At 32.7% G+C, this 143665-nt stretch overlaps 13 protein-coding genes and 1 pseudogene across 18 annotated transcripts; 8 read left to right on the forward strand and 6 right to left on the reverse strand.

Moving 5' to 3' along the window:
• Positions 1-1688: 1688 nt before the first annotated feature.
• Positions 1689-2900, reverse strand: LOC114369679 (AP2-like ethylene-responsive transcription factor BBM). Its single transcript, XM_028326924.1, has 2 exons — positions 2828-2900; positions 1689-2415 (listed from the first exon to the last, which is right to left on the reverse strand). The coding sequence occupies exon 2, from the start codon at positions 2333-2335 to the stop codon at positions 1712-1714; it is 624 nt and encodes a 207-aa protein (XP_028182725.1). The 5' UTR covers positions 2336-2415; positions 2828-2900; the 3' UTR covers positions 1689-1711.
• A 1495-nt stretch (positions 2901-4395) lies between these two features.
• On the reverse strand, positions 4396-6075 carry LOC114371775 (AP2-like ethylene-responsive transcription factor BBM). Its single transcript, XM_028329116.1, has 4 exons — positions 5865-6075; positions 5191-5587; positions 4919-5001; positions 4396-4511 (listed from the first exon to the last, which is right to left on the reverse strand). Exons 1-4 carry the CDS (start codon positions 6073-6075, stop codon positions 4396-4398), a joined length of 807 nt encoding a protein of 268 aa, XP_028184917.1.
• A 3761-nt stretch (positions 6076-9836) lies between these two features.
• On the forward strand, positions 9837-24944 carry LOC114372414 (splicing factor U2AF-associated protein 2-like). Its single transcript, XM_028329950.1, has 14 exons — positions 9837-9991; positions 10139-10222; positions 10458-10592; positions 10693-10922; positions 12590-12820; positions 12954-13046; positions 13129-13167; positions 13874-13963; positions 14043-14145; positions 14294-14374; positions 15640-15716; positions 22771-22851; positions 23426-23517; positions 24387-24944. Exons 1-14 carry the CDS (start codon positions 9940-9942, stop codon positions 24508-24510), a joined length of 1512 nt encoding a protein of 503 aa, XP_028185751.1. The 5' UTR covers positions 9837-9939; the 3' UTR covers positions 24511-24944.
• A 1433-nt stretch (positions 24945-26377) lies between these two features.
• LOC114371958 (ras-related protein RABA5a) lies at positions 26378-31139 on the forward strand. Its single transcript, XM_028329300.1, has 5 exons — positions 26378-26522; positions 28581-28662; positions 29336-29433; positions 29559-29995; positions 30649-31139. Exons 4-5 carry the CDS (start codon positions 29656-29658, stop codon positions 30978-30980), a joined length of 672 nt encoding a protein of 223 aa, XP_028185101.1. The 5' UTR covers positions 26378-26522; positions 28581-28662; positions 29336-29433; positions 29559-29655; the 3' UTR covers positions 30981-31139.
• Positions 31140-31423: 284 nt separating this feature from the next.
• LOC114371957 (type II inositol polyphosphate 5-phosphatase 15-like) lies at positions 31424-44949 on the reverse strand. The gene is made up of 12 exons (XM_028329299.1): positions 44008-44949; positions 41465-41717; positions 40134-40926; positions 38520-38644; positions 38081-38165; positions 36787-36952; positions 36650-36690; positions 36302-36554; positions 35425-35548; positions 33028-33388; positions 31963-32335; positions 31424-31815 (listed from the first exon to the last, which is right to left on the reverse strand). The coding sequence occupies exons 1-11, from the start codon at positions 44747-44749 to the stop codon at positions 31976-31978; spliced, it is 3303 nt and encodes a 1100-aa protein (XP_028185100.1). The 5' UTR covers positions 44750-44949; the 3' UTR covers positions 31424-31815; positions 31963-31975.
• Positions 44950-49149: 4200 nt separating this feature from the next.
• On the reverse strand, positions 49150-52169 carry LOC114370645 (heavy metal-associated isoprenylated plant protein 30-like). The gene is made up of 3 exons (XM_028328035.1): positions 51913-52169; positions 50840-50915; positions 49150-49543 (listed from the first exon to the last, which is right to left on the reverse strand). Exons 1-3 carry the CDS (start codon positions 52048-52050, stop codon positions 49221-49223), a joined length of 537 nt encoding a protein of 178 aa, XP_028183836.1. The 5' UTR covers positions 52051-52169; the 3' UTR covers positions 49150-49220.
• Positions 52170-59083: 6914 nt separating this feature from the next.
• LOC114370782 (putative lysine-specific demethylase JMJ16) lies at positions 59084-68819 on the forward strand. Of its 2 annotated transcripts, none has more exons than XM_028328173.1 (13): positions 59084-59409; positions 60197-60340; positions 60426-60801; positions 60935-61006; positions 61468-61545; positions 61661-62173; positions 62283-62507; positions 63254-63415; positions 63692-64060; positions 64535-65963; positions 66060-66163; positions 66787-66984; positions 68046-68819. In XM_028328173.1, the coding sequence occupies exons 3-13, from the start codon at positions 60484-60486 to the stop codon at positions 68352-68354; spliced, it is 3777 nt and encodes a 1258-aa protein (XP_028183974.1). In that variant the 5' UTR covers positions 59084-59409; positions 60197-60340; positions 60426-60483; the 3' UTR covers positions 68355-68819. The 2 variants fall into 2 exon arrangements, with proteins under 2 accessions (XP_028183974.1, XP_028183973.1); XM_028328172.1 differs by having other exon boundaries at positions 60435-60801.
• Positions 68820-70127: 1308 nt separating this feature from the next.
• On the forward strand, positions 70128-77700 carry LOC114371776 (annotated as a pseudogene).
• A 1937-nt stretch (positions 77701-79637) lies between these two features.
• On the forward strand, positions 79638-83968 carry LOC114371227. 2 transcript variants are annotated; one of them, XM_028328677.1, is made up of 7 exons: positions 79638-79764; positions 79865-80067; positions 80163-80337; positions 80417-80593; positions 80707-80790; positions 81485-81566; positions 83119-83561. In XM_028328677.1, the coding sequence occupies exons 2-7, from the start codon at positions 79880-79882 to the stop codon at positions 83559-83561; spliced, it is 1149 nt and encodes a 382-aa protein (XP_028184478.1). In that variant the 5' UTR covers positions 79638-79764; positions 79865-79879. The 2 variants fall into 2 exon arrangements, with proteins under 2 accessions (XP_028184478.1, XP_028184477.1); XM_028328676.1 differs by lacking the exon at positions 79638-79764 and having other exon boundaries at positions 79779-80067; positions 83119-83968.
• A 3548-nt stretch (positions 83969-87516) lies between these two features.
• Positions 87517-92639, forward strand: LOC114369174 (granule-bound starch synthase 1, chloroplastic/amyloplastic-like). Of its 2 annotated transcripts, none has more exons than XM_028326365.1 (14): positions 87517-87789; positions 87881-88239; positions 89115-89195; positions 89298-89396; positions 89520-89609; positions 89917-89980; positions 90072-90172; positions 90260-90369; positions 90485-90728; positions 90829-91005; positions 91087-91278; positions 91382-91468; positions 91550-91678; positions 92034-92639. In XM_028326365.1, exons 2-14 carry the CDS (start codon positions 87904-87906, stop codon positions 92148-92150), a joined length of 1827 nt encoding a protein of 608 aa, XP_028182166.1. In that variant the 5' UTR covers positions 87517-87789; positions 87881-87903; the 3' UTR covers positions 92151-92639. The 2 variants fall into 2 exon arrangements, with proteins under 2 accessions (XP_028182166.1, XP_028182167.1); XM_028326366.1 differs by having other exon boundaries at positions 87517-87794; positions 92034-92561.
• A 1958-nt stretch (positions 92640-94597) lies between these two features.
• On the forward strand, positions 94598-98160 carry LOC114372160 (glucan endo-1,3-beta-glucosidase 11). 3 transcript variants are annotated; one of them, XM_028329594.1, is made up of 4 exons: positions 94598-94834; positions 94905-96022; positions 97193-97356; positions 97965-98160. In XM_028329594.1, exons 1-3 carry the CDS (start codon positions 94789-94791, stop codon positions 97268-97270), a joined length of 1242 nt encoding a protein of 413 aa, XP_028185395.1. In that variant the 5' UTR covers positions 94598-94788; the 3' UTR covers positions 97271-97356; positions 97965-98160. The 3 variants fall into 3 exon arrangements, with proteins under 3 accessions (XP_028185395.1, XP_028185396.1, XP_028185394.1); XM_028329595.1 differs by having other exon boundaries at positions 94908-96022; XM_028329593.1 differs by having other exon boundaries at positions 94606-94834; positions 94902-96022.
• Positions 98161-99194: 1034 nt separating this feature from the next.
• Positions 99195-110444, reverse strand: LOC114372159 (ubiquitin carboxyl-terminal hydrolase 9-like). Its single transcript, XM_028329592.1, has 14 exons — positions 110204-110444; positions 109878-110082; positions 107801-108049; positions 107159-107303; positions 106710-106769; positions 106514-106612; positions 105823-106209; positions 105563-105703; positions 103408-103578; positions 102615-102872; positions 102395-102540; positions 100377-100919; positions 100001-100271; positions 99195-99875 (listed from the first exon to the last, which is right to left on the reverse strand). The coding sequence occupies exons 2-14, from the start codon at positions 110027-110029 to the stop codon at positions 99717-99719; spliced, it is 2781 nt and encodes a 926-aa protein (XP_028185393.1). The 5' UTR covers positions 110030-110082; positions 110204-110444; the 3' UTR covers positions 99195-99716.
• A 10608-nt stretch (positions 110445-121052) lies between these two features.
• On the forward strand, positions 121053-130630 carry LOC114369917. Its single transcript, XM_028327197.1, has 8 exons — positions 121053-122235; positions 122673-123049; positions 123561-124646; positions 124756-124911; positions 125056-125407; positions 128769-128839; positions 128965-129087; positions 129728-130630. Exons 1-8 carry the CDS (start codon positions 121296-121298, stop codon positions 130067-130069), a joined length of 3447 nt encoding a protein of 1148 aa, XP_028182998.1. The 5' UTR covers positions 121053-121295; the 3' UTR covers positions 130070-130630.
• Positions 130631-135120: 4490 nt separating this feature from the next.
• Positions 135121-139799, reverse strand: LOC114369896 (probable lysophospholipase BODYGUARD 3). Its single transcript, XM_028327170.1, has 4 exons — positions 138651-139799; positions 138045-138373; positions 137753-137955; positions 135121-135750 (listed from the first exon to the last, which is right to left on the reverse strand). The coding sequence occupies exons 1-4, from the start codon at positions 139267-139269 to the stop codon at positions 135417-135419; spliced, it is 1485 nt and encodes a 494-aa protein (XP_028182971.1). The 5' UTR covers positions 139270-139799; the 3' UTR covers positions 135121-135416.
• Between the last annotated feature and the right edge of the window lie 3866 nt (positions 139800-143665).

Raw genomic sequence — 143665 nt, forward strand, 5'->3', positions numbered from 1 at the left:
AATCATTCCTTTATTATTATGTTTGAATAAGATCTATGAGATAAATATTTTTCTCAAATACAATACAAGGTTATAATATGCATGATTTTAAATGATACTATAACATTCTATTTCAATTTAGTGTGGGACTGACGGCACTACTTGTCCCGTTTGGCGTCCCTTATCACGTTTGGCATACATCCCTGTCTGTGTATAATAATCGCACTTAATAAGAGGCTAATTAAGCAACGCATTTCATGTTAGACGAGAAACCAGGAAATTAAAGGTGATTGCTCCTTAGAATTTGCCTTATTTATGTAAGTACAAGAGTTTTAATCAAATTAAATGCTAAACTACTTGACAGTCATGTACCCACAACAAGGAGGTGAAATACGGCACAATATTCATTGGCCAGCCTAATACAAAAACAGGTATTATACTTTGGAGAAGTACGAAGTACATAAATAGATATAAAAAGTACTCAACAAATTAATATATACAATAATTCGTACAATCAAGAGAAAAATATAAAATAAAAGATGAGACTTTATTTTAGCAGACATATTTTGAGGGGCTAAAGTAATTAAATATTTTTAAACTTAAAAGATTAATTCAAATAAAAAAATTAGATGAAACCAAATATATATTTTAGTCATATTTATTTATTTATTATCTCATAGTATTATCTATTTATATATATCTATCTCTAAGATTCCAAAATGCTCATACAAAATTATAGTACAGAATATGCTTCTTCTTTTTTGGCCGAATAGTACAGAATATGCTGATTCAGTTAGAATAGAAAAAAAGATAACATGATTTAATATGTAAAAAATTATTGGTAAAATATTGTTTTTTTTTTCTATTCTATCTCACTATCTACCATGAAATTAAGAGGAAATTTTAATCCTTTCACCATATTCCATATATATTTTAAGAATAAAAAGATTCCATATATATTTTTCTAATATTATGCATAGTTTATTAATTTTCATTAGTCTATTCTTTATTTATTTTTTCTTGGAATAACAAGTTCTATTTAATTATGACATTATATCATTCAAATGATTTTTTTTAATAATCAAACATATAACCCACGATTAAGTTAAAATAATGGTTTAATTATAAATTTTATCACTAAATTTTTATAATTTTATAAATTTTATCATCTATATTTTTTTTAAAATTTTACCATTCAATTTTTATTATTTCATGAATTTTATCATTGATTTTTTTTTAACAAAAATCAAACAAGCATATATAACTATTAATTCTATTTTTGGATAAATCCAAAGTATCTCTTAAAGGATAACCAAAGATCCACCATTAAAAAGGCTTATTACTCTTAAGAGATGTTTGTCATACATAAAGACCTAAAATCAAATTCTTAATTACATCTTTAAATAGATATGAATACCTATCAATTATGTATTTATACCACATTAACTAACGACTGACAAGCATGAAAACTGCATCATTAATTTGAATCTTCATATTCCAAAACTTCTAAGCCTAGTGTTAATAAAACTTCCCAAAGATCGATGTGTCTACATATTCTTAAGTTAATACACAAAATTGATAGCGAGTCGATCGATAATATGCTATGATGACTACCAGACCAGAAGCAAGACTATAAATTAAAATAAGAAATTTATATGGATATATATATTAACACACACATCATCTTAATTAGTCTCATGCATCTTTGATGACCCTTCTTTCTAATTTCCTACTACTCATGCAACAATGTGAACGGTGAAGCTCCGGAGCAAAGATCATTGGTATGCCTTAGTGCAAGAGTACTTGGAATCACAAATGGCACCCAAGTATTGCATGCATCATATGCACTACCCTTAACAGTATCACCAGATGCTGGCTGCGAAAGATAACACAAGTCCCTTGCATGATAAGGATCGGTACTGGAGCTGAGCACATTTTCATAACCAAGCATCTTCACATCATTATGCTCAAGACCGTTGCTTCTACTATTTTGAACAACATCATCATCATCTGCAATATTGAACGTAGGAGTAGCCATGGGAATCGCGTAACCATCTCCACCACCATAAATGACATAGTTAGATCCAGAGCTATTATTGTTATTATCAACGGAAGCAGAATCAATCCAAAACTTTTGTCCATAAGTGTAATTCAAGTGGCTATAAGGCTGAGGTTGATGTAATGCAAGAGAATGGTGAGAAGCTCCAAGGATATTGATGTTAGAATCCACGTGAGGGGTTTGAGGATCCATGATGGTGAGGTCAACCTGTTCATCAGCATCTTTCAAACGTTTGGCAGCACCACCAATGGGCAAAGTGCTGCTCTCAAGTATGCTCTTAACGTCGTATCTGTTCATATCGAAGTTTGTAACTGCCTTCAGTCCTCGGAATTTGATGGCTGCAATGTCATATGCCTCTGCTGCCTCTTCTTGAGTGTCTGCAAAATTAATTAATGTAGCACAATTTGGTCCATTAATTCTTCAGAAAACATACACATGCGCATGCAGTGCAAAACTGCATATTAATTACTTATAAATGCACCATGCATATAGTACCTTGAGAACTAATCATATTCTTAAATCTAACATGATTTTTAGCCCCCAAAGTTATACTATCATTATCCATTAGTAAAGCATAATTTAGGTAGGACTAAAATAATTAACACCGACCTAGTCCAATATTTCCCCTTGTACAAACTGTTAAAGCTAAAATACTGGTATATATATTTTATTTTATTTTGCTGATTGTTACCTAAGGAATTGATCTATTCCACCATTTGATATATATATATATATATATGTGTGTGTGTGTGTGTGTGTTCCAAAAAAAAAAAAACTAGTCTTCCTTACTGAAAGTTCCCAAGTAGAGATCTTTGTTGACTGCTACTCTTCCAATCCTAGCTTGCCATCTACCATGTTGGTGATGCCTGGATTCATATCATTTAAATCATATAAATTATATGTCAAGTCTTCCCATTTCAGTTTCAAATTTTCAATGGGTGCACATGATATTAATTATATAATTTAAATGTTTTATACAAGAGTCAAGACTAAGATATACACAACATAGCGAGAGACAAGAAACACTAAACAATGAACCTTCACATAATGAATAAAAACGCAAAAAGCAAAGATTCTACAACGTTAATTTTTAGTAATTTTTTAGCAATAAAACAAAAGGACAAAATTCATATTAGTTTTTATGTGTTCAACATTACTAAGTTCACAAATGAAGTAATAATATGTATTTTTTTAAAAAAATATACTACAAGTCTACAACGTATTAATTGAAAGAAAGATACATATATAACATTGTTATTAAAATGAAGAACTTGATGAAAAGGACTTAATGTAAATTTTGGTTTAGTGGATTAATTTTCTTTCACAATTTTCTTTTACATACGTGTCTCTAGGACGAATGACCCATATACCTAACCGTCAAAAATATAAATCTCACTAGTTTGATTAATGTACTTTATTGTGATTTTTAATATATCTCTAATGTAATTTTAATGAAAACTTTTTTAATATAATTTTTAATGGACACGTTTTTTTACAACAATGGGCAGCTTAATAAATACTAATTAATTACGTTCCTTACAACAATGGACAGCTTAAGTATATTAATAATATATTTTTGATACAATTATTTTAGTTTTAGTTCCTTAACAACACACGAATGTATATATTCAATGGTAAGTCAACTCTGTACCTCGTTACTCCTCGATAAATGGATGCACCGCGAGAAAAGCCACTGCTCTTCCTGCCTCAACATAATTTTTATAGTTATATATGTGTGAATCATTATATGTACAATCAAATTAATATATATTTATCCATCTGTACTTAGTTAATAATATACTAAGCTTATTATGTGCAGATTAATAATGACATTTGTAAAATACATACCTTCTCAGTGATGCGACGTACTCTTGCCTTGTCAAGTTCTTCATTTCTTCTAATTCTTTTTCATAGTGGATAATCTATAATTCATTGATTATTCACGAAGACACAAAGTACCCAATGTTAAAAGCATCAGAATAAGTAATCACATACGGGCATAGTTGAATTCTTATATTTGTAAGACAATAAATTATTAGTTTCTTTTGTGAACAGACACAACCCATGAAATGAGGAAACTTTTTTGTAGCACAGGGACGAAATAGATATGCAATGGGATAAAAATGGGTGTGTGAATTTAAGGTCACAATTAATCTGCAGTGTTAATAAGTAATTATTAAAAAAATAATGAATTAGATTGTGTTGAAACACAAACACATTTCTTTTTCCTAAGACAACTGGTGTCTCCCAAGTTAATTCAGCCTTCTCTTGGCATTGTTGCTTGTTATTTCTAATTAATGCCAACATATTGGAATTATGTAATGCAACACTTGATTCACCGATGATAAGCATGCGCATCAGAGTGAGAACATAAAATTTACTGGAAAATTTGTTGTTGTTGTCGTTGCTCCCCAGTATTTCAGTGCCGCCAAATCATACGCTCTAGCTGCTTTTTCTTCTTTATCATAACCTCCTGCAAATATACAAGAAGAAATGGTATTTGTGAAGAACAACTAAAATAATGTGATATTAATATTATGATGAGGAAAAAATGTTTTTATTTCTTTTTCTAATATACATTCACAGTGCCATTTATTTAATTTCAATAAAAATACTAGAATACTATACATGACTACTACTAATTAATTAAACATCCAAAATATGTCAATTTGTTTTTGTACTCACCTAAGTAAACTGCAAAAACGAGAAGTGTCGACGAAAGCGATATCCCATTGAAGAGATTAGGGACACAACAAAAAATTAAACTCAAGTTAATACTAATGAATCTAATTAGATCTTTTTAAAAAAATACAATGTATAGAGAGGATTGAACAAAAAAATCTTGGCAATGTACCAGGTAATTAATTAGTTTAATCGCACCTTGCTTTCCTTTGCTAGTTTTCCCCTCTCTTCTACTACTATTGTCCCACAGGTGAGCCTCGTATCTACCCGTCCATCTATGCCTTCAAAATCAACAAACCCTAACTCCATTATTTCATATTATATAAACAGATCGAGTAATGTCATCTAAAATTGATCACTAAATAATAATAAAAAGAACCTAAAACAACTTCTTAATTAAATTAAAAACATTTGCAACTAGTTAAAATCAAACAAACATGTTTAAAAATTAACTAACTGAAGATTCAAACCTGCTTACACCACGGTATATGGAAGTCCTCTTTCCAAATGTGTCAGCGGATTTTCTGGACACAGTGTCAACATTAAGAATTCCGCTTTGCTTACTCTTCGAGGAGGAACTCTCTTCACCCGCTGTTAGAAGGGGCAATGCTACTGTGCCAGACTCTGACACTCTAGTAGTGCTCATGGAAAGTGATGTGTTTGCAGCATCTGACTGTGATGACATTTGTTTCCTCAGCCATGTCTTTATCATGGACAACCCTATAGAGTTGGTGTTTTTTGGACAACCGCCACCCCCGGTTGCCGGTTTTTCCAAAAGAAAATTTTCGAGTTTCGGGTGTTGTTGGTTATTGTCCATGTTTTGGTTACTGCTGCATGAAGTTCCCAAACCCTTTGTGTTCCAATAATCTAAAAAAGGGGAAAAAAACGTGTCTCTTTGATTTAGTACTGAGATTATTGAGAAACTTTATTTATACATGTACTTCTTCTAACCAAAACAAGAATAAAGTTCAAATATAAAACAAAAACGGGACATGTAATCCTATATATATACATTTTTTTAAAAAAAAAAAATTAGTTTGGTGATATATTCGTGACGATGTAGTGGATTTAATGAAATTCAACAATTAATGGAAAAAATGGTAAAGCATAATGAGTTATGATTTTGAGAAGAAAGAAATGGAACCTAGAGGAGTTATATGATGAGTATTGTTTCTGTTGGGTGCTTCTACTAAGGCAAATGAAGAGAGATCAAAGCATTCGGTGACTGAGATTTCGTGGGAGTTGAAACCAAGGAGAGGGGTCACCGTTTGAGAGTGATCTTCTTCATCATTTAGAGGTTGTGATGGAAGTTCTTGAGGGGAGAGAGAGAAATCCAGCCAGTTCATTGACGCCATCTATGATCTATGGGACTATGACTCTTATAAGGAAAAAGATATCACTAAGCTTTGAAGTTAATGTATGTATATATAGGAAAGTAGTAGCAGACAGCAGTTCATGCATGTACGATAAGTGCGGCTAGTGAGAAAAGGATATGGATTCCCCCGTAGGTATACAAGAGTTATGTGAAAGAAGAAGAAAGGTCAAAATTTCTGAAGAGAACAAAAATTTGAAAATCGTTTTCTTGTAGTGGTTGTAGAGAAGAGAATGCATTTATAGTGCACAAACTTTTATATTTTTTCTCTTTCTTCTTCACTATAGTATGCACATACATACATAAACATAATAAAGTAATGGGACGCGTCTTATTATATGACGCGTTGGGATCTTTTGAATCGGAAATTGCTACAAGATTACAGGGGCTTAAGTGCTTAACACCGTACTCGTCCTTTTTCTATATAAAAAAAAATTGTTAACCAGTTCCTTGGATTATTGATTAAAAAATTAAAAGAAAAATAAATAAATTTTTAAAATACATCAAATTATATTTATAATTTATTTTATATATTTTTATTGTTTTCATAATATTTTTTTCTTTGTTTTTTATAAACAATGTCTTAATGTCCAAAGGCATGAGGCTACTAGTTAACAAGATAAAAAAAAAAGCTTACTAATCTCTCTTCGTTCTCTTTTATAAAAAAATATATTTTATACTTATTAAAATTTTTAATTAACTTCACTAAATTATGTTATTTTTAATTATTTTTTTCTTAAACTACTCTATTGAACTTGACAATTTAATCCTATATTTTTTAAATGACTAATTTAGTTTATAAATATATAAATATTACAACTGATTGGTTCAATCAGTTAAATATAATAACAGATCTTAAAATTATATTATTTACTAACAAATTAATCCACAACATATATATAACTCATAATTTTTTACAATATTTACATATTTGGTAATTCTGAAAATATAAAGACCGAACTATAAGAGAATACATAATTTGATGAATGAGTAAATAGGTTATTTATCTAGTAAAATATATGAACTACAGTAATTTGAAAAAGAAAATAAAAGATATATATTATGTTTATAAAACACTTGAGTTCTATTCCCGTATAAATACATCTTTGATGTGATGAAAAAACTTTAAATAAGACTAAAGTTTAAGAACAAAGATTATAGTCTTATATCCAGTTAGAGAATCGAAGCTTATGGAGATACTGGGATAATATATATTGAGTAATAGATGGAATGCAGGCAGAAATAGTAGTATCTGAATTCTGACAAGCTAATAATGTGAGAAAAAACACACACGCGGGTCCTCTCCGCAGGCCACACCCATTGAAGTGCTCTTGAACATTACTGCATTAGTCACATCTAATGTCAGACCCTCTGCAACGATCAAATTAACACCCATAACTTTCTCACATTCTCCTCCATCCATACACATACTATTTAACTATTATCTGGTACGTAGTCTTAATCATCCAAATGTTCCCCCGCTACAAACGGGACTCTCTATTTCTATCTGAAACTGAGAAAGATCGATACTTATTTCTCTTTCTTCTGCAGACAAACAATAAGTCATGCAATATTGCAATGACTGACACCTTTTTTTCAAAAAAATCATTACTCTTGTTCACCTATTCTGCCAACTGTGGTTATATATATGCTTGTGAATTTAGAGGATAAATTAAAAATGGCTAAATTATTCGGTTGTTTTTTTTTTAATTTGATTCTTTATTTTTTTTTAAGTTTAAATACAATTTTTAATCTCTATAATTTAACTTTTTTTATTTTTTTCTATAAATATTTTTTCTGTTTACCTTTTAAAATATGTTTGTTCTATTTTTTATTTTTGAAATATTTTAGATAACATTTTTTTATTATTCAAAGTAATTTTTTACTATTCAAAGCTCCTAAAATACTTTAAGAACAAAAAAAACACATCTTACATGTAAGGACTAAAATAAAAAAATTATTATCAGAATGAAAATAAAAAAATATTAAATTACAGGACTAAAAATATATTTAAACTTTTTTTTAAATGCTAAATGGTCTCTTATCTTTATTATAAGTTATAATTTGATCTTTTATTTTTTAAAATATGCAAAATGGTTCCTTAAGTATTTTTTTAATAGCATGTTTATCTAAAATAAAACTAAAGAGACATTACTTCAACAATAAACATGTTATAAAAAAAATTACTTAGGACCTCCACGGTTGTATGTATTACATATTACTCACTCTAAAACTATACGAGGGTGCAGTGCGATGGTGAATTTGGTGCAATATGAAGGTGATGGTGGGTGGTTACAGTACCATATTTGGGTGTGACTGTGGTGTTGGGTGGTTGGATAGAGGTGGAGTGCGATGGTCATACATGTTTGGGGAGAGATAGGGGTTTGTTTGGGAGAGGAAGGGTAAGAAAAAAGATATCAGGAACTTTCTTGGAGGTATATTAAGCAATAAATAAATAAATGGGATACATTAAATAATTGTAAGCTATCTTATTTTAGACTCAATTGCAATCTGTCCCCTCAACCGTTATGGCCCAAATCTGACTCAAATAGTTTTAGTGCCAACACAAATTATTTTTATAAAATTGATTTAAGTTGAAACTAATTAGTTTTGAAATAAAGTAATTTACGTTTGAATGTTTTTTTTTTGTTGCTAAAATTAAATTAATAGTAAAGAAATCTGAACGAAATTTGCTACATATCGAAGGATTCAAAAATCTTAAGGGAACTTTAAAATTATTTTTCAAATTAAAAACGAATCTCAAATGCTGCAGGAGATTAGGGTTTATGGTTAAAAGGAAATGTTATGAAATCGCTCAAGTCTGACATATAACTATTTTATTAAAAAAATAATTGTACTTTAACTCAGTCATATATTGTCATGCACAATTAACCAGCCTATTGATGTAGAATAGTTTTAGTTTAACTAATTTTTATTTTAATTAATAATCTCAAATTCAAATATTAGTGAAAAATATATGTAGTTTATAAAAAATATTATTATGCATAACTTACTTGATCGGATAGTCAAACTTTACCTCTCTTATTAAACAGGATTCTATTTTTAAAATAATTAAATTTTGATACATTATTATTCTAAAAATATTTATACTTTTATTTAATTATAATTTTTTTTAAAAAAATATTTTCAAAATAATTATTGAAAAAAATTGTATAGACAGATTTGTGTAATTTGTCTAAATCTTAGATTTAAATCTTATTATCACGTATTTTTAATTATTATATAACAAGTTATAATTAAATTATTATATAAAAAATCCGTACATTATTTTTATATTTTAATTAAATTATTTTAAATTTATTCCAAAGTACTATTAATTTGTTTATTATAAATTATTTCATTTAAAATAATTTAATGTTTACTGTTTTTTTATTTCAATACAATAGTATTTATTTAACATTACGATATTTAATATATTTATGTGTGATCTATAGGTATTTATGCTACATGCATAATGAGAATAATCATAATTTAAAAAATGTAAGAATTATAAATTTAAACAATTATATAAATAATCAAAATATAAAGTCACGTCAACATTTAAAAAACTCACATATTTTTTTAATTTGTTTTAATAAAATTTTTCCATTTACATTTATTATTTTTATTTTTCGTTCCTAATATTTTTTTAAATATCAATTTCTGAAACACACTTTTTTAATTGTTATTATTTATTTTCTTAATTAAATTGATTTTCCCAATTGCTTTTTCTTATTTCCCATTTCCTAAACCCAGCTTCTCTGTTCTTTCTAGAGAGTGTCATTTGTATCGTAAATCTTGTATAGACAGCACAAACGCAGAAACCGCGAAATTGTGCCTAAAATCGATGACTTCGCTAAATGGTGACGAGAGCCACCACCCACCACCGCAACCGCAAGGTACTCATGGACGCACACTTGTTTCCGTTTACCTTTTTTTTTCATTTCTCAACTTTAATTCGCAGCAGAAAAAAAAACGATTAGTTCCACTAATTTGACTAATTTCCTTATTCGATTTCGTTTCAATAATAATTTGGTTTCTCGCAGCTGAAAAGATTACTGAAGTGGGATGGTACGTTCTTGGCGAGGATCAGCAACAGATTGGCCCTTACGCCTTCTCAGAGTTGCGCGGTGAGTGAGTTCTTTGATACTCCTTTTTTTTACCTTTGAATGAACAAAAGTGGAGTGGAGTGGAGTGGAGCTAGGGTTAGGTATTTAGGTATTGTATATTTTGATTTTTGATGTTTGTTCCCCAATTAATTAAGTGAATACTGAGGCAGCACTGTTTCAGACTTTGAGCACATTTGTCTTATGTTGAAATTGAAACCTCTATTTGTCATATTTAAATGGAAATTGGCATGGACAGAGCATTTCTTGAATGGATACCTCTCCGAAAATACATTTGTGTGGTCTGAAGGAAGGAGTGAGTGGCAGCCCTTGTCCTCAGTTTCTGACCTGTGGGCTCAAATTAACCAGCAGGGACCTGATTCTTCAACTACTGGTATGACTTTTCTTCTCTTTCGCATAGAATTTTCCACTATTATTATTGTTATTTGTTGTTGTTGTTGTTCGTGAAGCTTAGAGAGTGACCTGTTATGTAGTGTCTGCTCCTGATGTTGATGAGTTTGAAAGATGGCAAAAGGAGATTCAGGAGGCAGAGGCACAGGTGGAAGGATCGGAATTTGGATCCTTATCTGGCAATGCCGGCAGTACTGGGGCAGGAGAAGATTCTGAGAGACCTTCGACACCACCTGAGGGTGAAGAAGAATTTACTGATGATGATGGAACTGTATATAAGTGGGATAGGAATCTTAGGGCTTGGGTTCCCCAGGTTTGGTGCTGACATGTGTATCGCTATTATTATTATTATTATTATCATCATCATAATATATTTGTTTTACTCTCATACTTTGTGTGGCCAGTGATGTTCTTTGTTATATTATGATTAAATGAAGATAGGCTAAAGGCTTAAACTAAATTTTGATGCCCAGGATTTTAGATTAGCCATAATCAAGTTGTCATTCCTTAAAGTTTGAACTGTTTTTTGAGGCTTATGTGGTTTCAAAGGGGTGATTTTACATTTGTCAAACTGATCAGTTGTATTTGTTTCCAGTTTTGAGCCTATTATGGCCTGTTAACAACGTTGACATCTGAAAGAGATGACTTAATAACACATTGCTTTGGAAAAAAATGGGTCTTTTGTTTTAGATTCTGCACAAGCCAAATGGGCAATGAATCCCAATAATCAAATATTGCTGTAATAGTTCATGTTTGGCATCCAGCAGAACTTATTCTTCATATAGCACACACAATCCCCCTTGGGCAGAAGCAAAACAAAAAGAAGCTTCTGCCATGCCGATGGGATTATGTTATCCCAATAAATGGATATAAAATAGAATATTAATTTGTCAATTTAATACTGTGCACATCCAAAATAAATAGAATACACCATGTTTGGCAATTTGGCACTTCCACAGGCGATATTGGTCGAGAATATTAATACAAGTGTACACTTCTAAAATCAATTATAAAAAATTCAAACCAAACAGACACTAACTATAAGGCTCTAATGGAATCTGAAACAGTCTGTAAGGAAATGTTTGCCCAAACAATATGAATGAATTTATTTTATTATCAATTTTATAATTAAAATTTTAATGGATAACATATGAATTACTTATTCGGAGGAGTTGCAGTTACTTGTGAGATTTACTGTGTATATGTTTTTTGCCAAACACAAGTATTAAATAATTATTTGTGCATCTTTCATCTTTCCTTTGAATCTATTCAATATGTTTTTTTTTGTCAAAACACAATTATTAAATAATTATTTGTGCACCTTTCGTCTTTCCTTTGAATCTATTCAATGCTTCATTGGTGTAGATTGTGGCTGCTGTTCATTGATCACAATGCTGTTAGGTATTGAATTTTCATGGCTTTTGTTGGGCACTAGATCTTAATCTTAAAACCAAGTTCTAGTTCTAGGATAATTTTAATTCATAGGGAATCAATACTTCCTCTTTCTCTAAATTTCTTGAGAACTACCTCCCTATGCAAACATAAATAAGTGTTTCTCAAATGTAAATTATTTTGTTTGCTTTTTAATACATTAACAAGTTTTAATTTTTATAAAGTGTTAAATCTAAATATTTTAAAAAACTGAATTAAGCCAAAGTGTTTCTGTTCTGGATACTCTTGTAGTTTTTTTCTCTTACTTGGATTTGATTACTTCTCTTTATGGTTTGGTTTCTGCCAGTCACATTTTGTTTCCTGTGAATTATGTGGTGTTTTCATTTCCCTTCTCATTATAGTACCCAGAAATCAGAATGTTGTCTTTTCAACCTTGAGGCATGTTGTACTTATTTGTGTTTGTGTGTATCCCTATAAATCTCAATGATGCCTTTTTATTTATTCTTTGGGCCAAGGTTGTTGATTGTTTATTGAATGTATTTTTAATTGAATTTTTTTAGTGTAATTAATGAAGTTGTTATGTCATAGGAGCATCCAACTGGCAGCACTGAGCCTTATGGGGTTCAAGAGATGACCTTCTTGGAAGAAGAGGAAGTTTTTCCTACAATACCTATTTCTGATGCCTCTGAAAAGTTTGAAGATAGTCCAAAATTGAGTGTTTCTGTGCCTCCCTTAAAGGAAGAAACAAATGAAGCAAATAATACCAATGTGGTATCAGGTGAAAAAAGGAAGCTTTCAGATCAACAAACTGACAAGAAGGTGCCCCTTTTCTTTCCATCTTGTCTATCAATGGTTTCACCCTGATCCATTTTCTTATTTCTTGCTTTGACTTGGAAATGAGTACCTCTTTTGGGAGACAAATGGCGCATATATTGATCTCATTCTGTTTCAGGAAGCTAATAAACCCCCTGATAGTTGGTTTGAATTAAAGATCAATACACATGTTTATGTCACTGGGTTGCCTGAGGACGTTACCACTGATGAAGTAAGTATCAACTTTTCGCCCAAATTTGCCTGAATGTAATTTTTGTTGCTATAATTAACATGACATGGGTAATGTATTGCAGATTGTGGAGGTATTTTCCAAATGTGGAATTATAAAGGAGGTATATTTCTATTCCTACATTATATATTATCTATTCAATGGTAAATTGTAAAATTATAAACAATTGAGCTATAATTCATGTCATCCATTAGTTTTTCACGATTGGAAGTGTCTTAAAAATGTTATATTTATGGGGAAGGAAAACACTGTTGCCACTCTATAAACTAATGATACAGTAGCTCTTCAATACTGCCAAAAGTATGCATGAATTAACATTTCTACATATGGAAGAGCAAAGTATGTTGCATATCGTGTATGAATTAACATTTCTGGGCACATGCACATGCCAATGTCCTAACCATAAGTGAATCACAAGGGCCTAGCAACTTTTACAAATTTGTTCTCACTAAGAGTGCCTTACAAGAGGCTAGCTTTTGGGTTGAGTTAGATCCAAACCCACATTCTAAGATGGTATCAAAGCCTATTCTAGATTCATTCAACCTCACCCACAATGTTATCCACGCATCAAGCTCAAAAAGTATTGGGCGTGAGGGGGTGTATTGGGAAAAACCCAAGTCCCTCATTGGCTAGAGATAAGGTCAAGATAGAGTATATAAGTGGGAGACAACCTTCACCCTATGAGTTAGCTTTTGGGTTGAGTTAACTCCAAACACACATTCTAAGATTGTAAAAATGGAAGACTAGCTATTTGAGGGTATCGTGACTCACACTGGCTTCTTATGAATCCATGATCATGGTTATAATAGGACCCGGAAACCAAAAAGCCTCGTGTGAAGCTCTATGTTGATAAAGGGACAGGAAGGAAAAAGGGAGATGCTCTGGTTACATATCTTAAGGTAACTGTTTCCCTTATTGTTCTGCCTGTGACATAAAGTTGTGATGTAACAGGGTTTCAATTATGCTTTCATTTACTAGGAACCTTCCGTGGCTCTGGCAATTCAAATTTTAGATGGAGCACCTCTTCGCCCTAATGGCAAGATCCCTATGTCTGTCAGCCAGGCTAAATTTGAGCAGAAAGGTAACTGCTACTGAATTCTTAATGTTTCCTATGACAACTTCTGATAATTTTTGTTAGATATGGTCATATGGAAATCCATGTATTAAATTGATAATTTAGTATTTATTATGCCTGCTGTTGCTTGATGGAGCTTTTTTTAAATATGCAGGAGACAAGTTTGTATCCAAGCAAGTAGACAATAAAAAGAAAAAGAAATTGAAAAAGGTGGAAGACAAAATGCTTGGATGGGGTATGTTTGGTCTCCCAAAATTTTCAAGTTGATGTTTCTGGAATATGACTGATTCCCTCAATCTTTAATTTAGCCTAATTTCCCCATTTCATTTATTTTTTGAATTAAAATGCAACATTGATTTACCTGCTGGGAAATATTTTTACCAAAAATTTCTAGATGGTGTAAGTGGGTCAAGTCTTTACTTGTGTCAATAGGTCCTTTGTTGTGTACTGAGAAAGGTTATCAGATTGAGATTCAAATCGTGAATCACCAAGCTAATTTTTTAATTTTGAATCATAATTTGTATCAAATTATAAGATTTAGAGGCAATAAAAAATCACTTCAAATATATCATGTAGATGTTATATAGTGTTCAATGTAATATTTATAAACTAGAAATATATAAAACAACTTAACAATAAGTCATATAAAACAAAATTATTAGTTATATCTGAGTTTGTGAAGCCTTTATTTTAGAAAAATGGAAAGGAAGCAAGAAATAGCCAAAATAGAGTGCATGCATTAAATGTGTGTGACAAATAAAGTAGTGGCATAGTCAAATAGGCACTAGTGCCCCTTCAATTCCTTATCATTTAACAATTTAAACTTATATGACATGTCAATTTTTTTCGTGAGAATTGGTGAAAGAAAAGAAAAAAAAATAAGAGTTGTTGAATTGTGTCATTCATATCAAATTATCAATGATACGAAATTGTACAGATTCATTCATGTATTGTAAGATACAAAGTCATTTGAGATTTATCATATGATATGAATTGCTAGGTAGCTGAATTGTAGGATTTGAATTGTGAATTGAAAGATTATAATAACTATGCTAGAAATAGAGAAAACAACTTAACCATAAGTCTGATAAAACAAAGTTATTTAGTTATATTTGAGTTTTTGAGTTTGTGAAGCCTTTATCTTAGAAGAAAATTTGGAAACGAAGCAATGAAATGACTACTGAGTGCATTTTGGAGCTAACTAATTGATGTTTCATTGAAGTCTAATATATTATTCTTTGAATAGTAGAGCCATTGCAAATTTTGAGAATCATTTAATTTTTTTTTACTAGAATGTATTCTGTTGTCTTGTCTGCTTTTGATGATGGTGGATCTAGAAAGCATGCTATGCTCACATTCATATTCAAAATCCTGTTCAACCTCAGTAGTGAGAAGTTTAGATTATTTTGGTTGACTTGAGATTTTTAGATTCATTTTCAGTTGATTTTCTTGTTTAGCATGCATCCCTGATAGTAATGTGTTTCTCATTGTATGGCTCAGGTGGTCGTGATGATGCAAAAGTTTCAATTCCAGCAACTGTTATCCTTCGTTATATGTTTGCTCCAGCTGAAATGAGGGTTGGTGTTACTTAACTTTGCTTGTTTTCTTGATACAATTATTGCACTAGAAACTTGCTATAACAGTGGCCATACCTGCACATCATTTTGGACATGGTTATATATATATATTTTTTTTTGCTCAGCAAAGATAAGTAATTATATTAATGAAACACAGTTCCAGAGGTACTGAAATACATATGTAATTGGATAGCCTTTCACATGGTTCCTAATCAGACTAAATAGAGTCTAGAGTGGAACCAAAACAGGCTACCCTGCCATACTACCATTAAGCTGCTACTAATTTATATGAATTGACTTTCCTAATACCAAAACCCTTCTCTAATATTACTAGACCACTGATTAAAAGGTATTGAAAAATCCTTCTCCAAATTCGATAGCCATGTCCACAATAGAAAGGATGCCTCGTCAATCAGTTTGTTACTATCAAAGGAATCATTGGAGAAGATGATCTTATTCCGCTGCTGCCAAATGGTCCATGTTACGGCCAGCCACCAACATTTCCATCTAGTCATCCTTATCCCACCAAATGTGATGAAGCCATGTTGGAGGAAATGTTGCCTTGGGTCTTTTGGGTAAGCTCAGAGATATTCATCCTTGATGATGATTCCTACCAAATAGGGAGAATTTTGCTGCAATGAAAAAACAAGTGCCCTACTTCCTCTTCCATATTACCGCAGAATGGACAACTCCTATCCGTGACCTCTATTTGTCTCCTATGCAAGTTTGCTTTAGTAGGCAACCTATCTCTTAGTAACCTCCAAGCAAATACTGCAACTTTGATTGGTGCCTTTAATTGCCACAGCTCCTCAAAAACCTTATCCTGTATCCCTTCAACTTCTGCCCCCCTCATTAGATTGTATGCAAACTGTGTCGTGTATTGTCCACTTTGATCTGTGATCCACACCCACTCATCCCTTCTGTTTCTTTGTATTGTCTTCCTCTCGATGTCTCTTAGGAAATTAGTGGCCATTGTTATCTCATTGTTGAATAGTGACCTCCATGATAAGTTCCATTCCCACTCCTCATCCTTGTATCCTCCCATATGCTGGATTAATTGGTTCTGTTGGCACGAGATTAAGAACAATCTGGGGTACTATGATACCAGTGATGCCTCTCCATCTATCCACTCATCTTTCCAAAATTTTATCATGTCCCCGTTCCCCACCTTCCACTGTATCCCCTTTTTGAACTCCTCTCCCTGTGGTGTAGATTGAAAAGCTATCTTTAGGTCCCTCCACCACAATGACTCCTTGTTACTCCCAGTTGCTTCATCCAGTCCCCTCCACCCGCCATATTTGGACTTCAGTACCCTTGCCCACAGCTGTCCTTCATGATGGAATAAATGCCACCTCCACTTGCCAAGCATAGCAAGATTGAAAGTGTTTATGTCCTTCACTCCCAGGCCCCTTTTTTCTTTTGGTAGGCAGACTGTCTCCCATTTGATCCAGGCAATCTTGTTTTTGTCTGGACCTCCTCCCCACAGAAATCTGCGTTGCAAGCTGACTAATTTGTCCTCCACCTTCTTAGGTATCCTGAAAAAAGACGAAAAGTAGATGAGAATAGAATTTAGGACTGAATTTATAAGAATCACTCTCCCCCCAAAAGACAGGTGTCTTTGCTTCCACTTGGCTAATGCCCTCTCGCACTTTTTTATAATGGGATCCCACATCTGACCCCGCCTCGGATTTGCCCCAATAGGTATTCCTAAGTAGGTAAATGGAATGGACATCAAACTACAATTCAACCAACTGGCTGCATCAGATTTCCATCTCTCCGGCATACCAAATGCATCAAAACAGCTTTTTGCAAAATTAATCTTAAGGCCTGAGGCAAGTTCAAATATCCTCAGAAATGCTTTAATTGCCCTAACATTCTCCTGCGAGGTCTCTCCAAAGAATATTGTGTCATCCGCATATTGAAGGATGCTTACATCAACTCTGTTTGATCCCACTAAGAATCCTCGGTATAAATTTCTCTTGATAGCCTCTCTCACCAGTCCATTCAGTGCTTCTGCCACGATATTGAAAAGGAAAGGTGCTAATGGATCTCCTTGTCGAAGGCCTCTTTGTGGTGAGAACTCAGCCGAGGGACTTCCATTTACCAGTACCGATACAGAGACGGATTTTAGACATCCCATTATCCACTGAATCCATTTGGCACAGAATCCCAATCTCCTTAACATATAGACCAGGAAATCCCATGAGATGGAGTCGTATGCCTTCTCACAGTCCACTTTGAAAACTAAACACGGCTTTTGACTTTTATTGGCCTTTTCCATCACCTCATTTGCTATCACTGCACTTTGTAGTAGATGCCTCCCCTCTATAAATGCAGATTGGCATTCGTCTATTATGATCGGCATAACCTTCTTCAATCTGTTGGCCAATAGCTTGGCTACTATCTTGTACATGCATCCAATGAGTGAGATCGGTCTGTACTCGTCCAACGACTGCGGATTGCTCACCTTAGGGATTAACACAATGAAAGATGCGTTACATCCCCTAGGGAAAATTCCATTGACATAGAATTCATCCAAGAACCGCAGAACATCCGGTTTTACTAAGTGCCATAATCTCTTGATGAATTTGAAATTAATTCCATCAGGGCCCGGACTTTTCTCACTCCCACATCCCCAAACTGCCTCCTTTACTTCCTCCTCCAAAAATCTCCCTGTTAGCATGTCATTGTGGTGGTGGTCAATAGACTGAAATTCAATACCATCCAAGTGGGGTCTATTATGATCCTCCTCTTGGAACCTTTGTAGGAAGAATAGGCGGGCTGCCTCTTTTACTCTTGCCGGTTCTTCAACCCACTCTCCATCAATCCATAGTCCCTGTAGAGTATTATCCCTTCGGCTTGCATTAACCAGCAGGTGGAAATAGCGGGAATTACAGTCCCCTTCTTTCACCCATCTGGCTCTTGCTTTCTGTCGTAATAAAAATTCATGAGACTGTGCAGCTACCCACAAGTCTTCTTGAAGTTGTTTCCTGATTAGCACCTCCTGAGTAGATAGCTGTCTATGTATTGTGCTCACTATCATCTGATTCAGTTTTCCCTCAATCTTCTTGTATCTCTTAAAGGTATCACCGAACTGGTCTCTGTTCCATATCTTCAACCTTTTCTTCAATCTCTTTATTTTTTCTTTCAGCACAAATCCGCCCCATCCACTTTGCTGGTGGGTCCGCTAGCACTCCTGCACAATCGAACTGAAGGATTTGTCCGCAAGCCAGCAATCAAGGATCCGGAATGGCTTTGGATCCCAGTCTACAAACTTAGACCGAAGCACAACTAGGCAGTGGTCAGAAAAATTTCTATCCAGTGGTTGTTGGATGCTTCCAAGCCATTTTGTGAGCCAATCGGGAGACACAAAGAATCGATCCAACTTACTCTTTGCAGCTCCGTTGGGTCTAAACCACGTTAAATTTCTTCCTACCCATGGCGCTTCCTCCACCTCCAACTCATCTATCCATTCATTGAACTCTTTTATACTACTCTCTTCTATCTTCTTTTGGCACACTCCTATCCTTTCCGCAGGATCTCTGATGTTGTTGAAATCCCCCGAAATGCACCATAGGCCCCTCTGGTTTGCTGATTTCAATTGCTTGATGACATCCCATAACATTCTTTTGTTCTGTATGTCACATGGTGAGTATACGAATACGTTGTTAACCTGCACTGCTTCTTTAATCCACTGCCCTGTCATCCAAATGAACCCATTTTCGCTGACCTTCCTTTCTAATTTGAATTTTTTGTCACATCACATGCATAGGAGTCCCCCAGCTAAGTTGACTGCTGGCTGCATCTCCCAGGACACCGCTGGATCCCCCCACAATGCCTGGCACATTGTTTTCTCTATTATCTCCTTTTTGGTTTCTTGGATGCATATCATATCTACATTCTCCTTTTTAATCAACCTCCTTATTGCTGCCCATTTTACCCCCCTCCCTAACCCCCTCACATTGTATGTGACAATGTTCATGGGATATAGCTGATATTCCCCACTTCTCTGCCTCATTCCTGTCTCTCTCCTCCATTGCCATAAATTTCTCCTCCATCCTCCCATTGTCTTCTTCTGCATTTACCCCCAATTTTTTTGCTATAGCCCAAATGGTTGCTGCTTCATTCTTCTTATTTTCTCCTAAGGCCATGTTCTCCCCATCATATTGTTTCTTTGTGTTTTCACTAAGGCCCTTCACTTGTTGGTCTTGTGACAGGTCCTCATTGCTGTCTATGCTCTGCTGTTTTTTTTGCTGATTGGTATCATGCCACCCTTGGAATGTCTTCTTTTGTGGTGATGTGTCCGGAATTTGGGTCTCCGAAATTCCCATGCTCTCCTTCCTTTGCTTGTTGCACCTCTTGGTTCTGGAAAACACCTTCCAGGGGGTAGCTGTGGCTAAAATATTATTTTGTGCGTTGGCAAGCTGTTTTAATGGGCTTCTAGGGGGGGTGCACGTTCTAGGGGGGGTGCGTAGTGAGGCCCAAGTCATTTGATTTTAATTGTTGCTCCTGTGATCCCCTCTGGTTTCCGCTGCCCTCTTCCACCCTCTGCCCCTTTCTCCCCTCTGACCCACTTTCCTTTTCTATGCATCTGTCCTGGTCTGCAAACCCTGTCCCCTTCCCGACATCCCCTGATCTTCGTTGGTGCCCAACCTCGGATGGCAAGGAAGTTCCGCTCCCCCTCGAGATTCCCGTTTCCCGTTCTGCAACATTACCTCCCATGGCTTCCACTGCGCCTCCTTTTTGGCTGTCAAGGTGTGACCGCAGGTCATTACCTTTACCCATTGGGTCTCTACATTCGCTTCGACCACTGGGTAAAGGCCATGCATGTCCAGCGTCTCCGTCGTCGTGTGTGCGTGAGCTCAATCAACACGAAACGACAGCGTTTGGCTGCTCCTCCTCGTCCCTTGTAGCGATTTCGATCCGGGCCTGTGACTTATCCGATGTCGGAGATTCCATAAAGCTCCCGTTGGAATCTATTTCTTTCGATGACATCGCCCCTGTCCATGTTGTTCCTTGCCGTAAGTCGACGTTTGGGCCTCTTTCTTCCAATATTTGGACTTCGTGCACCTCTGAGTCGATATGCATAACGACAGTGTGCTGAATAGATGGCTTCCATGGTGTTTTGAGAATCACCCTGGCTCTATCCATCCGCCGTCGTTCCTCCACCTCCTCATCAATCTCCAGTACTTCCCCCATTACCCCCAGAATCTTCTTGATGGCCGCCACTTCCCATGCTAGGATTGGGATTCCCCAACAGTGTACCCAAGCCAGCCTATATCCCGGACGACACCATTTGGCTGCTCCTCCTCGTCCCTTGTAGCGATTTCGATCCGGGCCTGTGACTTATCCGATGTCGGAGATTCCATAAAGCTCCCGTTGGAATCTATTTCTTCTGATGACATTGCCCCTGTCCATGTTGTTCCTTGCCGTAAGTCGACGTTTGGGCCTCTTTCTTCCAATATTTGGACTTCGTGCACCTCTGAGCCGATATGCACAACGACAGTGTGCTGAATAGATGGCTTCCATGGTGTTTTGAGAAGCACCCTGGCTCTATCCATCCGCCGTCGTTCCTCCACCTCCTCATCAATCTCCAGTACTTCCCCTATTACCCCCAAAATCTTCTTGATGGCCGCCACTTCCCATGCTAGGATTGGGATTCCCCAACAGTGTACCCAAGCCAGCCTATATCCCGGACGCAGGCTCGGCGACCACTTTTGCAACGAATAAAACAGGGGAAACGTACTGTGGCCAACTTCGTTCATTAGTTGTTCAACTCTTTCATCAGTGAGTCCAAGAATTAGGATCATATCATCCCCCAAATACGTGGTTGAGATATCCATTCCATAGTCCCACCGCAGCTGATCTTCCACCTTATCAAAATTTGCCGGATTTGACAGCCTAGCGACCCACGCATCGTTCAGCCATTTCAGCATCTCCTCTGCGGGCTCGAAGTATACCGACGATAACCCACGCTCGCCACTGTGTGCTTCCCTCCTCTTCCCCGTTACCACCTCCGCGTAAGAGGTTTGCTTTGCTCTTACGCCTCTTTGAATATGGTCCTGTTCCTCTGTCTTTTTCGGTTCCCTAGCACCTGTCTTTTTTCTTCTGTCTTCGGCTGTCCTCCCCCCATCCTTCCATAGTGTGGGAGATTAACATATAACTTCAGACCTTCAACAATGACGTTGTCCAATTGCCTCTCAAGCAGGCTCTCGTCTTCTACACCTTTGAATCTGACAAACCTGTACCTCCTGCCATTCATGGTTTCTTTGTTTGGCTATGAATACCTCTCTGACATCTCCCCACTTCTTGAAGTGTTTCCTCAGCTCCTTCTCATTTACTTCGTCGGAGAAACGTGTGAAATAATAGGAAGTTATGACGGTCCGATCCTCCAGTTGGTTCGAACGTAGTGTTGTCCATTTCTGTTTCGAGGTTGGTTCCGATGGGGCTCCCTTTTCACTCTCTCGGTATTTCTCTCTTTCCTCTCCTTGTTACTCCTTACTCTTTCCCACCCCCTCTCTGACTCTCTCTCTCTCACTTTCTCTCTCATCTCTCTCTATTGAGCAACAATCATCTCTCTCATCCTGTTATTTGCAGCATTTGGACATGGTTATATAGACCACAGAAACAAACTGCTATTGAAGTTTTTTACATTTTTAAAAGTTCTAACGTACATACTTAGAATAAGTACTTTATGTGATCCCAATTAATCTTTTTTTTTTCTATTGGGATGATAATGATTATTATTGTGATTTTCCACTTCTTCATAAGCTAGAAATATGACCAAAATATTCCTTACAAGGCTTGCACAATATTCTCCCCCATGACCTAGTTTAGGGATGAGTTAGACTTGATACTCCTTGTGGGCTCAGGCAATCTCTCCCCCTTAGTTTACTTTTGAATGAGATATGGTTGGTACATTTTTAATAACTATGATAGGATTCCTGCTTTTCTCATACAACTGTTGAACTAAAATTTGCTCTCCCAGAAATCACTGCTATCTCTCTACTATTTCTCGTGTTGGACATTTGCTGATGTTACCCAATCTATGCAGGCTGATGAAAATCTGCGTTTAGAACTAGAAGAAGATGTTAAAGAGGAGTGTACAAAGCTTGGTCCTTTAGATTCAGTCAAGGTAGTTGATCTATGTGCCTTAAAAAATGAATATTCTTTTCTTTTTCCATCTTTTTTTCTTTTTTAATAAATATTTTGTTACCAATTAAATCAATTGAGTGAAAAATACATTTATGTTTATTTTTCCTTTGCTTATAATTCCTTTAGTCCTTACTAAATCTGTGATGTTATAGGTGTTCCTAAGGCTATGTTTGGATGGTGGATTTGGGAGGTGAAGGTTTTAAGTAAACTTACCCCTTGTTTAGGAGTGTTTTAAAACGAGGGGAGATGAATTTTAGAAATATTATCAATTTATCATGCAACTCTTGATATCTTGTAACTCATTTACATTCTGTTATGCAAATTGTATATATATCTTCTAATTCATTTACTTGATTTATATATTTCCATAATTTTGTGTTTTATCTTCCCACACCCTTGCCCTAGTTTTTAGAAATTTTGTTGTATCCTGAGCGTGTACTGTAGTAGTGTTACTACTCATACCTATCATATATTCATATTCAAGCAACTATTGTATTTGTGTTCCCTAATTTTGTCTCTGCTTTTTCATGTTTCCTGCTGGTTTTCTCCTGTAGATATGTGAGAATCATCCTCAGGGAGTTGTTTTGGTAAGATTCAAGGATAGGAAGGATGCCCAAAAGTGCATAGAATTGATGAATGGAAGATGGTAATTATATCTACGTTTTGTCCATTTTCTTCTTGTTCAATATATGCATAACCTTCATGTAGTAGCAACTTACTGCATCATATAAGCAGCATGCTCAACCTTGGCCTTATGACTTTCTGTAGTTGACCATCTCCAAATCTGATTTTAGGCATTCATCATCAACTAGGAAAGGTACTAGTAAAATAGTTGAAAGTTTCAGGGGCAGAAACTTAGGTGGTTAAAAAAATCATATAATTTAGTAGGTGGTTATTAAAAAACCCGTATAATTTAGTTTAATTATATGATTTGATCTTTTTTTTTTTTTGTAAATTTAGAAACTACTGTATTAAACACTCATTTAGTCTTATGAAAAGTTGTTCAATTTTTAGAATTATTACACCTGGATAAAGTCTTATTTCTTTTTATTTCCTACCTTAAAACACTTCCATTCTACCACCTAGCTTCCTTATCTCTCAATCCAAAACCTTTTGATTCTCCTGAGATTGGCTTAGCAACCTTCTTAAACATCTTATCCCAAATGAGATTAGCACTACTTTGTGATTCTCAATTATCATCCTCTGTAATTTTCTTCTTAAAAGTCAAATGTTTATCTCCCTTAAGCTGCCTGTCACTATTTGATTCTTTGATTTTTTTTGTTTTCAGTTGAACATCAAGGAGTAAGAACCCATGTTGTGTAGTTAGACTTTCTCTTGGAATCACCTTGCACTTGCAAGCTCTTTTATAAGTGCTTAGATTATAGTTTCCTATGAGAATCTTTTCTTCTCATTTTTGCAGTTGCTTTTGCCTTTTCTTTTCTCCTTTATATTTTCATTTACCTTTTTCCTTTGTATATGAACTCTAGCCATTTTTTTCCTCATTTATTTTATCAGGTTTGGTGGTAGACAGATACATGCCAGTGAAGATGATGGTTCAGTTAACCATGCCTTAGTCCGGGATCTGGAAGAAGATGCCATTCGGCTGGAGCAGTTTGGTGCCGAACTTGAAGGTGACTGAGTTAATGAGGATAGCATTGCACCAGATTCACAGTTCCATATAAGTCCGGACCTAGGAATATTTCACAATGGCTGAAGCTTGTGGAACTAGGCCATCACTTTTCTCGGTTTTGCAAAGATATTAATTTTCCTTATGTAATTGGGAAAAGCAAAAAAGAAATAGAAGAGAAAAGAAGTTACTGATTTGGCTAGCTCATCTTATTTGGAAAATTGTATTACACCCTGCGTGTAGTGTAGCATTCCGTTATTCTAGGTCACAGATTTTGAGTTATGACATGTGACAATGCAGTTAAATTTGAACTGTTAGATTAATTTAAGTTATCTTAACCGTTGGAGTAAGACACTTGAGGATGTAAAGAAGTGTTTCATCATATATGGGGCCTTGCAGCCGTTGGTGATGGTCACCCTATGATAGGTTTGCAATTGCATTGATTTGATGATTGGCGTGGGTTTTCAGAATTTTAGTGCCGGCCAAATCTCGTTACGGTTCCATGTAAGATAATGAAAGTATGAGTGAATGAAAAATGCACACAAGAAGCACATGTAAGAAATTGCCAGTATAAAATTTCGGTTAGCACTTAGCTTGTTTTTCTCAACACACATCAAGCATGTATGAGATGACTAATAAGTCATTGATTTAAGTGATATTGAACTCGGTTTTCTTATGCAAGTTCTAGAGTTTGAGTCTTGTGGATAAAAAAATATGTGATTAAGAGAGGAGAATCTCACTAAAGTTGATCAGTAAGATTTTTTAACAGAAATTAGTGGTCAATAAAATAGTAAATATTTCTTATCCAATAAGATTAAAAAATAAAATAAAATAATATATAAGTGGTCTAACTATTTCATTATTTTTCTCGTGTTTTTCCATCGCAATATCATTGGTGCATTCCAACGGGAAACTTTAAAAGAATTGATTGTTTGGTCGAAAATTGACTACTCAAAAAATTAAATTGTAGGAGCCAACTTAAAATTTAATTTGTGCACAAATTGTGTGTTTTTTGTCAATAGTTTAATTTTTATTTATTTTTTGACTGAAGGTCAATAGTTTAATTAAATAGTTGTTGATCAAGTATTTTGATTAAATATATTTTTTCCTTGAATTTTATTTTATTCTTAAAAAAACTTAGCATTACTATTATTTTTTTTTTGTTAATATTTTTAGTCTTTATTATCAAGTGTGTAAAATGATGATGTGCTAATTATATTGATAGTCATGCATTTTTTTTAAATTATATTTTTAGTCTCTCATAAATTAATATATAAAAACTAAGAGAAATATTAGAAATATACTCCTTCAACACATGTTATCTCTAATTTTTTGGAATTATTGAAAATGATAAAAATTGATGAGTCCCATATCATATTTAATGACTTTCTTTCTTAATTTTAAATTTTTTAATAAATTTTCATCAATTAGAAAAAAAATATAATTTAAGGAATGTGTTAAAAATGTATTCCTTAACATTTCTAAAAAAAACTAATATAAAAGGATGATTTAGATAAGTCAAACTATGACAAGGACAAGAGATGTCATTGATAACCAAATAATATTCCTAACTTCATCAAGATCTTTCCAGTAAATATAGATGAGTTAGATTAAAAAAATTAACAAAGGACAGTGTTTAAGTACCTTGAAAAGTGTTATTAACATTTAAAAAAAATTTACTTCAATATTTAAAATAAAGTGGGTAATAGAAAGAGACAGAAACAACTAGTAGTCAGTCCAAGAATATGATTTACTGGTTAAATTGGAACAATTGATCCAAGCCGGTTCATGGAATACTTGGCAATCCATGGTTAATTTACTAAAAAATATATTAAAAAAAGTACAACATCTCTTCACAGGCTTGTCAAATAAATGCTTTCTAAAAATACACGAGAAAGTAATTTACTTAAAAAGGAACTAAAAGAAAAAAGGAATTGATGCAGAGAAGGTACTAGTTTAGTTTCACCAAAATAACCCGCAGACGCAAACGTTGAAAACACATCCGTCTGCCCCAACATTACAAGGTAGATCCCTTCTCTCTTTTCTTCCTTTCCCCGTTTGTTTCCCTTCTTCTCTCAGGCAATTCCTCAATCACGCTTTTCCTTTTTTTTTTCTTTTTTTTTTTTGCAATTCCTTCGCAATTTTCCCTTTTCTTTTTCATTTTCCCCTCTTTTTTTCTTCTTCTTACGTGTTTTACACCGCGAAGAATAATTTGATTGATTGATTAACGCATCAGGAGAAATTTCAGTTACATTGCAAACTTATCTGAACTTGATTCAGTTTTCTATATGCTTCAGCTTTTGTATATTATTATATTATTATTTGTTTTTATTTATACTTTGCCTGACTTGTTGCATATATAATGTAATAGTTCGATTTCCGTGCCCTTGGTTTGCGTGTTTATCTGTTCGTGTTTGGGTAAAGAGAGTGTGTAGCCATATGATACATCATCATCTTCTTCTTCTTCTTCGTTCTGGACACGCGGCAATTAACATAGGGTTTGGGATTGATGCGCAGGTTACATGGCATGTTGCCGTTACTTGCTGAGTTTTATTTTGAAATTTGAATTGAAATAAGAATGTTGATTGTGAATGGTTTAACTGAACCCCTACTTTCTAGTTCATTCTCTTTTATTTTTTTCTTTTTTGTTTTGTTTTGAGTAGTGATTGCTACACAACTAGATACAATTAGCTATGAGTTTTAAAATGAGTCAGTTAGATTCAAAAGGAGTTGTAGGGACCACTCATTTATTGAAAGGTCAATTAATATTTGTATTGTGTGTGTGGTGGAATGGGTGTGTTTGTTTTGGAGACAAATTTTAGAGAGAGAAATGCTGATTGAAAGAGTTAGGGTTAGGATGCATGTGTTTTTTGTCATAACTAAACAAGGTTGATTAGACACTTGGTGGATGGTAGTGCAAGGCACCGGGTAGGACTTGTCTTTATAAAGACATAATTAAAGAGGAGTTGTCTTTATAAAGACAATTAATAGATTTTGGGATGAGGAATTGATTGTTGAGTAGTATGAAATGATTTTAGAAAAGAGATTTTAAAACCAAAAGGTGAGGAGAAAATCAAGCATGCCCTTAATGTCTTCATATGAGTTCGTAGGAGGTTTCCTTTGTCTCCTTCATTACTATAACATGTTAAGTGTTCATTTAGATTATGTATTGTCTATGGCATAGCAATAATGAAAATCAGTGTGATGATTTTAATATAATGAGATGAAGACTTGTTTGGAGAATAGTTATCACTGCTGTTTCTAAGAATGGTGTTCAAAGATTCGAGAGGAATTCTTGTTAGGTAGTTATTGTTGGTTTGCCTCAACATGTTATATGAGGATCACGTTATTTAGGAGAATTTTTTAAAGATAAAAAGGAAAATGTTTTGTGAATATTAGAGGACATTATTTGTTATAGCCGTAAAAGAAGGGTCGTTTCATCTATGCTATGCTACTTCTTGGTGTATGTGGCTTGAGTAAAATACTTTGAAGTAATTTTCTCAGATCTGGCATGGGATGGGACAGGATCTTTTTTGTGGCCTCTCTTTGGTGTTTGGTACACTCTCTTCGAGGAAACTTTCATAACAAATGCGGAGGGACATACTATATTGACTATTGATGACTTTTGTTTTTCTTTTCTATCTTTTTTGTGCCTGTGTTTTGATGGATTTTTCTTGTTCTGTAATCTTTCATTCTTTGTTCTAATAATATTATCCTTTGTCCTTCCACCCAAAAACTAATTATAATAATTTGTCTCTTTTTTATAAAAGCTGGTTACATCCTTTATGCTCCATAAAATTACTGCACTCTGCAAACGTTAGCATCATTGTCTGAGACATGACAATATTTGAGGATTTCAACAACAACTACCATCCCTTATCCTATTAGATTGTATCATTCCCGGATCAAAACAACATAAAAATAATCTTAATTGATTCTTGAAATCATATTGCCTTTGGTTATAGATATGGGCCTACCTGACATCTCTTATTTAATGTTTAAGTTTTACCCTTTTGTATTGTTTAAGAAAATCACCTTATCTCTCAGTAAGAATTATCTAATTCATTTTTAATCAATACCAGGGTTTGAGATTATAAAGACTTGGTGGAAGGGTAAGCTAAAGTTGAAGAGTTGAGGGGAATACAAGAAGAGAAGGAGGTTGAGGTATTTTTATTTGTTGACTTTACCTTTTGCATAATTTTCTATCTAGATATCTAAGAAAATAACTATCGAAAATGATTTAGAACCCATCATTTTAGAGTTTACCTTGAAAATTTTTAAACTTACCATCACATGGGCTGTCCTTTGCCAACAATTATTTTTTGGGGTCAAATAAGTTCCCTCTAAAACAAAGGATGGATCGAAATATGTTTAGAAAGTCTCTGATCTCTGATCTTTTTCTCCTGCTTCCCTTCTTTTCCATCAAACTCGCCATTTTACCAATCTAATTGGGCTGTGGGAAGTGCTTGTTTGCAAGCCAAAACCTCAATTGCTGTTGACCCTATGTTAAATTATGGTACAGTTGAATTGTCATTATATATGAGATACTTTTATGGTTGAGAATTCTGATATTTTAAACTTGCCCATCTCTTATCTGCTTGTTGGTTGTATTGCCAGATCTGTGGTTTAATGGACAATTGTTTCCATTTTTGGAAACAAATTTCATTTTGATTTGACTCTCACTTGAAGTAGCATTTCTTTTTCTCAAGAAACAGTAATGGAAAAAGAACTGGAAATAATTTACCGTTGAGAATACTCCCTAGATATGAATAGAAGTCATAGAATTAAACATAATACTTCATTGACAGTGGTGCTTTTTGGAAACTGATGCTTTCAGGTACTCAATAAAGTTTTGATTTGTTTGAATCGGGGGGCTTGATGCCAATGTTGGATACAGTTGTATGTGCTAGAAACAGTCAACAGTGGCTTCATAAGGTAAATATATTATATTCAAGATTCTTGTGGAACTGCAATGTGTTTCACTAATATAGCCTTCCTGTCTTCTGTAATTCTTTGTTAGCAGTCGCTCTTTTGTTTTCTGATCCTTGTTCTCATCTTAGGTGAAGGTGACATTCTAGTATTGGAAAGGGCCAGAGTCCATGATGATTATAGATGTTTGATTTTCCTCTACACACTGGCAATCCTTAGGTCTGACAGATGGCTTTTTATAATGAAGAAGAGAAGACTGAGGACTACCTCTTCAAGATTGTTTTAATTGGTGATTCAGCTGTTGGGAAATCAAATTTACTTGCACGATTTGCCAGGGATGAGTTTTATCCTAATTCGAAGTCAACTATAGGAGTAGAGTTCCAAACTCAGAAGATGGATATTAATGGAAAGGAAGTTAAAGCACAGATATGGGACACTGCTGGGCAGGAGAGGTTCAGAGCTGTTACATCTGCATATTATAGGGGTGCAGTTGGAGCTCTTCTGGTGTATGACATCAGTCGGCGCCAAACGTTTGATAGCATAGGCCGATGGCTTAATGAACTTCACAGTAAGAATTACAATTATGTTTGAACCCTTTTTACCATCTTGCAGTTTTTCTCATGCTTATTTTCTGTGAGGTTTCTGAATTAGGATGTTAACTTGTTCTTCAATTTGGTATTGGTACAATTTAGAAAAACATTATGCGATTATGATACTGAAATTTAATGGCTTATTGGTTCTTAATATGGTTCTATTGGTAAATAAACAAGATTATAATCTTTAGTCTTTCTCTTAAGATGATTCTGTTTTATTAGTTAATGAACATTATCTTATTGCATAAATATACACCTTGTAATAAACGTGGTTTAATATTAATTAGTAAAAAATGGTGATTTTGGTTTTTAGGCCTGTTTGGAAAACCCTTCTCCATAAACTAAAATTAACTTATACGTAGGTTAAAATGAAAAGCTAAATAAAAGAGTTTATACAAACTAGTTTATCCATAAGGTAAATTTGAGATAACTTCATTTCAATTTACTTTCTTATTTTCTTTTTTAAGTACTTGTGGATTAGTTTATCAAAATAGGACCTTAGTCATGAACATATATTGATAGGCCACTTGTATGTTTGTTTTTTCTTGCTTCAAAAACATATATTCACATATTCTGATTGTGAATGTTATAATACAAGTATTAAATGGACTGGTTTATTTATTAACAGCTCACTCTGACATGAACGTTGTGACAATACTTGTTGGGAACAAGTCAGATCTTAAAGATGCAAGGGAGGTGGCTACCGCAGAAGGCAAGGCCTTAGCTGAGGCACAGGGTTTGTTCTTCATGGAGACATCAGCTCTTGATTCATCAAATGTAGCAGCTGCTTTTGAAACTGTCGTAAAGGAAATTTATAACATCCTAAGTCGGAAGGTTATGATTTCTCAAGAGCTCAACAAACAGGATGTTACCCGAATTGAAAATGGAAAGACTGTTGTACTACAAGGGGAAGGGGACGTAGAGGCTGCCCAGTCAAAAAAAGGATGTTGTTCATCTTAGGTTTCGATACTATGTCGCCTCCAAAACTGAGTTTTTATTATGATTATTCAACCAATCCTGAAAATGTAACTCAGATATTCAAGATTTATCGTTAAATGTTCACTGAGATTTTGGAGTAGAATTGCTAATGCCATTGGAAGAATTACAAATGAAAAAGAAGAAAAAATAGTGCTTCTGGTTCTTAAAAGGCCACTGGAAAAATGTATAAGTAGTTAAAATTGAAAAGTGACTCATAATGAGATGCATTAAAATGTCCAAAATTTCCTTTATTTTATGTGCATGAAAAATCATATAGAAATATTTAGATATTTTTCTCTACTGTTAACTTTGAGAATATTTAGCTATTTTGCGGATGGTTATTCGAATAACTACATTTATAACTCAACTTTTTTTTTACGGCTCAAAGATTTGAACTTGTGAAATGTTGCAAAATAATGAAAATATAAATTCAGAAATTTTTTTCATTAATCAATCTTTCTTATGTAGTAGTATTTGACTAAGGTAAAATATAACAGGAAGTCGATTAACAAAATGGACTTCCATTGTACAAAATTCCAGGCACATAATGAGACAAATAGAAAGTTAAAAATATTAGAATATTTGTTGGGAGCAATCATCATCCAAACGACACAATCAACTATAGGTCACTGGATTTTCCCTTAAAATCGAAGCTTGTGTTGGTTGATATGGTACATAGTCATTTACAATTGGGCTCATTTCTGAATAAATTAAATAATGGATCAAGTAAAAAGCTGTCTCGCTACTTTGCCTTGCATTTGATTTCTTTCTGTACAGTTCTATCGGCTCGATGATTACAAGTTGGACCACAAGCTCCCTATGATAAAAAGAAAAGGAAGCCATTACCAAACATAATCAATGTGCTTATCATAGCAGCAAGCAACAAAACTTATTGCCTATTACAAGACCATCTATCGATTTTTTGTTTGTTGCTCCACTAAAAAACTAAGTTACAGGCACTTACGATAACTGCGGCTTCAAGGGCTATGCAATTTCTGTAGCTGGTCAACCACATCATAGGAACTGCTGAATGGTTGGAAATCAGATCGATGTAGTACAGTTCCTTGGATATGCCTGGAGCCGTCTGGTTGAGAGTCAATCAGAGATTTTTTCTGGGATGAATAACAGTGGTGAACACGGACTCGGTGATTTCTTGGCTGGATAGTGTAATTGCCATGCACCTTGACAACCAAAATAGCTTCCTTGTCTCTGGAGTCTTCACACCAAGAATTTTGTACGACACCATCAACAAACTCTTCTAGAGTCTGAAATTCCTCATGATGCACTGATACTTCAACAATTTGATCTGGTCTTATTATACCAGTTGCAGGACTCACCTGAATCATAAAATAAGCAAGTAATTATCGTGTGGTGAATTGCAAAGGAGAGAGATGCCCTATTTGAAGCAAAAAACAAAGTATCATGTTGATCCACATAAAGAATTTTGTCCTAGGAGTACACATTTTTGTAAAATATCCAATAGCCAGAGCCATTTTTTTCTAGAGGAGATTTTGGTTATCTTTTTTAAATTGCAGACCACATCACATGATGCGGCTTTAACAGCTCAGCCGCAGTGGCCACTATAACTACCACATTGAACCACTTTTTACACTAGAGCCTCTGTTTAGTCTCCTCACATACAAAGTTTTTTTTTTGTCTTCTCTCTCCCAGATATATTTGTTCCTAATCTTATCTTTTTCTTATATGTGCACTCATCAGCTTTAACATTCTTATCTTATCTACACACTTGAGGTTATATCTATAGTAATTAATACAATTTATATTTTATCTTTAATTAGCCTGTACAGATTGTTAAGCTTTTGAGAATTAAAAAAAGAATTAGACTCTTGAGGTTCCTGAATTAAACGTGATAAAGTATATATAGGAGCAATTTTATCCATCGTAATCATTAGATTAGAAATAAAAATTACTTGTTAGTTTCCGCTTTCAAATCTCTCTAGTTTTCAAGTTCCTTCTATAACCATAAATATGTACCAAAAAGAAATTTATTTTAAATAAAGAATATCACCTCAAGCCACCTTGGGAAGCCAAAGGAACCTCTCAACTGATGGTTAGTAGCCTTCTGATCCCCAGTAACAGTGGACTGACCTTCACAAATGATTTCAAACAAAGCATTGCCTTCCGCACATTTATTTGTAATACGCAAAATTAATGTGTCCTGGTTTTGAAGAATTATGTTGTTTGTACTAATGATAGTTTCAGGAATCTTGCATAATTCTTTCAGAAGATATTTAATTTTCTCATTAGACTCAAGAATCTCTCCAAATTCCTGCCTCCGGATTGGTTCATCTACTCGAGCAATATCTGTAGAAAATATGCAGCGGACAGGCTTGTGGTCACTATCTGTGACATCCATGCAAGCTTCATACCTATTAAGGTTAGATGACATTAATCAAAACAAAAAATGAAAGAAAAAGATGGTACTTCCCACTTATGCTTTTCTAAAATATTTTAGAGAGCAATGCTAAACAATTAGAAAAGTTTAAATTATATTTTGGCCCTATATTTTAATTGGGTCCTGATTCCTGAATGCAAAAAGTTTTCAATTCAGTCCTTATATGTACAATTGTTGGGGAAGGAGGAAATCAGAGACAAGATTGAATCCATGTGTTTACACAACAGAGGCTTGACTACATATGTTCTAACACAAATATCCTAAATACCTACTATAAATGATGAAAGGATGGTCATGTTTACATTATTCTGGAGTGAATAAACAATTTAGTCCCTGAGATTGTACCTATTTTTCATATTAGTCCCTAACTTAATATTAAATTCAAAATAGTCCCTATCTTTGCATAAGTGTTGCAAAATAGTCCTTCCGTTAAATTTTAAAGTAACGCCGTTAGTGAGGTCAATTTTAGTGCCACGTGGACTATCCACGTGGCACTAAAGGATGACGTGACATGACACGTGGACGTGCCTGATGCCACGTCATTTGATGATAACAAAACGAGTAAATAGACTATTTAGTCCCTGACTTTGTACCCCTGTTGCATATTAATCCCTAACTTAATGAAAAATTCAAAATAGTCCCTATCTTTTACATAAGTATTGCAAAATAGTCCTTCCGTTAAATTTTAAAATAATGTTGTTAGTAAGGTCAATTTTAGTGTCACGTCATTTGATGATGATAGAATGAGTGACTTCTTCAAATTTGATGGTTTTGAACCAATTGAGACATATATACGAAAAAGAACTCACACACACTTACACAAATAAAAAGAACCAAAAATCCACAGCAACAACCTTATCTCTGTAGCTGTTAACACCAATGGGCGAGGTCTGCATAACCATTCTCTTTTCCTCTTTTTTTTTTTTACTTCAATTACCATCAATGTATCATTCTGGATTCTGATTTTTTTTGTGTGTTTTGAATAGGAAGAGAAAAAACCAGAGGAAAACAAAGTGAATGAGAAAAAAGCAAATGAAGAAGAAAAGAAAGAAGAAGAGAAAAAACCAGAGGAATCAAAAGATGACAAGGAATCCAAGGAGGAATATGCGCTGCCAGAAATCGTGCTAGGCACAACCTTTGCAATGCATGGACACTTTAAGCATGATTTCTGGCATCTTTTAAGTTAGGGACTATTTTGCAATACTTATGCAAAAGATAGGGACTATTTTGAATTTTTCATTAAGTTAGGGACTAATATGCAACAGGGGTACAAAGTCAGGGACTAAATTACCTATGTACTCGTTTTGTTATCATCAAATGACGTGGCATCAGACACGTCCACGTGTCATGCCACGTCATCCTTTATTGCCACGTGGATAGTCCACGTGGCACTAAAATTGACCTCACTAAAGGCGTTACTTTAAAACTTAACGGAAGGACTATTTTGCAACACTTATGCAAAGATAGGGACTATTTTGAATTTAATATTAAGTTAGGGACTAATATGCAAAATGGGTACAATCTCAGGGACTAAATTGCCTATTCACTCCATTATTCTGTCAATTGATCATTTGATGAGTGTATATGAGACCTTCTAGTCTCATGATGAAACACAGAATAGGAGGCAATAGGCAATGTTGATGATCACAAATTAAGTGTCATTTGCATAATCTCATGAGTTGAAATTGGTATCCATAAATGAAATGTGGGGGGGGGGGGGGGGGGGGGGGGGGTGTCATACATGGAATAGGATTGCCTCCCATCTAACCATAAATAATATGTTGAGGAAAAAGAAAATCAGAGATACATGAATTGGGTCCGTGTGTCTAAATTATATAGACATAAAGTATTTACAAGAGAGGACGAGCCCTCACTTATCTAGGATGAGCCCAAGCACAAATTGCCAAGAAAAATAAAACTTATCTAGGAAAATATATACAGTCCTTCTGGCAGGGTGTTTTACTCCATATACCCAAATAACAATAAAATATAAGCTATTAGAGCACTCACTGTAATACTGAGGAGACAATGGGACACTCTAAACTGCATTCAGACACCAAAGAAGTGCAGCTATCACGATACAAAATTCTGTCACACCAAGCAGGGATGCGTTTCTTTTCACCAGAATCATACCCTTCAAGAAAGAGGTCACACAATCTGAAGTCATACCCTTACAAATTTTGAAGCAGCATCGATGAAAGTACAAATATAAGAGCAGCAATGTTTTTTTTGTGTAAAAAGCAGCAATATTTTAACTTGAAACAATTCACCTTTCAATATCGAATTGTTAAAAGAGTTATTTTTGTGTCGTGTTAGCATTAGGTTATTGAAAATCCAAATGTACTCCATGCTTCATTGTACTGCAGTCTTAACCTAGTAATATATGGGGAGACAGCCATTTAGTTATCCCATTACAGTATTATTTCTCCAACCTCCCTCACTCTCCCTCTACAAGTTACAAGCACCCAAAAAGATGAAAAATTTAAATCCTATTATTCAGAGTCTCTGATATCCTTTTTTCCTCTTCCCTATGTGTTCTACAATTTTAACAATTCATATATAGCCATCTGTGAAGAGGGCTGTGAAAATCATTACTTATGGTGTGGTTGGAATTTTTCACTTCATAAAAATCTAGATATATATTGTTCTTTTCTCCTACCCTGTACTGTACCCTGTGCATGTTATTGGTCTACAAATAAAAAAAATGGAATTGGAACTGCATAATTTGCAGAAATGCTCTATTCTGGAGTCATGATTAAAGCAGAAATTTAGCAACCCAACCCACATCTTTTATAATTGACTGTTTCCATCTCACTTTTTAATGCTAAAGTTTCCTTGCAAGTTCATGAGACCATTTGTGTGTTTTTGTTTTGGGCAGGGGGCCAACCTGCCAAACCAGCTTGGTGCCGTTCAAACTTGTATGTGGGAGGAAATGTTATAACTGCTTCACGCATTCCTTGGAAGACATTCCCAGCTTCCATTTCTGCTCGAAGTTGGTCCCTTTCTCTAAGCCAATCAAAGCATCTTTGAGAAACAAAATCTCTTGCTTCGTCATAAGAAATGTCATCAAGGCGATAATTAAAATCACCAAGAAACACAACCATGTCTGCCTCAGATAACTCGGGCATCCCTTCTGCGGACTGGAAACCAATCTCAAGAATCAATGCTTCATCCAACAATCTGAGTGCATCATAAAGCATTACTTATATGAATAAAGTGGACAGCATGTACATACATTTGTACCACGAAACGTTGGAACAGAAGATGAAGTGCCAGCTGCAAGGACCAATGGCAAGCCAGATCTATCAACAGGCCAAAATATATACATAGATAAGGAAAATGAGAAAAACAGGAATAGGCACAGCAAATTACCAGCTGTAGTATTTAAGAGGTTTGTTGGCCGACTGAAGGACATTGTTCGGTATACATGATCAAAATCTGCATTGCGACGACCAACTGCATCTAAATGTGCAGCAAAGTGACAATTAACGAAGCACATTATCCGATCATACACTCTAATTCTCAAACCAACAGCTCCCTGGTGAAACAAACATCTCCTCCCATGTCAATGGTCAGAACAACAAAAACTGAAACAAAAAGAAGATACCTAAAAAAACTATTGTTAATTGGAAAAACAAAATCCACATTTATAGAACAGGTGACGGTGTCGCCAATAGCACCTCCATGGCATGGCATTCAACGTGGCACCATGGCATGTAGCATGAGATACCAAAGTGGTTGAAAAGTGCATGACACCTAGCTTTTGATTTCCTTCAAAGATCTTTAGAACAGAAACCTTCACTGACAATGTCGGAATCATCATTAAAGTATCAAACCTACTCCATACTATATTTTCTTCCAATGTTTTGATTTTGTTGCTGAAATCTCATAGAAAATTGCTATGTGTTTTGTCTCTCCCTGTTCCTCCTGTTCTTCAGTTATTATTATATTCAATTTTTCATAGTTCTATTTTTTTTTCTTTTGGATGAAATGGTTCCATGCTTCAATATGGCAACTAGCATGCCATGTGCTATGGTGCACACTTACTACCATTGACATCCATATGCCATAGAAAACACTGTAGTGCTTTGCTGAATGGTGATTTTCAATATTTGGACCAAATTAATAATGAGTACACCAGAGCATGTCATGTCATAACTGAAACACATATTTCCAATATCTATGAGAAGACTTGTAGGTCCTATTGGCTTTATATGTGTGTGTTGCATAATGATGAAACTCAAGCCAAAGTCATCAACTAATACCATACTGGCTATCCCTCTTACGTAGACACAATTAGAGACAGTTTTAATCGTTATGCAATATGTTAATTGCAGACCACACAGAAGCAAATTACGTCATGGGTTTGCATTACGAAACTTGTAGAATGGAAATCTTTGACTCTGTTTGCTTTTACTTGGAATTGCAACACACCATAAAATCTAGTAGAGAATCTAGCAACAGCCTGATATATTTAAATATCCATGTTAGATTGTTCAACAAAACCAAAGCTGACAATTACGAGATCCATGATCATGACCAACTGCCATATCTTAATACACCCTTTGTTAGAAAAAATAGTGATAGAATCATAGATAGAAACACAAGAAACTAAGTCAAAACTAATATGCAAAGCAAAACAGCAGAGCAGACAGTACCGGCCCACCTTATTGCCAATAGCACGTCCGAAGCCACATGGAACTGCTGCCACTTCAACATCCCCAACATGAAATCTAATGTTGGTTTTAACCCTGAAAAAGAAAATTTCAACTACTATAGGCAAAGAGAGCAGCAAGGAAGAATTTAGATAAGAAAGACAAAAATTAAAATCAAAGGAGGAAAATAGTTTATATGTCTATTCAGGATACAATTAGGAACCCAATCTTTAGTGATCCATATCCATATCTACCAAACCAAAATAGAATTCATAACAAGTAGGAAGGAAAGTAGACAATAATCTGACATAACACAAGCAATTTAACAGACCGATGCATGTTAAATTGCTTAAATTTAACAATGTCATATTGCCTTAACAAACAACAGGCATTATTTCTGACGTATTAAAGCTTCACCAGCTCACACTACTCCTACTCATAGATACTCACCACACAGCAATGACCAAGCCAGCAAGTTGCCTGGATCCAATACGTTCAAATGTTGAACCTTCATCTAATGTTTTGCCTATCATATCCAGCCACCACTGCCCAACAGAACTTCCCTCCAATCCTACCTATATATTTGTGAGATGAGGGCTTAGAGGAGGGTTATGAGCAAGAAAAGTTAGGCAAAACCATTCATTATACTATATATATTATATACATAAAACATGATGACTATCATGACAGAATACTGACAATGATGCATGAACAATCCAACCATCCATAAAATTCCCATTGAATGAAAATTACAACAGAAATCTATAATGATTTTCAGTAATCCATATGATAATCAGAAGAAAGACTCAATACAAGACATTCTTAATCATTTTGATGTGGAGCTCTATTATAATTGATCAATCCAAGAAACTCCCCAACCATTTCTGAGTTCCTAATGCAATATCATGGATTCAAAATCAAGTGGATGAATTATAGAATGAAGAAGCCCAGGATTACGAGCAGATAAAAGGATACAGGATTTAGTATTTAATGCAGCATAATTGAGAAGAATCATTTTCAGCAGTGAATGGTGTTCGTGGCCAAAAACGTAAGGAGGTTTCGGCTGCAATGATTTCATTGCATAGTTTCCTGAATTTTTAACCAGGTAAAAGAGACAAGATAAATAGCCCACAAGTAATTTATCCTTTTTTTCCCCCTAGAATAAGAATTAAGAAAATATATTCTTAATATCTAAAACACCTGAAAAGTCAAAATTTCCAAATTACTACTACATAATACCATAGCCTGTGGGTTCCTTTGTGTCTCCCCTTCTAAACCATTGCATGTCACTCTTGCTACACAATAACCTGCCATAGCTCTGACAGAAAAAAATTTCACCCGATCCCCTCCCTCCCATCCCATTGCTCTTTTTCTCTTGTCCAGTTTTTATAATGACCATGTCGATCTAGTACTCAAGTCGTCTCAAAGGACATGTGGGACTCATTGATGTGCTCAAAGTTGAAAGTATGAAGACTGTACTGTGAAGGTAAGCCACCTGACAAAGGTTTAGATTATTTGGCCTAAACAGGGTCCCTTTTCCGTAACCTTTATTATTTTTCCTTGTGAACATAATCTAACAGGAAATTTTTTGGAAGTGAAAGCTAAAAAGTTTGAAAAAGGGCAATAAGATAAAAGTCAGTCTTTCTCAAAGTGTAGTTATGGAAGTAACTACAACAATTTTAAAAAGCTTTAAAGAAAATTTTTACAGAACAAGGGTATTACAGTCATTAAATTGTTCTTTCATTTCATTTGTACTTGATTTTGTGATACCAATTAAAGGCATGACATAAAATCACCATTTCATTCCTAACCATTGAAAAGATGAAAATAGGTGATACTGGTAGTAGAGTAGAGAATAAGAACCATGCATGCAAGTTATCAGCTCTAACTGCCAACATGATATCCCACAAGTATTTTGGTAAATTCAAATGTATAAAAGTTAAACCTTATCAAAAAGAAAAAACTAACCATAATTCACACAGCAACTACTTCGCTTACAACTACTAGTTGTCTAATAATAACACTACCGATTTTCTAGTATTATTACAGAAAATGATGACTTACAGTTTCTTTAGCTGCAGACATTGCAAGAAATCCAGCACCCATTTCAACCTCTTGCAGCCCAACAACAACAAGGCTAACATCTGACACCACAGAACCTAGCCATGAAGTAAGGGAATCTAGAGATGCTTTTCCTTGTCCAACATTCCAAGTGCCACTCAATATTTTTATATTTTCTATTTTAGTATATAAAAATTCTTTGCCACCCAATTCTGAACGCAATATGCTATCAAGGGGTCCTGGGGAGGTGATGTTCCATCCACGTATGCCACCATGGTTAGCCAATGCAAATACATAACCAGCGCCAACTGTCATTTTTACAATTGGACTGCCATGAGCCACCCATCCCCCAATTAGATTACCCTTGAGGTCCAATACCTGAACAGTGCCAGACACATAGCCTACCCAAATTTGCATGCCAAAAGTACAAAAACACTGAATGGCAGATGAATGGTAAAGAAAATCTTGTATGCGATTTCCATTTCCATCCCATTGCACCAGTAAGCCACTTGTACACCCTGTCCAAATCATTCCATCTATTGTTACCACTAGTGCTTCAATTCTCCGGTGATCATCCCCAAAGCCTCCCTTTGCTGCAACTCGACGAACAGCATCTGCTGCCCCCATTATGGCATTACGTGAACGCTGAAAGAACCCAATGGAACTTTGTGTTTTGTCTTTCCTTGAACTTGAAACAAGCTCCACTGAAAAGTCTTGAATTGAGGACACATCCAACCGATTCTCAATCTGTCCTTCTGAATTGAAAACTTTCAGTAGCTCTCTTGTACGAGCATCCCTGCAATTTAACAAGCACTAGCATACATTAAAGTGAAAGTTATTAATATGCACACACAAGTAATGCAAAAAGAAAAGAGTAAGGATCATATGACACTGAAGTCTCAGTCTATTTATGATGTCTTTATACATCCCATGCACATTGTCATATGATCCTTAATATTTTATAAGGATTTATATCATAGAACCAAAGTCTTATTTTTAGCAAGATTCAAGCCAATTCATAGAAGTTTAAAAGAATATCTGTCCGTAAATTAAAAAGGCTAAGGCACTTTCTTAATATAATAATACACTAGCAGTATATACATATTTCCTATCTTTCTAAAATAATAGAATGTGTATTTACTATTTACTATACCTTCGCATAGCGAAGAGCCTCTGGGCAATGGGGTACGCTAGTTTTACAAAAGTAAGTCGTGAACACAAGATAGGAAAAATCCTAAAATAATTAATTATACTTGAATGCCTAAATATAAAAGAATCAACCCATACTAATGTTCAATGCTAACACCATGAGAGTTTTGAAGGGAAAATCTCACCACAAAGCAAATGAAAAATAGCCAGCACTCCACACCTTTGCTCTCAAATTATCAGATACTAAGTACTTTACATCTGAAGTTAGCATGTTACTGAAGCCATTTGTAGATAGCTGGCTCCTTAAGTCAACATAGGACCTCTCCACGAATATGACAGCACTGTGCCTTTCCTCCTTAGTAAGATGAATAGATTTTTCAACAGCCTCCCAAGGCCATATTTTTATACCTCCTCCTTCTGAACCCGACCACAGATCCCCTGGATTAACAAAATGAAAAGAGATAGAATAATGTATAACATTCACAACAAGCATGTGAATCAACCAACGAACATCAGGTCCCACAGGCAATTTATTAGAATTTCTTTTATATTAATATTAGTAACCTAAATATCAGCAGTTAATTTTCATAAATTAGCACTCCAAGTAATCTTAATTAGTTTGGATTGGCCACGTACATGTTTGAGTAAACAATTTAATTAAGTGCTTATTCAAAAAAAAGTTTATCACTTGAGAGCTTATGCCATAAACACTTGAAAAACATCATGCAAAATTATTGAAATGGGATAAAAAAAACTATAAAAAAAGTCATGAGATACTTTTGTAAACTTAAACCGAAATATCTTCAATTTTCAAGTTAAGTGCTTACATCATAAAACAAGTCCAAAGAAGTTTTGCAAAAGTTCTTCCAAATGCTCAAAATAGCTTGTAATCAAAATCGTTTCACCTAACTTATGTTGGAGTTCTCTTTTTCTTAAAAAAAAACTTTTAAAAAGGTAGTTATTTTGAATAAAGAAAACTTTATGAACTTTTTAAAAGAAAATAAAAAACTAGTTTTAGATCTTTTGAATTCTACTTTTTCTTCTTTATTTTAAATCTCAAGATAAAAAAATACACTATACACAAAATTTAAAATTAAAAGTAACTTCTAAGATTAAAAAACTACTCCCTCTATTTCTTTTTACCTGTCCATTAAAGATAATAACACACAGATTAAGCAATGGAATTAATATCTTTGTTTATAATAAAATTATTAACATGACTTCTACTATTTTATTTTATTTGTTCATTTATAGTATGTAAAGCATTTGAGAATTAAGTGAAGATGAGTTCATACTTAAAAAATAGTAACTAATATTATCTTAAACTTTTAAGTGGAGAGATAAATAGAAACAAAATCTTCTTTCAAAGGTAAACAGATAAAAAAAATGGAGGGAGTTACCAAACAACTTTAACTTTAGAACAAATAATCCTTGCACCAACACCATAACACTTTTACATTATCATCCAATCATAAATAAACCAGTATCTATAATCTATAACTTCTATAACAGTGATTTTACTTTTTGTCTCCACATTTTTTGGACTATTTTGTCCTTTAACTAACATTATAAACTACACTGAGGAATGTAAAAAAAGCCACCCCACTAACTACATATAAAGTCCAATTTCCAAATAACTGTATACTCATTTCCTATTTAACCTCCATCATCATCTCTATTTTATTTTTATTTTTAAGAAAATATAGGGAGTGGAGAGACACTGAGACTCATATGATAAGTTTGTTGACTTTCACGGTAACTACCTTAAAAATCAAATGAAAAATGATTTCTAATACCAAGGCAGTGTAGAAACTTTTACACTGAAAATACATGTCTTTTAAACTCTTAACTTTAAATTTAAACTCCCCTTTAATTTCAATTTTTCTATATGAATTATTTTTAATTTTCAATTTTAAAGCATTAGCTTGTAATTGAGGGAAGAAAAAAGCCTTAATTACTGATTTGGTCCCTGAATTATTTAAAATGGCTCAATTTAGTCCCTAAATTTCCAAACACTCCAATGAGATCCTCTAATTTTTAAAAATGTTTTGATCTGGTCCTTTCCTTCTGACGGTTTTCACTTATGAATAGGAGCGGTTTTCATTAATGGTGTCAGTTTCAATTTGACGGAGAGAACCTAATTCAAGCTTTACAAATTAGAGGTCCTGATTGGGACGTTTGAAAATTTAGGAACCAAATTGAGTCACTTTAAATAATTTAGGAACCAAATTAGTAATTAAGAGCATCTTTAATAGGGGTTTTTAAGCTTAAGAACCCCGTGCATCAGATCTACTACTATTCTTGCTTAAGAGTTCTTCATGCTAGAGGTTGAATTCCAGGGAAAGAACATTCAAGAACTCTATTTTTTTTTCAAAAAATATTATTTTTTAATGTCATTTGAGAGAAAAGAAAGGTTTTTTTTGTTCGTGCAAGTAAAATCCAAGAACTCAAATCGGGTTCTATCACTAGACTAAAAAATGACAAAAGTTCTTACATCATATGTGGTATCATGGGACTCATATAAAGTAGTCCAAGAATCCAAAATGAGTTCTTCCAGTAAGATGCTCTAAGTGAAGGAAAAAAAAATCAAGGTATACACCAAGCTAGGGTAGATAACAGCCTAAATTTATCCTAATCTAAACAAGCCTAAATTTATCCATAATCTAAATAAAGCCTAAGTCTAATAATAGTAGAGCAGTAAAGTTAACAGTGAAGAGTGAAGAATGACCATATGAGGTGAAGGTAAGGGAAAGAACAGGTCCACGGTGAGCATGCCAAGACAAGCTTTCCGTAAACCGATTGCTCCAATCGCAGTTGTCGTTGTTATCATCATCATCATCCATCTTCCAGCACCTAATCTTCCCATCCTTATGTCCACTCCAAACCAACCTGTTCCCCTCATCCGCAACCAAACACAACGCCGGCGAAGTCCACACCGACTCCCGAAACGGCGCACTCTCCTCGTCCCCGCTTCTCGCAACAACTTCTTCTCCTCCGACGCCGCACCACGACGCGTACAGATCCTTGAAGTTCCAGAATCTCACGCCGCACTCGGAAGCCGCCCAGAGCTGCGACTGGCTAGAAACAATGTTCCTCAGGAAACGTCCAATCTGAGTCTCCCGCAGCGGGTGCGGCCGCAGTTCAAGGCTCGGCGGCCGCGCCGGGTGCACCGCCCCGCGCGCGGGAAGGCGGAAGATGCCGGCGCCGCCTCCCTTCGCGACGAACTCCGGCAGAGGCGCCGCACGGGAGCCGGGGGAGTGGCGGCGGTGGCCGTGGTCGGCGGAGAGCTTCCGGTCGAGAAACTGGAGCATGTAATCGAGGCGGCGGTTGGTGGATTGGATGGAATTGGAGGGCGAAACGTCGTCGTCGGAAGAGGAGGAGTGCAAGTATATTCTAGAAGAAGTTTCACGGTCGAACGAGGCGACGTCGTTTTGGCGGAGTAGTGGTGGTGGTGGTGATGATGGATCCATTGAATTTGAATCAATTACGTTTCGTTGACGATCGGAACAGTGGGAGAAAATATAGCGTGTGCGATGTTAATTGTGGTTTGTTTGACTCTGAGGGAGTGGAAGTTTGGTCTGAAGCGGAGAGAGACCAAGCAAAATTCCAGCTGAGACGAGACACCTCACGCCTGTTCCAACAATCCACACTATTCTTTCCAGAGTTAAACTATTAATTTCAAATTCGGATTATTTAATAGCTTAGATCTTATATTTTATTTTTAATTGATTCGTCCCAATGATTTCATGCAATATAATACATTTTTACTATTTGTTTAAACTTTTTTCTTAAATATTAAATATGCACCTTACCAATATTGGGTTTTTTTTTAATATTTAACTGAGTCTCTTGTTTATATGAAGAAAAAAATATTAAGATACTGGATTATTATTGTGTTTTTATATTTTCAATGATCAGTACATATTATTTGTAAATTACTAAATTCGTCTTTATGAAAGTATGTGATGCTCACAAGCAATCCTTAAAAGATAGAAAACCAGTATTTATACTTGGGGCTATATTTGGGGCAAGTTTTTGCTATGTTGGAAATAAATTATAATTTATATTCAAATATTTTTAAAATGAAATTTGTAATTAAAATTAATATGAAAATCAAATAAATAACTTTTTCAATTTTACACTCTTATAAATATTTAACTATTTAAATTGATTATTTTTGTTTGAGTAAAATATATATTTTACTTTTAATTAAAAACTATAATCCTTTAGTTGAATTGTTTTTAATATTATATATATATATATATAGCAAATGTTATTTATTTTTTAAATATATTAAGCAAAAACATTAATTAATTATATAAAAATATTATTTTGTATCATATCAGAAGTAAAAAAAAATAGAATTGTTGTGTAACCCTTTGAATTCATAATAGGAAATGCAAATTTTAATTATTTAACATATCTCTGTTACATTTCATCAACGTTTAAACATGATCCAGTATTTTATGATCTCCACCATAATTATCACTTTTGACAAATATAAGAATGATTATAAAAAAAAAGAACAATTCTAGTGATAGAAAAGAACCAATTCGATTCAATTTATTGGATCATTCCAAATCCTTAAAGATTTGAGTCAATGGCCTATTACATTATCCTACTTCTTCCGTGTCCAATCTACACAATGTGTTTCATATCCCTCAAATAAAAAAAATATGTCAAGCCCATTTACACGTCATAAGATTAGAATTAATATAATCATAACTCACAACTCTGACTGGGTCGACCCATTAACTCATAAATCGGATACCCAACCAGTCTGAACATGCATTTTGATTGGTTATGCACTTGAACCGGTATAAACCGGTTTAACTCGGCTGGTTTGTAGCAAAATTGGTGACTTACTAAGTTATCTATGAACCGGTTCTACAATCTCTTACAAGCTTTTTATATTCTTTATAGTTCACCATTATTTGTTTTTTCTTCTTAAGTACCGAACCATGGATGCATGAATTGATAGTTTCATTTTGCAGAACGAAGATGGTTCCAAAGATGAGTACAGAGTTTGGAATCCTTTTCCATCCAAGTTGGCTGCTGCCATCCTTGGTGGAGTTGACAACATATGGATTGTAAGATTGTGTCTTTACAATGCGTGCTATGTTTGTGTAATTTAATTATCTTTAATTCTCTACATCTTCAGTATCAGTGACTTCTGGCTTATGTAACTTCCCGGCTTTGCCACCTTCAAGTATAAATTTTATGCCACTAAAGCATGTAATATTTTTCTATGACATTCAATTTATTGTTAATCAAATGTTTGAAATCAGGTGTTGCCTCCTATAGTACAAAAGCACATGATTCAACTCATACTTTCTCACGTAATACTTTGTGGTATCTGTACCTCCTTCTAGAAGTGATGTTCTTCACCCATGTGATGCTATGGAGGTATTGATCGATAGTGACAGGCTTTGTCATTCCTGAATGCATATTGGATCTATTGTGTCAATGTGTACATTTCACTGACAAGGCATGCCTTTTTTATTCTTGTTTTCTTTAATCTATAGGATGTGGCAATTGCCTATAGATTCAACGCGATTAAGAATCAAGCAGTAGATAATAAAGGCTCAAAGAGGTTAACTGCTTCCTTACTCTACTTCACCTGAATGAGCTCAATGATCTTATTAGAAAGAGGTATAAATCAAAATAACATATCACAATACTCCTGTTATTGAAGCAGCCAAAATTCATTTTTTTTTTTGTTAGATTTTATCACATTTATTTTTGTTGAATTTTGTAATGTGGATCATTTTATTATCTTTGCACCTTTATTTTGTCTGCTCTTTTTAACTAGGATAAAAATGATATATTGATATTATTTTCTTTATTTTTTTACTTTAATTCATATAATTTAATTTTTAAATTTAACATTCAGGATGTGCGGACTAGTCTTGTGCCTGTCATTTTGGAAACTGTTGCTCACAAGAAGGATTTAAAATTCATGAGAAGTCCAATATATTGAATGGTAATTTTTTCAAAATTTGAATTCTTCAGTGAGTTATCAATGTTCATCATATTGTTCTTGGTTTTCTTCTGATTTGTATCTGTTTCTTACACAACCAAATCATATTCCCCTTCCTATAAAATGATCAACTCAGAATTAACTTCACAAGTTATGTAACTGCTGGTGGTCATAAAAAATTTAATCATAATATACACAATAGAAATAAAACACTAGACTTGGGATCCAGGTTTGATAATGCATCTTGGACATGTCCCGTCATTCACTATACAGAATTTAACTTTTTTCCTTTTTAATGGTTAACATTGTTGAGCATGTGTCAACCAACTTCCCTGTCAAAAAAGGTTGTTGCAAGTTCCAGTCTTAAGTTTTTGGTTATCGACTGTGTCTAAGTATAAATCTAGATTAATAAATGACTTCAAAGAATGTAGGAAGATCGCTAGTTTTTTAAAAAATTTAAAAGAAAAAAAAAACATTCTAAAACGCTTCTATGAAAAATCATATCAAAATATTTTATTTTTATTCTATTTTATAAAAAAAATGACTACAGTTATTTAAAAAACCGTCTTAAAATGTATATATTTTAACATGATTTTTAAAAAAATTGTCTTAAAATTATTAATTTTTTTAATTTTTTGTAGAAAAATATATTTTAAGACTATTTTCAGTAAAAATTATCTTAAAAGTATAACTTTTCTAAGACAATTTTTAGGAAACGTCATGAAAAGTTAAAATTTTTTAGGATGTTGATTTTAAAGACGATTCAAAAGTGTTTTTATAGACTCCTTAAAATCGTAGTTGAATTTATTTTTTAATAGTGAGAATTACTATGTATCTTTTATCAAAGGAAAAATTTATGTCTCCTTCCCAAGAAGTGGTGAGAGAACACAACTTATAATATATTTCTTTGTCAAATTGAATTCTCTATTGTCCTTTTTCCATAATATATTTCTTTGTCAAATTGACTTCTCTATTGTCCTTTTTTCAGTTATTATTGTGTTGTTCATATAGTTGTGTTAATATTTAATTTTGTGATTTAATTATAAAACTGTGTGGTTTTTAAGGTACGACAACAGCTGAAAAAAGAACAGCAGAAAAGTCAAGTCGATTTCTTTGCCAAGAAAAAGGTTTTTCATCCCCTTAAATCCCGGATAAGAGAATATTTTTCATAAGAAAAATATGTATGATAAACCACAAGAAAGATGACTATTAAAAGTTATAAGCTCAAATTCACCGTGTAATAAGATGGAAAAGATAAAAACGAAATTAATACATGCTAGAGGCTTAAGACCATGTTTAAATGGTCATTAATATATAGTATCATGTTATATATGAAGTTATGACTCATGTACCTTATATCTTAGGAAGTTATAATTCATGTATTCAAAGTGGTAGGAAGTTATCACTCATGTTAGTTATGACTAATGTACTCTGTGTGTTGTGAGTTAAGAAGTAATGACTCAATCTTTTTTAATTCGCATTAATACACGTACACACATATTCATTGAAGGACTCTTTTCAATTTTTATGCAAGGACAAATTTGAAAATTGGTGAAATATAAGGATTTTAAATTTTATTTTAATCTTACTCATTTTTTTAATGCACAATGGTTTTTAAAATTTATCCACATCAATATTATAAATTTAAGTACTTATTCTTAATAACAAATGAAACTCTTTATATTCACTCACATTTTCAAGTAAAACAAATACATGCATATATAATATTTGGAATTTCTATATGCATTTTTTATTTAAAAGTGAGTTTAAGACAGTTACAAAAATTAAATTATCGCAATATATGATCGATTATTTTAAAAATTAGTTATATATATATATATATATATATATATATATATATATATATATATGGGGCGCAGTTACCGCAAATTTACATATTGTCATGAAAAGTTTTCATGACTAGCTAGCACACAATATTAATAATAAGGTATAATTAATAATTACATGATAGAACAAGCATTGACATTATCATCATTGAACATGTTGCTAACATTGTCATCTCCACGGTGAGACACATGCATGGTGCCATGCCTCTCTGGGAGGTTGTAGCCATGTCTATAGTAGTTGTAGCTTTCTTTGAATTCATGAGCGGTGTCTTTGAAGTAATGGTCAGCAGTTGTGAAGTAAAGTGGTGGATTAGGGTAAGGCCAGAATTCTGCCCTCTTCCCTGCCCTCCTCACAGCCTTAAGCACCTTGTTCCGATCAACGTACCCTCCAACCGTTACCCTTTCCATCTCCAAGTCAACCTCCACTGAATCAATGCCTATATCAAACAAAGTATATGTATAATCATCATACATATTCCATTGCTATTTTGTGCCAATGTATACGAATTGAATTTTAGTGAAACTAAAACTAACCAATGAAGATATATATGAGATTTAATAGTAAGAGAAGATTTAGTTTAATAGCTAAACAATTGCACTATCAATCATTATACAAAAACTTTTTGATAGTTAAAAAGAAACATAAATTTATCGGTATATGTGCTTGTTTGGAAAAAAAATTTATAAGTTATGAGTTGAACTGTGTATATTAAATTTTTTGTTGCTGTGCAGCTAGCTTGAACCTTCATTTTCAACATCAAATTTAAGTCATAACATGTAGGTTGCTGTAAAAAAAATGTTAAATTCCGATGCTTGGAAGAGTTAAATATTCTTTCTGTAACAAAAACTTACAAAGAAACATTATTCGTATGAAATAGAAATTGTTTTTACAATATTAAAAGAGTATTATCGCAACTAATCGTCCAAATAATTTGCAATTAATAGATAATAAAAAAGTCGCCATTTAATAATAGTCTGCGCATATATATTTAAATTGCCTTATTTGAAAAAAAATGATATTTTCTTGAGATAATGTAAAGAACATCTCTCCAAAAATAAATTAAAAAAGCATACATCGTCCAAAAGGCAACTTCTTGTTCTTGATTTACCTAAACGATGAAAAATCATATTTAACCTATAAACTAGAAATAATAAAGAACAAGTAAAGTGAGAATATTATTCTCAGCGTGTATGAAACTATTAAACGAGTCAATTATATAAAAGAGAATGAGAATATGTAATCAGAGTATTTGGATTAGATTCCAATTTTTTTTTTAACCTGTCTCTTATTCCTGTCATTTTTCATTAGTCCATTTGAACCACGTATAGGATATGTTTGAGGTACAGAGGTAGGAGAGTGTCGAGGGGAGAAAATAGAGTATCATTTTTTCATTTGAGTAATATTTTTTAAGATTTTTTTATAAAATATATAATTCTGCTAATTAGCTAAAAATTAAAAAAATATTCTTTTTTATTTTTTTCTCTAAAATACCTCATCTAAATTCTAACCAACCCTCCACATTCCACAAGACTAACTTGATAAATTATGTGTTTGGATTTTCGTTTGAAACCTTTCCGTTCAATACTTCAAACAGAAGTTTGCACATTCTAAAGTAACAAAAATAAAAATAACTTCCTTGTTACTTATGTGAAAACGTAAGTTACCTTTAACATAATTTTTTCTCAAACGCATCCTAAGTCCTCGACATATTAAAAAGAAAAAGAAAGCATACCTTTGAGCTTGTAAATGGCGTTTTTAACAACTCTCTCGCAGCCCGTGCAGCACATCCTTACTTTCAGCTCAACAGTCTGAAACGAATAAGTATCTGATATGTCATTTCAGTTTGCATGGCAGTTTTTTCCTAACTATATTGGTCATACTTCATATTCTGATTCTTTCTCAAAGCCTCTATAAATTTCAAGCAACGCCATATATATGAAATTGAATCGGTATATATATTTTGTTAAATAGTAGTATTTACTAGTTACATGTTTAAAAACAACAACTAAATCAAAATACTATTGGCCATGGTAAAAAAAATAAAATGGGACGAGAACAATAATCTGATCCCAAACTAAAATCAATTCTGATTTATGGTGATTTTCATATATTCTCTCATATGAACTCATCTGAAAAGTCACTTTTTTTCCACTCTTTTACTCCGTGTCTACTCCGTGTCTGACAAGATCATTAACCTGTCATATAACAAATTTTTATTCTTACTACTTTTTTTCTCCACCTTCAATTTTTTAATCAAAAGGAAATGTTCATCTATGGGCGTCTCTTTTTACCGATGCAAGTTTTTTTTTTCTTTTAACAATAGTAATAACAATAAAGTTTAAACTTAACATCGATCTGATGATATAAATTATTCATTCTTTCCAAGATCATTAAAACCAAATTTTGATTAAATTTGTCGTCATAATAGAAAATCTCACTGACATGCATAAATAAGAGTTTTCAGTTTTAGTTTGATTTTAATTATTCCATTATTTACTACAAATAAAATCCTATGATCATGAACTGTAATGAAGGAAAACAAGGAACTGTACTACTGATCGATGGAGAAAAAAATGAAACATATAATCAAGGAGAAAATATTAAAGGAGATATAAGTTTTATTTGATGGTAAAAGATGTAAAGAGGGAGCCATAAGTCTATGTGGATTTGAATTTTTTCACTAACGAACTGCCAACTAATATTTGTTAATAAAAAAAGAGAAAATATTAATTATCTTTCCCTCTATACATGGTGCTATTCCACTTTCAAGATTAATGAATATATATATATATATTGAAAGCAAACCTGCAAGGAAAGTGGTCGACCCTTCTTTGGCATCTTGAAGTTCCTAGGAATGCCTTTGTTATGATCTTGATAGATAAAAAGACGGTATATAAACGAAGAGATTTCAGAGCCAAAAGCTTTCTGTAGCAAGGAAGCCATGGTAGATATAAAGAAGAAAAGAAGAACAAACTAAGGAAGAAACCAGCTACAAAGGAATATATTCCTCTGTGCCATTTGCATCTCTTAAAATGATAATGTTTTGTAATCACGCTAGAGTTTTATAGTACACTTTAACATATATAGGCAAAACTAATGGCACGGAAAAGAGTATCAATTCTTTTTTTCATATGTAGATGTAGATATTTTATATAGCATTATTTTCCTCTCAACTAAACCAAGTGCATGATGTTACGACCCTTCAGACAGGAATGGTATCTAGGTGTGCATGCTTGATGCAAATGGGAATAACAAGTGTCGTGGGATATGGATGAGCTTATAGAAAAGAAAGCAGATTTTAGATGCAAAGGAAAAATAATATATTCTGGTAATCTCCTTTTTAGACACACCATCTTTGAAAATGGTTAAAATGTGACCTAAATATCTAGAAGGTTGAACAAAGTTATATTCCCAGATTTCATTACTTAGTCTTTCAACACCAGCCATGTATATATTTGTTTTCCATATTTTACAGGAGCTTGGATGAAAGAATCTTTCTGGCCTATAGGTGTTCTAATAAATACATGCAAACTGAGATGAGTTAATTTATATTTTTTAGATTAATATATAGTGGATGCTCATGCTGATTAGAACCATTGATAATGGCACATTATTCCCTAACTTCTCATTCGTAGCCACAAAAGCATGCATCAATATTTTAGAGAGCCTTGTACCATAGCAACCCTAATTAGCTAGGTATAACATTTTTTTAGAAATCTGTTGAAAAATTTATCAATATTATATTTATGTGGAAACAAGTTAAATTTAATGTTTCGGACCGATTTGGAGCCTAGCTAGTTTGGAGAGGCGATGAGCAAAGACCTAATTAAGATTGCGAGGGCCCTAAAAAAAGTCCAAAAAGGCTGAATCGGATTTTCAAAACTAATTAAAATTAATTAAAAAAAACTATTTGGAATCATCAATGTCATAAGGAAGATGGATTGCTTTGATAATTTTATGTATTGAGAAGAATACATTGAAAAACATTAATGACCATAATATTATCATTCATGATTATGCATAAAAAAATGTTAAAAAAATGTATTTTCTTGTAATTATGTATTTTGTTTTATATGTAATAGACAAAAAAATTTACTAGTAGAAAAAGTAATTGTTGATGATAGAAGAAAACATAAAGAATAAACTGAAAGAAAAGTATCATATATTTTTTTTAAATTTGTTAAAATTATGTTATTTGCTTAATATAATAAAATATAAAAAATTAATGAAATTAAATTGCATGTCTATTAGACTGAACTTAGTCAAATGAGATTAAAGAAAAATATCCCCAATAAATAGTTGGTTTAACTTATATTAAACTTGATTTTTTTAAATAATGTCTCAGATTTAAATATTATGAATAAAAAAATTATTAAAATAAGTAATTTCATTAAAGGTGATCAATAAAATAATTTTCTTACAAATATTAGTTATCGATAAAGTTGATAAATATTTTATTTTATACATAACAAGGTAATAAAAAAATATTCCATGTCTATTTTTCTATGAAATATATGTTTACATTTAAGAATATTTTATATCCATATATATATATATATATATATATATATATATATATATATATATATATAATATAATATAATATAAGGAGACATTATCTTTTTCTCCATTCCAAACCCATAAAATATGAGCAACAATCTTTTTCTCTCAAATTAAAATTAAAATTTCACTTCGATGAGTAATTAACATCAATTTGTTTCGTCAAGAAAAAATATTAATTTGTGATGCATAAGTTATCAAAATAAATTTTTAATTTTAAAATGTAAAGTATTATATTTCAGTTTGGTCCTATCTGTATATTTTTAAAATAATTATGTATGATGTGTTTGGAAAGGCATACTCGGAAAACTTATAAACTCTTTTGACCTACATATATATAAGTATAGTTTGGTTGAGTGTGTTCGTGAGTTTATTTGATTAATCTATAAGTTAGTTATTCATTTTATGTAACTTCTAAATTATTTGTATAAGATACTTGGTTATAATTTACTATTTTTTTATTTATCATTTTTTCTCATTAATTTACTTAAATTTTTTTTTACTTTTTAAATCAAATAATTAATTAATATACTTTTATGTTATTTTACACATTGATAAATTATTTATTAATTAATCTTATGAAATATATTTAACTCAATCAACTAGCTGTCTAGCTTATATGTTTCAGTTAATTTTTCAATTTCAGCTAATTTTGATGAAGGATTAGTCTAAAATTTTATTGTATGAGAAATGTTTAGTTTAACAGTTGTATTTAACGAGACAATCCTAAAAATAAGTGGATCAAAACATTGTAAAAAATATTTTTTCCTTTAATTCCGTTTAAAAATTGCATACTCCAAAAAAAAAAAAACAAAAAAAGGTGTTTCTTTGTGAGTAAGGCATAATCATAATTACATGCATGTTGCTCACATATATTTGGTTTTTGTAGACGTGTTTTTTTTGTTGGATTCGATGATATATGGTATTTTCTCTTCTGTGTCAAACGATGAGATTCGTATGTAATTGGTTTATTACAATCTATTAGCGTGACGTGTCGCCATGCTAAGGATGTTATCATTATCATCATATAAAGACTATGCGCGAAGAAATGTGTGGTCTTACACTCTTAAAACACCAAGGATATGTGAGCATGTATCCCCTCTCTAAATAAACTTAGTATAAAAAATGTGTGTAAAGAAATTTGTGGTCTTACACTCTTCTGACACCAAGGACATGTGCATCGGTGTCTTTTGTCACGAATCCATAATTTTTTTTTAGTGAGACAAGAAAATAATTTATAATATTTTTATAAAAATTATTATATTTTTTTAAAAAAAGCACAATTTTATGATAAAAAATCTAAATGGTTGAGTTCTTATAAATTATAATTGTCTTTTATATTTTTAAAATGTTATGTGATTTTTTATTCTCAGTATTATCAAAATATGTCTTTATATGTGTGTGTAAAACAACCATTCAGCTATTGATTTTTCTCTTTCATAGTCTTCCAGCAGAAAAAAAATCTTTCTCTTTAATATTTTATAACTTTTTACTTTCATTTAAAAAATTGTATTATGGGAGTAAACTTTTTTTTATCAAATATAAACAAGTAAAAATTAATAATTCATGCAGGACAATTGCTCCCATGGTACTGTTCATGGATCCGGCCGGTAGGACTGGGTCTCTTTTAAGATCTGATCTAGTTTACGCATTTAAAAAAATGTTAACTTTAAGTTTTTTTTACAAATCTATTTAGTTAAATAAGTCAGACCATAACCCTTAAGAAAGATCTATTAAATTTGATGAGCCATGTTGTTTAACAATAATATTTTATAATAAAAAATATAATTAATATGATATGTAATATTATATTTATTTTATTTTAATTACAAAATTATTTTAATAGTTTGATGATCTGAATTATTTTAATTAATGTTTAAAATAGATTAATTTGTATAAGCATAGATGGATAGGAGAAATATGTATTATTTTCTTTTGGTGAGATTTGAAAGACATTGATAATATGTCACATGCTATGTTTATAAGTAAATTTTGTCCATATTTTATGATTTAAAATTATCTTATTATTTTTAATGAAATTCTTTGATTTTATTTTAAAAATAATATTTTATACACTTTTTAGTACGAAATAAGTCTTTAAATAAACTAGTAGTCCTCACGAGCTTTTATAAAATAAAAGTCAGATCTAAACCTAAAAATAAACCTATGCTGAATAACAAATCCAAACTTGAGTTACAAAAAAATAAAATAGATCAAACAAGTCAGTCCAATTTATTTTCACCACCACTACCTGCATCTCTCCCCCCTCTAAATAAATTAATAATCTTGTGTTCGTTTTCTAATAATATTTTTCATTTATTATTAGTCTTTTCTAAAAAGAACTAATAATAAATAAAAAAATATAAAAAATTAAAATAAAGTGTTAATCATCAAAAATAAATTTTATTTTGTAAGAGAATTTTTTTATTAAAAAATAAACATAAAATTTAAATATTTATTAAAAATCACTCTAAATTCAATAAAGTTGACATTTATTTACAAGCCGACTGAACTGCTGGAACATAAAACGTGTACACAACAGAGTGAATGGACCTTGAACTATTACCGTACACAAGTAGCTAAGGAAATCTTTTAATTAACATTTCCCTCTCCAAACACTTCTTCTCAATTCTTTTCTCCTGTCTCTCTTTCTCATGCACAATAATATACATTGATTAGTGTGGGTTACGTACAATAATATTTGGATAAAAACGGGTGATGATGGGTCATGGGTCAAAATCTCAAGACTATATTAAAGGCCCAGGCCCATTTTGTCGTTGAGCAAATAAGAATTAAATGGGTCAATTAATTTTCTTTTATGTTTTTTTCTTTTTTTCTTTTTAATAATTTAAAATAAAAATACCATTAAATATTATTGAATATAAAATAGAGAGTTTTGAATAAAAATTAAATAATAAAGAAATGGAGAACTTATAATTAATTACAAATAACTATGTCAAACAATCAACTTCTGACAAAAAGAAAAATACTCCCTCCCGTGTATGTTAGGCTATTCAAAATAATCAATTAAATTGGTTAAACAAACATCATTTAATGTTTCTAGATGCATAAACTTATAAGACTATATGTTTTTTTATGTGTTCACTCTCTCCACTCTTCCTCATATTCCCTTTTATTTGAATATTCTCTTTTTATAAAGACGTCAATTTCAAATTCCTCACATGCACCTAGTATGCATCCTTTTATGTTTTGATATCAATCCAACGGTTTACAAAGTTGTAACTAAATATCAAAAAACAATTATGTCCTCTTACATTTTTAATATCAACTGACGGCTTAAATTAACTTTTTGTTTCTTTCGATCTATCGTTTTAAATAGCTTTGGTTATAATTTGAATTTGAATATTTTTTTAAATATATTATCAATAGTTACAAATAATAATTATCACAGTATAAATTAGTTATCATAATTATCAATAGTTACATTTTTATTATGTATCGCTTTCACTGTCAGCGAGTGACAATCCTTAAGCTCCCAGTTTTGTAGTGTCAACTCAAGATTCAAGTTGTTATTGCATCCATGTTCTATGGCGCCGGCGGCAACTAACACTTATGGTTAATTTTGCATTTTATAAGGCAAAGTTTCTTCTCCTTTTCTTCCTCCACTTCCTTTTTCACGACTTTAATACAATTATTCTCTTTCTTCTTCCACTAAACAGCCATTGAAAAAGGGAAAAAATACTCGTAGTTTTCTAAAGTTTTATTTATTTATTTATTTTAGTATTTGAAATCTAGGCAACAACCAACTTACGTGATGTTTAAAGTTTGATTTATTTCGTTGTTAATTCTTTTACAACAGGATGTATAATAATAATTATTAGTATTATTTTAAAGAAATTATTTTGTTCATTTACTACCTCTCAAATTTGAGTTAATACTTTCTTTCTGAAACAAAGCTTTTTGACTTTGAATATGAATTTTTTTTACTAATCTAATACATCAAATTTGTCTTATTCTATTTAATTACATGAAATTAATTCAACCAATATTTAGAAGAAGAAGAAAAAGTTAAACTTTACTAAAAAGTGAGTCCCAAAAGCAATCAGTACAAAATCTGATATTAAATTTTGAAGTTTCTTTTTGTGGAAGATGTTGAGAAAGACCCTCCAACAAACTAAAAATCGCAAGGAAACAATTGAAGAAACGTCCACCAAGATGGCGTTATACAAAAAAGGAGCAAAATAAAAAAATCGTAAGATATTCTTCTATAGAATGACCAAACTTAGTCAATTCATTTGCCACTTAATTACCTTTTCAAAGCACATGTTGCACTTGCCACCCATCCTTTTATACACGATGTTTTTTATTAACTGGGATCATGAATGAAACTGTACACAATCATCATTCATTAACTGAACAACAACTCTAGAGTCTGATTTAATGATGAAATCCTTGAAACCTCTTTGCAAGCAATTTTAGATAGCTCAAAGCTCCAAGTGAATCACAAAACATATGCCAATATTAGTTTTTATTTGCTCGTGAATTCACTTTTCATGTTATTTTTACCATGTGCTATCATCCCATTTAAATATATTGATTTTAAGGTTTAATTAAACAAAAAAAATACAATGTAGGCAAAAATTGAGAATTTAACCAAAAATATAAATTGTTTAAAATATAGAAACTAAAACCGTAGGAAGAAAAAAAAAATCACAGATAAAAAACTTAAAAAGATTATTTTTGTAACTAGGTCTCACTTTGAGTTTTTTAAATCTAGTAGAAAAGCATTTAAGTGTGAAGGTATAATATATCATCTTTTGATTGAGTTTTTATTCACGTTGTCCCTCATGTAGTAAGGATAATCCAAACTTTAATTCTTCATTAATTGTCATTATTGGCATCCCATAACTTCCAAATGATTGGCTCTTGAAATTTAGAAATATTATGAATAAGTGTATAACTAGAAGTCAATCACTAAGTGCCAAGTGCTATATATAACCTCGAATGTGTAAGGAAAAAAAAACTTAAATAGTAAGATTGATTGAGATTCCACTCGATATATATATAGCTTCAAATAAATAAAAAAGATTAAGTGATTTTATTATTAAATTTCAAAAGGTTTTTTTTCATCGTACTTGGTAATAATTTTTATTTATTAAAACATTTTCAACTATTTATTATTATTATTATTTTAAAATTTAAAACATTAAAAATTACAGTGTAAAACATTAAAAAATATTTAAAGTTTAAGATTATAATTAAAAGTATTAAATTAAAAATTATAATTTATCGTACAAATACTACTATTTATAAAGATATACATGAAAAAGTGTACTAGTTATAGGGATTTGGTCATTTGGCTAGACTTAGACCACAAGGCGAAGCCAGAAAGCTGAGAAAAAAAACCGAAAATGTCCTTGGGCTCAATACTTTATACAAATTACGCACTATTGCAAAGTTTACCCAAAAACAAAGTTGACCCAAAAAAAAAACCCAAAAGATAGGGAAAAAAATTTCATCTAGACATTAATGTAGAGGATTCAGATTAATCTATGTTGCTTCCTCAATCGTCTTCCCTCATCTTGTTAGGGTTTGTAGAGTTTGCACTTTTTCTTCAATTATCCACGCTCATCGTTCTCATCACCGACCATCTTTAGGACTTCGAAAATTTCCGTTATTATTATTATTTTTTTTTATCGATACTCCATTGTATTAACCCCAATTTTTCACGTATTCAAACCATACAATAGAAATTCGCAATTCCTCCACGATTTCGATTAGGTAACTCCTGATAGGATATGGTCTTTTGTTTCTTGTAAGGATTATAGCTAATCACTACAAAAATCGCTTGATTATAGTAATATTCACTGAAGTTTCTTATTATTATTATTATTATTATTATTATTATTAATTACTAATTATTAATTTATTAATTTTTGTTTGGTTTCTGTTCATTTAATTTTTCTAAATAATATTATTGCAGTGAGTTTATAATTATGCTTGCTCTGCTCTATGCATCTGTATTGTTAGTTATACGGATAATGGTAACTATAGTTTATGAAGGTCCTTTTGAACAAATTCTACAGGTTCTTTTAGGTCATCTTTGGGATCATGTCAGTGGTTACTGAATTTTTAAATTTTTTTATCTCATGATCTGATTGTTGAAATGTAATGAACTAGGGATTTAGTTGTGAGAAAAGGTAAAGAGAAATATTAAAAGAGGGATAAGTGAGAAAGAGATAAAGAATGCTGCTCATTACATGCTTTTAGATGTTGCATTCTCCTAAATTAAGCTTGATCAATTCATTTGTCAATTGATTCAACAAGAATATTAATAAAAAAGAACATGTCAAAGTTTCAATATGCCTTTTCTTTCTGATCTGCCATTCTGTAGGATGAATGCTGATTGCTTTATTTGAGTTTAAATCTGACAAGAGTAAGGATAACAATTTTGAGTAAATAGAAAACAGAAAAGAAAATGAAGTAGGGAATGATAAGATACTGTGTTGCATGATGATGTATTACCTTGTCTGAGCTGTCTCTATTTGTTTATTGTGACTTATTTCAGATTGATCTATTCCCACAAATTTTCAAGTTACTGGGACCTTGAATTAGCCTCTATTGATGTGATTTCTAGCTTTACTATGCAGTGGAACTTCAGAGAACCTACAAACTCTACATCTTTCACTTCATAAGTACTCTTCTTATCAAAGTAAGTTTAATAAAATCCAGATTAGATGCTTTTTTGTGTCTGGGTGGGTGTGTGTTCAGATTATGGCTTTATGCTGACTCCTTAGTGCATACAGGGAAGACAAATCAGAGAGATTATTTCCTATTGTGCTTTTGCATGAGGTTATGATGGGGACTGAGCTTATGAGAATATGTGTTAAAGAAGATAATGATGATTTTCCATCAGTTCCACCGGGTTTTGAGTCATATACATCTTTCTCACTGAAGAGGGTAGAAAGCAATGAAAAACAAGATGATAAAAATATGACCAGTTGTTCAGCCTCTACTAGTGCTTCTGAATCACCATCAACTCAGGTGGAAAATGATGTTCAAGGTGGTGATACTAGAAAGGTTCCTAGATCCCTTCGACGAAGACCATGGATTAATTATGGACAATATGAGAACATTTCAGATGAAGACCCTGACTGTGAGCAGCTCGATCAAGTCAGTCTTATTCATTTCTTTATTTTTGTTTTTGTTTTTTGGATTCTTGATTTTGAGTACAATGCACAACATTTCCTAAATGTATAAGTGCACAGAATTCTGGTTAGTGTCTTACATATGAATGCCAATGCAGAATTTCTCCTCAAGACCTTGTCTTCCTCGAGGAGTCATCCGTGGATGTCCAGATTGCAGTCATTGCCAAAAGGTCTATTTATAAAATATCATGATTTAATTCTAATAGGCATTATTATTGGTGTCATTATTAATGAATCAACCCTAGCTTGTTGTCTCCATTCTCCTATCTCTCCTCTATCAGTGTTGTTTCTTTTATTATTATGGTAATAACATAATATAGACATACATTAATTGTTTTTTGAAAGACAGAATTTATTAAGAAAGAGAAAAGTACAAATGCTAGAGAGTAGTAAGGTAGTAATAATGACATTTGTATTGGCAAGTTTTATGAATTTGGATTTTCCCATATTGAAAGTTAAAACAGAAGTGGTTTGGTCTGCCTTCTCATCAATCAAATTGGTTATCGTAATGACAACAATGAACTTGAATTGGTAATTTTATCATATATCGTAGAGGTTGCTTCATTATAAATAGCTGTTATAGGGCATTCCTCTTGCATGATGAGTAATTGACAATTGAAGTTTCTGACAGGTTGTTGCCAGATGGCGACCAGAAGATGCTCGTAGGCCAAATATTGAGGATGCTCCTGTTTTCTACCCTACTGAAGAGGTCTTGTTCAGCTCCTGTGACACATTTGAATTCACTTCCGTCCGTGTCACTGTTCTGTTTAGTTCTGTCAATTAGCTTTATCAGAAAATCTTTCTGACGCCATTTTTTTCCCCAGGAGTTTCAAGATACTTTGAAATATATATCAAGCATTCGCTCCAGGGCTGAGTCATATGGAATTTGTCGCATTGTTCCACCATCTTCTTGGAAACCCCCTTGTCCTCTCAAGGAAAAAAGTATATGGGAGGGTTCTAAATTTTCTACACGTGTTCAGAGGATTGACAAACTTCAGAATCGTAATTCAATGAGAAAGATGCCGAAGATTCAAACTAATATGAAGAGGAAAAGGAGGAGATGCACAAGAATGGGGGTGGATAATAGCATTAGAACAGGACCTAATGCAGGATTTTGTGAAGCTGAAAGGTTTGGGTTTGAACCTGGTCCAGAATTTACCTTGGAAACATTTCAGAGATATGCAGAAGATTTTCAGCTCAAATACTTCAGAAAAAATGAGAATGTATCTCATTTGGGTGCTAATACAACAATTTTAAATGGTACCTCTGAGCCTTCTGTAGAGAACATTGAAGGTGAATATTGGCGGATGGTTGAGAGTCCTACTGAAGAAATTGAGGTCACTTTTCATAGAATCTCAATAATTTGCTGCCTCATGAAAATATTGCCTATTTGTTGCCCTTAGTATATGCTGCTTTCTTTACATTTCATTTTCTATACACTTCCAGGTGCTTTATGGAGCTGATCTGGAAACTGGGATTTTTGGGAGTGGTTTCCCTAGCAAATCTAGTCAAGTAGGTTCTGCTTCACATGAACAGTACATAAAATCTGGCTGGAATTTAAATAACTTTGCAAGGCTACCTGGATCTCTGCTCTCTCATGAAAGCTGTGATATATCTGGTGTTCTAGTGCCATGGTTGTACGTAGGAATGTGCTTTTCCTCCTTTTGTTGGGTAAGGACTACATATTTCCCTCATTTTCTAGAAATGCATTTCATGAATTCTTCAGAATTTGTGTTTACAACACTTGAGACCAAAGGAAAAGATTGAAAAAAAAATACTTTATTTCTGTTTGATTAAACTGTACAGAAGTATACATGAATAGTTGAATATATATATATAGATAGATAGATAGATAGATACAAGGAGAAGCCAAAGATAAGTAAAGAATGGACCTAAATCTAAAGATATGATCCTAATTACATAATGTAAAGCAAATATTCTAAGAATAGGATATCTACATAAATACGAATCAAATATGATATACTAGCTTGACAATAACTCTGTAATATCTTGACAATAACTGTTACAGTTACATACTTATATGTGTATGTATCTTTATCTTTAGTATATATTTGCTTGTCTTTGGTTTTTGTTGTTTATAGGAACCCATGCATGTCCATGTGCGTTTTGTGTCTTTGTCTGCCCTTTGAGGATGGGAGGGGATGTAAGGGTGTGCATTTGTGTGAGAATAAGGGGATATATAGTATTGGTGACATCTTTCTGCCCTGATTTGTTTGGTAAACCACAACACCATAACTATTTGTTGTGTGTTGAGTGGCAATTTGTTGATGTTGTGTGTGTTTTTGGTGAATTCTGTGTGTGTGTTTACATGTGAGAGAATGAATCCTTAGTTAGCATAGCATCTTTAGTTTTGATAACAGCTTTATATTTTCTTTGTGGTTTAATTATGGATGCAGCATGTGGAAGATCACCATTTATATTCATTGAATTACATGCATTGGGGAGCTCCAAAAATGTGGTATGGTGTCCCTGGAAAAGATGCCTGCAAATTGGAAGAGGCCATGAGAAAGCATTTACCAGAACTTTTTGAAGAACAGCCTGACCTGCTTCATAAGCTGGTGAGTAAATTTTATTTTTTTTATCTCTTGACAAATGTCATTTGATTATCTTGTTTTATCTGTTAGAGAGGCAAAAAAAAAAGATTAAAATTATTATTATGTTCTCACTGGGTGGAGTGAAGTTCCATCTTCCATTTTTTACCTCTCAATTTCACCCACCTGGCCATAATTGTATCATTTAGCTGATGAATAGTTATGTACTTATGTTGGATGAACATGTTTATTTCTTTGAACATATATTTATCTATTGCCTGAATTTTGAGCTTTTTGTTGCAGGTCACTCAGCTTTCTCCTTCTATCCTGAAGTCTAAAGGAGTACCAGTTTATAGGTGTATCCAAAACCCTGGGGACTTTGTTCTGACATTTCCTAGAGCCTACCACTCTGGGTTCAACTGCGGCTTCAACTGTGCTGAGGCTGTTAATGTAGCTCCTGTTGACTGGCTTCCCCATGGGCATATTGCTATAGAGCTGTACCAGGAGCAGGGGCGCAAGACTTCTATATCACATGATAAGCTGTTGCTTGGGGCTGCAAGGGAAGCAGTAAGAGCCCAATGGGAGCTTGATTTGCTGAAGAAGAATACTTTGGATAATCTACGATGGAAGGATGTCTGTGGAAAGGATGGCCTTTTGGCAAAAGCACTCAAGGTAAATTTTGCTTCTCCCTAATCCCTATAATGCAGTATGATATTTATGATTTTGTATTAACTTATGGCATGATCATAATAAGGGAGTTGATGTTTAAATAGTCTTGTTTACAGTTATTAGAATCTTATGATTCACTATTCAAATCCTATGATATGCTATCTAATACCTATCGATTTGTATCCTAAGATGAATCTCAAAACCTTATGAATGAATTGGTGCAATTTCATATCATTGATATGAATCATACGACTCAACAAATCATTATTTTTTTTCTTCATTTTTTTTACTTTTCTTTCATCAATTCTCGTGAAAGAATTTAAAAGTGATATAAGCTTAAATTGTTAAATGAAAAACTGAGATATATGAATTATGCTTTGTGAATTCAAATTCTATAAAGATACATGACTGGTATCCTTTATTGAATTTTAATGCTAATAATCTCTTTTCCTGTTTTACTTGTGTTTTCCTCTATAGATGCGTGTTGAGATGGAGCAAGCAAGAAGGGAATTTCTCTGCTGTCCTTCACAGGCATTAAAAATGGAGAGTACTTTTGATGCTACAGATGAAAGGGAGTGCAATATTTGCTTTTTTGATTTACACCTATCTGCAGCTGGTTGTCGCTGTTCCCCAGATAGATATGCTTGCTTGGATCATGCAAAGCAGTTTTGTTCATGCTCTTGGGATTCCAAATTTTTCCTCTTTCGGTATGATATCAGTGAACTAAATATTCTTGTGGAGGCATTGGAAGGAAAATTAAGTGCAATTTACAGATGGGCAAAATCAGATCTTGGGCTGGCATTATCTTCTTTTGTCTCAGCGGGCAAGGAAACAATACCTGAGGAATTGAAATCGAATTCATCCAATTTGTCTCATTCTTCCAGGGTCACTGTGCATAAAGAGATGTCAATGAATCCATCAAATAAATATATTGATGATTCTCAATTGATTGATGTCCCTATAGAGAATCAAGCAAATAGCAAAGATCAGAGCTATTTTCAACAGAGGAAATCGGTTGAAGCTATTTCATCTTTGAGTTCCATGAAGGAATTGCTAACATTTAAAGGCTCAAAACCTACATCTGAGATGGCTAATCATAAGATCTGTGTTAATAAAGAAGAATCAGTTATTTGCAGATCAAATATGAGAGCCCCTGGTTGTCAATTGTCTAAAGAGGATACATCATATGCTTTATCTGTGCCTCTAGCTCAAGATGGAGGTGAAAAAAGTTCACTTAACAGACATAATAACAGTATTATACTTCTTAGTGACGATGAAGATGATGAAAAGATGTCCAATTCAAATAGAAGGAAGGAATTTTCTTTGATGCTTGCTGGTCCTAGAGATAAGGCAATCCCATGTAATGATATAGAAAACACAAAGTTGACCATTTCTGTGTCAGATTCTGCTGTGATGGGTGAAAAGGATGCTATTACATTGCCACGTGAAAATATGAGTTCTGATTCAACTTGGCTTTTGCATGTGAAAGAAGAATGTCATGAACAGACAGGAACAGTTCTAACCTCTACCCTAGTAGATCTTTCTTGTCATATGGGTCTTACAAGTACAGAATCTACTAGAAATATTCCAGCTCCTTCAAAAGTAGAGGCCAGTGATCATTGTTTGGAGAGTTTGGAGGTTTGTCCTCCAAACCCACAACTTTCTGGCATTAAGGTTAAGACTGAAGATAATCATGAAAAGCTTGGAGGATGTACCACTTCTAATGTAGCAGACAATGCAAGAGCTGTTAATGGGAACTTTTCTTGTGGTCCAAACAATTACCGTCAGAAAGGTCCTCGGATTGCAAAGGTTGTCCGGCGCATCAACTGCAATGTTGAACCATTAGAATTTGGAGTTGTGCTCTCTGGAAAGTCTTGGTGCAGTAGTCAGGCTATCTTTCCAAAGGGTATGTATACTTGGTCCATAATGAATTACAGCTTTTATGACTGTTTAATTGAGTTTGTAAGCTGTGTATTTATGCAAATTAAATTAATTGATGCAGGATTTAGAAGCCGTGTTAGATACATAAATGTCTTAGATCCATCCAGTATGTGTTATTATATTTCAGAAATTCTTGATGCTGGACGTGGTTGGCCTCTATTTATGGTACTTTCTCCCTATTTTCAATTGCAAGCTTTTGTCATGCAATTGGCCTTGTATATTTATTTTTTGAATGTATGTCTGGAAAGGTATTTCATAAATCTGGTGTAAATTTGTTGATATACTGGGACTTTAAATCCTTTGTTGCTAATATCTTTGCTGAGTTTTATCCCTTATGATGTGGCTTAAAGTTTGGTGGAAGCTTCTTGGCTCCTCTACTTTGCACTTTATGACATACTGTTGGTTTAAGGCCAAGTATTTTTTTTTCAGAAGTTGCTCCCTTTAAGATGTTAATGTTGTTGAGAATTGATTGCCCCCTTATTAAGTCATTTCACTACGGATTATTCTGACTTCTGGGCATCTAATTGTAAGAATGGAGTCATGGAGAAAATGCTAACAAGGTGTTGTGGTATGGGTTAATCTTTGACGGGAGCATTCATGTGTTTAACCTATTGAGTATCTTATCTCCTTATTTAGCAGATCAAAATTGAGACTTTAAAACTTTTATGTGTTGGATGCATTTAGTTAAAAATTACTTTGGACATTGAAATATGTTGCCGTGAGTAATTAGTTGTCTGGAATTGGGAAGAGGTGGTGTGTGAAATAACTAAAATCTTGTTTTATCCCAGGTTTCCTTGGAAAGTTTTGCAAGTGAGGTCTTCATTCATATGTCAGCTGCAAGATGCTGGGAACTGGTCAGAGAGAAAGTGAATCAAGAAATTGCAAAGCAACATAAGCTGGGAAGAAAGGGTCTTCCTCCTTTACAACCTCCTGGCAGCCTTGATGGCTTTGAAATGTTTGGGTTTTCTTCACCAGCAATAGTGCAGGTAATTTTACTGATTAAGGCCTTAGTTTGACTGAGTAATCACTTATAGGAAAATAAAATAAAAAGTTAAAATGAATTCAACTTATCTCAAACTAAAATTAACTTATGCACCTCAACTTTTGCAGAAGTTAAATGAAAGCTTTTATAAAAGTAAGTGGATTTTAGCTTATGTGAGAAGCTCAATTTATTTTACCATGTTATTGTCTTCTATAAGCGCTTATGAAAAAGTATATCCAAACATGGCCTAAAACCCATTTATAATTCAAAGGTCTTTATTTATGTATGACGTGGAAGGAAATTCTATTCCATTTCTTGTTTCTCTCCACCTTCCATTGACTAACATGTAAATTATGCATATAACAAATTGTATAGCTTCTTTTAGATTGATATGATAATGATTTAGGATTGGATTACACCCTTCATAATAGATGTTTATGTTGTGGAAATAACAAGAGATGTTTTCATTAAAATGCAACCAAGCATTTTTTTAAACCTGTTTTCTGATTTATTGAAAATAATAAAAGGAGATGCACAAACCAAACTCACTCTTAGCTAATTTCTTACCAAGAGGGAAAATGGAACCCTAGGAGTGTGTCTAGCTGCAATTTTTTTTTAATGATTATGTCATCTCCCTTGGTTAAGTAAACAACATGAACACCAAGTAATGCAATGTTCAATCTTGTCACTTGTTTTACATCTGGATTTTAAAAAGTCTTAATTTGGGCAATAACATATTTTAGAGTTGTGTTTTGGGGCTGTAAATGTTCTGGTTTTTCATGTAAGTTGTTAGTATTTTTGTAATGCTATATGAGAAATTCTAGCAACACACTTCTGATCTCACTCTCTACTATTGGTTGATATTTATCAGAAATTTCAATTTTTTTAAGTCCTACTTATTAATAACTCTTAATTTTACATTTTTCAATAAATTTTAGCCAATAAAAGTGTGTTAAAAAGAGTATGTTGCTAACACTCCTGATGTTATGTGTGTTTTCTTTCTTTGGGCATAATTTTGACTTTTGATAGCTATCAGTGTATAATGAACCTGCTTTCTTTCAACAGGCTATTGAGGCGCTGGATCGAAGTAGATTATGTAATGAATATTGGGACTCACGGCCCTACTCTCGTCCTCAGGGACAGATTTCACAATCAATCCAAACCAATGTCAATGGTGGAAATGCTCAAGGGGTTGTCTTGAATAAGCACATGCCTGTTGAAGTTGTAGCAGTGCTAAGGAGCCTATTTAAAAAGTCTAATGCAGAAGAGTTGAACTTATTGTACAGCATTCTTAGTGACAATAGGCCAGAGGCTGACAGGAACCTAGTTGCACAACTTCTCAATGAAGAGGTTCACAAATCACAACCGCCCTAGGTAATTGATTATTTGGACGGAATTGTTCATATGCCTAACCTTTTCTTGACGTGTAAATGGTAGTTCCTCCGAGGTTGCACAATGCAACCTTAATCTTTGATTTGTTTCCTTCCTGAATGGAGGTTATAGAGAAAGAAAAGAAAGGAAATAAAATTGGGAAAAGTGGGGATGGGGGTGGGGGGAGGCCTATTTTCCTTCAAAATTTTGCTCTTTTCAAGTGGCAGCAAGGAGACGTGGAAAGTTACCATGTGTCAGTTTGGCTGTCTCATCTGAAACTCTGAAGGGCGAGGCTACCAGCCTTTATAATTGATTTTGGTTCATATGCTGTACACACAATTTGAAACTACTACAATTTAGGTTCATGGCTAGATTTAATTAATTATTTTAGAAAATAGCTTTTTACTCGTATCAAGCTGTTTTCTCCAAAAAAGTACATATGCTATAAAAAGTTTATTTTTTTTTCTATACCAGTTTGCTTATTTCTTTTTTAAAGCACAAAAACTTAATTATTGCCTTTAGAATGTAGATGATTTCAAAAGCTTTAAGAGTTATTTTGTCCTCAACCAAAATATTTCCAAATTTGTAAGCAAAATTGATTCTATTATGAGAATTTTCCGCAGGACTTTAACAATTATGTGGAGTCAAACAATGGTGACAAAAACTTGGGAAAGAATATTTAAGATTTGAATAAAAATAAAGGCTAAAATAGAACTCTTTTTCCTTTGTTTTGTCCAATCTACAGTTTTTGTTTGTTCATTTTAAAATAAAGATATTTACTTTTCTAGTTAGTAGATACATAATTTTGATTACATTTTTAATTAATTAAATAATTTTTTGATGGTACTTTAAATGAATATATTAGGACTAAGGTTTAATTGGGTCAAATTTAAAGAATTAAGACTTAAAATAATTTTGATTTTCTTATTTTTCATAATTTTGGTTTTTTTATTTTGTTCAATTTATAATTTTGGTCTCTCATTTTAAAATAGATATTTTAAAAAATTCATATTTTTTTTATCAAATTTTTAATTTTGCCAATGTTTGTTTCTTTTATTTTGGTATGCTCCAAATAATAACAATAATAATAAATAATGTGTTACATTAAAAAAAATTCGAAAACAAGGCAATTTCAAAAGGTGACTCGGCCCAAAGGGTATTTTTTTTTTGTTTTTATCAACGGAATTTTTAAGCTAGACGATCGGAAACCAAGAACTTTCAAAAGCTGATTCGACTAGGAAAAAAAAAACGAACAATATATTTTGTGTGATTTTTGAAGGGTAAATTAAACAATATGTTTTTTTTTCAAAAAAAGGAAAAAAAAAATAAAAAAAACGCCTACGACGTGGGTAACCCGCTATTTGATAGACGTAAATTTAGAACTATGCGATTTATATATGACTTAAATTTTAAGCTATGTTGTAAAAAAAATTAAGCTTTATAGCTTTTATATATATATATATATATATATATATATATATATATATATACACATTTACAACCAATAAGGTTCAGAGTTGTCAGATGACTAACTTCCTTAAGCAACTTCACATGGGTTTGATTTCCTTGATTGTGTAAATGGAGAAAACTTGGGTTAGTTACATGGCTTCCTGCCGCGTGAATACCTTCATTCAGTAAATTTTTATTCTTTTTTATCTCTTTATTCTCCTCTTCATTTATTCATCTTTTAGTATCTTCCTTCCAAGCGCTACCGTGTGATTTAAGCAATGTAATGTAGCATTGCATTCTTCCGTGTTTTCTGTGTTGCACTCCAAAATGCTGAACGCTGCAGTAGCTTGCAACGTCCTTGGCGTCATAAGTTTCAATCCCAACTCCAAATTCTGTGTCTTGATCAATTTTTTTTCATTTGCATTGATCGCGTTTGGCTTTGTTTGCGTAGGAGAACGTGATTCTAGAAGGAGAACTTTAACTTCAGTTTCTATTAATTGCTTTCTAATTCTGCTTAATTTTTTGCATATAACTTTTGCCTTGTTCATAAAAAAAGAGAGAAAAATAATTGTTTTGCGTGTTTCTTTCTTGCGTTTTTATTTTCTGTATTATGAAATAATTGAAAAACAAAAACACTAATGATGATTTAATGTGATTGCAGTTGAGGAGCAACACGTATCACTGTGTTTGGAAAGTTGTAAGGAGGTTGGTTCAACAAATCTTAAGTTTTGCCGCCTCCTGTTTTATTATGCTGTGCGTTAATTTGGTTTCTTTGTGTGTTTTATTAGGCCAAGTATATTTCTTGAAGTATTATGGTCTTTTTGGTTCGTTTGTTGAATTTGGAGAATAATCGTTTTATCATTTTATTACCATTCTTTGTTGTTGTTATTGCTATTTAAGTGTGTGTGTGTGTGTGTGTGTGTATGAAGGCTGAAGATGACGTTAATTTTTTCTTGGTTACTTTCACTAATCATTGATAAATTGGAATTATTATTCTTTCAACAGCTTTTAGGCAGGCATCGTGGAGCCCTTTTGGCTCTCAATCATGTTTTGGGCAGAACAATTCAAGTAGCAATCCTTTTGCTCTTAAGCCATTTGGTAGTACAACTCCATTTGGCTCGCCAATTGATTTTGGAGGTTCTTCCACTGGAGTTGCTCAACTGTCTTCTCCATTCGCTTCAAATACAGCATTCAGTTCTTCATCGTCACCAGCTTCAGTAGTTCAGTTCCCTCTTTTTGGTCATCTTCAACTCCTGATTTTGGTAGTTCATCGTCATCATTTGGTGGTAAGTGTGCATGGAATCCTTTTCCTCATTTCATTTACACACCATGTAGTTATTGAATTCCTATTCCACCAAAAAAAAGGTTATTCAATTCCTGAGTTGGTTATATCTAAATTGTGACCATTAGTATCATTTGACTCGTTTTCTTCCTTTTTCATTATGTTAGCTGTCAGTTTTCTAATTCAATCTGAGAATTGATTTTCTTGCTTTCTAGGATCATCAGTTTTTGGTCAGCAGCCTGCTTTTGGAGGCTCTGAATCTACTTCTACTCAAACAGGACCATTTGGTGCCACCCAGCCATCACAACTAGCATTTGGAAACAGCATATTTGGTTTCTCAACATCTTTTGGTGCATCATCTCAACCAGCATTTGGGGCTTCAAGAACATTGCATTTGGCACTTCAAGCACTCCATTTGGGACCTCTAGTACTCCTGCTTTGGGGGCCACTGGTACCCCTTCATTTAGTTTTGGATCCACTCAAATTGGTCACTCTTCTGCATTTGGTAGCAGCAGCCCATTTGGGAGCACTGCCTCACCCTTAGGAGGTCAGAGTTCAGCATTTGGTGAGTTCAAGAACCATTGGAATTTTGACTGTGGTACATCTATTTTCAAGATACAAGGAACTTCAATATCTTTTGCAAATATAGTTGAAAATCATCTTCACATATTTCTCTTGTAGGATTGCACACTCCGTCATCAACTTTTGGAAATACTGATATTGGGCAGTCAGGTTTTGGAGGTCAACAACGGAGTGGCAGTAGAGTAGCCAGTTACATGGGAACTACTGAAGCAGATAGTTATACCTCTGGAAAATTGGTGTCCATATTTGCGATGCCTATTTACAAAGACAAAAATCATGAGCAACTAAGATGGGAGGACTATCAATTGGGAGATAAAGATTTTTTTATATATAATAAACAATTTCATAATTTTTCTGGCTTTTATTGCTGTATGGTGACCTTGATTTAATCTATTCTATAATTCAAATTTAGGTGCACATTTGGGGTGCCAATGTCTCTTGTATTTGGTCATGGAGGAGGTATATTTGGTTCATCAAGTACATCTGCATTTGGCACTTTAAGCACTCCATTTGGGGCATCTTGTACTCCTGCTTTTGGGGCCTCTAGTACCCCTTCATTTTGGGCCTCTACTTTTGGATCCACTCAAGCTTTTTCTGCATTTGGTAGCAGCAGCAGCTAATTTGGGAGCACAGCCTCACCCTTTGGAGATCAAAGTTCAGCATTTGGTGAGTTCAAGAACCATTAGAATTTTGACTGTGATATATCTATTTTCAAGATACAAGGAACTTCAGTATCTTGTGCAAATGCAGTTTAAAATCATCTTCACATTTCTTTTGTAGGATTGCAAACTCCAAGATCAGGTTTTGGAAATACTGGTATTGGGCAGTCAGGTTTTGGAGGTCAACAACAGAGTGGCAGTAGAGTAGCCAGTTACACGGCAACTACTGAATCAAAATTGGTGTCCATATCTGCAATACCTATTCACAAAGACAAAAGTCATGAGCAACTAAGATGGGAGGACTATCAATTGGGAGATAAAGGTAAACAATTTCATAATTCTTCTGGCTTTCGTTGCAGTATGATGACCTTGATTTAATCTATTATATAATTCAAATTTAGATGGACATCTCTCTACTCAGTCAACTGGTCTGACAGGCTTCAGTTTATATCAATCATCAGCCAATTCTTTCTCTACCACAACACCTAATTCTAACCCTTTTAAAGAGTTCAGCTTTTTCTTCTGGATTTGGAACTTAAGTTGCTCCTGCTCTCAGTTCACCAGCTTTTGGTTCTTCATCATCAGCAGCAGAACCATCTATTTTTTGCTGAACCCCATCTCCATTTGGAGCTAACTCTTCTTCAACACCCAGCTTTGGGCAATCTTTGTCCCTGTTTAATACTGCTCCTGCTGAGGCTACATCTTCACCATTTGGCAACACACAGTCATCCTCATTATTTAGTTCTGCAGCCCCTAAAATCGAACAGACTGGTTCTGCTTTTGGACAGTTTACTTCCCATTTTGGGCAGACTACACCTTTAAGTCAATCAAGCTTGTTCAGTTCACCTTCCTGGCTTGTTGCAAGTATTTTGTCATCAATTGCAGCTTCGGTGGCACTCCAGGCATATTTGGTCAGAATAATTTTGGACTCACGTAAGTTACTAGTATCTTTAAGGTCTTGCTAACCTAGTTACTTTATACCCCTTTTAATGGTAATATCTTTTTTTTATATTTAGTGTTCAATCGTACTCCTACTTGAGTTGTAGGATTAGAGTATTTATTCTGTACATTGGTTATAATGCGTGCCATCCTAAGATTTATGTTCCAGTGTTTGCTGTTATGCAATAGAGTATTAAAATAGACTTTGTAAACCTTCTGGATGAGTAGTGTCTAAATCTTTCAACTGTTGTTAGAACTTAGAAGTACTTTCACTACATGTGCAGGTGTATATATATTCAAAAGCTACTCTTAGTCTTTGTTATTTTAATGAACTTACCTAATTATTTTTTTAGCTATATTTTACAATAAAATGTGCTGGCAAACATGCCCTTATTGTTTTTTTCAATGCCATGTTCAGGAAATATCTCTAGTGAGGCATGTGTAGCACCTCCTGATAGAACCAGTTCAAAGGATAAAGATAAAGAGAGTACGTGCTCTTTGTGAATTTCTAGCAATTAGTTTATTTAATTATAAAAGATAGCCCTAGTTTATTGATCTTCTGTAATACAATTTTTTTGCACTTATTGGACATTGGTTGTTGTGCTCTTAATATTATAGCAAGTATTATCAAATCACTGTGATTAAACAATTTTTTAAATGATGGATCATTAAAATGATTCATCCAAAGATTTGTGTTCCAGTGTTTGCTATTATGGAATAGAGTATTCAAATTGTTTTGTAAACCTTCTGGATGAGTAGTGTCTAAATCCTTCAACTGTAGTTAGAAGTACTTTCACAAGTTACTTTATACAAATGCACAGGTGTATATATATTCAAAAGCTACTTGTAGTCTTTTTTTTATAATGAACTTACTCAATTATCTTAGTTTTTTAGATATATTTTTTTAATTAAAAAACCTTTACCATAAAATGTGCTGACAAACATGCCCTTATTTTTTTTTCAATGTCATGTTCAGGAAATATCTCTAATGAGGCATGCGTAACACCTCCTGTTGGAACCAGTTCACATGATAAAGATAAAGAATGTACGTGTTTCTTATGAATTTATAGCATTTAGTTTATTTTGCACTTATTGGACATTGATTGTTGTGCTCTCAATATTATAGCAAGTATTATGAAATCACTGTGATTAAACTAATTTCTAATTGATGGATCAATAAAATGATCCAAAGAGTGCAGTAGAAAATGGTCTTGTCAAGGAGCAAGCTCGGCCTATAACGACAAAGCAAACATCCAATGGGAGCAATGAAGATCATTCTCCACAAAAGGCAGACAGTGGTCACAGAGCTGGTGAGGATTCCATTGTATATGAACATGAAGCTGATGCTGAGGTACTAATGCCAAAACTTCGGCGGTCTGATTACTGCACACTGCCTCGGATGCCTGAACCGGTGGCCAAGGAAAGAGCTGAACCAGGATTCTGCTGTCATGTTGAGGACTTTATGCTTGGAAGGCAAGGCTATGGCAGCATCAGATTCTTGGGTGAGACTGATGTACGAGGGCAAGCCCTTGAGTCTCTTGTTCAGTTTAACACTCGGGGGGTGATTGCATACATGGACAACTCAACAAAACCTCCTGTGGGACAAGGGCTGAATAAGCTTGCTGAGGTAACACTACTCAACATTAAATGTTTCAGCAAAAGAACTAGACATCAGTATTTAGAAGGGGTCAAAGATCGAGAAATACAAGGAGATGCTCAAGAGAATGGTTGAGGACCAAGGTGCTGATTTTGTATCATATGATCCCATTAAAGGAGAGTGGAAGATCAGGGTCAAACACTTCAGTGTCTACAAGCTGGTGCCTGGTAGATGAAAACAGTTAGATAAACGATCACAAGGTTTGGTCCATTTGGTTTGATATGGTGGAGGACAAAAGTACAGTTGATATAGTTTTAGAACCAAAGTTCTGCTTTAAAATGTATTTTTGTTTTTTTCCTGTCAATAGTGTGGATATAGCTTCTTTTTTTTATCCACAAAAATAATAGTATATATTAATATGATAAAGCAGTACAAGGGGTACTGTTATATATACAAACATTAGTCTCCCATGCAGAGGTTTGGTTCCCTAATACAAACTATTCAGCACGAACTAAGGAACCAAAACTCAGACTGTATAGTTTACATAGATTATCCCAGCACCTACTCCTAATTCCCCCGGATTACAAAACCCTCTCTGATATTGCTGGACCAATAGTAGAAAGGTATTTCAAATCCTTTCTTGAGGTTTCTCAGCCAAGTCCAGCAGAAAAATATGGCATCCTCCATCAGCTTGTTGACGTTGAAACTGTCATTTGAAAAGACCAATCTATTTCTGTGGTGCCATACACACCATGTTAGAGAAATTCACCAGATGAGCCATCGTTGCGAATTAATACCAGGAAAGCTACTGCAGAATGAGTGCTGAAGAAAGTGTTGTCTTGGATTCTGCGGAAACACTCCCACCATGCTTATCCAAGATAAGGATTCCCACCAAAGCGGCATAATTTTATGGCAGTTGAAAAACAGATGGGCTGCCTCCTCTTCCTTATCTCAACAAAATGGGCATAATTTATCAATGATGTCAACATTTCTTCTACACAAATTGGATTTAGTGGGAAATCTATCCCGTAATAATCTCCAAGCAAAAAACGCAGCTTTACTTGGAATTTTCAACTTCCATTTGTCATGAAATACCCCATCTATATTCTCATCTCTTGAGTCCCTGTCAAGCAGTTTGTATGCGCTGCATACAGTGTATAACCCAGTTGGGTCACTCAACCACACCCACTTGTCTTGTTAATGAGCATTTATGTTGAGTCCTTGGATTTCCTCCAAAAAATTGGCAACCATAGGTATCTCATCAAATACGGTGCTTTTTTTTTTTCCTTTTCTACATAGTCGTTAGTGGTGAATCAGCTTGTTGCTAACACAAAATTTTGATTTTCTTGGTAGATTTCGTTGCTGAATCATTTCGTTCTTTATGTGTGTTTGTTTTCTTTTCATCGTTTGTGAAAGCTTCAATTCACTCTTTGCTTGCTTCAGAAAATTAATCTCATATTTTTTTTTTAGGAATTAAGTTAATTTTTGTGGAAATTTAGCAGAAGTGAAATGAAATGAGTAATTATTTGATTATGCAATGATAAAGTAGTAGCAATAGAACTTTGGCCTCGGTTAAATATGCTTATGATTTTTAAGTTTGACATTAATTTGATCTTGTTACCTTATGGCTTTATGGTTTCGTATCTTTTAAATCCTTTTGTTTTTAAATTATATGGTTCTTGTAATGCACAGTAAAAGTTATTTTGTTGATAAACCCTTGCAGAATGTTCTGCAACCTTTCCAATTCTTGATACAACGTTTCCTTCAAGCTCATTTGACAAAGGCTTCAGTCACTAATCACTCTGAGAATTCTGCTCATCAAACTTACTCATGTCGATATCTCTACCTGTAAGTTCTCAGGTTTATTGTAGTAGACTGTTAGTAATCAATGAATATCTAGCTTGTAAGCAATGCATACTTTTCTCAATGAGGAAACACAGAGAATTTTAGTACGGATTGTTTGACTTGTGTTTCTTTTAAAAGACATTCACGTATTTTAGGTCAACAATTACTTTCATACTCCCTCTGCGGCATTTTCCCTTCTATAATGCATCCCTCAATTTAGAGGAGCCAAATTCAAACCTCCATTTTACTTTTGATGAAGGTTCTTAATAGAGTGATTTTTGCATGATAGGCACAAGTATTTGGACTGATAGAGTTATTTGAAGAAGGTTCTCTAACGCTTTTCTCACGTAGCTCATAGATTAGACTGAGTCGGTGAGGATTTCTTCAATAGTGGTTGTTACGTGCCTGCCTCTTTTCCTAGCAATAAGTTTTCCCGAGCTTAGTTTGCTAAGAACATGGTTTTGCTAATCAGTTTCTGTTCAATTTCATTCAAGTGGTCTTTATTTACAACCATTTAGTTTTCTTGCTTATTTCTTTGAGTTGCATGTCAGTATATGTTGTGATTTGCCAATTGACATGCATGCTTATTTACAACTTACAGGTCTGCTATTGTACAATTTCAAGCAAGGAGGAATTTGATGCTCGAGAGAGTCTTGTCATCCATTCTGTGGATTTGAATAGCCTTTATGGCTATGAAGGTGTGAATGTTGGGATTCATTTTAACAACTGGAGATTCATATATTGAAAACTAATTGTATCTGAATGTTATATGTGCAATAATATACTTTCTTTTTTCAAGAGAGTTTAAGAACACAGAATCACAGTTCAAAAGAGACGATGCTTTTATAGGATCATTCATCAATGCTTGTTCCTTCATGGATATTGCTACACAGTTCTGGTTCTTTTAGTTGAGGGATTCACTGTAATCTGGATGCAGGGATTGATTGAAATACGTTGTGTTGTGTTTTCCTCACTCACGCTATTGCTCTTACCTTATCAAGTATGTATAGTTCACATACAGGTCCTAGCTCACTTAATCAGGTTGATGGGTAATATAATCTTTGTCAGGGAAACATGGTTGATCACTTTTGATAGGATTTTTTCCTTCCAAGCATGATTTCTCCATTCACATAGGGACCGAATTCAATATCACTCAAACCAAAACTTGTTGGTAAACTCAATTTAATATTTCTATTTCAATTTTAATGCAATTTGAAATGGTGCTAATCTTTAGGAACTCATTCAATAACCAAATTTCACTTTTTTTGAAAGTTTGAAAATTATAACATTATAATAATAAATAATTTTAAAGATAAATAATCTGCTCTTAAAAGTAATGATGTAAAGTATATTATTTATTCCTATTTTATCAATTTGGATTAATTAAATAATTGATTGATTTAAATCTATAATTTTTTATGAATTTTTAAGAAGAAAAATCTTTAATTTAATTAGCTAATTAATTAATGGTCAAAATATTTTGAAATTTGAATTTAATAGTTTATTATCCAAAATTAATTTAATTAGTTATTTCTTGTATTATTTATAATATCTTTTAATCATTATATTAATGAGCAAAAATATTATGCTATATTATTGTTGATTACATTATTTAGAGTAATAGCATCATAATTTATAAATATGTCAAGATTTTATTAGTAATATTAAGACTGAAATATCGTTGTTCTAGGTTCCCAATATATAAAGAGTTTTAGTCTAAGTCTTTGTCATCAATGAGTGTCTATTATCTTATAAAGTGATTGTTAATGTGATACTTTAGTTTGATAGTGACGCATCAATCAAGTATATTCAGACGTGGCATGATTTCATCACAGATGACTTGTCACGTAGTCAAGTCATATTTCATGTAAGTGAATACTTAGTAGAGTGTTTTAGATTATGATTTTAAAAATAATTTTAGCATAAAAACTTATGAATTTTAAACGACTTTACAAGAATGTAATGATTTTTAAAATTGTTTTAAAAGACTTTTATAATTAAAATTTTATAGTTTAGAATTTAATAGATATATAACAAATGAATTCTCATTTAAAATTATTTTATAGATTTATAAGATTTTAAAGAATTTTTTAAAACATTCATAACTATGAGAGTGAAAAAAAAAAAACAAATAAATGATAAGATTTGGATAACAAATAAATTATAAGCTAGGGTAACACTTCTAATACCCCACCACTTCACCTAGGCCTTTTCACAAACAGCTGGTGTACATATATTCATAAGAATAATAAAGGTGCCATTCTTATTATTGCTACCCCAATCCCACAAAACCCATTCAACACCTTAAGGAACTAATCGTCCTACAACATTAATTAGTGGTATAATATGCTGGTTAGTGGTGTTCAATAAGGTCCAATCAAATAATAAAAATATTGTTTTTATCACCTTTTATCAAATAATAAATTAGTGGAACTAATCGTGCTACAACATTTTCCAATAATTCTGTAATCGTCCTATAACATATGTTGGTCAGTGGTGTTCAATCGGCAGTTAGAGCACTGAGAATTATACCACTCCCCTTTTCCCAATAACACCTCCACGTTTTCACAACCAGGATTTTTTTATAAGTTCTAAAAAATTTAATTGAATATCAATAGATTTTATTATACTTTTTAAAAAATCTTAATTATATTAATTGAATATCACAAGATTTATCTTTATCATTTAAAAATCTTATTTGAATACCATAATTTTTTTTATAAAAAAGATACTTTAAAATTCTAATGAAATACCCCTTAACATTAACAAAGGAGAATTAACAATAGGATTGATCCTTATTTTTTTAATATTTTATTTTTAAGAATGAATATTTCATCGTTCCATATTTTTAGAAATTAAAATAGATATTCACCTATTTTTTGATTGAAGGAATAAAATTGTGGTGTTTATCGCAACTTCTTAACCAGTGGGCTTAAGACAGTGATTAGCAAGATGCTTAGTATTAAAGCTAGAAGGGTTAAAGAAAAATATGATGATAGTGGTTAGGAAGGGATGTGGGCCTACGATAATCGGGGATGATGTGTAGTGACCACTTATCTGGTAATCCTTATCCGTATTGTTATTCTCTCTCTCCACCAAATTCTGGCTGGGATTGGTTCTTCCAATAATAACCATGCCTCCTCTTTTCCGAATTTTTCAGATACCCACATCACTTATGGACATCATCACTGACCTCGCCATGTTCATTACTCCGCTTTGGATTGCGGTTATCGTCGGCGTCGTCGTGGGCTGGGCCTGGAAGCCCAAATGGGCCTTTCACCCCAAAGACGCTCTTCTCAAGTTTCGCTCCCCTCGCCCTTCCAATCCCCAAAACGACACCGCTTTCACCTTCTCCACCACCAGGCTTGTTTCTTCCGAGTTCCCAATTGCCTAATTATTTCATTTCTAATTGCTAAGTTGTAATGTAATGCAATGTAACATTTCATCTCTAATTTCAGTTCCTCCGCGCGTGAAAAAGACGCGAGTGCGAGTGCGAGTCATTTAGTGACGGAATACGATTTGCTGCATCTGTGGAAGTTGGTTGAGGAAAAAGACGGAGGGCCGGCATGGATTCAGATGATGGACCGTTCTACCCCGACCATGAGATATCAAGCGTGGCGTAGGGATCCTGAGGTACGCCTTACCTTACTGGATTATTTCATTCCCTTTGTAGTTGGTTGAATTGAGTGAGGTGATTGTGTATGTTTGTTAGAGTGGACCGCCGCAGTATCGGAGCAGAACAGTGTTCGAAGACGCGAGTCCTGAGTTGGTGAGGGATTTCTTTTGGGACGATGATTACAGGTTGAAGTGGGATGACATGCTCATACATGCTTCCACCATTCAGGAATGTGTCCTCACTGGAACAATGATGGTGCACTGGGTGCGCAAGGTTAGCTAGCTAGCTAGCTAGCTTCTTCTACACTCTTTGTAGTGAAAGTTGTTTTGTGAGTTTGTTGGATTCTCATGTTAATGTTGATGTTGTGCAATTCTGGCTGGCTACAGTTTCCCTTCTTTTGTAGTGACAGAGAGTATATCATAGGGAGGCGAATTTGGGATGCTGGACGAATTTACTACTGTGTAACTAAGGTCCGTTCGTATCAAACTAATTGCTAATTAAATGCCTTCTCTGTTTGGACAAAATAAGTTTTTTCATAAGTTCAAATTTGGCTGTGTATAAGTTTAAGTTAATTTGCACAAGTTTTCTCATATTAGCTTTTGGCTCCAATAGCTGATATTTAACTTATGCATAAGTTAATTTTAGTTTACAGTGAAAACTTATTTCATATCTTTTCTTTGTCTTATTTTCTTTTCCTATAAGTCCTTATGGAGAAATTTACCCAATTAAGGTCTAAGTTTGATTTTACTCTTTTCTTATGTCCATTCTGAAATTAAGGTTGGGTGGGTTAGCTGGATTCTTAGATTGTGTAATGCTTCTATTGGTTTGTGTTTTTTGTTGAGCCCTTGATACTAGTTTTGTTTGTTTATTTGGACTGGACTGTGTGTTGAGATGCTATTTTGTTGTCTTGGCTTGTCCGTAAAGAGTTAATAGCTAGTTTTTGCTAACCTTTTCGTCAGCCTTGTTATAATATGAACACTTGACTTGAGCCTTTGGCAGTATTAATTAGACTTAACTTATTCGAATTACATAAGCTATTTCCAATTTGAAACAGTAGCTGGTTGGTAATTATGACAGTGTTCTCATTCTTTCAGGAACAATCTTTTATGTTATACATATACTTCTGGATTGTGATATTGACTTGTGGTTGTTTTGCTTCTTCAGGGAGTACCTTGCCCCTCCATGCCAAGGCATAACAAGCCTAAACGAGTTGATTTATTTTATTCAAGCTGGTGTATTCGTGCAGGTAACAGGCAGTTTGGAGCTAATTCTAAAAAACACTCTTTATTTAACTGTCATTTCACGTGTTAATAAATTATTAATGTGTGTACATATTAAAAATATAAGCTATGGTTTTAGAAAAGCTTACTAATTTGTAGTTTGGAATTGAGTACCGGGAAGTGGAAGTTTCTTCTGTATATATATATATATATATATATATATATATATATATATATATATATATATATATATATATATATAATTGAGAACAAACTCAATGGAGGCTTTCAGATATTCCATTTGGAATGATTCTCTTGTCTTCGGAGAAATAGTATAGTTCTACTTCAGAGCCTTGAAGTTCACATTCAACCTTTGTGACACATGGCTTACATTAGACATATTAGATTGTTACCCTTTGCTATCTTGGTGATTTTGTTAACATCCAAACCTTATCTCACCTTAAATGGATCAGCTCAATGTAATTGAGCTCTATTAAAAACCACAACTTAAGTGAAGCCATTTAGAGCAAGGTCATTTTAATAGTTTCTCGATATTTTCTGAGGTTGTGTTCCGTTCTTTTTAATTGGGCTGGCTACCATTTGTTACACTTTTCACTCTGGAGCTTCAGTACCTTGATCATTAAAGAAGACTAAAAAGAAGCTCTAGCCAGCCCAATTAAAAAGCCCTTCTTTTTAGCCAGCCTATAAACTTTCTCTTGTTTGCATTCATATCATTCTTGATTCCATTTTCTCTTGTAATTCCATTCATTTAGCTCAGCATCCTCGTCTCTGCTGCAAATTTTATTTTTCTCCCTTTGACACTTCACTGACCAATTTTTGCTACCATACTTCATGTTGTCTTATAGATGTGATGGTATTTTTATTGGCTGGTCTCATATTATATTTAAAATGTGCAACTTGTGGGTATGAATTATGATATGATCCCCAGTTCTCATCTCTGTAATATTACCAACTTGCAGCTGACTGAACTGGCATTCCATGTTCTGTCTACTCCTACTTGGACTCAATTTTAGAATTTGCTCCTCTCTAATTATCAATTAAGAATTAGCTATTGTCTAAAAAAACTCTTTTAAGATTTGGAATCCAATTGGGATTCAATTGAACTGGTTTTGGTTTAATATAAACGATAGAACATAATCTTAAGTATAATTTTAATCAACACGATGCCCGAAAATCTTTATTGGGTTTTCTATTTTGTTCTTTTTGGCACTTAGTGTGAAAACATTAAATAAACCCATTAAATAATAAATACTAAATGACTTTGTATTTTAATATAATAATAAATACTTTTCTCTGAATAAAAAGTTTTTATTTTTTACTTCTCATGATGTGCCAATGGGTTGGTCTAATGCATTGTTATGGGGCCAAATTTGAACTGTAATATGTATTACTAGTACCCCTGGTACTCAATTAATATATCATTATTTTTGCTGAGCAAAAAAAAAAATGATGTGCCAATGGGAAAATAATAGAAAACCCATTTTTAAATTTTGTATTTTTTCATTGTGGTTTTATAGACAATAGAGACTTAAGCACATCTGTTGCCTATATATACAGTTAAATCAAGAAAAGATGACCAGCTGACTTCATGTGAAGTGTTGTTGTTTCATCACGAAGATATGGGCATACCCTGGGAAATTGCTAAGCTTGGAGTTCGACAGGGTATGTGGGGAGCTGTCAAGAAGTTTGATCCAGGACTACGGACATATGAGAAACAAAGGGCTTCTGGTACCGCTTTGTCACCCTGTGCACGTGCTGCTAAGATCAACACTAAAGTAACCATGGATAATGTGAGGTCTCTGGAAAACACGATCAGTGACTTGTTGGAGACTGAAAATCAGGATTCTTCTGACAAGCCAGGTGGAAGGAACATACCTAAGCTTTTAATTGTTGGTGGAGCCATTGCTCTTGCCTGCACTCTTGATCAAGGACTACTGACTAAGGCAGTTATATTTGGAGTAGCCCGAAGGTTTGCAAAAATGGGAGGAAAGAGGTTGTGATACATTGCGTTTTTTGCTTTGAGAAATTGCCAGGCTCTGGCAGTAGAATTAGAAATTGAGATGTCACTTCTTGCTTTGGAGCAAGTGTTTATTCTGAATCTAGTTGGCAGCCGTGGTTCAAGAAGAATGCTATTATTCTTTCTCCATTTGTATAATCTATATGAGGCGGCTTATAACTGGAAATAGCTACATTGTATCTTTAAGTCATTAAAGATTATCATGCTGCAGGAATATCATCAATTTCCAGGTTTTTCTTTAGTTCATGTTGTTTTACTGTTAGCCCTCTCTGCCCTCTTCTTTTTTACCCTTTTGTTTGATCTGTATATCATCTTTTTCTACCGTTTGATACTGAGAAATACAGTGAACAAGATATGGTAGCTCTCAAAATTTCGTTGCATGAATGTTTATTCTGTTTGTCAAGTCCCAGTAGATAAAATGAGAAGACCGGTATTTGATGAATATTCACAGTCAACAGCCCGCAGGGTAGGTGGTTGAATTACGATTTATTTATTGGGCCTTTAATCGTGATAGTTAATATACATTTTTAATATTATATTATATATTAATAATGTACTTAGGTAAAATTACAAGAAATGAAAGTTGGATAAAAAATTTAGATTGTTATTGACCTAACTGGTTCACAATTTTTTTATAGTTAAATTGGCTATTTTCTATCATTGGTTGACGTAAATTTAATCTAGAATAAAGTAGAATTAGGTTCATTAGAAATGGAAATTTCATCACAAGATATGTTAAGTTCAAATTTTATGTCTATCATTTTCTTAAGAGTTTGTTTGGTATATGGAATTTGAATTGTAAATAGAATTCTAACTATCAGAATTGAAATTGATCCGAAATCATAATTTTTATGTTTAGGTTGCCTAAAAAGTTGTGCAAAATTATAATTTGAAGTTGAATTGTAATTAAGCGTAAAATATCATGTGATTTCATAGTAATAGATAAAAAAAATGAAATGACAACTGCCTTAAACTGACTAAAAATTAGAGATATTGATAAGATCAAAATTCTCACTTTACAACATTTTAATCAAAAGTAAAAGACCAGAAATACTCACACTTTGAATCAATTAAAAAAATGTTAAAGATGGGAATTTTTAAAAAATTCAGTTTATTCTTTATTCGAAGTGAAAAAAATCAGGTTATGTAAGAGTAACTTTAACACTAAATTTTCCTCCAAAAAAAAAAATACACTAATCTCTTGAAAAAAATCTCAAAAAATAACTGTAACGGTAATTTTATTCTTTTTGGAGAGCAATACTTTTTTTTGTATTTTTAAACCATAATATTGGTACAAAATTGCTTTTTCCAAAAATAATAATAAATCTTTGTCAAAAATCTCACACGCACAGAGATCTTTTCTAAGTAAAATTAGTTGCTCTTAATTTTTCATGGGTGTCACGGTTTGGCTATTTTTTTTCTTGTTATCTTACTTTTTTTAAGCACATATATTATTGTGGGTAATAATAAAATATAAATGTGTAAGACTATGGGATTTGTTTAATTCTGTTTTAGATATTGAATTGTAAGTTGTGGTATAGGATTCATTTAAGAATTTTTTAAAAACAATAAAAATAATGTGACATTATGAAAAAGTATGACAGTATATAAAATAAAATTTAGCATCATGATAATGAAATAGCCCTAAGTTTTTTTTTATATATTTTTCTCTGCACACAGCACTCGCGCACACACATTAGCAAGTTATATATTTGAGAGTATTTTAATAAATATAAGTTGTAACTTAGTTAAATATTTATTCTAAAATATTATTGGGACTATATATACACATTAATATATTCTCGCTTAATTTTTTAATAAAGTATTTTCAAATGAATATATAGCAAATTCTATTTATATAATTTTGGCCAATTCAAATTACAACTTGTTAAATAATTATAGCACTCGAGCACACACATTAGCAAGTTATAAATTTGAGAGTATTTTAATAAATATAAGTTGTAACTTAGTTAAATATTTCTTCTAAAATATTATTGAGACTATATATACACGTACATTAATATATTCTCGCTTAGTTTTTTGATAAAGTAATTTAAAATGAATATATAGAAAATTCTATTTATATAATTTTGGCCAATTCAAATTATAACTTTTTAAATAATTATTTTAAAAAACAAGTAAAAGTATATTATTACTTATGATTACTATATATTCTCTTCTCACTTCTTTTTAACGGTGCATTTGGTTCAAAAGAAAGGGGAAACGAGATTATAACGAGAACAAAGATGAGATTCTTTATTTGGTTTTAGTCGAGAGAAACATTATATAGATATTAGCCATCATATGATGAATGTGTTTTGAGTGTAACCGAGGTAGTTAAGCCATAAGTGAAACCATTGCTATTTGGTTCTTTATTTTTTTTAAAAATTATTTTATTCTTTTATTTTATTTTTAAATTTAACTCAATGTTACTCTTTCGGATCAATGACAATTTTCGGTTTTAATTAGAAAATAATTTTGAAACACTTTTTTATTGACTAATAATGTATCGTGTTTTATTAGATTTACTTGTAAAAAACATAATATAACTTAAATTGTTGCTCTTGAAACACACTTTTTACATGATTTTATAGTATTTGACTTTTTTTTTTAACTTTTGTTGGATTTCATAATTTTTATGTAATGAATTAAATATGATAAATTTTACATCTTGAATTAGTTAATAAATAATTTAAAATAATGTGTTAAAATTGAAAATAATCATTATTTTAAAAGGATAACATTAATCCAAATTTAAAAGATAAATGATCAAATTAAATCTTATAAATAATAAAGAAATAAAAAATAGGTGAAGATCTGAAAACTAAACAAATTGAAATATATACTATCGTTTTAAAAAATAGATGTATTTTTAAATTCAAATTATATATATATATATATATATATATATATATATATATATAATCATGAGAATCACTCTCTTACGCTTGAGAATATAAAATATTTCTTTATTTTTTTATAATACTTAAAGGGCCAAAAAAAATAAAAAATAAAAGATTAAAGAAAAATGACTAAAAACATAAAGGAATAAAAGAAATTGTAGCCTATATCAATATCATCATTGTCCAATAATCAATACAAAATAAAATATAATAAAAAATATTCATTTTTAAGTAAGTATTTTATTTTATTATATAAAAAATATTTAAAAGGTATACTATTAATTTATGAGTAAACTGCAAAAAGTTTAATATTAATAACTAGATAATTTAGAATAGATTAAATTTAAGTAAAAGTGTTGAAGGTAAGTTTGAAACCCCACCCCTGTACTCCAACAAAATACCAACCACCGAGCCAAATAAATTATTTTTTTTGTATTATTGATAATTAATTAAAAAATAAGTTTAAATTGAAAACTGAAAAAAGTTTAATATTTTAAAATTGAAACGGCAACAACTTAAAATAAATGTTTTAAGCATGAACTACAAGGTAATAAAATAAAACAAATTATGTATAGTGATCATGAGTACGTATATCTATAGTGTTTCTTAAATAAAAAGAAAGTTCATTTATATGGTTATAAACAATGGGATACGCCTTGAAGTTTTCAATTAATTCATTCTGTGTTTTCCAGTACTGCATGTTTTTTAGTTTCCGAGGAGATGTGGTGCTGCTGATTTTTGTTTGATAGCCGATGAATCAGTATCTCATGGTGGGGCTTTTGTTGGTCCTTTCTGCATGCCACTTGATTATTTTTCTCTAATTTGTTTTCCAAGGCACACAATTATGTATTTTTCAAAGAAGTTTTTGACCTTAAAAGGCAATTACTCACACCATATTCATCAGAATCCCATGTGGTATATATGGCCCACTTGCATGAAATCCCTCACTACTGCCACGTGTTGATACACAGAAGGCCAAGGAGGGAGGTTCTGTACAACTACAAATGCCACTCACATGACCTTCGTTGAAACCACTCAAAATAACACTGAGAAGCCATTATTTCAGTTCAGATTCATTCCCTCAACATTTGTTGTTACTTTTACTACATTTACTATCTCTCTAAATGATGTCTTTGATCTCTTCTCTTTCAGTTGTTCAAACCCATGTTAACATCAGATCCTGATTTGTTGCTCTATTTATTTTACGCTCGAGACTAATTTACTTTACACTATTACTACATATGCTATTCACTTCCCCTTCACTTGTTTACATCGCAAACCTTCTCTCTCAATACTACAGAAGATAACGTACGGTATTATTGCTTTCATTTCGCAAGCTTCTGGTAGAACAAAGGGTATTATTATTATTCTAAGTTGTGATTTTTGGTGTGACATGCAGATTGCAGAAGGCGTAAACCAAGCATGGCAACAGTGACGGCCTCTTCTTATGCGGTGTCAGGAAGCGCGTGTCACAGCCACCGTGGCGCGTCGAGAAGAGAGGCCAAAGTGAATTCTTTGGCTCAGGTAAGTCTCAATTATGATGGGTTGAGATCCCTGAACAAGCTGCACGTGCGAACCACGCGTGCGGCCAAAACCAAAACCTTGTTGTCTGCGAAAAGTAACAAGAGTGGACATGACGGAGTTTTGGGGAGGATTAAATGTGGGATGAACATGATCTTCGTGGGGACTGAGGTGGCACCTTGGAGCAAAACCGGGGGACTTGGTGATGTTCTTGGAGGACTTCCACCAGCGTTGGCTGTATGTGGATTCATCATTGTCTTAATTCTCTTACCTGTTCTTACTTTGATCTTCTTACCATTTATCCCTTTTAATTTCACGCTTTCACGAGTTATTCTTAATCTATCATTAAACCCATTAAAGCTTAGGGTTAAAGTGCAAAATAATACAACAAAGATTGATCCAACTGTTAAGAAAATAACTCATATTCTACAAGGATTTGGATTCAATTTCTGCTGCTGATATAAAAATCTTGATACTTAATAATATGTAATTATTTTTGTGTAAATATACATTGAATCTCGAAGTCTGTCAGATCAGTCTTCAAAACTCAACTTACTTAAATTTTTTGTTAGAAAAAAACTAGAAAATAATATATTTCCATAGATCACAAGACTAAAATAAGTACAAATAAAGTACAAGAATATGGTGATCATTAAAAAAATACAAGGAAGTTTGGTGTGTGCCTGTCATCTAGAGGAACAAATCACGTAAAGTTTGATTTATTTGATTTTTTAAAGTCAAAAGGTGCAATTTATTTATTATTAGTAGTAGTCCTTACATCTAATCTAATTTTAAGAATTCAAAAGTAATAAAATTGGAAAAGCAAGTATATATTACATCATAAATATAAATAGTGGATGCTTTTTTCCTCAATAAAATCTTACATTTTTTAGTTGATTAAAAAAAACAGAATTGAACCCTGAGACCTATGTGTGTAAAAAAAAAAATCTATTAAGAAAAATTAACTCAAATAAATAAATCGTACTATCAAAGAATTGCTCCTTAACTTCCAAGTGGAGATGCCTGGTTTCATCCAAAAAAATAGACCTGAAGATTAATGTTAACATTCTTCTTCTTATTATCTGATCCCTGTTTTGTGCTAATTAATATAGGGAAACGGACACCGTGTTATGACAGTGTCACCACGTTACGACCAATACAAGGATGCATGGGACACTAGTGTGACGGTGGAGGTAACTTTTTGGTTCTCATGTATCTCACTGTATAAATCTATGAAATTCTTAGTAAATGATTGAACTGTTTCGTTTTTTCATTCTTTTCTTCCGTGTTGGTAGGTCAAAATTGGAGATAGAATAGAAACTGTCCGTTTCTTTCACTGCTACAAGCGTGGAGTGGATCGTGTTTTTGTGGACCACCCGTGTTTCCTTGAGAAGGTTATATACTTTTGTTGGCATCAACCATTTCACACAATGGAATACTTATAGGATAGGAGCCACTGTGACCGTGGCACCTTGAAGTTAATAAATTGACATTTTTCTTCCATTTTGATTTTAAAGGTATGGGGCAAGACTAGGTCAAAACTCTATGGCCCTAGTGCTGGAGTAGATTATGAAGACAACCAACTTAGGTTCAGCTTGTTATGCCAGGTACCTTATTGTCTGGATAATTGCTCAAATTTCCATGTCCTCTGAATCATAATTATCCATACTCTGTCTGTTTCAATTGATTTAATTTCTCAAAGAAATTGTAACCAAAAAAAGTTCTCAAAGAAATGGCAACGGGTCATGTATTTCCGGACATTGCTGACTACATTTATGTTAGCTGGAATTTGAATGACCTTAATGTTTGTTGAGAGTACTTATTTGGTACTAGTATTTGATAGCTGAGAATTACAACACATTTACATTTATTGACTTTGGATGTGACATTATCAATGTGTTTAACAATTTTCAGGCAGCACTTGAGGCACCAAGGGTTTTGAATTTAAACAGCAACAAATATTTCTCTGGACCATATGGTATGGTTCTCTGGTTTTTTCCTTGATCTTTAATCGTAGGTTAAGCAAAAACTTCAAATGTAGTTTACAAGCTTTTTCTGTCTTTTGGCAGGCGACGATGTAATCTTTATTGCCAATGATTGGCACACTGCCCTTCTTCCATGCTACTTGAAATCAATGTACCAGACCAGGGGGATTTACAAAAACGCAAAGGTGAGAATTTATTTACTTTCTGCATGTTTGTCTTCACCATTCATTCTTTCTAGGTAAACTGACTTTCCTTTTGACTCATCATGGCAGGTTGCATTTTGTCTTCATAACATAGCCTACCAGGGTAGGCATGCCTTTGCAGACTTCTCTCTTCTCAATTTACCTCGCGAATTCAAGGGTTCTTTTGACTTCACTGATGGGTACGACGCCATTATCTATTCCAAAATAACTTACAACATGTTTTTGGTTTATTAGTTTATACACTTGACTTTTATATATCCAACCACGTAAATGTTTCTTATGTTTCATTTTCAGGCATGTTAAGCCTGTGAAGGGAAGGAAACTTAACTGGATGAAGGCTGCAATATTAGAATCGGACCGAGTACTCACTGTAAGTCCATATTATGCCCAGGAACTTGTTTCCGGAGAGGAAAGAGGTGTAGAATTGAACAATATAATTCGTTCATGTGGCATCACTGGTATCGTGAATGGTATGGATAATAGGGAGTGGAGTCCAAAAACTGATAAATTCATTGATCTACACTACGATGCAACAACTGTAAGTAGTATCTTTCCTGTTATTAAATATGGTTTGCACATTGATATGGAGTTATGGACCATAGAAATTAGCACATGCTCATCAAAACTGTCATTCTTAGGTCACCGAAGCAAAATTACTGCTGAAAGAGGCACTTCAAGCAGAGGTTGGCTTGCCTGTTGACAGGAATATCCCTCTGATAGGCTTCATTGGTAGGCTTGAAGAGCAGAAAGGTTCTGATATTCTTGTGGAAGCTATCCCAATGTTCATTGACCAGAATGTTCAGATTATGATTCTTGTAAGTGTCTTGTTAATCCATATTACTGATTCTGCTACCAGAGCAAAGTTATGCTGATGTTTCATATCATTTTCCTTTCAGGGAACTGGCAAAAAGGTCATGGAGAAGCAAATAGAGCAACTAGAGGAAATTTATCCTGACAAGGTTAGAGGGGTAGCAAAATTCAACGGTCCCTTGGCTCACAAGATTATTGCTGGAGCTGACTTTATAGTGATCCCAAGTAGATTTGAACCCTGTGGTCTAGTTCAGTTGCATGCCATGCCATATGGAACGGTATAGACTATGCCCCTCTTTTTCTCTTTTTCCTTCTCATCTACACCTTGGTGTTCCCTTGAAACATTTTTTGACTCTTCAAACATCAAATGTTTTGTGACAGGTGCCCATTGTTTCCTCCACTGGTGGACTCGTTGACACCGTTCAAGAAGGGTATACTGGATTCCACATGGGAGCATTCAACGTAGAAGTAAGTAGTGTAGAAACATAGCCTTGCATAATTTTGATAGAGGAGCGAATCGCAAAGATTATAACTGGTGTTTTTCTGTAGTGTGAAGCTGTTGATCCAGTTGATGTGGAAAAGTTAGCAACTACTGTAAAGAGAGCCCTTGGAACCTATGGTACCCCAGCCATGACACAAATGATCCAGAACTGCATGGCCCAAGACTTTTCATGGAAGGTAAGCATGCAATTAGCTGCTGTGTGAATGTGTTTTGCTCAAAACCGATCTAATAATGATAAAATAACTAAAAAGCTTTAGGCTATCCAACAAAATATTATTTGCTATTAGTTTTTTAAAATAAAAAATACCTCACATATTAACTAAAGATCTCACGTATCAACTAAAGGTTTCAGGCATCGCTCTTTTCTTTAAAGTAAAAAATATTTCTCTAACTTTTTTGCTTTAGGGTTTTGCTTACAGCTCACTGCAAAAAAAACAAAAAAAAAAATGTTACACGTTATGTTATGCCTCTAAGGCATGAGCCATGGAGGGAAATGCTGTTTATCTCATCATTGGGGTGATTCTCATGCAGGGACCAGCCAAACAATGGGAAAAGGTGCTGTTGAGCCTAGAGGTTGCAGGCAGTGTGCCTGGAATTGATGGTGATGAGATTGCTCCTCTTGCAAAGGAAAACGTCGCCACTCCTTGAGCATAACCATCGATAACCTGATTATGAATATGGTCATCATGGTCAAGAACGTCATCTAATACTTGCCAGCATCTGATTATAGACATAGCCACCTACACATAGTTGGATCAACAATTTCTAACGAAGGAATGGAACTTTAATTTCAAGCAAAGCATAAAGCTAACAAACATGGAGGTTTTTACTATGCAAGGTCTTGCAATCCGTGAAATTTGAAGCATCTTAGTGGTAAAATGCAGCATAAGTGGCCTTTCAAAAAAAAAAAATGCAGCATAAGTGAATAAATGTCAATCCAAATGTATGCTTCCAAATCATAGGAAGGAGCATGCATGGCATTTTTTTTTTCTTATCTTATTGGCATTAGTCTCACTCTTTATGTACTCTGGAAAAAGTTTAAAGATATACACCATTTCGTGAGTTCAGACTAGTGCAAATCAAATAGTTGTATGCAAACATCATCGAGATTTGACATATATATATGGATGTTGATTTCCTTGCAGTTTATTTTAGGATGCCCCCTAATGAATTTGACCATAAATTTTAACGGGTACTTTACTTTGGAAGTCGATAGTGTAAAAACATTTTTTATACATAAACAATTGTTTAACCTTTAATCTTATCATCATTTATACACCAAAGGATGATTTAATTTTGATACCCTTAATTTTTTATAACTCGGGAACTAGAAAGTAATATCATTTGTATATTTTGAAAGACTAAAGTAAAGTTTTCCCCAAAAAATGGTATACATTTTGAGAAACAAATCAAAAAAATAATTGTTCATTTTTTAAAAAAATAAACTTAAGACTGAAGAGTGTTATGTAATCTATATATTGATTTAATTAAACAAGCATACTTATTACAAATCGCAGTTATCATCTATATATAATAATGCCTACAAAAAAATTCATGACAAGTTATGATAAATGTTTTATTACAAAACTACAACTTCAAAGGATGAAGATCCTCTCAGCTGATATTTGGAGCAAGGGTCTTGATTTTTGGATGATTCAGAAGGACATGAAAGATGTCTCTTCCGTTGGATTAATGAACGGAAAGATCACAATGCATCCTTTTGAAAATTTCGAAATCGGTTTATAAGTTTTTAATGTTTGACAGCTAAAATGCATGTGAGTCGAAGAAAATGAACTAAGTTTTCCTAATTTTCAATGTTGATCTGGGCAAACACGGCAGCCACCGCCAAAAAAATAAAATAAAAAAGCTTCTTAATATCTACACTTGAAGGAATTCTCTATTTTTTTATTTTTTTTTGGCAAGTCCGTATTCCTCTAGCATGTGGGATATAGTCCACTCATAAATAGAATGGATTTTGCTTTATATTTATCTTTTAATAAATAAAAAAAATTGTAGAATCAGATTGACTAGATGCAAAGCCATTAAAAATGGCAGTTAGAACTTAGAACCCTTCTTCCTTGAATATAAACTATTGCATTGGGCTATTTAATTCTACTATTGTGTCTTTGGACAAAAATTTTAATCAAAAGCAACATAGAATCTTTGATGAAGTGGCCTAATACATACGACAAGTCCAATAACCATTGCCAGATTTGATCATTATATCATAAGACTAGAGTACTCAGTCAAAAACAAATCATAAGAGTAGAGTAATAATGGCAAAATGATGAACCATGTTTAAAAATTAATAGTAATAAATATGTTATTTCCTATCTAATTTATTCCCCCTTTATATTTTTTATGATACGCTAATTTTTCTTTCGTTGTCACTTTTCTATATTTTAGAATTTTCTGATTCGTTGATTTCTTTTGTGCAATAGCAGACAAATGAGCGAAGGCTTTTTTGTTTTCTAATAATAAAAAGGAGTGTTGATCAAGTTTCGTAGTTGTAAAGGTATGCATCCAAAATGAAAGGCGTCCGTTTTGGGTTTCCCAGTGATTGGGTCTGGGAAATGTTGATCATGTGAATTGTGAAAGTGAAAGTAAAGTAGTCAGGGAACGATTGCTTGGTCCCCGTCTACATTATCCACTGTCACCGTTATCACAAATCAAATCAGTGTGAGCTTATCATGAATTTATCCATTTACATTAATCAATTTGATTGTAGTATACTCGTGTATGTCAAACAATTAAAAAGTTAAGACCTAACTTGTCTTTTATAACAGCTTGCTTGACAAAAAAAGGTTTGTGCTTGAAGTTGAAGTTTAGAAAAATCGTTAACGTGACAAGTTGATTTGGACCAAAATATATATGGATTACGAAATTTTAATCCATTGAATTTGATTTTCATCATTAAATGAATTTGTTGAGTTTAATAAATAAAGGGATTGTTGACTTGTCCGTTCATTTTCTTCAGTCTAAAAAAAGTAGAAGGCTTCCATGACGAAACATCGCATTCGTCTTGTTTCTAAATTATGGAATTTTTTTGCGGCATCTTTCCGCGTGTCTCTCTTCCCATTCTTTTCGACCGAATCTTTTATTATTATAAAAATCTACGTGTGTTGTATTATTTCCTCTCTAAAATAAAAATATCTATTATCTCTTCCTCAGTCCTCTCCCCGTGTCTCTGTCTCTTCCTGAACCGAATCTAATTGGAGAGAGGCTTCAGTCTGCCACCAACAGAAATAGTTATCGTCAAGTCCACACTCCACATTGTAACAGATCCATGGATCATCGTCATTGGCGCTTCTTCATTATGCTTTTCATTACCGGTAATTATTAAGCTAATATTGTTTTACTTTCACTCTTGCGGAATTGACTATTAATGTTGATATGCAGCAGCAGCAATAGGACTTGTTTCGTCGTTAGGGATAAACTACGGCCAAATAGCGAACAATCTTCCTTCACAAGACGACGCCGTTGCGTTGGTGAAATCCATCGGAGCGACGAAGGTGAAGCTCTACGACGCAGATCCACGCGTTTTGAAAGCGTTCGCGAACACCGGAGTGGAATTAATGGTAGGTCTGGGAAACGAGTACTTGTCTAGAATGAAAGATCCGAAACAAGCACAGGCATGGATCAAAGCCAACCTCCAACCCTACCTCCCAGCCACCAAAATCACCTCAATCTTCGTCGGGAACGAGGTTCTGACCTTCAACGACACCTCCCTAACCTCGAACCTCCTCCCAGCCATGCAGAGCGTGCACGCCGCACTCATCAACCTCGGTCTCGACAAGCAAATAACCGTCACCACTACTCACTCCCTTGCCGTTCTCCAAACCTCCTACCCTCCCTCGGCAGGAGCCTTCCGTCCGGACCTAGCTCCGTGCCTAGCTCCAATCCTGAGCTTCCAAGCCAAAACCGGATCTCCGTTCTTAATCAACGCGTACCCCTACTTCGCATACAAGGCGAATCCGAAGCAGGTTCCGTTGGAGTACGTGCTCTTCCAACCCAACGAGGGGATGGTGGACCCCTCCAGTAACCTCCACTACGATAACATGCTTTTCGCGCAGATCGATGCGGTGTATTCCGCGTTGGATTCCTTGGGCTACGGGAAGTTACCGGTTCACATCTCAGAAACCGGTTGGCCTTCTAAAGGGGATCAAGACGAAGCCGGTGCGAATCTCGAGAATGCGAAGAAGTATAACGGGAATCTCATTAAGATGGCTATGAGCAGCAGCAGCAGCGCCAAGAAGGGGACACCGTGCAGGCCCAATGAGGATTTGAACATTTACGTTTTTGCTCTGTTTAATGAGAACATGAAGCCCGGCCCAGCTTCCGAAAGGAACTATGGGCTTTTTAAGCCCGATGGGACCCCTGCTTACCCCCTTGGCTTCTCTCTGGCTTCTGTGCCAGTCGTCGCCGGTAATAACAATACCGGCGTCGCAAGCACGCCGCCGCAACCAACGTCACCGACTTCTTCCACCGGCTATTTGTCAATTTCCTCTGCTTCCTCTCTGGTTAGTTACACTGACCCCGCTATTACTTACTCCTACTACTTATTAGTATTATTGAATTATTGTGTTTTAATTTTAATTATATGTTTGTTGCCTATACCTGTGCCAACTTTTAGATCCTGTTATTAGTTTTGTGACAATTAAAATTGTTACTAAATGAAAGACATAAAAACTAAAACAAGAGTTTTTCAGTGTACGGAGTATAGGAAAAAGACTTTGTTTGATTTAGGGAAGAAAAAAAATAATAGACAGAAATAAAAGAGAAATAATTTGAAAATGAAATGATATGTTTTTGTTGTTTGATTTAAAAGAAATAATACTTTTGTGTTTAAGAAAATCGATTTTGTTGAGAATGACACCTTTGACACGGCAATTCCAAAGACAAATTTCAAGTTCGCGTGTCATAACTCGTATTTTAATTCTCCTATTTATCGTTCCAACTAAACTCGACAACAGAGCATTGCCATCGTCCGTCATTTAAACCGAACAAAGCCTTAATGGAATGGAGTAGGTAAAAAGACTAAATAATTAATTTATGGATAATTAAACCATAGATTATTTAAGTTCACTTCAGTTGGAGTTCTAGACTCTAGTTGTCTCTAAAAATAAAATTGAGGTTCTGATTATCTGTACAACACGTTTCTTTTCCTGAAGTTGATCTTGTTCTCTATTTTATTATCATTATTATTATTATTCAATGTTATCTAGTATTGTATACGCTTTTATAATTCCAATCTAGAGAGGTTTTACTTAGCTTTTTTTTTTTAGTTGAAAATATTTGAGCTAATTGTGAGTTAAAAAGTTTTATACTGATGATTATTTAAAAATTATTGTAAATATAATTTTTAAATAATTATTACAAGTGAATAAACTTTTTGTACATTAACTGGGATTTGTAATTGGTAAGTAACGTAAAAGATATTTATTTTGAAGTTCTATTTTCGAGGTTGATAAATCTATAACTGCGTTCGGAGTTTTACACTTGTTACACTCGTACTTTTTTAGATTATAGTCCCAAGTTTGTGACGTTTTTTCTTAGTTCTTTATTTGCCTGCTTTTGAGGATATCTTAATCATGGTCAGGATACATTTTTTAATGATTTTTTTTTATTTGCCTGATAACATAACCGTTTGTGACTGTAATGACGTTGATGTTTTGTTTTGTTTGACACAGGAAAGATGTCGTTTACTTGGGCGTTCTTTATCCTTTTTGGTGCCGTTGGTGATGGAGCTGTTGATTTTGAAGTTTTGAGGATTTGTGGGTTCAGAATCCAAAGAAAGACACTGGGGCATGGCAATGGGGAGGAAGAGCAAAGGCAGAATGAGAACGGAGTAAAGGTAAACCCCACAACACAAGCTACGTTATTAACAGTACTAGTTATTTATTTTTCACTTTGCTTGTCCTTTACTATTGGAATTATTGTCACCTTTTTCATAAAGTGCATATATATCAAACGTCACCATTGTATCCATTCAAATTTTGAAATTTGCCTGTTGAGGGATAGTTACATTTGGATGCAAGCAACAAATTTACAGCTTTTGATCATTTGTGATTGGCAAACTCGATTTGTCTAATGGAGTCTGTTTGTGTGAGAGTAAAATTGTTTTTGTAAAAAAAATTGGTAGTAATTTATAGTTAGTTTATCTTCCATAAAGTACTAGCTGGTAGCAATAATTGGGTACCCTAATTATCATCAAGATTGGGTTAGGTTAGCATTGACGAACGACCATCTTAAGTAATTTGTTGAATGGTTTGTCGCATATCACGATTTATTAGCACCGTTGTGGGGACAAAATTACACGTCTGAAAAAGGTACCCATTAGGAAACAGACAGCATCACGCACTTTTTTGTTGGCTGGCATTTTTGCTTTGCTAGTTGGCAGCATAAAGAAAGTTAACCCTTTTTCGCTAACTTTTTCTCTGATTGATTCTTTTAATTTTGCAGTGAGTACACGTCGTCTTTGCAGTGAGATGTCGCTTACTGGTCTAGGAAGTAAAGGTAGTTGTTTCAGGAGCTTTTTCACTCCCCACCCCCGGGACTAATTTTATGTACTACAGGAATAGATACATTGATTGGTATTTTTATCAGACATTATTTCATAATAATGTGATACGATCACATTTTGCTTTGCAGTATTCAATTCTCATAAGCAAGGCTTCGGCATCTGCTGAACGTGATCTTTTAACAATTTTATTTTGGGTACAATTATGTTAAATAAATAAAGACGACACAACTATTAAGGGAATAGATGGTAAACGCCTAACGTTCATAGGAGTTATTACAAAACACGTACTGAGCTGCCAGCCTGACACTAGGTTGGGAAATTGAAATTATGGACCAACGAAGTTTCTCTATACAAGATGACCACTTTGTTTACTAGATATAAGAAATAGTTGGAGTGAAAATAAGTAGGTGAGAAAAAGAAAAGAGATGAAAATATGAATTGTTTGGTTTAAGAGAAATGAAAATAATATTATAAAGTTTGTTTTGAAAGAAAGAAGAAAAAAAAGAAATAGATTTTTAATAAAAATACCTTTTTATCCTTACTAATTCAGTACGTTTGGGTTTTCTAAGTTTTAACCATTGATTCATGAGGGTAAGTCTGGCAAACTTACACAACAATAATTTCTTCACTTTTCCACCAAGTTTACAGAGGAACTTAAACTGCATGAGCCCCACCTTTTTTAAAAAATATTTAACACGCTAATTTAATAAAAGCTTAGAAAGTGTTCCTACAATTTGCTCTATTTATCATTGTACAGTTAAAAATATCTTAATTTATCATTTCTTTTTTTCTCAGCTAAAATTATCAAAGTATGAAAATATTAGAAATGAAAATTTTGTCCAACCTCCTTTTTAAGCTCTAAAATCTAACTACCACATATACCCAAAAAAGACAACATGGTTGCAGGCATTTCATTTTACCTACATAAGACGTCATAAATTTTCAGCAGGTTAAGCAAACCCCTGCTAAAGCTTATCGGAAACAACCACCGCATAAAATACGAATTAAACACAAACTGTCGTCGTATCATCAAGGTCAATTGACAAGAACTCATGGGGCTCATAATTTGCAGAGACAGAAAACAGACTGTAAATGTTCAAAATAAAAATGCGACATTTGCTCAATTTGATCCAAAATATCCACGCAGCTAATCGGAAATGCACCAGAGATGAAGTAGAAAGACAATACAAGGGAAAGTGGGCAATCTATTATTTTAAAAAATAAATAAATAATCAGGTCCTGTTCATCTTTCCACATGATACTGGGTCCTAGAATCCTAACAACAAAATAACAGAAGGATGGCACGATTCCTTTCAGAAACACAAGTGCCGCCCTCCTAGCACGATACTGATACATACAACTGTCAAACACAGCAATTATGGTGAATTCATGATATGTTTTAACCTCCAATGAAATGAAATAACAGAAATATCTTAAGTTCATAGACTGCCAAAATTTCTCTATCAAAAAATGATATCATTCATGTAGTGATTAAGAACTGAAAACTAACTAGAGCCTCACCTAAACATTTTTGTTTAATTGCTCTTTCACTACGGTAACATTTTGTCTCATATATTACCTTGCAGTCTAGCACTGCGAGGTAAAATAACTATCCAAGACATAAGCTTGGCTTTGTGCTAACTGCTAAGCATATAAAGTAGGCATCAAGCAACAAAATGTCCAATCATGATCTATACTGTATGAACCTGAGATGTCTCTCCTTCCATCTGGCCTTTACTTCTATTTCTCTGATAAAATAACACATATGCAGCTGAAGATTTAATTTCGGCTTCAGTAACAGGAGAGACATGACTATCATCGAAATGGCACCATTTATTGTCATCGATCAACTGTTAAAAATTAGCAGAACAATTAAGCCCAAGGTTTAAAACAGAAACATCTCAAACAGCAGAAAGAATTCACAAATTACAAAATCAAGACTTGGCATCACAGCAGGTGCATGTTATGAACTTACCTTACAATACGCAGTGTAATGCCCACCACCTAGACCACCATAATGGTTGCTGATTGCATAAAGGTTATAAACATAAGACTCTCCATCCTTGCTTTTCACATATTTGGTTAAATCCAGATTGTGAATGGGAAAATTTACAAAAGTGTCAAGTTTGTTTTTCAGGTATCTGCTGTATGAGAATCGTTTTAAGTGAAAAACAAGAATCTCCGGCAATTTCCACAAGTCAAGCTTCTTTGTAGCTTGTCTGTGTTCCTTGCATCTAGGGCAGTACCTAGTTAGTAAAAAAAAAAAATTAAAGCAGCAATATCTTTCAAAACACAAAAGCTCACAATAGTCTAGTATGAAGTTCATTTCAAAAGCATGAAAACAATCTTACCACATGTCATCTGGTCCAAGAGGTTCTTCAGTCAAGAATGCCTCCAAGCAAGAAAACAAAGAAATAGCTTCTTGCCGGGTTTTTTTCACAGTGAATCCAGTTTTGTGAACTTCCGGGAGATCCCTCAGGTAGCTAGAATCATATAATTCCTGTTCTTTGTCAGTCCAGTCAAGAAAGACTCTTACAACTTGGTTGGGTTTTATAAGAGAAGCCTTCTCGATGGGTTCACAACTCAAACAGCTTTCGTTAGTTAAAACAAGTTGGAAAGATGACTCCCCACAGGATGTTCCCTCTTGTTCTTTGTTGCCAGTTGTTAGACTCAGAGATTCAGATTCAGTATTGGAGATGTTTGATTGCTCATCACTGTCAGCTGAGATGAAACCATTTTCCTTCCCATCATGAGACTTACTCGAAGAATATGTTTTTCTTAAAGGTGCCAACATTTTATGTACAGATGCCTCAATGTTGGCTCCAAATTGAGGATCTTCTACCAAACAAGTAACCAACGGGGTCCCAAAGAGCTTCCTGTCTCCACCCTTCATACTGTCCAGTGAACATCGAGGTAATTCAAAAATCAAATCAATCAGTAATAAAGACTTTGAAGCATTATCATATTCCAAGTCGGTGCACCAGGAACAACTTGGTGAAATCTCTACAATTGATTGAGGAATAATGAAATGGCAGATTTCCCTATGCTAAGCCACAAATGGTTATTCATATCTTGAGTAGCAGGTACCAACTTGAATGGCACCTGCAAGACTCTAGTACTTGAAATGCCCAATAATGGAGAAAATAACCAAATCACCAGAAAACTTACAGGAAATGTTCAAATAAATATTCAAATGGTTTTGGTTTATAGAGTATAAACACAACAACAAGAAAATGATTTAATAGCTGAGTGAAAGCACTAATCACAATTAACAATCTCTGGATCATTCATTCCCATTTGTACTCTGGAAGAAATTAGCAAGTAGATGAAAACTATGACTATTAACACTGACTATCTTGGGAAAATCCCTCCCCCCAATCAGTTACTTTCAAGGGGAAAAACTATTCAACCTAAAAAAATTCCAAGTTACAACAGAATTCAAATAACCAACGGGAATACTTTCAGTTAAAAGGGAACCATAAGAACAAATTTACCAAAAACTTAGGTAGTGTTTAGATAGAAAATTGCAAAAATCTAAGGAAACTAAAATGAATCGATATTCAATTGCTTCAATTAAATTCTTTTCTTTTTCAAAATATTTTATTTGGATAAAGTAATTCAACTTCCTTGTAAATTCTTTTTTGGATAAAGTAATTCAATTTCCATCATATGTAAAATTTTAGCTTAAATATTTATTTTAGAAAAATGTGTGTGAGAGAGGAAGAGGGAGATAAAAGAAAGGAGACAGGTGTGGACGAAAGAAAGGGAGACAGATAGGTGCAGATATGCAGGAGAGGGGGAGAGGGAGAAAGAGGAGCAGAAGAGACAAAAGGAGAGGGAGGGACTAGGGAGGTGAATCAGAGAAAGGGGGAGGGGGATGGAAAGGAATAGAGATAGATGTTGAAGAGATGTAAAAGAGAGATGGGGGAGAGGGAGAGAGACCCAGAGAGAGAAGAGAGAGGAGGGAAATGGTACTACAGAGATAGTGAGTTGATAGTGAGACTTTGAAAAAGATAAGGAATTTCTGAATTCTTTCACTAGGTTTTTTTTTGTGTTTACTTTAGGTGTTATTTGAAATCCCTCCAATTTACTTAAAACCCCTATGAAATTCCCATCATTTTGAGAATTCTGAGTTGGGTGTTCAAAAAAGTCATTTTGATATATGATATTTTAAATCCACTTAAAAGAAATTCCTCTCTCTAAACTCCACATTCAAACACACTCTTAAGGAAAAAAGATCATTATAATGTCATTACATAGACAACAAAAAATCACATATATGCAACCATGACTTTTTAGAGCATTATGCCCTTTCAATGTATAGAGTATATTGCACAGGCACCGCATTCACCAAAAAAGGTCAACTTACTTATCCAGCCATCGATGCATTATTTCAACTTTCGTTTTCCTGGCTCCACTTTTGATTCGATAGGCCACAATATGTTCATCATCCTTTATTGAATTTAATGGTTCCATCGGATTCTCCAGATATCGATAAATCTTATGCTCATAAACCTAAGAGAGACATATACACCATCAACCACCAAAATCAAATCCAAGAAGAAGCAACTTTTATAGGAAGCAATTACCTCTGCAAGCAAAAGCATTTCATCACTCTTCAAGCAGCATGCAGTGCCTAATGCTTGGCAAAGATCTCTACAGCTACCATGCTTCAGAACTGTCACAGTGTATGGCATGGGAAGACCACTCCCATCAGAATAAAAGACAGTTACTGTCATTGTGCGAGTGACAGTGGAAGGCAGTGGTAATGATAAGTACATGAATGGATCGAAAGTGATTGAAATTTTGCCACATACTGGACAAACCAATGTTGACTTGTATTGACCCTGAGAATTTTATTGCAGAAAAATCAATATGACGTGCTTAGTAAAGATAACCAGAATGAACTTGAAAGTTGAAAGTCCATCTTGTCAAGCTTTTAAAGAAAATCAAATTAAAAAATTTATAGAAATCAGAGAAGGCTTATTGGAGAAGGGGAAAAACTCAAGAAAGCGTATAAACAAATTATAAACTCAAATTGACTAAAGTAGAAAAACAAATATAAATATAGTAAGTAGTTCTTAACTACAGGTTCTTATCTTTCTTTTCTTCTCTTTTCCCTTTTGTGTTAAAAGGGGGGAGGGGAGCATAGAAACAATGGGGCAGAAATTTAAGCATTTAGCTATTCAGCTTACGAATGGCAGATCAATTAGAGAACATATATTTTCCTTTTCCCTTTGATACCAGCATATGAACCCGGTTCATTATGGGACGGATTTCCATCAGCTACCATCCGAACCAGGAATGCTAGTGAATGGCAGATCAATTATAATTCATGGTTTCATGCAATAAGTGTCAGACACAACATGGACACATACTCACCTGGCATACATCAACAATCAATGAATCATTTCGAGCCATATGATTTTTCCAGCACTCAGATGCAACTTCCTCATCTGGCCTACCATCCGAGTCCTTCATTTCAATGTAAGGCTTTTGTTTGACACGATTCAAATCTTCATGCAATCCATCCAATAAAAAAGCAAGCAATTCCTAAATAAACAAATACACATTACTCAGAACAGACAAAAATCATAAAAAGGCTGAAGTTCAATGACTTCGTGAAGAAAGTCAATTTTAAAATAACCCAAAGCTGTCAGCCTGTCACTGAGAAATTCAAGCAATAATCAAATTTTCTCAAGTTAAATTTTAGACCGGACTCTCATTGCTACATCTGCAAATGCAAGTTAAGCAAAAGATAGATTACATAAGAAAACATAAAAATTAACAGTTACTCGCAAATTCAATTCTCAACTGAGGGTTGAAACAGATGACCAAAGATGGTGTACGACGGAAACAATGAACATTGAATAAAAGTCCTTTCATATTACAGGAAAATCGGTGGAAGAATCCCTAAGGGGGTGTTTGGTTTGATTGTTTTTTGTTTTCATTTTCACTGGAGATAGAAAATGATGATGAAAATGTGTTTGGTTGGATTTCTGTTTTCATTTTCAGTAAAAATATTTTTCCAAACGAACCAAAAACTGGAAACAATAAAATCTCGTTTTCAGTTGAAACCAGGAACCTCATTTTGGGTAAAATGAATACGCGGTGGCAAGGAATGTAACTTTAAGCAAATCTAAAAATACATTTCCTTTTGAAAACGCATTTTCAGTATTTTTATTTCTTGAAAACAGAAAACAAGAAGTCAAACCAAACATGTTTTCAGAATTCTAATCTTTTGAAAATGAAAACAGTTTTTAGAAAATGAAAACAGGAAATAAAAACAGAAAATGAAAATGCAAACCAAACACACCCTAAAGTGGCGCTTGTTTAGGCTATTTTCTGTTTTCATTTTCACTGAAAATAGAAAACAGTGGTGAAAATATGCTTGTTTAACATTTAGAAAATGTTTTATGAGAAAACATTTTCTGAATGAAGCCCATTTTCAAAAACACGCAGGAGTTGTTTTCAATGTTTTCTTCAGTTAAGTTTGGAAACAGAAAATAACGAAAACGCGGTGGCATGTCCATGATTAAAATGAAAAGCCACAGAGCCTTTGTCCCCTTCAGCTCCTTCGCCAGGATCTTTGTCATCACCCCAATTACTGCCTTCAATGCCATGTATGCACCTACCCGGGCCTCAGTGCCACCACCAACAACATCGACACTGGAACGATCTGCCCTCCGCCGCCATGCTTCACATGGTCCGTGGCCTACCTGGCGCACACAAACACCCCTCGCACGTTCACAGTGAAGATAGGATCGAAGATCTCTACAGTGGTGTTTACCGAGCTGACCAGGATGTGAACCGCAGAGTCAAAAGCTCGTTCAAATTAGTTGATGAAAGCGGTTATGGTGTTTCTGGTGTTTTGGTCGGTGATTGAAGCATAATTGTTGCAGACCATAAAAGAAACATAATTGTTGCATCTAATTCTGCATTTTGAAATTGTTTTCGTTCGGGTAGTTGTTAATTGGGTTGTGTGGTAGGACGCATATTGAACAATACATATTACTATTACATTATTACTCAAAATTTGGGATTATAATTAAACAAATAAATACATATATTTCAATATATAAATTGTTGATGACTAAAAATGCAAATGTTTTTATAAAATAAGTAATTGTAAAAAAAATTGTTCATCATAATATATGATTTTTATTTATAAAATTTTCAAAAATAAGCATTTATAAATATATTTTTGTCATTTTAAATTATATGCACAAAATATTTTATGAATTTCTTTATCAAAATTGATTAAACCAAACATATTTTCAATGTTTTCATTTTCAAAAAATAGAAAATAAGAAATCAAAACAAACATTATTAAATCTTGAAAATGTGAAAATGAAAACTGTTTTCAGAAAATGAAAATAGATAATACCTCCTCAAACCAAGCAACACCTGAATTTGTCTAGATGTTGCACAAGGAGACAATGTTCTGGTATTGAGTAATAATAATAACAGCACTCGAGTTCATTAATTTGACAACAATTTCAAAATTAGGAACTTTGACAATTTTGCACAAACTAACCTGAGAATCATGCTGGTTATAGCCACTGAATTGTGGAGCAAATCGGGCCAATTTGCTCTTGAATGCACGGGGCGCAATAGCAGTTCGCCCTGAAGACCACAGTTTCCTCAACAAGTCACCAAATGCAAGTGCTAACTCACCCTGCATATCAAAATTAATTTAAATTGCCTTCAAAGTAAAGCAATCATGGTACACCATTTAATAAACCGTTGAACACTAGAAAAAAAAATGCATATAAGCCAATGGAAATGGTCACGTACACGCATTCCTAAAGGATTGTCCATGTTGATTTCATCACTGTAATCTTGTAAGAAATATTCAGAAAGTGGTGGAGTGTGGACTAAACATTGAATAGAACTGTTCATGAAGCAGGTATTCCCCAAGTTCTGCAGTCCTGCCAAACCACCCCTCTCACCTCTATAGACATCATATTTATCATCCATATTGGTCAACGATGAACTTACAGAACTTCCCTGATATGAACTAAAACTAGACCCAGTCGAGTGACCATTTGACATGGTAGGTCCCCCAGCAATGGACACAGATGACCTTGGAGGTTCTAATGGTACCAAAGCTAATTCATTTCCCATTGAATCCATGCCAGAATGAGAAGAGTGATCTCTATCAAGTGATACTTCTAGAAGAATCTGTGAGCAAGAGATGAATCAGGAGCATCAATAGAAGAATCAATACCAAGCAAAAAGTTAGGATTCTTACGTTCTAAACATAAATTTAGAAGAACGCCAAAAGAATATTCAGCGTATATCTCTACTTAAAAATAGCCAAATTACCATATATTGGATGTAAGTTCCTTCTAATGGAAAACCATATTAATAGCACTTCATAATAACCACTTTGTAGGCAAAAGAAGGTCTTATTAAAGCTTTGGAGTTCTATTACCAGCTTGAAATCAATTACAATTAAAGACCTATACAACTCAAGACTACCCACATCTTGGTCCATAATCAAGTTTGCATCCTCTAATGTCTTCTGGCCTGAGACCGTCAGCAATGATTGTTTCTTCAAATTGAAGTAATCCCAAAAACAGGCCTAATTGACAATCAACAAAAATGGAAAAAGACAGAAATGTAAGATTTTATAAAAATGAAAAATAAAATAAAATAAGGAGGGGAAAAAAGACCAGCACCTTGTTTTGTTCTACTCCTTTAATTTTGCACACCAGCTCATGAAGTTCACCAATGGTCGCCTAAAATATATTACAGGAATAGAAAGACAAGAATGTTACAACCAAACATAGTCCTAATCCAGATTAGAAGCATAATGTGTCAAGACACCAGTATAAGCATGTACATGTTATCATTTAATTGTATGGTATGCACTTATAATTTTAAAATTTACTTTGAAACTTTTATGGGCATTCCCACAACCAAACAGAAAAACATAACAGTATTAAATTTCTCCTATTTTAAGTGAAATCCCATTTTTGAGAACCTTATTTAAACATAAAATTACATGAAATAAAAATTGGTCATTTTAAAAGTGCATACAAATAGAAGAACTAGCACCCTTTCTAAACATTGGTATTACTGCAAAGCTAACTAGAACAAAAGAGTCTGCAACAAAATCAATCAGTACCTTTCTGCTTAATTTTACAATTGACTGACTGTTATCTCGCGCATCAGTCACCTTTAGACTAAGTGGGTAAACCTCAACATTGTACTGCTTAAGTTCAAGACCCTGAGAAATTAACTTCCTTGGTAAAGCTGGTCCACCTTTGTACCTAGACAATTGAGACAGAAATCTATTTACACACTACACAAATCAATCATTCTTAAGCTGTCTTCTGACGTGTTGAATTAATGTCATGCATTTTTTCCATGCCCAAATGCCAAGAGGTTTCCATAAATCATACTTATGTTAGCTTCAAATTTTTAATATTAAACCTAGACGTGTAAAAAAATACAAAAACAAGAGTATATTACCTGTGAGGATTCAGGGAGAAATTTTAAAATTAAATATGTTTTGGGATCTTCTTTTACTATGTTCCAAACCCTGTTCATATAAACTATTAGGAAATTTCTTCCTGAAACATAATTTATGGTACTAAATCTGGGTCCTCAAATTATCCATTGCATAAAAGATGGTTTTATGCCTCTTTATTCAAAGAATACAATATCAAAATAATTTATGCATATATGGCTCTTCTTTTAGCAACAAATCACAAGATCATTAATTTTTTCCAAATTAAAAAGCAACATATTTATATAATAAATTTACCATTCCAACAGCCTTTCCCACACTTTTTCAGGAACTAAAACATAGTCTGTACCCTCTTCCAACATTCGATGAATATCTAAATTATTGCTGTCACAGTTATTTCCCTTTGAAATAATGTCAGAATTATCAATAGGCCCAGGTCTATCTGCAATCTTTGGGTGGGTTATCAAATGGTTATCAGAAGATTGTTTGTCGATTGAAAGCATACCAACACAAGGCCCAACATAACTCTGCCACCTTGAAAACCACCTGCAGGGGGTGGCAAAAAAACATGATCAAAAATAGATACACAAATACATGTGAAAAGTAATACACTATAGGGTGCATTTAGATAAGCTTTTGACAAAAGCACTACTATCATATAGATTCTTTTTCATTACTTTTTTTTCGGAATCTACTCATTCTAGCTTATGAGAAAAGAACTAAGGACGTGTCTGGTTGAGATTTATTGGGGAGATATAATCACTTATTTTTCAAAAGTTCTCTAAAAAACTGGCAAAAAGAAGTTGAATCAAACATGCAATAAAACTGTTTTTTTATAGTTTTTAGCTTTTTTTCAAAATAAAACTAATTATCTTTAAAAAAATTTTTTAGACATTCTTAATTAACAAAAACTCTTCAGAAAAAAAAATAAATGAGCTCATAAAACCACAGTTGAAAGTTTGTTGTTGAAATTTATGGCAGGATCAGGATGCAGTACAAAAATACACAGATATGAGATAATAATTTAATAGAACAAGTCATAAACATATTATGTATATGGAAAAACATCATGTAATTCATGAAGGATGGTAGTAGTCAATCCCAGACAGCAGGATAACTATAAATGCTCAAATATTATAAAATTGGCAAAAATTAAATATATACCATCATTAATAATCAAAATGCAGACACACAATCAACATCAAACTAAGGCATAATTAACAAGTCAATAACAAGGTAAGGCTGAAGCTGAGGAGCTGAGTTGGGCTGGTTGTGACTGAGACGATGCCATCACTCCACTAAGGGGTCGGAATTAATAATTAACGGCAAAAAAGAGACAATAATGAGGACGAAATTATGGAAGAAGTTGCAGCAAAACAAGGAGCAGACAAGTATGAACTATGAACAGAGTCTGGAAGAAAAAGCAGACTCATCCGAGGTTAAGGGGCTGCCAGAAAACATGTTGGGACTGCTGAAAAAGCAAGAACTTAGCCAGAAAATGCATCACCTGCCCTATAGAGTAGCAACCTAACATTTCATTCTTTGAAGAATGAAGGATTCTGAATGAACCCTGATTCATTGAGAGGGGGGAGGGGTATGGAATGTCAAATACCATCTTAAAAATCTGAGGACTTGCAAACAAAAAGGGGACAAAACAAGAATTGAATGACTTGTTGACCATAGTGGCTGCAATTTGTCCACTATTGCCTATAATTCAGGCTGCTGCCTCTGCTCCACAAAATTGTAACACAATGCCCCTTTTGCCACAGCCAGCCATATGACACATCACTATATCATGCTGTTAACTATTCTACAAAGGATCCAAGAAACAACAATTTCCAGCATCTGTTACAATCTCTGCCCAATTTCCCGCCTTGATTATTAATGAGGATTTAGGGCTCAAAATAGCAGCCATCCTGCTATAACGTTTTTTCTAGGACTACCACTACGTGCCACTATTTAAGATAGACTACTATGATACCAGCAATAATCAACAAATATTTGACAACTCATCTCAGCTCTCAGGTGTCGTATCGTTACCCTTACAAACCCCGTAGTAACTCCCTAATAAGCTTTTCAAAAGAGCAAGCCTAGCAGATTATTTAAGGAGGGTGAATCCAAAAGAATAGATACATCAGAGCAAACATACAATCATATACATGTCTAAGCACAAGCACAACACACGATCCATTCACTCCATGATAGAGACACAAATTAATCGACTGCTTAAAAAGTCCAAAAGACCAAGGGGCACAGGCGCCAATCATCATAAATTTTAACACCATAATTATATCCGAAACCATGACGCACAACATAGCATAGCATAGATTCGTTTAAATTAAAACAACAAAAATAAACGATATAAGATTAAGACCTGTTAGAAATAACGTAATATAAGTTGCCTTCTTTCAAATTAAGCTCCGACTCCTTGATCAACTCCGACACGATCCGGTTTTCCTCCTCCGGCGGAAGCTGTATGCAACTGGCCACATTATCCATCGGAAAAACTGAATCGGCGATTGTCATGGTGGATTGTATTTGTATCGACGCGACGAGCAACAAAGATCTCGAATAAAACCCTAAATAGAGGAGATTAAGTCAGAGATAATGCTCAAACAAGCGTTAAAATGGAACAGCGGAATCAAATAGAAAGCCAAGTGAAGAAGAAAAGGAAGAAGGTGATTGAAGCATGGCAAGTACCTGAATTGAACAGATCGAAGTGGATGAACAGTGACGGAGAGACCAAACGAAAGGGATGTGTAAAGGGTAAAAAGGCAGGATACAGTATATTCAAAGAACCCTAGATTGCAGGAAGTGCGACAAGGACAGGGAAGGTAATGTGCAATGTAAACGAAATGAATTTTTATGATCCCACTCACTTCCTTCACAAACCTTTACAGTCTTTTCAACGGCTGCTTCTCTCTCTTATTCCCCACCTTCAAGTTTAATTCTCACCCATGTAGAAATTTTGAACTGCCATGTACCATTTTTTAAAAGCTTTTACCAAGTCATTTTTAAAAAAGCTTTTACTAAGTTGATCTGAGAATTTGTGGTTTAGGTAAATTAGTTATGTTTTTAATTAATTGTTGATTTGATGTTGAACTCACTTTAGTTGATTTGAGAATCATCAACTAAAGTGAGTTGAAAAGTAATTAAACGAGTGTGTTTGACGGATAATTTTTTTGTTATGATAATATTATTATTAGAAAATTAATTATATTATTCTTGGATATTTATTAAAAAAAATATTTGTTTAACTATAAAATTAAGTGGAAATATTTTTCATACTGCTGACAATAATTAACATATGTGTTTGGATAAATTATTTTTCCTAAGAATATATATTATAATTACTAAAAATATTCATATTATGTTAAAAATGTTATTTTTTCATAAAACAAACACTTTTATTACAAGATCAGCAAATGATAAATAAAATATACTCAAAATTATATATTTTTTACATTCTCACAACAAAAGTTATTTAATAGTTGGAAGTTGAAAAATTAATTTACTAAATAAGTGTTCCGTGAAACTAGGTGTTGAAAAATTTGAAAAATATAAAATGACAAGAAATAATAAAACCATAATTTATATAAAAAAAAGTAACAAAAAAATAAATAAATATATACAAGATAAAAGTGAAAAAAATATAAAAAACTAGAAATTAACATTTTAAAAAATATTACTTAAAGTAGCATTTCAAAAAAATGTTATAAACTATTAAAAAACTACTTAAAAACTTTGTTATAATTAGTTAAATGAGTTTTTCAACTAGTAAAAAAATAATAAGTTAATTAAAATATTTTTAAATATAATCTTACCTGCACCACGTCAAACATGCAAGGAACATTTGACCATGAATGCGTGGGCAAGATTCTTGAAATCAGTGTAAAAGTTCACACATAAGCGAAAAATTTAAAAATGAGATAATGTAAAGGAAGAGATCATTGGGAGGGGGTATAATGGTACGTAGGAAGAGAGTATATATATTTTTTACTCATAAATTCTATGGGAATACATATTCTCTACCTCTTCTGTATGGATTAAATATTGATTGAACATGGAATTATTGTTTACTCTGATAAAAAAATATATCAAAAATTAATTATTTTACTACTATATAACAAACGCAAAATTACTTTTTTTCTACTATATTCTGGGAATTAAAAAATCTGCCCATGAAACAAATGTTCCTTCTAGAGTGATGTGATGAAAAAGAAAAAAAATAAGTAAATAAATGTATTTTTATTTTTTTGCATAAATAAAAATTGTTTAGATTGATGTCAAGAAAAATAATATAAAATGGTTTATTCACTCAAGATTTTAAGAAATGCAACAAAATTAAATAATATTTAATTAAGATTTTTTATCACTTATAAAAAGTTTTTTAGTATTAAAAAATTAAATGAAGTAAAAAATAAAAAATGTCTAAATAGAAATTGAATTCATAAAACTTTACTTATATACAAAACAGTAAATCATTAAGACATTTATTTTATTTAGTTAAATATATTAACATTATTTTTTCTATATCATTAGTCAAGAGTTATTAATTTTTTTTCCAAATTATCAAAATCTATAAATTAAAAAATATTTAATGTATAAATATTTTTAATTTTATGTTATATCATATATATATATATATATATATATTGAATAATTTACATATTTTTATTTTTATTTTATCCATTTATAATTAAATTTTATAAATTAATATGTAAATTATTTGCACATTTTTTTGTTAATTAATTTTAATATAGTGATTATTTTTACTATGATTATTTATTTGAAATTATTTATAGACAAGACAATAAAACACTTGTCTTGTTTAATTTAAATATATTTAACATTATTTTTATGTATTATTATTCAAGAATTATTTTTTTTCAAACTATCAAAATTTATAAATTAAATAACATTTAATATGTAAATTTTTAATTTTAAGTAAATAATTAGAATAAAAATAATAAGTTTACAAAAAAAAATTGTAAATAATTTACATATTAATTTATGAAATTTAATTATAATTTGGTAAAATAAAAATAAAATATTAAAAAAATATATAAAATGATATAAAATAAAATTAAAAATATTTATATATTAAATATTTTTTAATTTATAAATTTTTAAAAAATAATAACTTTTAACTAATGATAAAAAATAATGTTAATATAATTAATTAAACAAAGTAAGTGTGTTAGTGGTTTATAACCTTGTTTACGAATAATAAAGGATTATAAGTTCAGTTTTTTATTAAGACATTTTTTATATTTTTCACTTCATTTAATCTTTTTTCACATAAACATCATGTCAATAACCAACTAATGGAATGAACAAAATCATTTATTTTGAATAATAGAAGTATCAAAATTGTAATTTAGCCTAAAAAATATACGAATTTTGATAAATTATTTTATAATAAATTCCACGTTGCTTTTTAGTATGATATACTATACTCATCAAACAATTTTATCCAAACTATTAAGATGTCAAACTTTTATTTTTCTCATCACACTTCATTAATTATTTCTTCATTGCAAGCATGTAAATTTTATAATAAACCAATAGACTCATTTTCAAGTGTGACTCAATTTGCACTAAGCATGAGTCAATCAAAGCATATATGCGAATTGAGGCTTTGTGATGTTACATTAAGGGACCATGCCAAAACGCTCAATAAAAGATCTCTAGAGATTGAATTTTAACCCTCTCATGGTGATGCTAAGTGCAACCTCACTGATGATAAGCACAAGACCTCATATTAAACATGTTCCTAATTGATTTATTCATGATATGTACCACAATATTCATAGAGTAAATTATGTTTTCAGTCCTCTAACTTTTTTATTTTTATGATTTTGGTCCTTTAACTTTTTAAAGATTATTTTTTTTTCCAAACTTTTTCTAATTCAATGTTTCAATCATTTCTGTCCAAATTCATTGTTAACAACCCTGTGACACTATTTATAGTATATTTTATTTTCTTGTATTTTTTTGCGGTTAAAAAATCGTCAAAAATTATCACACCTAGTCAGAATATCAAAATGCAAGAGTAATTAATCAAGATAGTCAAATTCTAATAGGAAATACTACCTAGACTTTGGTTAGATACATTGAGTTACTCCAACATTCTCACACTTAGCTCAACATTTCTAATGCCATAAGCAAGCTAACACTTCCACCCCCGTATGCACCAATACGTGACTTATCTGTCCTCATCCCAACAATCATAGTTAATCACCATTACTAAGTGTATCTAACATGTGTGTGTTTATATATATATATATATATATATATATTTGTCATTTTAATTTCACTTAAGGCTCAATAATATTTTACTAAGATCTTAATATCTTAGTAATATCCAATCATCCCATTTACCATCAACAAAAAAGATGGACACAATATTCAAGAAACAAACACACAAGATATATCTCAAGATATACCCCACACAATTTGCAATACCTAATGTGCCACATGCACATTGCACAAAGTGAATATCAAATCCTTCACTCCATCATCTAAAAGTGTCACATAATTCACAACCAATACAACACATTATTTTCCTACTTATCATATTTTATATGATGTTATAAACAACTTATTTGAACTTATGTTATAAACGTTGATGAGAAGATTTACCTTCGAATCTTGTTAGAACCAAACATGAAGCGTTTGTATAATTGAGTATATTATTATGTTAATTTATTATTGTTGTTGTAGTATTGGTATATTATGTCATTCGAGCAATTGTTAATGTTGTTTGTGACATATATTATGTCATTTGAAACATTAATTTTTCTCATGATAGTGTTGGATTTGGAGAGTTGGACTTGTTATAATTTAGAGGCGTAAATATGTTTTTAGTCCCTGAATTTTGAAAGCTATTTTTTTAGTTATTCAAATATATATTTTTCAGTCATTTAAATTTGCAAAATGTTTTTTAGTCTTTTGTGACCAATTTGTAGTAGTTTGAATGCACAATTTATGACAATTTTCTTACATCAAAATCGACTAAAAAAACATTTTCAAAATTCAAAATACTAAAAGACACAAGTAATTTGAGAGATTAAAAACATATTTAAATCTGTTTTAGACATGCATTTGAGTTTTGATAACATGACTAATTTATGGTTGTGTGTTGAGTTGAAGTGGTCTAAACTTAAATGTATACTTAATTTTGATTGTGCATGATTAATGTTTAATCATCTTTTGCATATTTAATTGTTTTAATTTTGAATTTTAATTAATCGACTTGATTATTCAACCCAAACAATCTTAATTAAAGTCAGTTTAGGTTCCTTAGCCAAAAAAATAACATACACAACTCAATTATGTGTTGATTAGGTGAATCTTAAACTATACTAACTAAATTCAATTCATGTCTTACATCCCTAATAACTAAATATGATTTATGTTTAGTTAACGATTACATATTTAAATACTTTAATTTTGAATTTTAATTAATTGATTTGATTATCCAATTCAAATCATGTTGATTAAAGTCAAGTCAGATTGCTTAACCAAAAATAAAATGTACCCAACCCAATTATATGCTCATATTAAACTATACTAACTAAAACCGATTCATGTCACTTATACCCTAATAATTAAATATGATTACATGATTTAACTATATATTTAATAAACAACTTACATAAAAATAAAATAATGTGTTTAATATAAAAGCGTAAATCAATAGTACACTTAAATAACATTTTTCTATTATTAGTATCAATAATTAATATTCAGCAAAAAAATATTAATCATTAATAATATTATGTAAGTTATTTACTTTTATTAATATTTTTTTTTACTTATTTTACAATTGATACTATTTTTATGTCAAAAATATTTAGTGTATGATAATATTATATGATAAATTTATAAATATTTCATTTACATCATCATTTTTAACCTTAAAACACAAGACAAATTGAAAGAAAAAAAATCGTTATTGGAAGTAAAAAGACAAAATATTTATAGACAAATCTTTATCAAGAAAAATAATTTCTTAGTGAAATATACTAGAATGAACAACAATAAAATTGAGGAATAAAATGTTTTGAAGCCTAGTATGATCATCAAAATTAACCTAAACAAACATCTAGCTAATTTTTATATAAAAATTGTTAAACATAAATAACATAACAATATATCCTAATATGATCATCAAAATCAATATCTAATTGTGTTATTTTTCTTCAAGTCTTTGGCAACACAAAATTTACTTCATTGCTCATTGAGTGTGGTCCCTCCACCGTCCCATTAACATCAATTGTCTATTTATTTATTATTAATAAAATGTAACATTTGAAAATAAATGTATATTTAAACATCAAATTTAAAATGAAACATTATTTGTTCATATTTCAGATATATAATATTAATTTCAAATTTTATTTAACTCCACTAATGTATGTTAATATGTTTTGATATTTTTTTATTTATTTTTTTCCCATCAATTAATGCCTATTATATTTATTTATTTTTCTCATTCAATTACTCATCAAATGTTGCAAAATATATTTTCACAAATACCCCTATCCATAATTATCAGGGGAGTTCAACTGGTCCGAGACACATGTTGAAATAGACATGCACATAACAAGTTCATACTTTGCTTCAAAACATTTGAAAATAAAAAATATATTTAAATATTAATTTCAATTTTTATTTAACTCAATTAATGTATATTAATGCACATACTTTAATATATATATATATATATATATATTCAATTTTATTCTCATCAATTAATACATATTAATGCACATGTATTGTTTTTATTTTTTCATTCAATTCTCATTAAATGCTATAAAATATATTTCCACAAATATTTTTGTTCATAGTTATCCGGACTCGAGTCTCATTGATTTCAGATGCATGCTGTAACGAGTGTGCATATGATTTGATGTGACCCATTCATACTCGAAGTGACTCGACTTCGAACCGATAACCCGATTGACTTGACAACTCATACAATTTTGAACTTATATATTAGATTATGTTACAATGTACAATAATGACAATTTAAATAAATAAATGATAACAATATATTTTAAATTCTAACTTAAGGTTATGTATACTAAATTTAAAAAAATATATGTTGCGTGTTAAATTTTTTTAAAAATTAACAATTATATTTCTAAATATGTTAAATTTTGTTAAAGTTTAAATATTAAAATGCAAGTATAAAAGTTTAGATTATAAAATTATATTCACCGATTCGAGGTTGATAATATATATATAAACCGCTCTCCATTTTTTCTCAGCTCATATGTTACTTTTGGTTAATATGGGTTGTTCGACTAGTTTCATTTATTTTTCCATTTTTTTACTTTTTGTTTTTTACTTCTCTTTATCTCATGGTTTACTTTTTTTTGTTTGGCCGTGCAGAACACATGTGTATTCATCTAGTTATAGTATTAAATAGATGAGAACACCACAACAATATATCAACATTTTTTTGACATTAACGAGCAAGACTTTTATATAGAAATTATATATCCTTTACAAGTGTAGTTTATCAAAATTATCAACATATAAGGTATTTCCAAGAAAAAAAATTACATTAAATTATAATTTGAAATAAAAAATCATTTTCATTTTTTATATATTTAAATTTTTTTCATATTCAGGTCAACTTAATTATAAGTTGACTATTTTGTATTTTAACACAATCTATTATGAATTATGAGTGTTGACCAATTTTTCATTAATATTTTATTTTCCTAAAATACCATTTACTTGATTTTAATATTTTATAATGCAAATATTAAATAACGAACAAATGCATTTTATATTATAAAATTTCAAAATTTGCATAAAAATCCTTACCATTATTTTTTTCCTATAAATTATACTGCCTCAATATTATTTTGAAATTTCTCAACACATTAATGAAAAGGATTTACTATTAGAATTCACATGCCATCATTAATGAAGAACTTGATGGCATAAATAGAAAGACTTTTGAAAAAAAATATAAAAAACAATGTTTTCTTTAATTATTAAATAAAAGTATTTTGTTTTATTCTAAGATAATCTAGTCAAAATTTCCTATTTCATATTAATATTATATCTTCCTAATCATTAAAAAACCTTAATATCGTATAAAGTAAATATTAAATATTAAAAGAAAGACAAATACATTTAGTATCATAAATGGAAAAAAATTACATCAAAATCCTCATCATGGAAAATTAGACAAAACACTCCTAAAAAATGAATTGTATAAAGTTTTTATAGGCCATTTTTTTTTCCAAATTGGCCTAACTATAATGGAACTTGTTTTTTGGTAGAAAATTATGCTCGGAAATGTTATCCTTTCATGCTTGTGGATAACTTTCTCATAATTCAGTCATCCATCCTTCATTCTTATATATAAAACTCAACTATTTAATTATTTTATAAAGAATAATTAATTTAGTTGATATCAATAAATTTATCTTAAATTTATAATTTTTTAAAAAAATATTATTGTCATTAATATTTCTATTTCTTTTAATTATTTGTGAATACATTTTTTTTCTTTTAATGATAAATATTTCTAGCATAAAAATAATTAATATAATAAATATTATAAATTAAGTCTTATAAAAAAACATCAATTCAAACTTAAATCTTATTAATAGAAATATAGAAAATACAAGAAGACTCCAATTTGATGGTCTGACTTGATCCATTCTCATTTAACTTTTAGATTATCAGATCATTCTTGTTCTAAAGATCAGTTGAGGTTTAAAAAATTGGTCTGAACAAAATTTAAGAACAAGTTAAGTTCATACATAATCCGACCAAACCCGTCATTTGCTCCCCCTAATATAAAGAAAATATAAAAGCAAAATCATTTGTCGGATCATTTTAAATTTATCATCATCATTTTTTGTTACTATTATCACGCCTTTTAATATATGCAGGTCAAGTCTAATACAAAATCTCAAGTAAATAATAATTTGGGCATACGTATTTGTTTTTTAAAATTTAGATAAGTATATTAACTTGGTCTCTGTTTTTCCCCTCAAGTATTAATTTGGTTTATTACAAAACAAGAAGCATGCAACTAATTAAATTTCCAGTTAGACATCACACATTTAGTTTAAGTTATTAAAATTCAACTCACTTTTCATATTAAATCATTAGTTAAATTATAATTTTGATCCTTTATCTATATTAAGATTTAAATTTGATTTCTTGTGTTTAAAAAACTTTACTTGAATCCCTTGAAGTTTCTCCATTACACTTAACTGAACTTTCTGTTAATTTTTTTAACGCTAATTTGATCAATTTAGCGACATGGGACAAATTGTACGAGATATGTCATGTCTACCAAAATTAGCATCTGTCAAAATCTGGGGAAATGACCAATTCAACCTAACAGAGATATTAAAGTAAAACATTTTAAATTTAACATATTAAACAGAAGACTAAAATATAAATAAGTACCCAAATTCTGATTTAGCTTAAATTATTCAATGAATTGCGTTATCAATTTTGGTTCCTTTTAACGTCTTCAATAAAAAAATGAAAAGTGAATATATATATATATATATATATATATATATATATATATATATATATATATATATATATATTATAAAGTTCTCGTAACGTTTATCTTTCGTTCGGTGAAAAAAACGTATATCTTTCATATTCATATTTTCATATGTAACTGCAACATATTATCAAAATAAGTTTAAAAAAATAATTTTAAAAATTTGTAAACAAATTTTTGAGACAAGTTAAAAATGGCCGATAAAAAGTTATAATTTTTTTATAAATACAAAAAAACTACGTAAATTTTCTTCTAAAAGCCATCCTGAAAATGAATATTTCAGTCTTTTGCCAAAAGTTGCTAAGATTTTCTTAAAAATATTTTGACTCATAAATTTTTCATCTTTGTATTAAAAGATAAAAAATATAACCTAATTTGTTTTTTAATTCAATTATGAATTTCGTAAAAATTAATTCTATTGGTGTAGAATTTTAAAATTTGACTACTCTAAAGTAAATTAATAATCAACTTTAGAAGGTAAAGTAAATAATTCCAGTCATTAATAAAAAGATTAATTGTTGATATTACATGCACATGCATAAAAAATATATATTAATGCATCAAAATATTATTTGTCGATTTTCTTATCAACAACTAAAAATACTCATTTTATTATTGCTAATTTTAGAGGAGTCAAAAATTGAAGACTTTATTTTTAATTGTTCACCGATAGCAAAATTGCAGAATACTATGAATTTGATAAGAAAACCAATGAATGATAATCCAACACATTCACAATTTAATAAACACGTGCATGTAATATAATTAATTAATTTCCACATTAAAAACCAAAGTTACTTACTTGAGGAGTGTTAGCAAGTTATTTTTTCAATACACATTCTTTAAAATCTATTGAAAATTATAAAATTAAGAGAGATTCATAAGAATAAGAAGTGAGATTTTTTGTAATTTTTTTTAAAGTTAATAATAAAAAATATTTAAAATAATGTGTTATTAACATTTTTTCCATATATTTTTTTATGGATGATGTAATTTTATTAAGACCAATTACCAATAAGATTAAAGTGAATTGTTTATTTTAGAAGAATTGATTTTTCCTTTTATTATATGTACTTATTCCACATATGCTAGGTGTTTTGAACTTTAGAGTTATCTAATTTTCATATCAAATGGAATCTTTTGACAAATTATTTCCAAACATGAAGTTATTTTTTAAAACAACTAAAATAATACATTATTTAATAATTTTAAACACAACCGTTAAAGTTACATATTTTATTCATTTATTATATAATAAAATAATTTTTTACGTGTATGCGTGTTATCTTCACATAGATTCATTTATTGAATGAAAATGTATTGGGTGAATAAATATTTGTTCTATTTAACTATTTCTCGTGTATTGTTCAACCAGTTCATCGATCTTTTTAGACCTCAAACTCAGATCCCTTGCACACAATTCTCGTCACTAAACTCGAAAATCTCTCGTTTCGACGCTTGCTACACACAAGTGACGAAATACCTTTTGTTTCGCTTGTTCATAGTTTCCATCAAATCTCACACAACATCACACATCGAGAGAAGTAGAACCCTTGTTTCTATTTTAGGTCAAAACATCACCGATCCCTTTCTTCCAACTTGCTACACGCAAGCAACAAAAAATACCTTCGTTTTCGTCCTTCTTAACCTATGTCAAATTTCACACAACATCTTATATAGTGTGAAATAGAAATATCTCCTATCGATTTTAAAATAAAATCTCTTCAAACTTTTTATCATCCATCCTAGTCCTTATAAGAAAAAATGATAGACAAAACCACAATCAAGAATTTCTTTTAGCCTATAGCTTGTGCAAACATGCAAGAATCATACTAGTTTCATATTTTTTTTTTACATCCACAATTTTTAATATATATATATATATATATATATTTATTTATTTTTACTGTGGGCGGGTGGTGGGGGTGGTTTTCCTTTTCAATCATGGATCAAAGCATGGATTCGAACAATGGACCCGTATCTACCGGGTCGGAGTCAAGTGGATCCGATTCTTACGAGTCCGATCCAAGTCCAAACGTCATATATACCCAACCCCGAATATCCCCTTCATTTTTTCCACCTTCACCTTCTCCCTCTGTGGTGTTCCCTGCTGCTACTGAGAGCGGAGATTCGTCTCCCCCTTCTGTTACCTTCCCCACTCCGTACCAATCACAAAAACCTCACCGCCTGAAGTCGCTCCCCATTTCGGTGCCCTCAATTACCGCGAGAATTATGAAAGGGGGGCGATCGCACCGCCCTCAGAGCTCTGACCCGCCGGACGAGTGGGTGGACGGGTCCTGGACGGTGGACTGCATCTGCGGCGTCACCTTCGACGACGGCGAGGAGATGGTCAAATGCGACGAGTGCGGCGTGTGGGTCCACACGCGCTGCTCTCGCTACGTCAAGGGCGACGACACCTTCGCATGTGACAAGTGCAAGGCCAGGCACAACAGCAACAGCAACAACACCACCACCACCACCACCAACACCACCAACCCCATGGAGACCGAGGTGGCGCAGTTCCTCGTGGAACTCCCCACAAAAACCATTTCCATGGACAACAAAAAAGCCCTCCCCTCCAGGCCCAGGCTCTGGACCGATAAGCCCATCGAGGAGCGGGTCCATGTTCAGGGCCCACCGGGCGGAGACCCTTCCATCTTCGCTGGCCAAAGCGCCTCCTCGATTTTCACGCCCCAGCTCTGGAAGGCATGCGGGTATGTCCCTAAGAAGTTCAGTTTTAAGTACAATGAGTTCCCTTTCTTGAATAATGATAACGATAACGAGGGCGGGCCAGCAAAAGATGATAGTAACGATAATGGGGCTGGTGCTGGGGCTCTTGTTTCTCTGTCCAAAGAGGGTAACAACATTGCTTCTGCTGCTCCTGTGTTGAACACTTCTTCCCCTGTTGGGGCTTCGGTTGAAACGAGATCTGGCCAGGGCAAGGGCGCGGACACGGGCAAGTTTGGGAGCGAGGACGTGCCACCACGTGTCCCCAGTGACGTCAAGAAGGAGAGGACTCTGCTGAGGCCACCTGTTGTTCATAACAGTCAGCGTAGCAAAGGGGATTTCGTCGGGAATTCGAGTTCCAAGGAGAGGAGTGGGAAGAAACGCCTTAGGACTTCTGACAGGGAGGTAGATCCCAGGAAGAAAACGCTGCATTCCTCCAAAACAGGTTATTTCGTTTTTTTTTTCTTTTTTTTTATTTTGCTCTGCTTTTTGATATTGTTATCTTGGAAATTCATTGTATTAAAATTGTGACGGTTTTGTTGCTTTTCTTGATACTGTGGACTGGTGTGATTGCAATGGCGGTCAAAAAGACCCTAAAACCTGGCTGCAATTGTGGTGGTATACTGCTTTTTTAAACCATTGTATTGAATTTTCTTAAAAGTCCAATGTCCATATCTTCATCAAGATCTGTGCTCAGAAATTTCCTTTTGTAACTGTTATTGAATTGCTAGTTACTTTACTAGGAATAAAAGTTATCTGTGTTTTGGTTTCATTATGTGGCCATAAGCAAACATCGTCTGCTATGGTGGTGTTTCACATCTTGGCATGCTTGACATGCACTTTTCTTGACTCTTCTCTTTTCTCCTTTGTTTTGCTTACTAGTGGTTACGCCCACCGCTGATGGAAAGCAATTGGAATTTTGTGAGGATAGAGGATCAAAGATTTTCAAGGCTGACACTCGGAGCATAAAGAACAAAAACTTAAAAGACATGGTGGTTCAAGAACATGTTTCTGATGATCATGTAGCTGTGGATACTACCATGGAGGAGCCAAATAACAACTTAACAACTACCGAGGACTCCTCAGAACCATTATATCCTGACATGACTAAACATGGTGTTTCTGTTGGAGATGTTGTAGCAGAAGAGAAGGCTAGCCATAAAACTCCTACTTTGGTTGAGATGTCTTCCAAGACTGATGATGCTGTTACATCATCTTTAAAGCAGAACTATGTTGGAAATGCTTCAGTTAAAGAAAAGGTATGGATTACTGACACTGCCAAAATCAAAGATTGGCATATGAAATCTCTGTTTTGTGATTATCATATGTGTCAATTAGGGATGCTCTGTTTCTGTCCATTCTATTTTTAATATGGTTGCATTGATATTGGTCATGCTCTGCTAGGTTCTTGTATTATTGCATACTACTTGTTCTGGGTTTAAGAAAACAAAATTTGAGAGAACTTCTTATATCTCGTAAGTACTAACTGAAAATGCTAGGCCTTTATTCCTCCCTCCCCCAAGAATAGGATCTTCCATCAGTGCATCAGTTTTTTTGATACTGAGCTTGTAATCTTGCTAGAATATGGGTTACTTAAAGTTTCAGTTTGGGAGCCATAGTCTATGTCTGAAGATTTTATTTCTAACCATTCAAAATATTTTTAATAGGTTTATCCATGCATAATTTTATGGATATTTTGTCTTGTCTTTTATGCCTTTAGATTTGATATCACACTGCATTTTGATGACATATATTGCTTCTGTAAACTAGGATGGAGATTGCTTGGTAGCTGATAACGCAGACGATACTTTAGTAGTAAGAAGTGCAGCAAGTCCTCGCACAGAAGGTCATTGTGGTTCTGCACCAGAACTTGTGGATAACCAAGTTTCTCAAGATCTTGACCGTAACATGCGTTCTAGCTCTACAAAATGCAAAGTTAAGATGAGGAGAGATGATGTTGATAATTTTAGGAAGCCCTCAAATTTTCATTCTTCTCCTATGAGTGATCTAAAAAACAATGATAAACCTTCTGACCACACTTCTGATATTGTTAAAGTGAATGATGCTCCAGTTCCCAGTTTACCATCATGTGAAAGTAAGGTGGGTGGTTTTGATATTTCATCAGAACCAATACCTGCTGATCATACCAATAAACCCAATGAATTATCTGGTGATTTTTGTCAAAGAAAACAGGATCCGGTGGGGTCTGAAGGTTCCTTCGAAACACAAAAGGGATTTACAGAAACAAAAGACAGTTTGGATGCTGCTAAAGATCCATCAAAATCCGAAGCAATTGGATGTCTGCCTAAAGTTGGAAAGTCATCTCCAACTTCATCAACCATGAACTCCAAATCATTGGGTCATGACATCAAATCTGAAGATACTGAAATCCCTAATTCTTTTACGAAGCATGGAGTGATGGCTGATAGTAACATTCACACAAAGAATGAAAATTGTCCAAGTGATGCTGCCAGGGATGAAAATCAAAAGAAGTCTGTAAAAGAGCGACCAAAATCCTCTTTGAATTCGAATTCAAAAGGATTGCAGTCAAGCAGGAGTATGCAAAATTCTGTCCCAAAGCAAGTGAATTCAGATGCCAGAGATTCTGTTCATGTTTCATCTTCTAAACCTTTGATACATCAGACTGCAAGTATATTAGGCTCTAGTGAGTCTAATGCATCATTGCACCATCAGAAGGTTTTACAAGTGCAGAATAAGATTTCATCTTCAGCGCCACAGAAAGTTGAAAAACTTAACCAAACAAACATCCACACTTCCTCCAAGTTGAATCAAAGTCATGTATCATCAGTGAATCCTTCTCCAATATCGAATTCTTCAATGCTGAGTGATGAAGAGGTATGAGCTGGACTTCTACTTTTCTTTAAGTTTCGAAGAAGTTTCTCTACATAATATGCTTCCTTGTTTCCTTTTCTCTATTAACTTATCCCTTTTTTTTTGTTGGTAGCTTGCTCTTCTATTGCATCAAGAACTGAATAGTTCTCCTCGTGTACCTCGTGTGCCCCGAGCACGCCATGCAGGTAGCTTGCCCCAGTTGACTTCTGCTAGTGCTACAAGCATGCTAATGAAGCGAACATCGGGTGGAGGAAAGGATCATTATTTGGTAGGATTTTTTGACAAATAAAATTCATAAATCTTGCTTCTTAAATCAATTTTATTTATAGAATTTTCACAAGCTTTCACAATAAAGATGATCAATTTGGCTCTGTAATGTGACTAATTCCATTATAAATTATAATTTGCACAGGTATCTAGACGAAAACACAAGGATGCATCTAGACCTGGGTCTGGCAGTTCTCGTGAACTTGAAGATGAAGCTAAAAAGATAGAGAAGGAGAAGGGTCCATCCTCGTCTGATCAGAGGAAACTAGATATGTCATATGTGGAAGATGCTCCTGCAAGGGAAGAAGGCCTTGCATCTATGGCAGTGACAAACTCCATCACAAACAATACTGTTTCTTCCACCTCTGGAATTGCAAACAGCGATGCATCCTCCCCTCCGGAGGATCAGAATTTGTCATCTATGCGTAACTCACCTAGGAATGTATCTGATGATGATACAGCAACTGCTGGAAGGCCAGTTCATCGCACCTTACCTGGTAGCTTCCTGTCAGGGAAATAATGAATGCTATTTTTGTGTTTGTTTAAATCATGCATTTCCGTTATTTAATATCTGGACTATACATAAGATCAAACATTGTTGGTTTATAAAACAGTGATTTTACTAATTTTGAATGCTGGCCTTTTAAAACTCATCCAGTTATCTAAGCTTTAGTTTCAGTTTTGGGGTACATTGACAAATGCTGTTAGGAGTGCCAATTCCAAATTTCCAACCATTAATTCAAGTGAATTTTTAGATATAATAAATTGATAAGTGAAAGGTTGTGTCTATTGGTATGCGTGTGATGATAATTTCTAAGAGGAGGGGACTTTTGAATCGTAAGAAGTAATTAATTAGTGCTTATTAAAAAATTCATTAGAAGTTATTACCACGACTATCTATAGAGATTCTTGAGATGAAAAGAACCACCCCAAGTTGAAGAGGGTTCATGTACTCAAGTAGAAGAGATGTGAGACAATGTTTATCATTTTTTGCAATTTTTGAGTGGAAAAGTTGGATTTGTGGGTGATACACGATTTGGAGAGGGTTTTTAAATTGTCTAGAAAGCTTGTTAAAACTTTTGAGACTGTTTTGTGGATGTAGGCAAGTGATGTCGAATCACGTTAATTTGTGTTCTTCCTCTATTTCTATTTGTGATATAGCTTTGTGTGTTCTTTCTTTTGATCCTTATTGTGTGTTCTGGGGTATTTTCCCCAATAGCAGTATCAAAACTCATTACCACCACTAAAAATAGTAGTTCTTGAGATGAGAAGAACCACCCCAAGATGAACCCAAGTAGAAGAGATGTGAGAGGGTCTCTTGTGAGTGAGTTTTTACGATTTGTAATTTTTGAGTGGGAGAATTGATTTGTAGGGTGATATACTATTGGGGAAGGTTTCTCAAGTTTGTCCAAAAAACTTGTAATCTTATTTGGTATAGTGAAACACTTTTGAGATGACGTAGGCAAGATGTGTCGAACCATGTTAATTTTTGCATTCTACTATTTCTATTTGTCGTGTGGTTTTGTGTGTTGTATTCTTTGATCCTTGTGTGTGTGTGGTGGGTTTTTACCCAACAATGGTATCAAACATCATCACCACCACTATAAATAGAGGTTCTTGAGATGAGAAGAACCATCCCAAGTTGAAGAGGAGATCACATACCTAAGTAGAAGAGATTGTGAATCCGAAAGATGTTGGAGAGTCTCTTGTGAGTGAGAGAATGTTTATCATTTCTTGTAGCTTTTGAGTGGAGGACTCAGATTTGTTGGGTGACACTATTTGTGGAGGGTTTTTTAAGTTTGTCCAAAAAACCTATCTTATTTGAGATAGTGTGTAAGACAATTGTGTTGATGTAGGTAAGAGGTGTTGAACCACGTTAATTGTTAATTTGTGCTCTTCCGCTGTTTTTGTTTGTGGTGTGTTTTGTGTGTGTTTTATCCTTTGGTCCTTGTTTTGGTGTATGGGTTTTTTTTTCCTCCAACAATGGTATCAAAGTTGATGGTGTGGCCAGGTGACCAGTTAGATGACTATTGAATTGAAATAATGTTAATGGTGGATCCTTGTGTTGTGAAGATCTTCTTGGTGATGTGAAAGCTAAGTGACATGTTTTGTTGGTGGCATCTAATAGTGGTGCAAATATAAGTAGTGTCACCCTCCAATACTAATAGAGGAACATTGAGATTAGAGGTATGACGTGGAGCAAACCAAAGTTTGCGCAGCAGAAACATGATTTGAAAAAAAAAAAAATTAAGATAGTTGTGATGAACTTCCATGATGACAGGAGTTAAGAGGCTAATGACGAGGGTTGAAAATTTTAATTGAGAGATTGTTGGCAATGCCAATTCCAAATTTCCAACTATTAACTCAACTGAGTAATTTTGAAACATGATTAGTTGATAAGTGAAAGTTTGTAACTATTTTATGTGTGGTTACAATTTCTAGGGAGGTGATTCTTGGAATTATAAGAAACAATTAATTGATTCTTATTCAAAAAGTCTTTAGAAGACACCCATCACTATACAATAAGGGGTTCATGAGATGGGAGAACTACCCTAAGTTGAAGCGGGGGGGTTTCACGAATCCAAGTAGAAGAGATAGATGTGAGAGAATCAGGTTTGTAGGGTGATACATTATTTAGGGAGGGTTTTTCAAGTTTATCCAGAAAACTTGTAATCTTATTTGAGATAGAACACTTTTGAGATGGTTTTGTGGATGTATGAAATGTCGAATCAGGCTAATTTGTGTTCTTCCACTATTTCTATTTGTGATATGTCTTTGTGTATGTTCTATCCTTTGTTCCTTATTGTGTAAGCAGGGGGTTTTCCCGAACAAATACAATATAGGTTTTATCGCAAAAAATACTTTTATATAGTCAATCATAAACCATATGTGATGTAGGTTTGAGCATGACCATCTCTTGTAATCTACTAGGCATGGACTTTGGCATAGCTAGTGTTTAAAATGTAGGACACTAAGACACCACATATATATTTACGTTTTTCTCAATAATAATGAGCCTCAAAAAGAATATTGCTCCCTCCATTCCAAAACATTGGGTGTTTTAGCTTTTTATTTTTGTTTCAAAACTTTGGTGGTTTTAGAATTCCAATATATAATTGTGCAATTTTTTCCAATTGTGTCCTTGTATGTAGTTGAGTAATTAATACCTTTTTAATGGAGTATTGATAACTTTGTGTTTTAAGGTACCTATAATGGAGCATTTATGTTACTTTTTTAGTGTAGTAGTATAAAGTACTGTTTCGTAGGAGGATAAATAGAGTGGTTGAAAATATTATAGAAAAATGTAAAACAATAAATGAGGGTAATGTAGTCTTAGTCTGCATATATTAAATATTTCTTAATTTGTGTGCAAAAACCTTAAACACCCAAAGTTTTGGAATGGAGGAAGTAAGAGACATTAGTTTTATAACGGAAGAACTTGGTTTCTTTACAGAAATCCCCCAAATAAGAAAATCAAGTTATATTTTTTAAGAAATGTATATTCGCCTTAAACCAACTTTTTAAGTTTTTTCGATGATAACAAACCTGAAAAAAATTGAGACATTATTTTTTAATATTAGTTTGTGTCCATCCATATGGAAGTGTCAACTCAAATGTCTGACAAAAATTATTATTTTTTTAATTAAACACCTAATGAGAAGTGTTTGACATGTGTTAGGAACTTCAAATAGGAGAGTTATGCTTCATAGCTTGTAATTTGTAGGCAGGCAAACACTGAATATCTGAGTTTCAATTTAATGTTTTTTGTTAAATCATAAAATGGAAAGAAAAATAATTCATGGGTTTATCGAGCAATTTGTGGATAGTTTCTTACTATACATATGTATCCAAATGCAGGTTTAATCAATGATATTATGAGCAAAGGCAGGCGTATGACATATGAGGAACTCTGTAATGCTGTGCTACCGGTATGGTTCTTTATTAGTGTTGTTTTTGTGGTTTCTACTCTTTTTTTTTAATTTTTTTTATTGGCATGTGTTGAAATGGGTTGTCTGTGACTCTGAACGGTTGTTTTTCTTGTGTTTTGTCACAGCACTGGCATAACTTGAGGAAGCATAATGGAGAGCGTTATGCATACTCAAGTCACTCTCAGGCTGTTCTTGATTGTTTGAGGAACCGGCATGAATGGGCAAGGTTGGTTGATCGTGGTCCAAAGGTATGCAGCTGCAATTGTCATGATCACTTTTCAACTGTCTATTGCTTATTGAATAATGATGAAGATTTCATTTTCAAAAACCCTGTCAACAGGGATTTAATTTGTGACTTACCAAATTATCCTATTATGTTTTATTTAAAATTCTGTGTTACATCAATTTGTGAACAATCGGAAGCTTGGTTGCACTTGTTTTTATTATTGCCGCATAAAGCATTGACTTTAGCCAGGATGTGAGATGTTAGTCCTATTTGATCTTTCTGCTGCAATGTGGTCCCCATTTCCTTTCTGTTTGTCTCATTGTCTATCTATCTTCATATTATTATGAATTTTGAGTAAAGGAAATGGCAAAAGGGGACTACATATGTCTGCCATGTGTAACCTGCTGTGTGATTCTGTATCAACCAATTTCAATATCTTAAAATTTTCTTCATTTAATGATTTAGTGTTTGGTTGGAGAGAAATAAAGGAGAGTGGAGGGTAAATGTGGGGGACTAAACACATTTCAACCAAATTTTACTCATTTCGTCTTTCCTTACTAGTTACAAGATGACTTGCTTTTATCTTTGTTTACTTTCTGTGACATTGCTGCTATATGTACTGTCTAAAAACCTTTCAATCTAAACATGAGTCAATGTTTCAGACAAATTCTAATAGGAAAAGGCGTAAACTGGATGCGGAAGAGTCTGATGATAACGGATATGGTAAGGGAAGAACTGCAAAAGATGTTGAAGGGAAGAACTTTGAGTTGCAAAAAGAAGAGTTCCCTAAAGGCAAGCGTAAAGCTCGAAAACGTAGGCGCCTTGCTCTTCAGGGAAGAGCAGTGAAGGATGTCAGGAGGAGACAGAAAGTTAGCTCGCTAACGGATGAGGATCTGGGTCCATTCTCCAATTCTAGTGAAGAGAGCATGTTCAGTGAAGATGAAATTCAGGCTGGCAGAATTTGTCCTGCTGGAAGTTCATCAGATGAGGCAGGTAGTGCCTAATATGAGCTAGCTAAATAACTCAACAGGTTTGTTTTTGCAAGAATAAATAATTGTTGGCTTGCAGTCTTCGCGAGCTTGTTAAGTGGAGGATGGATTGCGGGTGCTTAGTGTGATGTCACAGCGTATCAGTAGTGTAAATATTTGTAGCATTAGTTGTTTCTTTTTCTCATGCATGAGGCAGAACTGAATTGAGTAGGTTGTGTAGAATTTTTTAAGTGGCTAAGGATTCGGTTGAAGAGCAAGAAAGAATGTACAATTGAATTTGACTAGGAAATACTAATTTAGAAACTACCCTTGGTCGCTGGGAGCCTGGTATATGATTAATCTAATTTAACACGAGTCAGTGGTCTTGAGACATGGGTGTATACAAGGACAAGTAGATGTGGTAGCTTTGCCAAGGTCAATGTATAGGATAATTACTGATTGGCAACTGTTATTGATTGATTGTTGTAAAGTTCTTATTAGTTATTGTATAACATTTAGGCTTTGCATTTGTGTCTCTTGTTAGTCGACTTTATCTAGTAAGAATGTAAGAGAAGTCTTTTCTTGTTGTATTTCTTATTACTTTTTGCTGCTTCTGAAGTCCTGGCATGAAAACTGTGATCTAATATGCGTTCAACGAAATCGATTACTTGCCATTTCAATCAGGTGGGATTATTGGAACGCATTGATCTCTGAACTGTTAATATTCTGGTATCTCTGGAACCAGGGTCGGCCCTAGGCATAGTGCAGGTTGTCACCACCCAGGGCCCATAACTAAAAGGTGTCTATTTTTTTTTTTCAAATTATAATTATTCAATATTTTTTATAAATAGGTTGAAATTGTTTTTCTTTTTATTCAAATTAAAATGACATGTAGGTAGGAAGTATAAAAAATTTAGTTTTATCTGATATGTTATATTCAGAAGTTTATGTTAAATGAATTTTCAAGTAAGTGAGAGTTTAACATGTAATAAATCTATTATAATAACTTTAAAGTGTTTGTTTTTTAATAAAATAAAAAACACATACAACAACTCAGTATATAAAAAATTAAAAATAGAAGTTAGTATATTAATAAAGGACAAAAAAATGATAAGAAGAGGATTTTTAAGAAATGAAATTGCATTAAAAAATTATATATACATATTGTATATTTTTTTTAAGGTGTGGGCTTATATATAAATATTTGTATTCATATAATTTTTGGGTGACATAAATTGAATGAAAATTATAATTTATTGTATTTATTGAGATTTGTTAAAATTATATTCTTGGTTAAATGTAATAAAATATATTGTTTTATAATAAAATTAAATGATTATTTTTTATGCAAAATATGCTTATAACTTTAAATACTTTTATATAAGTTAAAATAAGTTTAATTCTTTTAAACAAAATTTCAGATTCAAGCATTAAATGAAATAAATGTGGTGGGGAAAAAAATAAAATTCATTCTTGTAAATTTTTTTATCTTTTTCTTCTCGCAATAATGTGCCGGATAAACTTACGTGTCTATGACTGTGCAAACAAATTAGTCCATTTACCAATTGAACGTTCACATGTGTTCAGACCCTTACTCTGTCTCTCCAATCTTTGTACCCCAAGCCAAACCTTCTTCTCTCTCTCTTCAACATCGATGTAGATCTGTTGGTGGTGATGATTGATTGGGGTGGCCTGGTGGGGGTGTTGGGAGGCTTGGGCGGTGGCAGATATGGTGGTGGTGGAGATGCGCGATGACATTGGGGTTGCAAATCTGAGGGAGAGAGGAACGCGTGAGCCTTTGAGGTGAAAGGAGGGTTGCGATAGTGGCATATTGCTACTGCACCAAGATTTCCATGAGCTGCATATGGTGGGAACGACAATGGCGAACGTGTTTTGTGTTTGGTGGTTTGATGGTCGTGTTTGGAGGCGGATGGGAACAGTTTAGTTTGAAGGTGCTGTTTCGTGTTTGGTGATGCAGGTGCTCTGGTGTGATGGGTTTAATGGGTGGTGTTTTGTGATGGCTGTTATGGCTTTGGGAGAAATGGCCTTTTGATTTTTTTTTTTAATAATTTGTGGTAATTTTTAATCTTCATAAATTATATTTTAAAATTTAAATTAAAGAAAATGACAGATAGATTAGATTAGAATTCATCTAAATCTAGTTTTGACTTAAAAATATAACGCATTTTAATTTTGTTAGAATAAAAAATATATTAAAAATTTTACATAAATAAATTTTAAATATTTTGATATTTATATTAAGATCCTTATCTTCAACTTTGGAAGACATTTATATGTAGTAATACGAAGAAGTTGGAAAAGAAAAATCCACTAATGTGTCTTGGCTTTTAACATAAATAATACATTTTTTTTTTTTTTACAATCGAAAACTTAGATACTTTCCTTCATACTAGAAGAAGCAGTATTAGATACTTTCCTTCACAGTAGAAGAAGCAATACAAGAAGGGACTTGATAAGAAACATGGTTGCTAGCATAGGACCGTGATGCTCTTGTAAGAAGATGAGTAACATGGTTGCCATGTGGTCTTATAAAACTCACTTCCAGAGTTTGGGGAAATGATCTCTACCGTCTTAAAATCTGAAAATTGTCTCAAGAGAATGTGAAAATATGAACAGCCTCTTATTGGTTTTAAAACACCATCCAGCGCCTTACATGGTTTTTTTTTTTTTTTTAAGCACCACTTTTATTCTTGGTAATTATACATTTACATTTTATTGATAATTTACCATTATATCATGAAGGAAGTGCTGGAAGCAAAATCCATTATGTGAACCATCAGAGGAAAATTTAACGTTCTTTATCACAGTGTGGGATGATTGAAAGTAATTACAACTCATTTTTTTTTAATGATTATGATATGACATTAATTTGTTTATGTTTTGATTTTAACCTTTAAACATACAAATTAAAGTCAATTTTTTATTCTATTATTTTTTATTGGTTTAATTTTGATTCATTGCCAATTAATCAATTTAATTCTTTTATTTATTGGATTAATTTTGTTTCATTGACAAAAGTATTATATATATTACATTAAGAATAAATCATTAATTTCTAAGAAATTATAATTTTATTTTTCTATAAAAAATACAAATTTAAAAGGGAAATAGTGAACTGAAAAGAACAAATAATATTAAAACCACTATAAATTACTCTTCATAATATATTAAAAACTAAGAATAAGTTATAAAAGTAAATTTATTTTCAACTATCAAATAAAACATTTGTTATAGTTGAAAATAAACTTTTCCATTCAATAAATGTTTTTTTTAAGAAGATTCATTATACTTAACATTAGAAATATATTTTTTTTGACTTTTTTATGCTTGGAAATAAAGACATTAATACATCAATACTATCAAATAAAAAATATTTTATTTACATATCAAAATCAAATTCCAAATATCAAAGTCAACAAAATATTACATATATACATTAATGGTTAGTTATTATTTTTAATAAATAGTATAAAATATATTGACAAAAAAATATTTTATTAAATGATAAATTTTATTTTCAACTATAACAAATATTTTATTTACAATTCAAAATTAAATTCCAATGTCAAAGTCAGCAATATATATAACATTAATAGTTTAAAATGAAGTAATTATTTTTAATGAATGACATTAATACATTTATATTATCAAATAAAGAAATTATTATTTATATATTAAAATCAAATTCCATATGTCAAAGTCCAAGAGTATTATATATATATATATATATATATATATATATATATATATATTAATGTTAAGTAAATATTTTTAAAAAATAGCATAGAGTGACTTCTTAATAAAAATCTTTTATTAAATGAAAACATTAATTTAGTTTCAACAAAATCAAATATTTGATTTAAAATTAAAATTAAAGTCCAAGTCAAAGTCAACAATATATATATATATATATATATATATATATATATATATATATATATATATATATATATATATATATAATGACATTAATATGTTAATGCAAAGTAATTTTTTAATAAGTAAAAGATAATAAATTCTTTAAAAAATATTTTATTAAATTATAAAGTTTATTTTGAACTATTTTAAAATGCTTTCTCCGTCCCATGATAATTGTCTTGTAAGAAGAAAAATTTGTTCCAAAATAATTGTCATTTCAACTTTTATATATAACATTAATTACTTTTCTCACTTATATCTCTTATAATATTAATTGTATGTGCTACAAAAATAAAAAATAAATTAATAATGATAAAGTTAATTTTGTAAAATTATTATTCTCTTTTATCTATTTATTAATTTTTCTTGATTTATATAAAAAATCTAGGACAATAATTATAATGGGATGAGGAGAGGTAGAAATATTTTATTTAACCATCCTATCGTTGATCCAAATGAAAATAAATTTGAATATTCCTTAAATAAATTATTAAAATTTTAGTCTTGTGGGTAAAAAAAATATTGTTAAAATAGAAAATTCCATTAAATTGTTTAGACAATTCTTTAGCAAAAATTTCTTATATTTAACATAGTTTGCATATTTAATATTGTAACTCAAAAGGAATATGAGTATCATCAGGTGATTGACATCCTTGATAGTATTTTGATATATGTATGTATATATAATTAGTGTACTATTTTTTTTTCTCTGTTGTTGTATTCAACACATTAATTGAATGCATGGTTGCATCTCATAGATGCATACATACATTTAATTAATGTGTGTCATACCTAATTATTTTCCAAGATCCTAATACTTTAACATGTTTGAGAATCCTTTGCAAAATATGAAATATAAAAGTAATTAAAAAAAAGTAATAAGGATATGATTTTTATTTTTTTTCAATAGGCTTCTCCATGTACAAGGAAATCCTCCCAGTTCTAAGATCAAAGTTTGAACACATCCTTGACGATTCAAGTGATGGTAAGTTTCGATATAAAAAAGAGAGTAACGGTAATTAAGTGTTTTTTCTTTTTCTCGAGTAAGCAATATTGATCAAGCATCAGGATCTTACTCTTTATTTTTTTAAACCTAAACTTTAATTCACACACACACACAACATTTATTGAAAGGCTAAGATTTGATGTAATAATAAAGTTACTCTAGAGGATGCATTCCCCTTATATGCGATTTATAAAGAGTTCCACTATTTTGATATATATCACTTCTTATTACACTTGATTCATACTTCTCTCTTTTGCTTTATAGCAGGTTATGTGATTTAATTATCCAAACTAGTGTTAAATAGACATTTTTCTTATAAGAAAAAGATACAAACACTTGGGGTTGACGACAGAGGGAAAGTTTGAACATAAATTTAATCCAGTAGTTGTAGGTCTGGACGTAAGTGCATTGGCACAACGTGCAGCATATAGTAATTATCTAGTTGGGGTTGGTAGTAGTAGTGCCCCAAATCTCCTCCAACTCTTGAGCAAAGGCTTTCTGTCTTCCAACAACAATAGTTATGTGGTCTTTGTTGTCAATAACTCTAACTTGGGCACGTGGAATTCGTTTTTGCACCTCGTAGCTGCATTCAACTGGGATCACTTCATCGTTTTTGCCATGAAATATGGTCACTTTGCAATTACGGTTTTCTCTAACAGCCTCCAAATAGGATCCAATTTTCCCCGCGGTTCCACATATAATGTTGTGTAGGGTATGCCATGCCGCGTTGTGAGTGTGGCAAAAGAACCCTTCAAGCAAGAACGTCCTGACCCTGTTGTGGGAAGTTGAGAGAGTGTGTAGTATTAATATCAAAGTTTCACGTCAGCTAAAAAGTCTATGTCACCAACACACATGAAATTAAATTACCACTCTCATAATATCTCATTCATTCATTCATTCATGGCCATCAAACCTAGAATCATTAATTAATGCAACCATAAAATTAATAAAAACCATCTGACGCCATCTACTGCGTTCAGTTTCTGACGCGTTTGACTAGTGCTAGCTGCCTGAGCTGTGGGGGCATGGCTATTAAATTCTACCAATATACTTTGTACCCTAATTCGGTTTTAAGTCAAACAAACCCAACGAACGGAAGAAAAGCATTAAGGGACGGATATTGATTAATTAATTAGTTGGTTGTTCGTGTCTTTGAACTCCATTTTTGCTATTTTGAGATGGGGAAGAATATACAATGAAAGGATCAAATTGATAGGTTACTATGAATAACGGTGTATTAATTGAGAAATCGGTGCATTTATCATGATTGTGCTATATGCATATCTGTACTTATAATTGCTTATCTTAGAATTAAAATAAAAAAATAGATATTTTTTTAAAACTACTTTTTGGATCAAATTAAAGGCTCTAACTTATCAATAAATTAAACGTAGCACAACCAGGACGTACCTGAGTTATTATAAATTTTGATAAATATTTTCGATTCTTAGAAATTAAATAAAAAAAATTACGTTTTCAAAAATGGGTGGCCTCTGATTTTTTTTATTTATTTAAAGAAAACAAACAAAATGGCCTGTGCCTCTCAAATTAGTGAAATTGAAGATCCTGCCCTACTTAAATCGACTTCAGAAAGATATGACATGTGAGTTGTGCCTCTTAAAGTTTTGCTCAGTCGTGGCTTAAAGTTTTGCTCAGAAAGATTGTGGCTTAGTACAACTCCGATCTTGTGACGTAGTGGTGTCGTCTGCCCTCAATGTTAAACATGTTATTTGGGGGAGTTTTGTTACCACACGCATTTATCACATAAATGATGATAAATATAAATAGGCATTCGTATATGTTACACTAATTCGAATAATTGCATATATCACTTATCTTTTCTATATTTTTTTTTCATATTTCTTTATATAGGTGTTAAATGACTATATAAAAATTGATTTTGATATAATATATTTTTGAATAGGATGAGAAATTTTAAATATAACTAAATCACAAGTCGATCACTAGTCTCAATTGATCTAAAGTAACAAATTTACCATAATATTTTGAAATTTCATTGGAAAGCTAAGGATTATAATTATGGTGATTAAACCAAAATTATGTTATGAAAATTTTTTATATTACCAAAAAGAATATTTTTAATTTTAAAAGCATACAAAGAAAGTAGAGAAAAATAACCACTCAACTTAGCTTTTAAAATTGTTTCTTCTGATAATCCGATTCATGACTTTATTGTTGTACGATTTAATTTATTTATAAAAAAAAATTGAAATTTGTAGTTTCGTACACAATATCATGTATTAGAAAAACTAACTTCATACACGTGTTAGAGTTATAAATTTAAAAATAAAATATAATACACATTAATAAATATAAAAATAAACCGCGAGTACAGTTTTATAAATTAAGTTACCTATATTTGGTAGGTAATTAAGTTAGCTTTTTACTCAAAAGAAAGGAAAGTGTAACAATCCCGTTACTATTGTTACATAAGGGGCGTTGAGAAAATACCAAGGGTCAAAAACTCGCCAACTAAACAAGGATGAATGAAACTTGGAGGAGTGATGAAACGAAAGAGATAGATGGAAACGGGTAGAGTTAGTTGCGTGGTTGAGACTTGAGACATGAGAATTTGCTAAGTAAAAGAAACCTATATATAAAGAGACAGAAATTGAGGTGATTTGGATGATTAAGGAAAAATGGAAAAGAGAAAAGATTATGAGTTGAGTTTCTTGTTGATATAAACAAACATCTATCGATAAAAATATATATATAGACAGAAATTAACGTGAGAATTGAAGAAGTGAGTTTACCTGTTTCGAGTGATGAGTTTGGCTAGAAATTCCCAGAGACGGTGGTTCTTGCAAATGAGCAAGCAAATGACCCTAGTTATGTGTTCGTACCAGCATGCCAAGGACGCTCCAAACGCCATGGGTGGCCACACGCGCCTTGGAGCAACCTTTCTCATGACATATTGAGTAGCCTGTGTTTCACCCTTTGGCACCGGATAGAAGGGCTATTCAATTCAATTCAATTAAATTAATTTCAGTCACAACATAGAAAAGCATATCATAAAAAAATATATATATATATACAAGTTATTACCGGGGCAAGCAAGGTGAGTGACTTGACAGATTGAGGGTGTTTGACGGCAAGGGCAAGTGCTAGAATGCATCCAAGGGAATGGGCCACAATGTGGAAGGACTTAACCTTATGGGCCTCCAACACCGACCTCTCTATCATCTCTAAATGCTCTCTTAATGTGTACAGCGACTCGCTCGGCTTTGGACTCCTCCCAAACCCAAGCAGATCAACCGCAAATAACCGGTAACACGACTTTGCTGCACTCGACATGTTTGGGAACACTGTCTCGCTCCAAAATAATGACGATGATATGAACCCATGTATGAACACCACATCTTCTCCCCCTTCATCTACATCATTACACTCACCACTCACCATCATTTCATTCAATTCCTTTCCACCCAGTAACTTATAAAACCACATCTTATTATTTCCCTTAACAAATGTTAGTTAAGTTGAGTAACACAATAATAATAATGCTATTAGTTAATAATAATAATCATCATGTAATTGAAAATTGACAGATAACAAAAACTAGCATATTAACACAATATTTTTTTATTATTTATTTTTATCTTTTATGTATGTGAAAAAGAAAAGAAAAAAGTTAATGATAAATTTTGGTACCTGTGATGGGGCATTGGGACTTAACAAAGAGAGTGGCTTTGGCATTGGTGGTATTATCATGAGGAGAGGATGGAGTTGAGATCCAACTTGTGCATAGTTTGCAATCACAGTCAGACCATCTAGGAATGGGGTGAGTAAGGTGTCTTCCAATCTTACCCTGTAGCATTTCAACAATGGTGGTGTTGACAGTGAACGTGGAACAGCGCGAGTTTCCTCTCTTGGACTGCAAAACCGGGTCCTCCAACTTGAGCCTCTTAAGCTCATTAATGGTTAGCCTCGAGACCTCAGAGACCAAAGAGGGTCTAGAGTAGAGGGTATCAGAGATGTCCTCCAACTGAAGCTTCGTTGAGCTAAGAAGGGACACGATCTTGGATTCTCCACCTTGCTCTGAAACCAAGATCTTCCCACTGCTCGTTATTGCTTCCTTCGCCGAGGAGCAATAGCAGGGTCTGAACTCTGCCTCAACCCACAAATCCACAGCTTTGAAAACAAAACATAGAAGAAAATCGACAAGGTCGAGCACGCAGAAAGCAACGAAGCTCACTGCCTCGTTCAATATTCTCCCACTCGTTGCTGCAACGGATCTTGCCTTGCCCATGACACCCATTTGCATATGCATGCAATGCAGATCACATAAACAAAGAGAGGCTTACCGAGTTCGAGTAGTACAGAAATGAACGGTGAAGGATGAAGATCGAAGAAGAAAAAAAAAGGGTGTGTATTTATTTATACATGTACGATGTATCCGAAGTAAAGTAGTAGAGTGGAGAATATTGCCATTAGAAAGAATGAACTGCCAAGTGAAAAATTGTGGGAGCCAAAGAAGGTTAATTCCTAAACTTGCAAAGGCAACAGAATAGGATGATGGCACATCGTATCTTAAAGGGTGGGTTCGTGGATGGAACGAAAGTACCCTTCTTCTTTAGTTGTGTTTCGTTTGATCAAAGCGTGTGGGATTACCTCTCTTAAATTTTAAAACCTAGAAAGAAAGAAAAAAAAGCAGCCAGAGAGACAGAGAGAGAGAGGAGATAAATGAATTGATGGTTCATTAAACAGCATTTGTTGGCCAAGAAGAAAAAAAAAAGTAGTTGGTTGTTGAACCCCCGCAGAGAAGAAAGCACTTTCCCCTTCACCACTCTACTCTCTCTCTCTCTCTCTGCTTTAGATGAAGTGTAAACAAGCCAACTCAACTGGTATATATAACAAGAATAAATTCACCCCTCTCCTAATTCTACGAAACAAGTCAGTCACTTTCTTGCCCATACGAAATTATAGGCACCATTTTTCCCACTTTGCTCACCCGCTTAGTAATGTTTACAGTGTTAATTAGAAGGAAAGTCAACCTAATTAATGTGTACAATTAGTAGTATTATTCTTAACGAATTAATGAATACTGTAGTTCAATTCGGACCAAAACCTATTGTGTATTTAATGCAATGTGTCTCTGCCACATGAGCACCATGCCATTCGGTACCGATTTTAAAACCGTCCTCAATCACTCGTCAATCACAATGCTTTTTAAGACTCTGTCAAACCTAGTTGCAAAACTTTAAAGCCAAAGAATGATTATGTTCCCGTATGGATTACGTTTTTCTGTTTATATGAAATACTATACTTTAACGAATTAATTACTTATGCATTAGGTTATATACAGTATACTTTAAAAGAGAGAAAAAATCACATACTATTATACATATAATTTTCATTCGCCCCCCCAACTCTTAATTTTTGAAATGCATTAATATACCCTCTGATGTTTGTTTCATTATCAATTAACTAATTAACTTCTATAACAGATTCAGGTCTTTATTTCTATCTAGAAGGGGTCAATTTATGCATGCATTCTCCTCATGCAATAACTGATCACGACCTTTTTATGATACAATTGAATTATTCATGCGATTGCAAAACTAATTAATTTAATTTGACCTGAAAACTCATTAAATTGGATATAAAAACTATAAACTTTATAATCTTTGCCGCCGACGGCTTTCATTTATGAGTTATGACCCTCAAAATATTAAGCAAAATAGTCATAACATGTACTGTACTTAAAATAGAAGGACTAATGTAAACCAAGTTTTGAAAAATCAAAGAACGAACATATAGAATTCTGTCGACAAATAAAGAAGTCACTTGTTTTCCCCTATGAAAAGACAATTATGTGAGTCGTACAATTTTCTAAAAAACACAAGCTCGTATTAATTTTAGCTGCTAATTAAGTTTTTGCTTTTCTTTTTTAAAACTTGTATAATAATTATAATTCATTTATCATGTTTTTTTTTAATTAAAGGTACTTCTTTGATTTTCTTCTTTTTTTGTTTTTTTTTTTTAGAAAAAAAGCTGAAAGAAAGTTCTAAACTTCTAACATACAATTTGCGCATCAAGCATATGAACCTTTTTCGGATGTTGGATGATAATAGACAATTATCTTTAGTTTTCTCACATTCACAGTATATAAAGATTTTTACACTGTTAACCAAATAAAATTGTTCTAAATATGATTTTAAAAATAATTTTTACAAAAATTAATAATATTATTATATGTGATAATCTACTATGAATAATGATGTAAAAAAATCTTTACACTATTGCTGAATTTTAATTAAATCCTTACTTATTTTAATTATATTATCAAGAATTAGATTAAGCACAAATAAAGCCAATGACTTTATAGTAAATAACTTTGCATCATATAAATATTTTTAAATTTCATTAAATTTAAAAAAAATAAAAAATTAATGAAAAAGTTGTTAAAATAATAATATGTATAATTAATTTAGGTAATTTTTTTAAAAAAAATGAATGAATTTAAATTTCAAAAATTACATAATTAAATTTTTAAATAGTAAAAAATTTCAATGCATAATCAACTAGGATAATCCCCATGACATATATAGATGAAAGAATATCGAGTTGTTTATTGCATATGTATACTAAGTACCCAATTTGCATTAAACTTAATTACACTTAAATCTTTTTTCATTATATCGAATTTGAGAATTTCTTGCAACTATTGTAAACATGCATTTAACAGTGAAGCAGATGAAGAGACTTTCTTCTATCCCCCTCACAGTACTGTTTTCTACCACACTGTCTGAATACGCATTAAATTCCATCAGTAAATTTCACATATAATTGCCTAAACACTTGTTTGCAATATATCAATTACTGCCGACAAAATAATTAACATTTTTACAAAACAATTGCTTTTAAACAAATCTAACTGTTAAAACATATCTATATCTATGGAATAATTTGAAAAAAAACTTAAATTAACACAATGAATTTAACATATGAATAGTTCATCTGATAATTAAATTATGAAAAATGATAATTAGTGTCTTTATGACATTGATTAAATAACTAAAAATGATAAAGATTTTATTAGCATGTGTCAAATTAGGTTGCAAATTTGTTTAAATTAATATTTTTTTTCTTAATCAATGACTTAATTAAGAATACTCATCACTAAGATCCTTAAATTATTCATGATCGGGGACCTTGCAGGCTAGCCCCAGGAGAGAAGACACGTACGTACGCTCAATGGTTCTGTTACCTGCCATGGCTGGCCATGCCAACAGTGCTTGTCTCAACATTTTGTCGCAAAACCGGAGTGCTGAAAACAAGCCAAAAAATATTTTTGAGTGAAAAAACTTTTCGATAGTGATATGATATGAATCCAAACAAAATAGCAGTTCTACATTTTTTGGTCATTCCCTATTTGTAAAGCTGACAGTTATCTGCTTTATGTGTTATGGCAGCTTCTCTTTCTTTCACCTCTCGAGATTTTGTGTTTGTAGACTCTCATCAATTGTGGAAAACAACCACCTCCTTCATTTTTTTTCCACCTTTTTCACAAACGGTTTCACTGCCATCCTTATTTTTGCTGTGACAAATCCCTATTCAGTTATACTATCCATTTCAGGCTCTCGCCTACATGATGTACTAATGGCCCAACCATGCATGGAGTAGCAACGATAATGCCATTTTTTCATTTTCTTCTTTCCGTAAATTTTGATCCTCTCATGGCTGGTAGCTGCGCTGTGAACAATAAACAGTAATAATATATAGTTTTATTAATATTGGATATTTTAAGTGTAGTTATTTCTTTTTTTGGTGAATTTGTATCTCCAATCGACTGTCAAATTATACTAGTTAATTGAGACATTAAGATCTATTTAAAAGTTGACATCTTTTAATCTTAAATCTTAACATGTGTTTTTTAATATACGAGGATTGAATTCCTAACTATTATATATATTGTGAATTATATCACATTGTATTGTTAATTTAGATATATTTTATTGGAATAAGTTGAAAAAAGTGACTTAAAAAAGCCGTACATCATTTTTATAAGGTTAAATAAATGATTAATAAAATTGTTTTAATTTTTCTCTAAATATCGTTTAATTAGTTTTCTTGTAATATTTTTTTAGCAAAAACCTTTCATTAATTATATGGGATTGGATGGTTTTAAAAATGAAAATAACATGCACTATATATTAACACACTGTAATTAATTCTGGAAAAAAAAAGAACTGTTAACTATTGGTTCACTCTTTAAAAGGACAATGTTTATTTTAAAAATCAATCTATTCATTCATTTATTTATTTCAGAGGTACTTAAAGCAGTACAGAGTCTAAAAGAGACCAGATTCCCGGTTACACGAGTTAAGAGAATCCATCACCATCCTTAATAAATACTATACCGATATACAAATTTAAAACAATCACAACTACAAAGTGTACCTTTAAGAACTAATCCACCTAATTAATAGGGTCCCTAAGCATGAACCGTTATATCAGTATGCTATTTTTTCACTTAGTCATCTTTTTGAAACTTGTTCTTGATGCAATTTTTACTGTTAAACTAAGAAATTAGAGTTTAATAATAAGATTTAGCCTCTTACCACTAAGGAATTATGGCTTGAGTGATATCAGTGTTTTGATGATTGATTGATGAAACTAATATGTATTAGTAGTACTTTTATTACTTAGTAGTGCGGCTCATG

The sequence above is a fragment of the Glycine soja genome, chromosome 10 (assembly GCF_004193775.1).
Source record: "Glycine soja cultivar W05 chromosome 10, ASM419377v2, whole genome shotgun sequence".
NCBI lineage: Eukaryota > Viridiplantae > Streptophyta > Magnoliopsida > Fabales > Fabaceae > Glycine > Glycine soja.

Coding starts and splice junctions, on each gene's coding strand:
- LOC114370782 (XM_028328173.1), top strand. CDS start 60,484: ATGATGGGGACTGAGCTTATGAGAATATGTGTTAAAGAAGATAATGAT. Junction 65,964..66,059: donor TCAGGCTATCTTTCCAAAGG/GTATGTATACTT, acceptor TAATTGATGCAG/GATTTAGAAGCCGTGTTAGA. Junction 66,164..66,786: donor GTGGTTGGCCTCTATTTATG/GTACTTTCTCCC, acceptor GTTTTATCCCAG/GTTTCCTTGGAAAGTTTTGC.
- LOC114372160 (XM_028329593.1), top strand. CDS start 94,789: ATGGATCATCGTCATTGGCGCTTCTTCATTATGCTTTTCATTACCG. Junction 94,835..94,901: donor CATTATGCTTTTCATTACCG/GTAATTATTAAG, acceptor GTTGATATGCAG/CAGCAGCAATAGGACTTGTT. Junction 96,023..97,192: donor TTTCCTCTGCTTCCTCTCTG/GTTAGTTACACT, acceptor TGTTTGACACAG/GAAAGATGTCGTTTACTTGG.
- LOC114371958 (XM_028329300.1), top strand. CDS start 29,656: ATGGCTTTTTATAATGAAGAAGAGAAGACTGAGGACTACCTCTTCAAG. Junction 29,996..30,648: donor ATGGCTTAATGAACTTCACA/GTAAGAATTACA, acceptor ATTTATTAACAG/CTCACTCTGACATGAACGTT.
- LOC114372414 (XM_028329950.1), top strand. CDS start 9,940: ATGACTTCGCTAAATGGTGACGAGAGCCACCACCCACCACCGCAACCG. Junction 9,992..10,138: donor CCCACCACCGCAACCGCAAG/GTACTCATGGAC, acceptor GGTTTCTCGCAG/CTGAAAAGATTACTGAAGTG. Junction 13,964..14,042: donor CTCTGGTTACATATCTTAAG/GTAACTGTTTCC, acceptor TTCATTTACTAG/GAACCTTCCGTGGCTCTGGC.
- LOC114371957 (XM_028329299.1), bottom strand. CDS start 44,749: ATGGATCCATCATCACCACCACCACCACTACTCCGCCAAAACGACGTC. Junction 38,166..38,519: donor GGCTTGGTCATTGCTGTGTG/GTGAGTATCTAT, acceptor TTTCTTTTTCAG/GGTTAAAACCAACATTAGAT. Junction 36,555..36,649: donor CAACGTTTCGTGGTACAAAT/GTATGTACATGC, acceptor ATTGGTTTCCAG/TCCGCAGAAGGGATGCCCGA.
- LOC114369679 (XM_028326924.1), bottom strand. CDS start 2,335: ATGAACAGATACGACGTTAAGAGCATACTTGAGAGCAGCACTTTGCCC.
- LOC114369917 (XM_028327197.1), top strand. CDS start 121,296: ATGAAAGGGGGGCGATCGCACCGCCCTCAGAGCTCTGACCCGCCGGAC. Junction 123,050..123,560: donor ATGCTTCAGTTAAAGAAAAG/GTATGGATTACT, acceptor TCTGTAAACTAG/GATGGAGATTGCTTGGTAGC. Junction 129,088..129,727: donor TGGTTGATCGTGGTCCAAAG/GTATGCAGCTGC, acceptor TCAATGTTTCAG/ACAAATTCTAATAGGAAAAG.
- LOC114371775 (XM_028329116.1), bottom strand. CDS start 6,075: ATGGCGTCAATGAACTGGCTGGATTTCTCTCTCTCCCCTCAAGAACTT. Junction 5,588..5,864: donor TCATCATATAACTCCTCTAG/GTTCCATTTCTT, acceptor CCCCTTTTTTAG/ATTATTGGAACACAAAGGGT. Junction 5,002..5,190: donor ATATACCGTGGTGTAAGCAG/GTTTGAATCTTC, acceptor TTGATTTTGAAG/GCATAGATGGACGGGTAGAT.
- LOC114370645 (XM_028328035.1), bottom strand. CDS start 52,050: ATGGCTTCCTTGCTACAGAAAGCTTTTGGCTCTGAAATCTCTTCGTTT. Junction 50,916..51,912: donor GTCGACCACTTTCCTTGCAG/GTTTGCTTTCAA, acceptor TATTCGTTTCAG/ACTGTTGAGCTGAAAGTAAG. Junction 49,544..50,839: donor CGCCATTTACAAGCTCAAAG/GTATGCTTTCTT, acceptor TGTTTGATATAG/GCATTGATTCAGTGGAGGTT.
- LOC114369896 (XM_028327170.1), bottom strand. CDS start 139,269: ATGCATATGCAAATGGGTGTCATGGGCAAGGCAAGATCCGTTGCAGCA. Junction 138,374..138,650: donor GTCCCAATGCCCCATCACAG/GTACCAAAATTT, acceptor GTAATGATGTAG/ATGAAGGGGGAGAAGATGTG. Junction 137,956..138,044: donor CACTCACCTTGCTTGCCCCG/GTAATAACTTGT, acceptor TGAATTGAATAG/CCCTTCTATCCGGTGCCAAA.
- LOC114369174 (XM_028326365.1), top strand. CDS start 87,904: ATGGCAACAGTGACGGCCTCTTCTTATGCGGTGTCAGGAAGCGCGTGT. Junction 88,240..89,114: donor GACTTCCACCAGCGTTGGCT/GTATGTGGATTC, acceptor TAATTAATATAG/GGAAACGGACACCGTGTTAT. Junction 89,981..90,071: donor ATATTTCTCTGGACCATATG/GTATGGTTCTCT, acceptor GTCTTTTGGCAG/GCGACGATGTAATCTTTATT.
- LOC114371227 (XM_028328676.1), top strand. CDS start 79,838: ATGCCTCCTCTTTTCCGAATTTTTCAGATACCCACATCACTTATGGAC. Junction 80,338..80,416: donor CGTGGCGTAGGGATCCTGAG/GTACGCCTTACC, acceptor TATGTTTGTTAG/AGTGGACCGCCGCAGTATCG. Junction 81,567..83,118: donor AAGCTGGTGTATTCGTGCAG/GTAACAGGCAGT, acceptor CTATATATACAG/TTAAATCAAGAAAAGATGAC.
- LOC114372159 (XM_028329592.1), bottom strand. CDS start 110,029: ATGACAATCGCCGATTCAGTTTTTCCGATGGATAATGTGGCCAGTTGC. Junction 100,272..100,376: donor CTTGGACCAGATGACATGTG/GTAAGATTGTTT, acceptor TTTACTAACTAG/GTACTGCCCTAGATGCAAGG. Junction 99,876..100,000: donor ATTACACTGCGTATTGTAAG/GTAAGTTCATAA, acceptor AATTTTTAACAG/TTGATCGATGACAATAAATG.